Source organism: Lineus longissimus, chromosome 12 (assembly GCF_910592395.1).
Source record: "Lineus longissimus chromosome 12, tnLinLong1.2, whole genome shotgun sequence".
In the NCBI taxonomy this organism is placed as follows: Eukaryota; Metazoa; Nemertea; class Pilidiophora; order Heteronemertea; family Lineidae; genus Lineus; species Lineus longissimus.
In genome coordinates, this window is record NC_088319.1 from 5953015 (window position 1) to 6097193 (window position 144179).

The 144179-nt window shown below is 42.0% G+C and overlaps 11 protein-coding genes and 1 long non-coding RNA gene across 12 annotated transcripts; 8 read left to right on the top strand and 4 right to left on the bottom strand.

The window, feature by feature from the left end:
* Positions 1 to 1484: 1484 nt before the first annotated feature.
* Positions 1485 to 12575, top strand: LOC135497251 (uncharacterized). Its single transcript, XM_064787013.1, has 7 exons — positions 1485 to 1592; positions 3520 to 3655; positions 4055 to 4275; positions 9643 to 9810; positions 10448 to 10631; positions 10950 to 11204; positions 12316 to 12575. Exons 3-7 carry the CDS (start codon positions 4246 to 4248, stop codon positions 12573 to 12575), a joined length of 897 nt encoding a protein of 298 aa, XP_064643083.1. The 5' UTR covers positions 1485 to 1592; positions 3520 to 3655; positions 4055 to 4245.
* A 3464-nt stretch (positions 12576 to 16039) lies between these two features.
* LOC135497253 (uncharacterized) lies at positions 16040 to 38532 on the top strand. Its single transcript, XM_064787015.1, has 18 exons — positions 16040 to 16100; positions 16581 to 16755; positions 17747 to 18020; positions 18819 to 19011; positions 19504 to 19721; positions 20156 to 20385; positions 20999 to 21152; positions 25002 to 25177; positions 26773 to 26925; positions 27726 to 27894; positions 28266 to 28404; positions 28729 to 28850; positions 29995 to 30134; positions 33655 to 33823; positions 34475 to 34675; positions 35107 to 35310; positions 36779 to 37555; positions 38285 to 38532. Exons 1-18 carry the CDS (start codon positions 16060 to 16062, stop codon positions 38530 to 38532), a joined length of 3783 nt encoding a protein of 1260 aa, XP_064643085.1. The 5' UTR covers positions 16040 to 16059.
* A 325-nt stretch (positions 38533 to 38857) lies between these two features.
* Positions 38858 to 43426, top strand: LOC135497254 (uncharacterized). The gene is made up of 4 exons (XM_064787016.1): positions 38858 to 38935; positions 39604 to 39944; positions 40957 to 41170; positions 43131 to 43426. The coding sequence occupies exons 2-4, from the start codon at positions 39693 to 39695 to the stop codon at positions 43424 to 43426; spliced, it is 762 nt and encodes a 253-aa protein (XP_064643086.1). The 5' UTR covers positions 38858 to 38935; positions 39604 to 39692.
* A 17789-nt stretch (positions 43427 to 61215) lies between these two features.
* On the top strand, positions 61216 to 61953 carry LOC135497257 (myb/SANT-like DNA-binding domain-containing protein 3). Its single transcript, XM_064787017.1, has one exon. The coding sequence runs from the start codon at positions 61216 to 61218 to the stop codon at positions 61951 to 61953; it is 738 nt and encodes a 245-aa protein (XP_064643087.1).
* A 1332-nt stretch (positions 61954 to 63285) lies between these two features.
* LOC135497258 (putative nuclease HARBI1) lies at positions 63286 to 64233 on the bottom strand. The gene has a single exon (XM_064787018.1). It carries the CDS (start codon positions 64231 to 64233, stop codon positions 63286 to 63288), a length of 948 nt encoding a protein of 315 aa, XP_064643088.1.
* Positions 64234 to 65065: 832 nt separating this feature from the next.
* LOC135497108 (actin, cytoplasmic-like) lies at positions 65066 to 67399 on the top strand. The gene is made up of 2 exons (XM_064786825.1): positions 65066 to 65226; positions 66262 to 67399. Exons 1-2 carry the CDS (start codon positions 65098 to 65100, stop codon positions 67264 to 67266), a joined length of 1134 nt encoding a protein of 377 aa, XP_064642895.1. The 5' UTR covers positions 65066 to 65097; the 3' UTR covers positions 67267 to 67399.
* A 22255-nt stretch (positions 67400 to 89654) lies between these two features.
* Positions 89655 to 90941, bottom strand: LOC135497259 (putative nuclease HARBI1). Its single transcript, XM_064787020.1, has one exon. It carries the CDS (start codon positions 90690 to 90692, stop codon positions 89655 to 89657), a length of 1038 nt encoding a protein of 345 aa, XP_064643090.1. The 5' UTR covers positions 90693 to 90941.
* Positions 90942 to 102459: 11518 nt separating this feature from the next.
* LOC135497140 (putative nuclease HARBI1) lies at positions 102460 to 104507 on the top strand. Its single transcript, XM_064786876.1, has 2 exons — positions 102460 to 103386; positions 103748 to 104507. The coding sequence occupies exons 1-2, from the start codon at positions 102642 to 102644 to the stop codon at positions 104242 to 104244; spliced, it is 1242 nt and encodes a 413-aa protein (XP_064642946.1). The 5' UTR covers positions 102460 to 102641; the 3' UTR covers positions 104245 to 104507.
* A 26-nt stretch (positions 104508 to 104533) lies between these two features.
* On the bottom strand, positions 104534 to 107109 carry LOC135497141 (uncharacterized). Its single transcript, XM_064786878.1, has 5 exons — positions 106476 to 107109; positions 105599 to 105673; positions 105257 to 105364; positions 104951 to 105034; positions 104534 to 104783 (listed from the first exon to the last, which is right to left on the bottom strand). Exons 1-5 carry the CDS (start codon positions 106954 to 106956, stop codon positions 104542 to 104544), a joined length of 990 nt encoding a protein of 329 aa, XP_064642948.1. The 5' UTR covers positions 106957 to 107109; the 3' UTR covers positions 104534 to 104541.
* A 19849-nt stretch (positions 107110 to 126958) lies between these two features.
* Positions 126959 to 128095, top strand: LOC135497262 (uncharacterized). The gene has a single exon (XM_064787025.1). It carries the CDS (start codon positions 126959 to 126961, stop codon positions 128093 to 128095), a length of 1137 nt encoding a protein of 378 aa, XP_064643095.1.
* Positions 128096 to 130425: 2330 nt separating this feature from the next.
* Positions 130426 to 130914, top strand: LOC135497263 (nuclear apoptosis-inducing factor 1-like). Its single transcript, XM_064787026.1, has one exon. The coding sequence runs from the start codon at positions 130426 to 130428 to the stop codon at positions 130912 to 130914; it is 489 nt and encodes a 162-aa protein (XP_064643096.1).
* An 820-nt stretch (positions 130915 to 131734) lies between these two features.
* Positions 131735 to 134813, bottom strand: LOC135497327 (uncharacterized). The gene is made up of 2 exons (XR_010448806.1): positions 134551 to 134813; positions 131735 to 131931 (listed from the first exon to the last, which is right to left on the bottom strand). It is a non-coding gene; the product is annotated as an uncharacterized LOC135497327 (long non-coding RNA).
* Positions 134814 to 144179: the final 9366 nt, after the last annotated feature.

The window sequence follows — 144179 nt, forward strand, 5'->3', positions numbered from 1 at the left end:
CACAATGACATCGGTTACCAGACCAACGAGGACTCCCTCGAGGTCGCGTGGGATGGGTTTGAGAGACCTTACCATACAACTCAATATAGTGTAGGGGTAGGGACGACACCCGGAGGTACGGATGTTGTTGCACGGAAAATAGTGACAGGCTCCAGTTACAAATTCGAAGGTCTCCTCTTGGTGGCATTCAAAGTACGTAAATATCGATGAACATATTCATACATTGTATTTTACTTGGCATGGATCGAGCGAGCGGTCAGTCCAATCTACATTTTCGTATAAATAATCATTTCGTACAGACGTTCGCGCTGCTCGGCTCTTTTCGTTCAGCTTTCGTTAGTGATGTTCGTAGTGTTGCTACGTATGCAGTACTTATTATAACCGAATGTAATAAAAGTGTAGAGCATATGAAAAAATGAAGTCGCAAGAATGTGATGCCATCATAACCAGGCTGTCCGCTTCCCACTCACCTTCCACCAAGTTCCCGTCGTTGAATTGATAAAAAAGGGAAAGGTTCAAAAATCCGCTTTTCCGACTTCAATCCCGACTAGACCTCTCCTCCCGCGTACAGAGATCATCTTTGTGCCGGTCGATGCATTGACGACAACGTGCGCGGAGGCTAGATTCTTCACCCTGACGTCACCGTAAAGACCTGCTTCTATGACGACATTCGAAATAACGTTTCGTAATGGAGGGTGACATAAAAGGTCGACCCTGCCTGCATTCTAGCGACGGAAAGACGTTTCCCGCACCAAACCGTGTGCCTGCTAAAAAAGAAGAATACATTTTTTTTCACCCCAAATCTAGATAATCAGGATGACAAAATTTCGGGGAGTCTACGATTATTCTCGAGTTAAAACAAAACTCGAAAAAAATTTAATATTTAAAAAAAACTTGTCTATCAAATAGTATATGTAAACAGCAGGAGAAGAACACCATACTGAAGTATCAGGATCAGGATGACGAAATGGGCTGCCCCGGGAGTCTACTATTATCCTCGGGTTAAAACGAAAGTGGAAAAAAATTCAACATTTTCAGACAACTAGTTTATCAATTATATGTAAACAGCAGGAGAAGTACATCATGCTGAAGTAAAAAGCCGCTCACTCATTTTGATATTCCCATGATTGTCGAATTGAAATCACTAAGTATTGGTTATGTTGACATTATGGTTATCGAACCTGGAGAAAGCTACATGGTTAACAGATATGGTACAAACTCGAATTTCACAAACATAGCACTTTCTTAAAATACCTTCTTGCAATCACAGCTTTGTCATTTTTCCGGGCGGTTTTTGTGGATTGTGTGAACCTTCATTCGATCAACCCTAGTGCAGTGTGCATTTGTAAAGGTTAAAACATACTCCTTTTTTCCAACTTGACCTATTTTGTGCTGGAAAAATACTTCCTATTACAATACTTTGTGACAGAAAAGTCAGCTGTTGTTATCGTCTTATTTAGACCTACTACACCACAGTATGGGCGAAGAATCCTAATGGCGAGGTTAATGTCACATCTGACGGCGTCAGAATATTGGATGCGAAAGCGACACTTAACACCAAGGTATATGACGGCCCGAGACCAAGTCTGAATGTGAGTACATGTATTACGTTTAGTTTAGTTTATCATCAATATAGTGACAAGTGTACCTTTTAGAAACTCCCCACCCTCTTGAGCCTATTTGTCGCGATTACGAATTCAATTAATAATCGAATATCATTTGTAATAATGCTTACTTTTATGCGAGTGCCTAATCCATTGCGGTTATTTGAAGTTTACTTTAAATGCCGAAAGCGAATCAGATTCATCCCGGTTAAATCAGCTTGGACAAAGCTTAGGACCCTTGGGGGTTACGGGGATGGGCCTGGGTGTCATAATTCTCCAATGACCGCGTTACAAATGACCTCATCGTCATCAGTTCTAAAATACTCCAGTGCTGCAGAATCAAGACATTGCTGAGAATAGTCGAGCGGATGACTACTCAATGAATAACTTCGCGGGATTCGGAATTCATCTTTTCCAGGAGTAATCTCATCATCTGCGAAAATATTCATTTGATCAAGAAATATGTAATGATATAAAAGTTTTTACACATCACTTGACGTTCAAAATGGTTACACCATTCATCTTCAGAAGTCAGACTTCTGACCGCTAGATGTCGTAGTGGCCAGACTCTGATCCCACACGTGATTTAGTCTGTAGCCCCCTTCGCATCGATTCATATTGGTGGTTTTTCGAATCCGAATCGCCTCCTTCACCCATCTCGCAAATCGCGTTGGCTCTCTTTCTACCACTTTGCTTTGTTCACAATCTATGTTGTGATTTCCCTTGGCTACATGATCTGTGATGGCCGATTTGTTCAGCTCATTCAACGAAGATTTTCTATTGGCCCGTGTACATTTACGACCTTTACAGTTCTCATCATGGTGGATAGTAGTTATAGGGATACTGTGGGTTATTTTTTTTAATTCATTCCAATTCAAAATGCTTGTTACGGAGTTACTATTTGCATCCTACACTTGGACAGGAATCTCATTTTTTTAACTAAAAAATGTTGTCCTTTAGACTGTAGAAATGTAAAATTCATAAAATGTTAATCCATGTATCACTGATGTTGATGTAAACGTTGATGGCAAACATATAATATATAATATAAATTGTTATTTGTAAAGCGCCTGTATCACTTGAAACAAATGTTCACCGGCGCTGGTGAGTTCTATTGAAAAGAAGGGTATTGAGTTCTTTGCGAAAGGTTGAGACATCCGATGTAGCTCTCAGGGTGGGGGGGGGGGGGGGGGGGGGGGGGGAGAGTTCCACAGTTGAGGTGCTAATGTGGCGAATGCTCGACCTCCAAATGTTTTCAGTCTATATTTCCTGCAAGTAAGAAGGTCCTGAGATTCAGAGCGAAGGTAATGAGGTGGCACGTAATGTTGGATGAGATCGTTCAGGTAAATTGGTGCAAGCCGGTGGTATGCTTTGAAGGTCGGGAGGAGTAGTTTGAAAATTATACGCTCACGCACAGGCAGCCAGTGTAACTTGGCTAGCACCGGAGTAATGTGGGATCGCCGCGGGGTCCTGGCAGTTTTCTTCATGGCGGTGGAAGGGAATTCAGAGAGAGATGGCAAAAAATCATATTTTCCGGCATCAAGCAATTTTGAGACGATTCCTAATCGGTGATGAAAGTGATGGATACATTCTAAACGATGATTTTACGGCGCATCGTAATATGCGCACAATCCCAATAAGCGAAGTAATCTACTAGCATTTTTCGCTGCATGGATTATATTAGTTATAAGTGATGACATAACTTAACATAAAATTGTTCTACTGACTATGAACAGCTATTCCAAATAAGGAACATGTCGCCAAGATTTATATGCATGATTCAAGCAACATTACATTTTAATCTGACGAATGACAATTACATCAATACCATCTCAACCATTTATTTTGGAGGAAAATATTTTTGACGTTATACTTGTATCATTATATCTTTTTCCTACAAAATCTTCCCTTGCAGGAAAGTGGTGCAGCTGATATTGACTATCAAGCCTCCGCATCGTTCATCTCCGCCCATTGGTCCCTCCCCAAGAATGTGACAGATTACGTCAGCCACGTGCTCTGGAAAGTAGAGGAACAGGATGACGTCATTGACTGTAAGTTCTCATACTTTCGTATTAAAGGCCAATTTCATGTTTAACTAAGTAAAATGGTTGTGCTAATTTTGTTGCTATATAAATCCTGACTTTCAAGCAGTAATTACCAGCCGCGTATGGCAAAGTTTGGCTAATCTATGTTTCCCTAGCTTAAAAACTAAGTTCCCGTCCAGAAATGGTCAATAATATACTTGGCGCAAATGGGATTTCGCGCCCATATTTTTTGACACCGTATTATCGATCTTTATTTAGCAGCGACTATTTGAAGTGAAATGCTTATATCATTTTCTGACTTTTCCCTGAACCTTATTATCAGTGGTTTAATTTATCGCTGAACGTTGATTGCCTTGCAATGATGTCATTTTTCATGATAATGCAACGGAATTATCTCCCTTTCAGCCACGTCGTGGAAAATCTTCCAACCATTCCTTGAACTGAAACTGGCTGACCATGTTGATTCGCTAAACGCTGATTTGGTATGCGGGAAGCGTTACCGGTCCGTACTGAGGGCCTGTTATGACAGTGTCTGCTTCAATGACGACTTAAGCGATGGTTTTCTCGTTTCATGCAAAGTTCCAGCCGCTGGTGCAATGTCCATAAAGTTGCAGGAACCGAAAACAGTAAGTTAAACCTCGAGGTGTTCTGACGTAGCACTGAATCAAAGGGAAAAACACTACAGTGTGCCCCAGAAAACGTTTCCCTGGCACAATAGATGTCTATCGTATCCATTGCGTGAGGGGAATGTTTTCTGGGCCACCCTGTATTGATAAGATGCTAATGCGACATCTAGACTCATAAACATGCTGTAGTAACCTCAGTTTATCTACATTGATTTGGTCTGCAGACGACCTTTGTATTTAACGATCTGCGCATGTGCGGGAGCCGGAAGGAGGGTCAGATTATGAATGGACGTGTATCGAAGTTGAATGTTTAGTCTCATGAATAAAGTAAGAATTATCCAAGACGAAGTTGTTACAGTCATCGGTATCAAGGCAACGGATGCTTAAGATCCCACTACAAGTGGCGCCCAATTGCAACGTGTACAAACTTTTAGAGACTTCAGAACATTGAAAATCCGAACTTTGTTGTGCCCCCGCGTACAACCACGTCGCCATTGTATACAGCCCGTATACATTGCAGTGTACAACCTGTACATTGTGTTGAGCCTCGAGTGTTGAGCCAATCTAGGTGTTGATCCTAGGGGTTGTACCCCCGCGTACAACTACATCACCAGTATACAGCGACCCGTATACAGTGCAGTGTACAACCCGTACATTGTGTGTAGCCTGTCTTTGTGGACAATTGCTGATAAGAGGGAGAGGGTGGCGACCTTAGGTCGGTACACCAGTGAGTATATCAATGTGCTCTGCCAGATAAATCCTATTGATACAACGAAGTTCACGAAAAAGGATGAAAAAATGGACGTTTTGGCGGATTTGCCTAAAATAATGGAACCTGCTGCAGCTGCAATCGGTGGAGCGGTCGACACAGGGGAATTATTTCGGGACCTGTTAGTCCATTTTTCGAGGACTCGTCGTGAGGACAACTTGCAGATGATGGAAAGCATGCAGAAACTGGTGGATGCTGTAAAAACCGGAAAAAACGGCTGAACCGAGATTTGTGAAATTGAAAGAAATGAATAAACTGACGGAGAAGGACGATATTCATTACTTTTTCAAAACTTTCGAAAACTTGGCGAAACGTTATAAAATTAAGACTGGAGAACTATCACGGACACTGGAACCGTATCTTACGGGTCCGGCCCAGCAAGCCTATTTTTTCTCTAAGTGAGGATGAACAGAACGATTTTGCTGTTGTCAAGGAAACGGTTATGGTGAGATATCGGTTAACCCCGACGGCTTACCGGACGAAATTTCGGAAGGAATCTAAACTCGGGACCGAGTCCTTTCTGGATTTCGCCGCAAGATTGGAGGACTACATCAAATATTGGTTGGTTCCTACCGCTGAACTTTCGAAAAATGCTGATTACATCGCAAATTAGTTATCGATCAATTCCTACATACGAAGGGGCGAGTCCCTGAGATTAAAACTCATTGAAAGGGATGAACTGTCTGCGCGCGATTTGGCCAGATTTGCGGATGATTATGTAATGAGCGACGGTTGATTCGAGAGGAGCGGGGAGATGACAAAAAGCCAAAACATGACGAGAAAAAGGAGGAAGAACGTGGCAAGCAGAAATGGCCTAAAAAGGAGGAAGAACGTGGCAAGCAGAGCTGGAATAACTCATCCAGATACACCGATGCCTGTTTTCAGTGCGGAGAACTCGGACATAAAAAACGGGATTGTCCAAACAAGAAAATCGATAAAACTAAGAGCAAAAAAAATATGTTTGTGTCACATAGTCTAAGTCCGAATGCACCAGAATTTTTCCCTACGAGTGGGAAAGCCAAGCCGCTAGTTATATCCGAACCAAGGGTGCAACTACAGGTGGCAGACACCGAAACTTACGGTCTTGTGGATTCTGGCAGTGCTGTTACTATGGTAACTGAAGACTTCTGTCAACAACTGAACATTCCGATTCAACCTAAAGAAGGATTAACCCTTGCATGGTTCGATGGCTCCACGTTTGAACCATTAGGGGTAGTCCTGTTAGACATTGTATGCGGAGGGATCTCAACATGCGTCGAGTGTGTGGTGGTTCAGAAGATGTCAACACCAGTTTTGTTAGGACGAGACTTTATCTACAAAGTTGGTTTGGTCATTGACATTTCTGATCAGTCGTATTGGCTCTCATCTGTAAAACCCGTCATAAAATGGTCATTGCTAGGGACAAGTCCTGACGTACAGAAGGATACTTGTAAGGGGGAAATTTCACCGAAAATTTCCATCGACGAAACAAAACGGAAGGGTGTGGTGGAGATGCTGATGGCAGAATATCCAGACGTAATCACAGACACTCCGGGGAGAACTAATGTTCTTGAACACGAAATTGTTCTTAAGGAAGGAACAACACCGATCAAGCAAAAGCCATACAACCTGTCTCCGGTGAAACAGGAAGCCGTCGAGGAACAACTTCCTGAAATGCTGAAAGATGGAATCGTCGAGGAAAGCAAATCGGGATGGCGCAGTCCGGTGGTTATGGTACCCAAAACAAATGGGAAATACAGGATGTGCATTGACTTTCGTAAATTGAATGAAAAAACTAAAACAGATGCCTATCCGTTACAAAAAATGGACAAAATCCTATCACGACTTCACGGGGCAAAAATCTTCTCTACCCTTGACATGCGTTCGGGATACTGGCAGGTATGGCTTCGAAAGGAGGATCGTGAACTCACAGCGTTACAAAAAGCAAGTTCTATTACACCCAAGCTGTGTATCTGGGACATGGTATCTCTGAAGTGGGTATCTCAGCTAGTTCTACGAAGGTTGAGGCCATTGGAAATTACCCACCACCGCGGAATCGTCGTGAACTTGAGCGTTTCTTGGGCATGGTTAGATGGTTGGGAAAATTCATTCCCGATTACTCTACTATCGCCGAACCGTTGAATGGATTACGCCGAAAGGGAGTGACTTGGGAATGGTCAGACAATTCAGACTCTGAAGGACAAACTGTGTTCCGCGCCGTGTTTGGCCCATCCTAATCTCACCGGAGATTTTGAACTGCATACAGATGCGAGTGGGGTAGGACTTGGGGCATCGTTGAATCAAATTCAGAACGGAGAGTTGAAAGTCATAGGGTACAGTAGTCGTACCTTGAACTCTGCAGAAAGGAACTATAGTACTACAGAACGTGAAATTCTTGCTGTGGTATGGGCTTTAGAAAAGTGGCGACCGTTGATTGAAGGTAGACACGTAGTGGTGATCACGGATCACCAGGCGCTCTCGAGGATTTTTATCAACACGACCCAATCTTCGCCCAGATTATATCGTTGGGTTTTGCGTGAACAAGACTTTGATTCCGAGGTCAGGTATAGACCGGGAAAACTCAATGTAGTGCCTGATGCATTAAGCCGCGATAGTCGCTTTGAGCCTGTTCTATCTGTTGGGGTGATTGATGTTAGTACATTGGAGGACACGTGTGATGCCAAACGTTCTCATAAACCTACAGATGCATTGATAGACTGGGTGCAATGCGAGGTTTGTGAAAGATGGTTTCACGATAAGTGTGTCGGAATCGATCCTGAGGATGCTAGAATCATGGACTATCAGTGTGATGATTGTAAGACACTGGAGGTTCAGAATCAGAGTCAAAATGTGCCTATCGTTGACAATTCAGACAATCAACCGGACAGAACCATTGATTTGTCTCCATCTGGTCTACCGGGAATAGATCAGTTGCTGATGATGCAAGAGAATGATCCTCTCTTACAATCAGTAATGAACTATCTAAAGTCTGATGGGGATCAGAAACTAGCTGTTACGCCTAAAGTTCGTAGTTTAGCAAAAGACTGCGTGTTTGATCAGGTGTTATATAGGAAAACTACTGAGGGTCGTCAGATCCTGGTTCCGGATTCCCTGAAAGGAAAAATCATGACAGAACTGCATGATCGAGCTTCGGCGGGTCATCTTGGTCGGAAAAAAAACATTGGACAGAGTTCTCAGAAACTTCTATTGGCAAGGAGTGGGACGGGACGTGCGCAATTATGTAAGAGGATGTAAAATATGTCAACTAGTGAAGCCTGTATACCGTAAACCTCCTGGATTTATGGAAGTGATAAAAACAACCAAACCTTGGGAGTTTGTCGCGGCAGATTTAGTTGGACCATTACCAATTTCGCATTCTCGGCATAAGTTTGTGTTAGTGACTCGAGACCATTTTTCCAAGTGGGTAGAATTCTTTCCGCTAAAGAAAGCTACTGGAAAACATGTCGCTATTTGCCTAGTGAGAGAACTTTTCACTCGTTTTGGACCGCCCGAACGTTTACTAACAGACAATGGATCCCAGTTCACTTCTAAGTTCTTGAGTGCCGTTTGTGATAAATGGGGTGTAAAGTTGGTACATAGTACACCCTATCACCCACAATGCAATTGGGTGGAACGCGCAAATAGAGACCTGAAGTCCATGCTGGCGAGCTATGTGTCTGAGGAGGCTGGTGACCACCAGTCCTGGGACATACATCTAGCTGAATTTAGATATGCAGTAAATTCGGTTGAGAATTGAACTACTGGATGTAGCCCAGCTATGCTGACCTTATCTAGGGAAATGAAACCTCCACTGGAAAATGCCTTAACTTTGGCTGGGGAGGGGGAAAATGACCCAAGGTCATATGTTGCAACCAAAATTAGAGATGATAAGGACAGAGTAGCTCGGGTTATAGCCAAAATGTTGGAACAATCAACTAAACGAAAAGAGAACTATGATAAGAGAAGACGCATAGCGTCAAGTTATGAGGTTGGACAGTTCGTGTAACTAAAAGCGAATCCCATGTCTGATGTGGCTAAGTTCTTTGCTGCTAAGTTAAGTCCTAAGTGGGAAGGTCCCTACTGTATTGAACAAATTCCTAATGCTCTAAATGTGAAACTTAGAATCAAGAGACGTCTAGAAACTCGACATGTGGATCAGATTAAACCTTACTATCCAGGTTACTATCCTACTTGATCTTGTTTAGGAATAGACTATTGATGAATAGGACATTGAGGAAATTAAGACATTATGTTGTGTGCTAAGAAAAAACTGGATTATTCTTGAAAAGATGTTTAGGGTGAGGTGATGTAGTAACCTCAGTTTATCTACATTGATTTGGTCTGCAGACGACCTTTGTATTTATAGATCTGCGCATGTGCGGGAGCCGGAAGGAGGGTCAGATTATGAATGGACGTGTATCGAAGTTGAATGTTTAGTCTCATGAATAAAGTAAGAATTATCCAAGACGAAGTTGTTACAGTCATCGGTATCAAGGCAACGGATAGCTAAGATCCCACTACAATGCATATATATTTTCCCAGCAGCTCATGTTTTACTTCGACCGACTTTCGCTCTGTCATAAACAATCGTTAACTCACTGAATATTTTTGCGATGCAGATCGAAGTGGAGTTTGACAGGTTTCGTGACCAGGATATCCCAGATATATACATTGACCTGTCTCGCTCAGTGGTTGAGGATTACCTGTGGGCATTGAAAACCAATGCTGAACCCGGGCAGCACATCGAATCCTGGACGAAAGCCACTGTGAACTTAACCAATGAAAAGGTAACAGTTCCCGGTCCTAAAGAAGCAGCAGTGCGTCATGCAGTGCAGTGGTTACTCGATCGAAACTTCAAAACATCCCAAGCCTGGTACTAAATGTTCATCCACCGATTTTATTCCAAATGGAAAATTTCACCAACAGTGATTCGGCTTGAACTAAGCCGGGTCTATATTAGCAAACCTTTGTTTTTAAATATCAGCAACCTTTGTGTTTGGTCGTGTTTGCCACAAAAAGTTTGGTAATGTGAACGTGTTTCTAAACACCACCAAACAGCAGCAAACCTGTTTCGAAATGTTTGGACATGTTCATGCTTGAAAGCAAGATTAACAGTACCCCGTACATGTACAGCTGGTGACCATGTGATTCACCACCTAGATCTAATGGCAAATCGTGTGAATAATGTGAACTTCCAACAAAAATAGCAAAGTTCGTGTGCCATCACCGACTTCTCATGTTGCTGGGGACACTATATATTTTCATTTGTTTATCTATGATTTATATTTCTTTCAAAACTTTGTCAGAAAAGTCATCATAAAATATTTTAGTATTTGCCACATTAAGCACATACAGTATTATCTTTATTCCCTACTAAGGCTTGATGACACTATAATTGCTTCATCATTTTTTAATATTGTCCAGGGTGCATTTTCTGTGGTCTTGGACAAGCCGTTGGCTTTCAAGGAATGTTATCGATTTTTGCTTCGAGGCATCTCCAAGTCTGGTCTCAGTACCACCATTTCAAAGGAAATTAAGTCATGCGATGCCATTAAACCATTCGAACCAACTGTCATTGATGCCTTGGGCCTCCCAATGATAGATGAAGGTAGGTAATACAATTGTGTAAAATTTTGTCAATAAAAACGGACTTAGTTGTCAAGCTATCAAAGTTCAAGATATCGAAATGCTTGTGACAATCTTGGTATGTTATGCAGCACGGTCCACTCGGATATCGTTATTTCAAAAACTAAACAAGTTAGGTCTGTTATACATTGAATCCGATATGACACGTAAGGAGGAAAAGCCCAGTTTGGATTATAGAAAATACAAATGACAGAACAAACACTTTCAGGATTAGGCATGATCGACGACCCTCTTGCGTTTTGCCTGTAGTCATTTAGTCCTCTCTTTTTTCGCACAACAGCAACTAAGACACCTGTACCAGGAAAGGGTCTACCAATCTTCAAGAAGCAAAATGATGCTTGGTTAATACCCGACAGAGACTATACACCATATATCAACATTCTGTCTGCAACATGGCCCAGCCTCCGACACAGGAAGTACAAATATTCAGTTATTGAGGATGAAACTATGGATGCTATTGCGCACTTCAAGAAGGGAGAAATTATTTTCGAAGATCCTTGTTCCTTGCCAAAGAAAATCAAATGTGGATTCACTGGTACGTCTGCCGAATTGCTGTAACATCTGTGCTTTATTTATTTTCTCATAAAATAACCGTACATAATGTACTCTGATAGAAACTGCAGAGTCGGCTTATAAAGTAATGTCAGCGAGATCAGCCTTAATCATTTATAACTGAAAATATAAACTTGGTTGAAATAAAGACTTTCACCCCCTGTGGATGGAATCCAACCTTGGAATAAAAGTCGTCAATACACAGGCCAGCACCAAGGTTTCTTGACGCAAAGAATTGAGGCTCATGATCAGCTAATGTGTGTCTACGGTTTAACCGTCGATGCTCAACTCGGAGAATCAAAATCCTGAACTTCGGGCATTACGTGCTGAATATCTCGTATTCCTGAATTCCGAGCCCCTGAGTCGTGCCTCCAGGAAAACAGTGCTGACGCGATAAATTTCCAATTCATCTGATGCATTCTGATCTGGGAATCTTGAGGTACACGACCGTTCAAGTTTCGCATTAAAGGTTTTGTCGATTGGCTGCAATGAGTGAAAAGCTTTTTTTATTAATTATTGCTTTACGATCCTTTGCTTCGTCACGCCGCCTAAGCAGAGATATGCTGCTTGAAATCGGTCCATAGCAGGCCCAGTAGCTCTAAATCCGAATGTACGCGTGATGAGTTAAATACTACCATGTTTAAGTATGCCGTGGAAGAGCCATTTTTGCGAGGAAACCATTGAGGGACTCGGAATTCAGGAGTACCAGATGACTCGGAACCTGGACTTGGCACACTGGGCCCGGAGTTCAGGATTTGATGCTCCGGGGTGAACTTTATATCGCAGTTCCTTAACAAAACGATTATTATATTTCCTAGCCAGTCGATACCAGAACTAATACAAGGAAAGCCCAGTATTTCTGGTAATCATAATACAAAGTAAATCTCAGTATTTCTGCTAATCAGAGAGAAGGGAATTATTTCAACTGTACATGAAACACATGATTCATGAGTTTATGATAAATCACCAGAAAACTCTTTGTGCACTAGTATGCCTACCATGAGAGTCAGACAATGGCCAAACTAACAATTGAAGCCTCAACCTGCTTTTGTTAACTTAATGTTGTTACCAGGGGATATGCCCTTCTCTTGCAGAAAATGAGTATGTCAATATTGAATTTGAAACTGGGACATTGCTGCATGGTAAGCGGTATTACATCTGTATCCATGCTGACACCGTTGTCAAGAAACATGAGAAGTGGACTGAGACGCTGGCAGAGGTCAATAACTGTAGCGACGGGATCACTGTTGACCTTACTGCGCCCAAGCCGGGAGAAGTTTGGATTGGAACAAATAAGGAAGAAGCATTTTTGGTAAGACAAAACCTGGCCTTGTTTGATGTTGACTGGCATTGATAAGAACAAGACTGATGAAGATTACAATTTATAAGATGCACTAACCTTTTTGGCTCACCGTAGGGGAGTCTATACAACACCGCTCTGTCCGTCGTCCGTCGTCGTCGTCGTCGTCCGTCCTCGTCTGTATCCTGTTTCAAAAACGGTGGCACGTTTCTTAACCGCTAGAGCTATTAACTTGAAACTTTATCAGGTAACCTCTGACAATGAATTTCGGTCCGATCTGTGACATGTTTTTGATAATATTTTTATGGTAGGTGCTCCTAGCAAGGATACATCACATATCTTACGGGTTTTTGATTTGACCTAATTTTCAAGGTCACAGAGGTCAAATGGTGTAAGTTGACCGTTTGAGTGTAAATATGGCACGTTTCTGAACCGTTAAAGCTATGAACTTGAAATTTGGTACACATAAATCCATATGTCATGTAACCTCTGACACCGAATTTTGGTCTGATCTGATTCTTGACTTGGCCATTAGGGGGCCAGAAGTGGAAACCTAAAAAGTGTGATATCTCTCTTATGCCTGTGAGTGACTCGTTTTCGATAAAAAAATTATTGGTAGGTTCTCCTAGCAAGGATATATCACATATCATACGGATTTTGGATTTGACATAATTCTAAGGTCACATACATGTAGGTCAAATGGCGTAAATTAGCCGTTTGAGTGTAACTATGGCACGTTTCTTAACCAATAAAGCTATGAACTTGAAATTCGGTACACATGACTCCCTACGTCATGTCACTTCGGACATCGAATTTCAATCTGATCTGATTCGCGACTTGGCCACCTGGAGGCCAAAGCTAAAAAGCTAAAAAGTGCAATAGCTTGCTTATTAGTGACTTGCTCTCGATGATATTTTTATGGTAGGTACTCAAAGCAACGATACATCACATGTCATCATATCGACTTTGGTTTGACATATATACTATACATGAAGCAAGTTTCTTAACCAGGATGAATTCCTAACCACCAAATATCTATACGGTGAACACAATGGCCCTTGGCCGTTTCACTTTACTCGACCATAATGTTATCAGACCATATATCGGATGGCCCAATAAATTTTCAGCCAATGTGAACCTATGGTATGGTAATTCTAAAGGCGTCAATGCATTGATATTTTCTATTGGCAGTGGCCGTTAAATCCCTTCAGTTTTATATTCAAGTGTATGAGAACAACTTGATTACAATGCAGTATACACCCACTGTGCCACGTTTTGACGGCAGCGGTGAGGCAACGATAACCGCGTAGGTTGGTGAGAATATGGAAGCAGGAAAATCACATCCCTTCATTATTTAGCTTGAGGTGTTTTAAGAATTCACTCACTGACGGCATTTGTTGCATCACCAAAAACGTTGATTCGTCTTTGCGCAAAAGAACCTCACGTGCCGCCTCTGTTTTGGCTTCATTAGCTCCATCCTCGCGGTGTTTGGGACAACCAATACATCCAGTTTAATATCAATTCATTAAACTATATATGCAGTGTATAATTGCCTAGTCAAAAGGTGAGTTTACATTTTCAAAACAAAATTTTGATTAAAAACCGTTATACAGCTGCACTTGGGTCGAAAAAAACCCAAGAGCACATACTTAGACATTACGCTCTCGTGAGTTGGCCAGTTTCTTTATCCTTTAAAAGTGAGTACTGGGCATTATTTGTTCTAACCGTTTAAAGAGATCCAGTCGTGGCACAAGTCTTTATTCAGAGTAGCTAAATGTGGTAAAAATAACTATTTATTGGTGATTGCTTTTTATGCAGCTCATTGGCTACATCTGTACATAATAAACTACCTGTGAGGAGAACTCGAAACTGCTTACATTTATCACTGGAAGCTTATTCCCGCCGAGTCGTTCAAAGCTGCCCTTTTTATAAGCGTTCCGCTATAGATTTGTCTTTGAATGTGAGAAACCATTATTATCGCATCATATATTTTCCTCCAGACATCGCGAACAGAAATGTATATCAACTGGTCTGGATTTGTTGATGTCGAGGAGCTTGGGAAATCACCTGATGCATCAGGTATAAAGCATTATGAATACGGAGTGGGTAAGTTCATTGTACACGGCTCTATACATTCTTGCTCAAAATGTAGCTCAGGTGTAAAAGGAATGGACGTCCTAGGAATGCAGGACCCCATACAATAGCTGTGTATTGTCAACGAATATGGTTAATGGTTTGGTTAGGGTTAGCTACATAATCTTCAACAAAGGAACTCGGCGACTCTATCCACTTTAACAAAAGGACCGGACTTAGATTTTGGGGGAACTTGCATTTCATTTATACCGGGGTCATCAATTTGACAGGCTTTACCGAATATACTTTTTAATCATTAGTGTTGAAACAAAAAAAATATGTGATGTGATTGATAGCTCTGGGGAATGAATATGAAAGATACGTTAGCATAAGCTGTTACTGCATGGGTTGGCATATCTGAGCTGTAGGATTTAGACCAAGGTAACAGTCTTGAATCCCCCTCCCCCGAAAATGTGTCATTTCCTATTGTATGGTGACACAATACGGTATGATATTGTACAGGGTGGCCCAGAAAACGTTTCCCTCACACAATGGATACACAATACATGTATAATTTTATTGTCAAGGGAAATGTTTTCTTGGCCACTCTGTAGAGAGAGACCCATGGAAGCGCATACAATTATTTGTACTTCGTATACAATATCCCTGGATATTAAAAACTGTTGCACCTAGCTGCCATGAATCACCTACATGTCACGTGGCCTTGAGAAAATATTCGTAAGGTCAGCATCGATTGTTATGAATACATCCAATACATTCGTTGTACTGAATACATCAAATTATTGAACAGAATAATCAGAGTAATTTCGATCCTCATGACACAAAATATCATTTGTAATTGCAGGTTCCCTGCCAGGGAAAGATGATGTTGTTAAGTTCACGAATATCGGGATGACGAACCACCATCTATTGCATGGACTTAACCTCGAAGACGGTCACGCCTATTATGTAACAATTCGAGGTATGTTATTGTGTTTTGTTTGGTGAATAACTAACGGTTCCCTCAAGTGATCGGTAAAATACGAGCGCATGAGTGTATGTGAACTGTTACAGATATCTAAGGGTCGGTTTAAATCTGTTGCCACCGTAACCATTTGGCAAATGTTTATTCTGTGGGGCGTAGATAAAGCTTTTTGGTTGGGGGCGGGGAGGGGGGGGGGGCGCCAAAAGGCTCAGGGGAGGGGGTAAAAAAATTACACTGATACTGAATTTGTCTGCCAAAATTATGGTAAACAATGCATTTTTTCTGCAGGGGGAGGAGGGCGTCTGCTCCCCTGCCCTACCGCTAGCTACGCTGATGATACCGATGGTTTATTCTTGTCTGCTAAACATTCAATGATTATTCCTATATATTTCAGGAACTGACTACGTTAATCAGACAGCAACGGCGACCAGTGCTGCTGCTACAGTTGACACTACCCCTCCTCTCAAAACAAATATCAGTATGCAGCACCACCACTCAACAAATGGAGTCGTCTCGGCAAGGTAAAATAAATTGAAATCACACTCTTACAAAGAAGCTTCTGAACCATTCTGATTTTTGTCAGAATGGCAAAATGTGTTTTCTGGGCCTGTTTCTTCAAAATGAGTCACATAATTATGGAGGACGTGTCCTTATTTATAATTTTGAGCATATCTAATTCGCAGCCTCCTACAAGCAGGAAATCGGGACTTCCAATCCGGAATGACCGATCAGATGACTAATATCAGCGCTTTTTGCGTCGAAAGCAATTGCAAATGTCACCTCGTTTGCCGAACCGGAGCGGAAGTCCCTGTTTTAGGAAAGTGGCAAATGTCAATACATTAATTAGTACATTGTATGTATAAGTCAAGATTATAACAAAACAGTTTACTAACTTCAACAACTTGTTCCCTTGGCCTTAGGTTCTTAGGTCTCAAGGACCATTTTCGAAAATGCATGATCACAGTGCAACGAGTGTTTTAGAGTATGTTTCAATCTTTCAGTTGGGAGGATATCTTCTATGACAAAGAGACAGTGATATCCCATTATGAATGGTCAGTTGGATCACAACCAGGTTACGCTGACATCATGCCTCCGACAAGGACCACTCAGACACTTGGAACTTCCATTAGCAAGCTTGATATGCAGGAGGGCCACGTGTATTGGTTGTCTGTCAAGGTAAGAGATATTTATCTCCAGTCCAAGTAACAATGGACATTCTTTCTGATGCAACGTACGCGCGAGTTGCGCGAGTTGCCCATGCATGAACTGTGCTTCATGACCATCATTTTTTGGTACTTGAAAATCCATAGAGTGTGTTCGATAGTCATGACAAGTGTACATCTTTGCTTAGGATTTTTATGTAACTTTTTTAATATCTTCTATTACCTTTGATAAAGACCCCCAATCCTTCATGTATGAGCTGAGTTGGCCATAAAGACCCTGACTTACTGCATTGCTGACTATGAGGGGTGTTCTTAAAGGTCACCAGCTGTCTGAAAAAAAACAATCACCTGTAGCGAGCTAAAACTAATCTTCAACATGAAAAAAAAAGCAGGAATTTTCTAGCAATGAAAGCAAAAAAAACCTTTGTTGCATCATTGTTCACCCATACATTGTGAAAAAGAACAAAAATAAATAAAAAGTGACTTTTGGACATTTTCAAATTGCCTGTTACATAATGAAGAGACAAGATTAGCTGGGTCCAAATACATCTGATTCATGACCAACTACATATATCGTTCTCTTCTAAAAACCGCATTAAATTATCTTATTCTATCTCTGTGATATTAAAATAAACTGTGGACATTTACTTTCTGGAAGGACTGTACCTCCCTTGTTCGGCGAACTACATGTGGGCGGCACCTGAAATACATTTCTTTGTCAAGGATTCGATACATTATGACACATGATGTTGTTACTGTTCGCCACAAAATCATTTTAAAGAATCAAAGGCATCATTATTAAGGGCATTATTAGCAAGCTGTCTATCATCCTTCCACTCTGTAGTTTTAGTTTCCGTCATCAAATTGCGCATTAAATGGGAAAAAATCTAAATCGATCTGAATTATCACACTGTTCCTGACTTGACCGGCGGAAAACAAATTCACGGACTGAATAATAATTTTTTTATTATCATACATATACATAATTTCTCATCATCCTAAAGGCGCATAACAAAGCAGGCCTTTCTTCTCTTGCCACGGGTTGGCCATTTTTATGTGACAACTCCCCACCTGTCTGTGGATTCGTACACGACGGGATACGAGGCAGCGCCACAGCAGACCGCAAGGACCGAAACCATCAAGAAGATGATGGTCATATATGGGCTCACTGGGAATTCAATGACCCGCATTCTGGCATAGTCTCCTACAGTTGGTCGGTGGGCAGTTGTGCTGGCTGTGGAGACGTTTTCAAGGACCATCCCGTAGGAACGAACACAGGTAAGAGACAAGCAACAATGGAGTTTCTTTCAAGGGCAATCGAACGATCGTGTTTTTAAAAAATATTGCATAGCATTTCTATGACACATGTTGTGAACAGTTTATCAACCTCGTCAACCACTCCATTTGCCCCGCTGAGATAACAATCTAATAAAAACCAACGATGCGAGGAAAGATTCCATAAACGGCTTCACTTCTTCACACTGTTGTCAGAATAATTTGAACAGAAAATGACAGCTCTAGTCACGATGGCTAAGGTATCGGTTTGCCTAAGAAAAATACGTGCTTAACAGAAGAGGAAATGATGACACAAAAGAAACATACAAAAGGTTAGTTCATTTTGAGGGGGATAAGGCCACATTGTTATTTTTATCCGATTGTACTCCTCCAACACTGTAATGGGAGGGCCTTGTTTCTATTGTGTTGCAACCCTTTAACCAACCCTTTACCAACGGCGGTATGAAAAACGAGGCGTAGCCGAGGTTTTGGCCAATATCTTAACTCCACCCGAGCGGCTTAGGTGAGACAATCAATACTGACAGTGTGGTATTAATTTCTATTCTAAAACACCCCGAATTTAAATTCGAATAATGTGGTTTTAAATGCTCTTGAAATGCTTCCACATTTTGCACCAACCCAAGCGGTTTGGGTTGTCGCACCCAAACCTCTGTGGTGAAAACGAGGCTATATACATTATCCATTATGAAAATGAAATATTCACACTCGATTGTTTTAGAATGATTCACCCTTGAGGAGATTATGTGTTAGCAGGAAACCTAATGGCCGCTTCATTTTCAGATGCTGTAGCAGACAAATTTGGGGTAGCGTTGCGTCAAGGTCTGACCTACTACGTCACAGTCACTGCATGCAATGGCGTAGGGTTGTGCTCCAGTGCCTCGTCAGATGGTGTCCTGATAGATAGTTCGCCACCTATTAGCGGATTGGTACACGATGGTGTTGGCCTCTTTGATATTGATTACCAGAATTCAAGGTATTTTGTTCGTTGAAACTTTCAGCAGACCCTAGACTAGCGAGTTTTAACACAGTGACATGCGATTTGTATCATATTTGACGACGATCACTACAGTCTAACAGGTGTCTGCTGCAAGAAGAAGGCAACGACACAACATGCGAAAAATATCGAAATTGTTTGATTTTATTGCAGATCGTTGTGGCAGATGATTTCACCTGTCGACTAGCGATCTTTTTAGCGATAATCGCACAAATAATTACTGCGCACAATTCCGTTAAAAATTAAATAATATCAATTCATTAATTCCAAAGCCTTAACTCAAAGATATATTTAAGAATTTTTTTTAAATCGCTCACTTAAAAAACGTTTGCTTCTATCAAAAGGTTTCAGATGAGACTATACTCAACTCATCGTCATTGTCATTTATGATACCAATATCTTTTGGTGTGCCGGACCACGCCATCACACTATGTAAGGAGGTTACAAGAATAAGTCGTGTTTTTACTTCAGAGCTTCTGTCGGAGCTAAATGGTGGGGTTTCATTGATCCTCAGAGCGGTATCTCATACTACAGTTGGTGGGTTGGCACAACCCCTGGTGGCGATGATATCATGAAGGAAGAACGCCTTCACCACACAGAGATGGCGTTCAGGTTAAGATTACCTGGTGGCGTCATGCTGACCCCAGACAGAGTCATCTACACCACAGTAAAAGCCACTAATCCACTGGGTGAGTATACTACAGGGTGGCCCAGAATTATTTCCCCCTACACAATAGAATTCTATTGTGTATCCAATGTGTGAGGGAAAATATATCTGGGCCATCCTGTAGTAGGCCTATTATTTACACCAACACAATACGAGAATGCTTTTCTTACCATTTAAAACGGTAGCTACATTTTTTTGTGCATAATCTGGAAGTGATCTTATGAGGCTAATTTCAAGATCGTCATCTTTGGTCGGTTATAGCATACAGTATACGAAGGGCTGCACGTCAGAACGATCTGAGCCATGGTTTATACTGGAGAGGACGTTATATGTTGTTTGCCAGGACCCTTATATATTATTACATACGCGTAATCAAAGTGAATTCCACATGTTTGTTTATAGTATCTTTGTTGTAATTGGTGATACTTTTCACCCCGTATTTTACTTGATGTTTAGGTCTATCAAATACTGCAACATCTGATGGCTTTAAAGTGGTGACTCAAGTCCCAAAGGTGACACCGCCCACTCATATTGGAACCAAGGGATCGATCTACAGAAATACTCAAGTATTCAGCACAGTGATGGGATTCTCGTGGACGGTTGAAAGTACTGGTGCCCCGATAAAGTCACAGCATTTCCATTTGTGGGCGGATGTATATCACAGGAAGGACATGCCAACTGTTAAGGTACTGCGACCATCCAGTTGTCAGAAAAATGTACATGCATTGTAATGAGATCTTATAGAAGAAAGACAAAACATTGTTATATACTTTTTTTAGTCACACGAAATTCACCAGACTCAGAAATCCAAATCAAACCTGGGAGAATGACTCATGGACAGTGTGCAAAATATAGTATCAGAGGAGGGGGGGGGGGGGGGTATTTATATATACAATTCTTCGCAAGGATCTTCGTCAGTGCCAATCTTATCTTCAAAAATTCTGCTTAAAAAATATATGAAACCAGAATGTTAAACAAATATTGTGAACACTGCACATGCATGGGTACAAAAGTGGCTGAGATCTAATTAACCGAAATCTTGGAAGAATCTTACCGGGATTCTCGACGTGGGAAGGTGGGGGACACAAGATTACCTAAAAATTGATAGAGGGACACTAGTTTTGGTTCCAAATTAGGTCGTTCCATTCAATTTGACCTCCCTAATCAGGACACCTCTCTATTAAGGACATCACTTGTCAGTCCCGAGGGCGTCCTTAATAGAGAGGTTCGACTGCATTGCGAACTGGCCTTTAAAGTTTATGTGATTTTTGCAGAACATTTCAAAGTTTTGCCTTGCAGTTAGGGAGCACGGTCAGCTACTACTACGCTACTAACGTGAAACTGTACGATGGAACCTGGTACTCTGCTTCTGTTACTGCCTGTAATCTTGCGGAACTTTGTGCAACAAGCAAAAGCGAAAAGATTCTTGTTGACAACTCGCCGCCTTTGACTGGTAAGCCTGCTCTCTTCACATTAATGCCAACGAATGAATAAATGCTAGGAGTGCGGAAGCAATACCAGATCACAATATCTAGTACTAGGTACCAAATTCTGTTCAAAGCCTATCACTCCTATTGGCTGTTGCTTGGTTTTCGCCCACTAAAATCTCGTTTCTCACAATCATTAAAAATCTCTGAAAGGACCTGTCATCGCAGTTAACCGTGATATGATAAACAAAGGCCTTTTTCAAGCAATAACATCCAGCCAAATATTCATGCTGGTGAAAGAATGATCATTTTTGAGCACTCATTTTTTTCGCTTCATACAAAGAATAATTTTAAAATTTCACATTTAAAAGTATACATTTGTTATATAAATACGGTGCTTGAAAATATTTCTTAAAAAAATTAAGGTTTAAAGAGAAATTTCAAAATACTTGCCTTGGTCGTTCACATTATTTGGCTGTTGGTCCGCACAGAATATGCAGATGAGCCGATCACTTGGCGTGTGTACGTGTTACTAGATGCCTTATGTACTTAGTAGTCTCCTTTATCTTTGGGGGTTTAGAGCTTAAGGTAGGCTTTTTAGCGGCATTTCTTTTGCACTTGCAGTAGATTAACAAATAACTCAGTTCAAATGACTTATTTGGTATCATGGGGTGTACTTTGGAAATAAAACCAACAAATTTCGATAAGTTGGTCTTAATCCGTGTGCGTGTACGTTCTTTCCAGGTAACCGGAAAAACGCCGACCGACCGACCGACCGACTGACCTGCCAACCTACCGTCATATGCAGTATCCCTTTCGCTACTCTATAGCACATGTATCTGTGTAGTGCCCAGCGCAATGGACATGATGGAGTCCGACGTGTCGGACAGCAGCAGGTCATGTGAAATGAAATTGTAAACAAGCGCACGTGCGCTGTTCAAATGACAACAAATGCATATTGCGCGTTGCAGTTCATGCATTGCATCGGTCGAGACACTCGAGTAGAAAAACTACAGTGCATAGATTAGGCCCAAATCATGTTTTTATATCCACCGACCATGTAGACAAAGCATATCTTTAGAGTATCGTTATCAGTTCCTTACCGCGTGGGCTCGTTTTCCCGGTATAATTGACTGGAGATGCTGCTGTCAGACACGTCGGACTCCATCACGTCCATTGCGCTGGGCACTACACAGATACATGTGCTATAGAAAGCGAAAGGGATACTGCATATGACGGTTGGTTCGCAGATCAGTCGGTCAGTCGGTCGGTCGGTCGGTCGGCGTTTTTCCGGTTACCTTCTTTCCATTATGAACGTCGCTTTGATAGTATGTCGCGCACAGTGGTGAGCAGGAGTTGCTCACTGCTCCGCTTGGATGGAAGCTTTCTACCCAGCAAACCGTGCATGTGAGTTGTCCAAATAATTGAACCGAAACGAGGGATTATTATAAACCGCGAGATGCGGAATAATAAGTGAAGAACGTCTGGCTGCGCGAGACTACTGTGATAAAAATTACCATTGCGCAGAGACTCTGTGACGTAGGCATATACTTTTTACAAAAATGCTCTCAAAAGACGATAAGGAACGATTATTTATTAACATTTCCTGAACTATATACCTTCTAATTATCACTTTACATGAATAGGTTGTCGTTAGGTCGCGTGCTTTTCTTTCCTCGTGACAATATACAGCAAAATTGTTACAACCCCATAATCGCGCTATAAGTCCATAATGAGATCACGGTGACCCGTTATAAATGTTTCGCCAGCTTCGTTATTTTCCCCGCTACGCGGCTTGTTGGGTCCTTGCGTCGAGGCTGTAGAAGGGAGCTATCCTTGTTTTGATTGGCCCATTGAGATAGACTCTGCTGTGCGATGTGTGGAATTTACCTAATTTATAGCCTTGTTTCGATGGTCAGACTATCCCGTGCTATTTTTAGGGATGACCAGACGTTCACGAGGTGCATGAAACGTTTCAAAAGAAACAGGTCAAACGAAACGAGTCAAAAATAAAAATATGGCATAAGAATGAATATTACTGACTAATTATACTCATGATCTGTTATAATGATTACAATAATTCTGTTTGCGCACGATGATAGTCTGGATCGATTTTTAGGCGATGAATTTGGTAAATTGTTTGCAACACGGCGACCCGCCTTGGCATTCCACATTTTCAGCGCAATAAATAAATCGGCCTCGTCCCCGTGCCAATCTCCAAAAGCAGAGTTAATATTCAAAATATTATCTCTGCCCGAATTGGCTTCCATGTTGGCGAATCACTGTACATTATGCATTGCGATCGCGCATTGTAATTGAACTGAAAATGGCCGCGGCCACAGATTCTTACTTACTTTGGGGACGAAATAACAAAAGGTTATGGCGTTTAAAATTAAACAATTACAATTGAAATGTTTGAATGAACCACCCTTATCATGTCTTAAAGTTTCGCATCAATATATGCTTTGAACATCTTGTAATAATGAAATGAGTGGATCCAGCACATTCGACAATAATGGCGGCCAATTAGGGCAGGGAAATGCCAGATGAAATGCGGAATAGCATGAACAATGCTATGACCTCTGATCTGCTGATGCTCCCTGTCTGAGTGCTACGTTCGAAAGAGTTCAAGGCAAAATTGGACATGTTTAATTCAACGTGTTCCAATAAATCGTCGTTATTGTCGTTAAAGTATACGATAGCGCTAAATATTGGGGCAGGGTATGAGGTTACGTGAGGAAATACAGGTTTATCTAAATTGTGAAAGAGCTGAACGGACTGTGGTAAATCTATTTATAATTAGGCCGGGTCTATTTGGCAAGCCGCTCGCCTAACAGGCATCTTTTTTTGTCCTGTTTGGAGAGCCGCTTGCCAAACAGTACTAAAAAGCCACCCTGTTCGGCCAGCCGGGCTTACCAAACAGGTAAAAAATCTACCCTGTTTGGCGAGCTGGAGACTTGACTTTAATATTAATGAGTTCGGCTCTCCATTCAGGACAAGAAAAAGTCACTGTTTGGTATGCCGGTGTAAAAGTAAAAAGTGTCCCCCCTAGAAAAAGTGTTCGGGCCTATTGTATTCTGACAGATTATGGCATATGGTTCTATAGAGGCAATGACCGTCAATAGCTCAGCGCATAATAGAATCCTTTGTTCCCGGACATTTTATCCTAGGACATTTTAGACTTCTACACCGGGCTTGCCAAATAGTCACTTCCAAAAAATTAATCGCTTTCTGTTTGAATTTCTGTGGCTTTTATGCGGTAAAAATACAAAACAGATCCTTGAAAAACGACACATCCACATAGTGCATTTTCAATTTCACGTTTTGACCATTTATTTGACTCGTTTCGTTTGACCTGTTTCTTATGAATCGTTTCAGTGTTTACATACTACCCTGTGTTATCGGTCAATCATGTGTATGGTGACCTGTGCCGCCAGGCGTAGCGGGGTAATAAACCTTGATAGATACAGCATACTGAACCTCGCGGTATTATACTCACAGTATATCTTGATAATTTGCAAAAACCTTTGTGGTCAAGATGACCATGCAGTTGCATGTAGCCTTTGTATTGTCTTCGGCCCTACTATCATTGACTGGAGAAGTGGACAGCAGCATCAGAAATGGTGATTGTCATTGTCCAGGGAAGTAGAAAGTTTTGCGGGTGAAAATAATGATTACTAATGATTTCGCGTTTTCTCATCTCGCGGTTAATAAAAAGCCCGAAATGAGGCTGCTGGAATGGATCTATGATCAAGCCATTGCACCCAGAAGAGAAGAAAAAAACTATCATCATAAGAAAAGTGATAAATAGAATTATTGGATGTGGTTGTTTTAATCTAATAATTCACACTATGATTATTATTCAATGTTTCCAGGGATGCTTGCCATAGACACAGCGCATGCATCACAACTCAAGCGTGAAGAACAAGGTCATTGGAGCTGGACATCAAACTCATTAACCTTGGCCGTACTTGGATTTACCGATCTCCATTCTGGAATCAAATATTATGACGTCAGTGTTGGGACGACGTACGGAGGAAATGATTTAACGGTGAGTTTGTGAATGTAGGCCTGACTGTATGATGCTCTAAATAGGGTAATGGGTGAGACTGGTTGTATGTCATGCGTGCCCGACTTATTCACGCTCGTGAAATTCGAAAGGATTTCCAATGGTTCCATTTTTTCAGTTACTTTTCATGTTGAATTAATTAATGTTTTCAGTACGGTATTTCTATAGGAATCACGACGTGTTACTGCCTGATTATTAGGCCTATCTCAAAATTATTGAAAACGGCATATATCACAGGTAAAATTTTGCGAGTAAATAAACAAGAATTTCATATAAATTTTATGTAAACATTTAATTCATATATTTAATCAAATTAATAAACATAAATTTGATATAAAATCTCTGATATATGAACTATATAGACATTTTTATATAAAATTTATGTTTTATTAATTTTATATAAAATCTGCTATATGAACAATATTGAAGTTTTTATATAAAATGTATGTTTTATAAATTTTATATAAAATCTGAACAAACATTTTCATGTAAAATTGATAACAGTTCTGTTACGATGTAGCTTTTATAAAGCTAAATCTTGATCTTATATAATTTTTGGCCGGGTCTATTTGGCAAGCCGCTCGCCGAACAGGCATCTTTTTTTGTCCTGTTTGGAGAGCCGCTTGCCAAACAGCACTAAAAAGCCACCCTGTTCGGCCAGCTGGGCTTGCCAGACAGGTAAAAAATCTACCCTGTTTGGCGAGCTGGAGACTTTACTTTAATATTAATGAGTTCGGCTCTCCATTCAGGACAAGAAAAAATCGCTGTTTGGTAAGCCGGGCTTGCCAAGTAGTCACTTCCATAATTTTTATCAAGTATAGATTAATTTATACTTGTTTTTATATAGCATTTATGTAAAATTTATATAAAATCAATCTTGTATATATTTTATGTAAGAAAATTTTGCCAGTAAAGACCCAAGTCAAATCTAAAGTAACTTGTATCAGTTGAAGCTGACGAATGATGCTAAATAGCTGATTACACTTTTAATCTCTTGGAGATACATATGATCCTTAGGGAATCTGAAAATGCATGTTTTGTGAAAGTGATGAATTTTCATAGAAGGAGGTTTGCACTCCCAATGCTTTTCACTCAAAAGCTATCCCACGCACGGACCTTTAAATGACTTTAGATATGAAACAGGTAGTTTCCAAGGAAGACTTTCGAACCTGCAGAATATTCGTGAGATGTTTACTTAGAGAGTGTTAGCCGTTTTACCACAGGTGATGAAATTGAATTTGTTGAGAAAGCCAGATAATATGCGTTACTACCCCAAAATTACGACATATATAGCCCATGCTAGGCCTTTTTTCGAAATTTAAATGTCACAATCTTTGGTGAATTATGTTTTTTGGTTTACAGCTTGGTTGTCTTTTTCCTTCATTCTCAAAGTCGGTGTCTTCAACTAACACAATACGAATGGTCCGAACATCAAGGAAACGTTGTAATGACGCCCCTCGACGTCATGAGGTTAGCTGAGGACGCAACTAAGACGTTATAGTGGGTGGTAAAAGGTAGCCTATTATATAATCATCATTATTTTCGGTTCTTCTAATCTGCTGTTTCTCTTTATTCAGAAAGGAAAATATGTTCGTTTTAACCACGGTCCATCCCCATGGTTAAGGCAACACGAAGGATCTATTCAGAGAATGGTACTTAAAGATGACGTAGTTGCCAACAATCTGAAAGCCGAAATGGACGTCTATATATCTGTTGTTGGCATTAACGGGGTAAGATAATGATTACGGCCAACCTGTTGTTGGTGTTTGTGCGGAGTTCTTACCGCGCGGCTCTGCACGATATCTTAATCTTGTCATTATTAATCTTCTGGCGTTTGGTTCAGTTTCTTAATTCCATTAGAGCTAACAATCTAACGATCTACTACTTGTGCAAGCGTGCGTTCCAGGGACTTGTACATTAATATGCTCCGTTTACAAATGATACAAATGATAATGCAACCCTACACATTTACTATATACATAAGGATATATTTGTCTACTGCTGTTCAAGGGGGACTATAGGCAGAAGCAGCGGCGTTAAATTGGCATCTTTGGATGACTATTATATGCACTGATGGCACTGGGTGATGTTCGATTCACCACTAAATATATTCATTGTACAAGCGTGAATAGTCTTGCCGTATATGCCTGGCGCGAGTGGACAGAATTCTGAATTATTCCACGGCATAAATCGGAATTGTGGTGCATCATATATCAACCAATCAAAACCTCGGATCTCGTGAAATAAGAATTGTGGAGGACGGAAGTGCGATTTATGCCGCACCATATATAAAACGATTGCCAATTTCTGATTCGTATAATTATGCCACACCAAAATTCAGATATATGTTATGGCATAATTTTGAATTCTGTCCACTCGCGCCAGCCATAGCCGTACTGTGAAATGGGAGATAATCCGTTATTAGCGGCATTGTGTAACTTTATCTTGCCTACCTATAGCAGCTGCCTGTAGTGGCCCTTAAAAAGAGTGAATACTGACCAACTGGACGGAAATTTCTGTTACCTTTCAGGTGGGCCTGTCGAGTGCTGTTTTACAGAAAAAGTTAAGGCTGCTGAGTGGTGGAGGTGTGGCCTTAAGGAGACGATGTGAACGCGAATTGTGTGAAGGTCATTGCATATGTTCGCCACAAAATGCTCGATGTGGAAGGTCAATGAACAATTGCCCCAGTAAATCACCAGGTTAGTTTTGCAGACCTTTTCCATTATCCATTCGTAATTGGCGCTTGTAATAAACAACTTACCCCTAAAGATATTCGGTGATTATTTCAACTTTAAATGGTAGACAAAGGAAGTTCGTTGTTTTAAGTTCATCAAGTTTCAAAATGCCATGGTTAAGCTTGAGGGTTTAGTGAGCCAAAGTAATTTCTTCTTATCAATTCAAGCTGAATGACAAATATGATACTAGTACATGTATAATGTCAATAACAGATTTAAGTATGTCTATTACCAAGCCTCTTCACAATTCTGGCTGGACGAAAATAGGGCTATTAAGATATAATCACCAGATATACGGTTAAAATAGTTAACATTAGCTTAAATGATTGTTTTAGATGGACTCGAACTAGCCGTTTACGACATCATCGATATACGGGAAAATGTATCGCCATTGGACGCCGATTACAGTCCTTCGACCTGCATGCTGGCAGCAGAGTGGCGGGTCGACCCTACGTCCACGGTCAAACCCATCGGGTATGTTGTTTTAAATAAGCTCATACATACATTCAAGTATGGATTGAAAAAGAATGTTTCACTAGTTATTTGTTAGATTGATTTGCACTTAATACATGTAGTTCTAATTCTGAATGTAGGAGGTTTTTTTGTGATAATAAGCAAGCCATTTCTCAGCATGATATATGTTCGTCAAGGGTTTTCGCTCGCAGTGTTCAAACTAAAGATATTTAAAAGTCTGCTGGGCAATTGCCTGCGAGGCTCATCCTGCCGAATCTTAGCCCAGTATATCTAGCATTAAACGAATAGAAATATCAAAACTTAAAGGACACTTTACATTTTCAGTTATGACTATGCTGTTGGTTTCACATCAGAAGACGAGCCAACTGGTTTAACGTCGAAGGATAACATCATCTGGCGTTATGTGGGCCTCAGTCTCAGAGCCATAGACACTAGAGCATGGCACAGTAAGTGAAGCAGAATTCAATCGTATTTCAAATGGATTCAATCAACAAGAGGCCAAAGGGCCTGGCACTCAGCTGAAATACATGGGTACAATGTACAAAACATGGAAAGTACCCGGTAGGTCTCTTTCAACCTCAATTTTGTTACCATATTGATATGCCTGTATCATGTATATATACCAAAGAATGACAAAACGTGCCACGTATTAGTGAAATTTAAGAGCTTGAGCCCTATGACCTTGAATAGTAGGTTAAATTGAAAACATGGGTGATATGTAATGGAGACTTATTAGATACACCAACCATTTAGTCACTCATTGCACAGTAAGTGTAGTAGAATTCAATCGTAACAACGAAAAATGTGGTTTTAAATGCTTTTTGACAGCTTCCACACTTTGCACCAACCCAAGTGGTTATGGTTGCTTATTCTAAAACACCCGAGTGATAATATTTCATTTTCATAATGGATAATGTATATAGCCTCGTTTTCACCACAGAGGTTAGGGTGAGACAACCCAAACCGCTTGTTGAAACAATTCAAAAGGCATTTAAAACCACATTATTCGATATTTAATTTGAGATGTTTTAGAATAGAAATTGATACTTCACTGTCGGTATTGATTGCCTCACCCAAACCGCTCGGGTGGAGCAAAAATATTTACTTTGCTTTATACCTTGCTACATTTTAGCTCCACCCTCGCGGTTTGGGTGAGACAACCAATACCTCCAGTGAGGTATCAATTCCTAAAACCATAACCGCTGAATTCAAAACGAGGCTTCGTTTACGCGTAGTGCATTTATACTGTATAAAGTGCGGTTCTAAATCCAGGTATTTTAGAATGATGTACAATGTACATAGAAGGTCATGCCATGCCGGGGCCAAGTTCTATTTAAACAGTATTTTTTCTTTATCATTCCGATGGTAGCATCCTAGACGGACCTAAGTAATGCATTACCAAACATACGTAGGCCTTTTGGGATGAGGTTATCAAATCGAATGGGCAAGCCCATAGAAGAAGAAAGTACTTGACATGCGAAGTATTCCATGTTTGGTTAAAGGGTATTTTCTCCTTCAATTTCACTTTCTGGGAGGTTATACTACAGTGTAACTGGGCTATATAGAATAAATTGTTTTTCATTTATTCAGATAACTACCTGCTTGAAACTAGTAAGTACAGTGTCTTTGTCAGAGCATGGACCAACCGGACGGAGAATAAGATATTCAAGTCAAATGGAGTATGGCCAGTCTTTCGACCCCCAAGCCTGTCGAAGAAAATGGCGGCCACGGTAAGTTATTCTTTGATGATAGAATTCAACTTTATTTCTGTATTTACCGAGTTTTCTCCTAAGTACTGTGCATATCGCCTTAAATGTCCATTTTTATAATCTGCTCTCATTAACTTACTCAGCAAGCTAGAGACATAAGAACTGTAGATCATGCTAACTCAAACGCATGCTCAGAATGCAAGCGGGTTATCCGATAACGTTTTGGAAAAATACGTTCTTTTCAATTGTCGATCAAAAGTGAAATTTTGCCCTTAAAAATTCTGTCCTCCGAAATCAGATTCATTCCCTGTCGTTTGTGATAACTTATGAAAAAGGTGTTCCAAAAACAATTTTGTAAAAGGATGGCTTTGCAAAAAAGCTGACTCTTTCTTGATCCTTTTTTATTCTTTACACGTGCCAGCAAACATCCACATCAATCAGAAAGCAATAAAAAAACATTTTATGTAATATTTCGTTTTTTTAATTGACGGAATGAGTCAATTTTTACATCCTTCTGTCGGCCCGTTAGTAAGGTTAACCAATACACATATGTCTTCCAGAAAGATAGATATGAAAAGGTTATTTGCGTTCCCAGTCATTTTGAACAAAACGTGGAGTTTTATTTATACCTGGAGTTTAAATTGTAGTGGTGTCTCTTCGCCGAAAGGAACAACCTTTTTAGCTCACCTGTCAGGTGAGCTAATACGATACCGCGGCGTCTGGCGTCCGTCGTCGTCCGTCGTCGTCGTCGTCGTCGTCGTCGTCCGTCGTTAACTTTTGACAAAATCGTGGCACGTTTCTTAACTGCTTGACCCAGAAAGTTCATACTTGGTTTGTGGGTACCCCTAGGCAAGACCTTCCTTCAGAATGAAAATCAGCGCAATTTGACTGCTGGTCTGCCATATAGGGGGTGCTCTTTGAAAACCTATTTTTGTCATTTTGAAGCTTATGGTTAAAGCTAGAGCGATGAAAATTTTATGGTGGGGGTATCTAATAAAGGTACATCACATATCACACGGGTTTTTGATTTGACCTTTATTTCAAGGTCACAGAGGTCGAACTCTAAAATTTCTTTGATCATGGCACGTTTTTTTGCTATTGGTCATAGACTCGCTAAATTTGATATGTAGACACCTATTGGGCATCTCTACATGTTGACATAGATTTAGGTCAGTGTGACCTACTATTCAGGTATAAGTAGGTCAAGGTTAAAAAAAATGAAGTTTTAGAGGTCGGCCTGATAAAGAGGTTTCGATATTAAATAGATTAATTTCGTTTCATATCACTAGGTGGCGGTATTGTGCAAAAATGTCAGTTGGCACATTGCCAGCAGTTTTGAATTTCGCGGTTCGAGGCAATCCGTCGGGGTATCCCAGATGCGCAGTGTTGTACTGCGCCACTAGATCTGCATACTACAAGTATGGAAGACAGCCATTTTATGAATTTGAAGCGAGACGAAGAAGGAATTACCTTGAATCAATGCTAAAACTTAATCATCCGCTCTTCGGATGAGGTCGTATGTGTTGATTACATTCTTGTGATTGGTTTGAGATTATTAGTTTGTCCTTATTGCCGGTTGTTTTAGAAAATTTTGACTGTGATTGGAAGGTAAAATGAGAAACTTGTCACACTGTTCTTCGGCTTGGAATGGGGATAGTCAATGCAGAGCCAGTTGGTACAAGCTGCCTTGCGAATCGGGGTGGCGTAATAACACTGTGAAAGAACAATAAAATGATGAATTGTAGCAGTGTGTGTCAGAAATTATGTGATTTCCATTGCATTTGACGATCCCAAAGTTTCGAGAGTATGGCAAAATGGTGGCTGCCGTCATTGGAGATTAGCGTCAAGCCGGAACCTTTCGTTACAATGTGGGCTTTTTAAACGCAAGTTAATGGTTTATAATCACCCAGACGCTACTCATTAGGTAAACCTCTACTAAAAACACTTGCTTTAATTTTTGTAAACATGTCACGAGTGCTTAAAAAGAACCATTTTTGTGATCGTTTTTCGTCGCTGCAGAAATGTACACAGTCAAGAGTCAGTCAGTGTGTCAACACAACAACGGTGTTAGTATACACATGAATCCATGATACACAGAGACACGAATGTAACATTTGCCTGTTGGGTCGGAAGGAGTTCACCGTTACCGATCACTGCCCCAAGAAAGGTCATCTGAGCTGGTTGACTAAAGTAGATGATGATAATGATGAAAGTGTAGCACAGCTGTCATCAGTGCTTTTATAGTTAGGCCTATAGTCGGATTCATAAGTAAATGTCACTGACTGCCCTTTTGGGTCGCTGTGCAAAAACTATTGGGTCGATTTCTCAAAGTTTGGTTTTTCTTGAATCTAATTTCGGGACCCAACACAATTTCCAGGTTAGAGATTTGTAAATTATAAAGAAAAAAATGGTCAACTTTGGAGCCCTTTGGCCATTTTGGGGGAATCTGGAGGGCCCGATTTTTTTGATGGCTAGTTCTAAATGAAACTTAGCAGCTTTAAAGATACACACGAAAAAAAATTAACCTGAACATTTCAGCATAATGCATCCAGAAATAAGCAGTACAGAGGAGAAAATGTCAAAATCAATACACTATGTCAATGTACACCAATACATACAAAAAAAATTATTTCGTAACCATGGTTACTGAAATATAAAAATCCTCTTGGGTCCCGAAATTAGATTCAAGAAAAACCAAACTTTGAAGAAATCGGCCAAGTAGTTTTTGCGCAGCGGCCCAAAAGGGCAGTGACATTTACTTATGAATCCGACTATAGGGCTGTCTTGCAACTATGTTATTGTCTCAAAAATGAATACAAACTGCTACCTAGTTACTCAGTACATCATATTCTATACTGTGCATTCCTTGCTTCAATTGTTCTTGTATCATATTTTTCAACATTTCTCTCTAATCGCAAGCCGAGGATAAATACTCCTTTCAAGATAGCGTAATCACACGCAATTCCACAGGTACATCCCATTCATTTGAAATTTCGGCCAATGACAGCAGGTTTTACAAAATGTAAATGCGTTGTTCATTTTCACTAAGTTCATTTTCACATAGTCACTGAATAGCTAAGACACATGTAAACCCGTCTTAATTGGCCAGAAAACATCTCTCAGCTTCTCCCACAAATAACGATTCACTTATTCCAACGTCAGTAACATGTGCACGCGGAAAACAATACGACTAACTCCACTTCTTCAAGACAAACCACACCATCCCACAACTATTGCATGATTAACTCCTAACAATGACAAGTTCTTCCTCATACTCTCCCTTTCATATCGACAGGTGAGCACAATGGCCCTGGCCATTTCATTTTTACCTTGAGAAAAAGCTATATATAGAATATCAAGATTTAGTGTGGGACCGAAGTTCGCCCGCTGCTTTACACCAAGCTGTCAGACTTAGAATCTGAGAAAAATGGTGTGTATAAGGTAGTACGTTAATTTGTAAAAAATAAACTTTAGATCAATGACGATATATTCATGATTATATCAGAAGCCTTTTATAAGAAGCATTAATACTCAATTTCAGGTAAAGGATTGTCAGATCGGTGATCAAAAGAAAGGCACCGCCCAAGCCAAGGATGTTGATTTCTACAGCAGTAACGATAGATTCTGCGTCTCTTGGAAGAATGCCTTTCAGGACAGAAGCGATAACCTTTTTGACAAATATTACGTATCTCTTGGCACTTATCCTAGTGGTGAGTTGGCGAACTAATAGCAGCTCGCCCGGCAATAAAATTGGATGAACTATGTCCTAGGTTCTTTTGCATAGCTTATCGTCTCAGATGTACTTACGGGCTCAGTTCACAATTAAATCTGCTAAAGGGTATGTGTAAATTCTGAATACATACATGTTCTTGATTTAAAACAAATTCAATGCAGGGATTTTCATCAAACTCTGCAGAAGTGTATTCCTATATCACAACTGTTTGCTTTCACCGAAACTATAAAAGTGATGAGGCTCTCGGTCTTCCCGTTTAAAAGCGGTGTCTGTGTTGATAGAGATTGGTTGTGTGTCTCTTGGAAGAATGCCTTTCAGACGAAATCATCAGAAATTCTGCCTTTTTGACAAATATTACGCATCTCTAGCACATATCCAACTGCTGAATTAACATGCTCAGAATGTGATAACATGTCCTTGAGTGTTTTGCAATCCAGTGTCAGAAGTACTTGTGGTTTTTTCAGCAAATTACCTTTGGCAGAGATTAGATTTAAGGGGCCATATCAAGATTTGATAAGCAGTACAGAAAAAACTCTCTAGTTAGATGTGTCGCATTTTCCGTAAAAACATTATTGTTGGTTTTCTCCTGTATCTGAGTTACCAAGCCATGAATACTCTCCTTTTCAAGGTGAAGATGTTCTTGGGTTCCAGCAACAATCCGCCAGCTCGTCACATGCTGAATTTACCAGGTCGAATATCATCCCGGGGAAGAGATACTACAACAATGTTAGGGCTTGCAACAAGGCCGGTCTCTGCAGTGAGCGGTATTCTGACGGAGTTATCGCAGATGTGCATCCACCTGTGGGCGGCATAGTCTCTGATGGACTTGGTAAGGTGTATTGGATGCATTTACGATGATTTTGCGTGACTGGCTATATTTGCTGCACATAAATGCTGCAGACTACTTTTACGTGAGTTTCGATCGCAAATGCAAAGTTGTGCAAAATGCGACTCAGCTACATGTAATTTTTTTCATGAGAAGCTTTTTGAATGCGTCCCATCACAAATGAAATAAAATGTATGTTGGACATGTTAAAGTTTCTCACCACAGAATCTCTCACTGTGAAACACCCACAACGATTAATTTACTATGTTTTCCATCACAACAAGGGTCATATTGGGCCGACTGTCTATTTCTGTAGAGAAAGTAGAGTATATAGGAGACATCAAATTAGACATCAAACATGGACCATTGCGGAATATTTGTATGGCGGGAGATAAACCAGGTCTGTAATACGAATCAAAAAATATGCATTGCAGGGCTGCACGATGAGGAGTACCATAACCGAACTAACCTTGTAGCAGCCCACTGGAGGGATTTTGTAGATCTTGGCTCCGGCATTTCCCACTACTGGTGGTGCGCGGGTAAAACACCAGCGGCTAATAATTGCGATGTGATGGGCTGGATGAATGTTGGACTCAAGACCCGGGCAAGCCGGCTCGTTAAGTCCGCTTTAACACCAGGTATAATGCCATTGCTCATGTTGTTCGTTGTGATATTTTGGAATGCTATCTTCTTCAGAACTTCCGATGTAACCTCTGCCTCTGTATCTGTTAGTATCGGTTCCCGCTCCTGAGCACCGGGAAATATGTGACAGATACAGACTCTGAGACATCTCGTATTCCTGCTTTATCCTATTCCGAGTACCTCGATCGTGCGACAAGGAAAACAGCGCTGTGCTTTATGCCTTGCTTCAAAGAAGCGATAACATTCTTGATATTGAATGTATCCATTCGGATCCGGGGATCTTGGACAACACGATAGTTGATGTTTCAAATCAAGGTACCGTGTGATAGGCCGCTGCAATAAGAGAAAATAATTTATTTTCCATGCTTGCTTTACGATATTTTGTATAAGTCCCGCAGTCTTGCCAGAGACCTGGTGCTGTAAATCAGTCCATATAGCTCCAGCAAATGCTACCATATTAAGATACGCCTATCCTATTTTTTAACATTCTGATCACGATGTCGAACAGTGGGACAGGTGTTTGCGTTGACGTCTCGGAGATTTGCGAAAGCTCACTTACAATGAATACGAAATGGCTCGAAACTTGGATCTGGCACGTACGCTCAATGCCCTGAGTTTGTGATTTTGATCCTCCAGAGTGCTTTTAGTTTTAGGCTACACACTGAAACCGCCCAACGAAATTTCTCCTCTATCATTGCCGTCAATACACGAAAAGCACAAGATATTCCAGTATGTGCTACATTTGAAGTTACAATATCGTCCACTACGTCCTCCCTTACCTGCAGCTCCCTTCGATCACGATCGCAATCACACCTTTCCCCGTATACGTCACCAGGTAAATTGGCATACCTGACGATACTCCCTACTCTCTGACACCGATTACAGTCCAAACCACAATTGTCATCCTTAAAGTGATACTATGATGTGATTTACAACTTTGCGGAAATACGTCCGTTTTTAATTGTTGATCACAAATGTAAAGCTCAAATTTTCAATTTTTGATTAGATTTATTATAAAATCGCTGAATGTAAACCGCCGCGACCGCGAAAATGTTCATGTTGTGACGTCATCAACGAAAACGGCATCGAAGCGAGCCGTCCGGGCGGGATTGAACCATCAATTTCTAGAAAATGTGCATTTCGATTCGAAAACCTTACCGATTTATGTGAAAGTGACGTAGTCATTTGTCAAAAACAGCTAAAACATTATATGGTGAAATTTGACACGAGTTACCCTTTAAATTTGCGTCAGTGACGCGCTACCCAGCGCGTAGGTCGCGCATAAATTACGCCAAACAAATATAGATTAGTGCGTCACTACTGCGTCATTGACGCGCAACTCGCTCGTACGTTGCGCGTCATGACGCGAAGCAGGATAGATGTCATCTTTTGAGATTTGGACTGTATATTCAATAGCATTCCTCAGTCTGTTGATAGAACAGATAGAACTTTTTGTTCTTTCAGGTGGTAAGGTCTACAACAAGGTGTATGCAGTTGATGAAGTAGGACATCGGTCGGGTGTTGTTGTGTCTAATGGCGTCATGTTAGACACGACACCACCGACCATTCTTACCAAGCTCAGATTTGGCGACAACATTGTCACCAACCCCTCCTTCGAGGCTAGTCCCGGCATCAAAATGGCAGCTGCCACATCGTTGAACAAACCGATTAACTTTACGACACCCACTGGATGGATGAACAAGACCAGGGGGAAAAGCGCCATGATAACTGTTGATGACGCACCGCTTGCCAAGCATGGCCGTCATTTTCTTATTCTCTATGGATCTCTTTACCAAACGCTGCAAGAGTTGGTTATCGGAGAAAAGTACATTTTAGTGTTTTACACCAGTCATATTCAGCCATCACATTCGCCAGGTCCGACCAAAGGTCAGGTCAGCTTACCTGATGGAAATGTGTACGTCTTCAGCCAGACAAATAAGACCCACCGCCATGACGTTATTGGCAATACTCATCAGACATCATGGAATAAACAAGTCTTCTATTTCTACGCTAAGTCTCTATCCGGTGACATCACGATATCATCCAACGACAGGAATGGATTTGCGATTGATGACGTCAGTGTGCAACAAATCCAAGTTGGCGCTACACCATCGACAGACGAATACATTAAGAAGGATTTTAAGACTCCGATGCTATTTACTGTCGATGAGGATATTTTAACAGTTGCCTGGGATTTCGAAGACAAAGAAAGTCCGATTGTTGAGTATAAGCTGGCACTCGGTGAGTTGATAGATGCAATCTCTCCGCACAGTCTGGACATTGATGTTCGGCTTTGTCATATTTCTAAATGGAGATTTTGAAATTCGAAAAGCTTTTAAGCAATTAATAGCAACATATCTTGTCACTCGACACACTCGTCATGGTTTCTAGCTGTCCTTAACACCGCATGTTCACTTATGGAAATCCCGAATGCCGGTGTAATGTTTTTGAGTGTTTCTGTTTTTGAGTGTTTCCCCTCATTGTTTGGGAACGCTCAAAAATAGATTGACAAGTTTTTCTGTGTATCCCCCCTATTGAAAAGTCATGGTCTCTCTAGCTGCCTATTGTTTGGAAACACTGACACATGAGAAACAACCACAGATGTTACACCGGAATAGCTGTTTTAAATGATCAATCCCACCTAGAAAAAGTGTTCTTCTCTTTTGTACTTCGACGGATTAAGATATGGTTATATGGAGACCCCAGGGCTTCAAGTGCGTAACGGGGGAGACGTCCCCAAGATATTCTTTTAAGGAGGCCCTCATGATCAGGGCAGCTCTTTGTGTAATCCAGCGCTGGTAGGAGCCAGTTAACTAGGTACAAATGAAATGATACGTTGTGGTTATCATTAGCATCAGCATCAAGTGTTAGATCTCAACATTCATCTGCTCCTGCGGTCAATTCTGTGATCTTACCACCTCACGAGGTCTGACAGAAATCATATAATATCCGAGTTTTCCTTTCTTTTAGGTACACGAAAGGGCGATGCACGACTATATGGTTACGAGACTGTTGGCCAAAACAAGTTTGCCAAGATTTACGTGAAGCTGGTCCATGACACTAGTATCTTTGTCACGGTTATAGCCAGGAATGCTGCAGGTCTCCGGAGGATTCTCCTCTCGGATGCAATCAAGGCCGACAAGACCCCACATGTCTTCGAGTACCTATGGGATGGAGATGAAGGTGATCAAAAACTGTACAAGTTGACGATCATGTAACAGAGTGTTGTGCAGCATGCTCGGCGAACTTGTCACATTCCCTATGTTCTTTTCTATACTGATAGGTGCCAAATAAATTTGCGGTGAATTAAAACAATGTCTTAAAACGTGCACACTGGATATAGATTATTTTAATAGGAAATGTTGATTACAATTAACTCGAACACAGACATTCATGGTATCAATGCGCACGCATACGTGCATTTAAGATGCTTTAAGTACATATGTCATTGAAACAATGATGGTTGAAACTCCCATAATCCTAGTGAAGAAATTGAGAGTGAATTTCCTTATTTTATATCCTTAGATGGAGATGTGTCTTTCCAAGACTCCTCGATAGTCAAGGCCAAGTGGAGTGTGAGTGATCCGGAGTCCGGTATACAATACTGTCAGTATGCAATAGGTGAGGAAATGCAATAATAATTAAATAATTGCCCATCCAGGGTAGCTAGATAACTAAAGCCAACGACCGAGGTTGGCTTTTCATGTTATTTGAAAACCGTAAAGGGCTAGGGTCAAGGTCTTGGTCCAACTACTCAATGGAAATCTGCTGATATTACTTCATTTGGAAACTTAGCTAAGTTTCTGGAACGACATTATACCATGATTCGCCTGTGTAATATCTTTGAAGTTAAGACATCAAGGTTGAGGTGAAACAACCCAAAATGAAAATCTGCTCATAACCAATCTACATGTACATGTTAGGACCTACAAGCCGCCTGAGAAGAAAATCTATATGCAGGTTAAAGAGGACGCTCTTTCATATTATGTGACGATCTTTAAGGTCATGGTAAAATAGCTCTTATGGAACCTTCAGAAACTGTCGACATCGCTATATCTCAAGTAGCAAGAACATTTAGTCCAGCCATGCATGTTATGACACAGATTGTCTGCCCATCTTATGTCTTAATGACATAACTTTAAAACTGTATTGACCTTAGAATTTCGATTTCTACTTTTAAGTCGAATTTTGGTTTTAATTGTAACCATTTCGATATGTCGCACCAGCACCAACATTTATTTTGTTCTTTTATAAATATATTGATATGTACGTTCTTTATTGGAAACAAGGTTCAACCCCAGGTGCGCTTGATATCAAACCGTTTACTTCGGTTGAAAATGATGATCGGGAAATATCCCATGCTTTAAATCAGTCGTCAATGCCAGCACGAATCTACACTACAGTCCGATGTCACAACTTTGCTGGTGGTACTACAACAATGACAACAAATGGAGTTGGTTTTGTGCAGGCCAAGCCGAGCAGCAACAACGCCTGGGTTCGAATTTTGACCGGTTCTGAAACAATCTACCCCAACCATTGGAGCGCTGTTAAAAAATTCCAGAGCCAAACAGAAGAAATGTTTCTCCATTGGGATGGATTTAGTGACCCCAATGGAATAAGGTCTTATGAGGTGGGTCATGTTTTCGATATCAGCTATGGACATAAGATCACACAACACAACTTATTTCCTGATGTTAGAACTTAAACTGTGTACTTCCACAGCCAGAAAACATTCAACACAAATAAGTACATAGTGTACACCATGTATGACAACTCTTGTTTTAGCTTGTGATAGAAGGCACGATTTTAAACAGGTTGAGGAAGATTGTCCGCCTGTAAATGAAGTAAATCCCAGTATATGAGCTTAATGACATTTCCGGATGGTTACATCAGATAGAAGGTGCGATTTTCATCATCAAGTTTATAAAGTGACCAAGGCATAGAGATGATTAATCGTATTATCAAAATGAGAGGAGGTCAATCTGGTAATTATGAATCAAGTGCATCCTCTGGTCACTTGTTTTTAAAAGGAAATAAACGTAGGACGTCATATACTGCATATCGTCAGCTCAGTTGTATTGCAATTTTGTCAAAATTGATTTTATTATTTTAAATTAATGCACATTCAATGATATTTGATTACAAGTTTCCATCGTACTTGTAGCTATACATAAAAACTCTCCTCAAAACAAGTGCATTTTCATTGGGTTTTGAATCTTCGATTCTTGGAACATCCAAAATGTCAGATACCACTAGTTAACCCTTAGCTGACCATATGTAAAAACAGTTCAAGGAAATGCAATCTCCAGAGCTGTGTTCGCTCTTTACACAAAAATAATGTGTTCAAATTTAGTGTTTAAATAATTTTGATCAAAATGTAACATGCTACATGTAGTTACAATGCAAAATGTATGCAGTATATTATATTCAATGAGACGCAATAGTATGGCAGTTTGAGTGTCAAAGGGGAAAGGAGACGCAATAGTATGGCGTTTTTGAATGTGATCGTTGTACCGTTTCCCTCGGACAATGTGAGTGTCCGAGAGGAAAGGAGATGCCGATTCGTCAGGGTGGTGCTGAATAGTTTACAAAATTGCATCAAACGTCAGTCAAATCATGCAATCTTCTTATCATATTGGCAGGTGAATATCCGTAACGTTGGGAAGACTGGCCCAATTTGGGATCGGTGGATTGACGTCCCCAGTACTATGACCTACATGAGGGCATACAACCTCGGCCTGAAGAATGGTGGGACATATAAGGTTGCCGTACGCGCTGTGAATGTTGTTGATAAGAGGTCCGAGGAAGTTGCCACAAAGGTCATGGTCTCTCGTGACCCTCCAAAAGTTAACAACGGTAGGTAGGAGGTGGTCAACACGTGGGATGATTGCGACTTGTTTTACATGTGTATTTAAGGTAAAATGGGGTATTCGTAGCCCCGGTCAAATTGTAGCCCCTGGCAATGTTTTTGATTCATATTATTCCGGTAAGCAGGCAATTATTCAGCCAACCCAAGCATGGATATGAAAGAGGTGACTCTTGAGTATCACAACATAAATAGTTTTGGATTATGCAACATGTTATGTAAGAGCTTTGGCTATAAGAAGTAAACAAATCAGACACATGCACAAAAAAAATTGGGATCGAACTTTTTACAGGTCCGAATTTTCCACACTTGAAGACCATTGATATATTTGAAACTTGGTTCAGATAATCAGTATTGAGTGTAGAGAATGTTGTATGCGGCATTTGATGTCATTATTAAAAGCAAATTTTTCAGAGACACTTTTCTGACCAAGGTACCCTCGGGGTATTTGTAGTCCCTATAAAAAGCTCTATATATCCTGTCATGAAAAATGAAAATGCTATTTTTTTTATTCTTATACTCGAATTATATTCTTTGATCATAAATCTATCCGTGTTAGATACAATGTTAACCCTTTATGTACCAATAATGATAAATTTGTGGTTTCGTACTAGTTTATCTAAAATTATTTCGAAATAATGTTAATATTTTCAAAGTTACTGGTGTCTCTAGTTAAAGCCACACCATTGTCTAGAGAGCAGCATTTCTACCGGTACATTGCATTAGCATTAAGTGGTGCCAGCTATACACCTTTCCAGAAATAGGGTGCTGAGTGTCCGAAATAGTGATGTCAGAAGGGGAAACTAGGCCTTATGGTGGAGGGACAAAGGAGATAGTCATGGTTGACCAACACACTAATTGAATGCCTTTAATGACGGACAAGGGGGAAAGAGTTAGTTCCAATGCAAACCACCATTTTCGGGAAGCAGGTATAGTTGGGGTTGATACATGACCCATTAACTGAAACTACAGTTTTTAATGGCGCACAGCAAGACCGTCAGTCAATTCAGAATATCACAAGCAGTTGTCTGACACAAGCTGTAATGTACAACAAAGGTGATAGATAGAACTTTGTTTTTACACCAGTTTAAAATCAGTCTGATTTGCGACGATATTGTTTAAATTGTTGGTAAGTGATTGCATCAGACATCACTTAATGTGTTCAATAAATATCGTTTGATACCAGCAAAATCTCGTCGTCAACTTAGATTGGAATAATATTGAAAGCTTTATTACCAATAAAGACCATAAACCTGTGAAAAAAATGTTCTCATACATAAAAAAACATGCAATTTTAAATTTTAATCAGGGGCTACAAATACCCAAAGGCCACGTGGTAATTGTAGCCCCTGACCACGAGTCTTGTATTGACTCTCAGAGGCATTGTATAGATTAAGTGCCCCAAATTGCAGGCTGTAAAATTGGAAGAGGTGCCACCACAAGATGCAGGCCGGTTTTAGTGAATCTGCCTGAAAATCTTTTGCGCAACCAAAATTATAGGTGAAAAAGGGGCTACAATTACCCCATTTTACCTGACTTGCAAGACTCTCAGTTATGTTACATGCATATTGATATTTCGTCACTGTTGATCATTGGCAGGAAGAAATTTTGGCATGGGTGGGTTTTGTATATAAACGTATGGTAAAACACATAGTTAAGTTTTTATAAAAGACCGATTGAGTTTGATACACATTTTGGCCTTCTTCAGATCCATTTAACATGTTTAACTCAATAGATGGTGGGTATAATTTCGTTTTCATTATGTTTTTAAAACGTCATTACACCAAGAGGAAAATCTCTTGGTTATGCTAGTATGTCCTTGGTCACGCACATTTAATAGACCCACATTCTTTTAATTAACAACATAGGTGTTATGTTTCGCCGAGCATTGCTTTTATTTATTATAATAGAAAGCAGTGAAAATATTAACCAATATTGTCTGAATTTTAGGAAAGGTACCAGAGTTGATGTGGAGCGACCGAGGCCAGTCTTTCACTATGGACTGGCGGAGCGTGTTCCCACAGGAAGCTGTTTTTTCCTTCGTAGTCTGCTTTGGAACGGTCCGTGGAGGTGCAGACATCAAGAAGTGGCAAGAGACGACATTGACCAACATGACATTTAGGTTAGAACCAGACCTCCAGACGATAAGCACATTCCACACTGCCATCACAGCAGTTAACTTGGCAGGGCTGTACAGCACATTTGTATACACCATTCCAAAGAGCGAAATAAAACCGAAACCTTAATTCAATTTGATTTATAATTTCACCTAAAATACGAATTTACCATTTTTAGGAATTTATTTCGTAAGTTTGATTTAAAGCTGAACTGCATGCACAAAACCAGAGCGTCCCATGCGGCAATAGTAAGAAATTCAAACGATCGAAAGGTCCTTCTGAATACGGCCTGAAACATGATAGACTTCCAATGCTTCGATGCGCTTGATTTCACAAACCAGCAAGCCAGAGGACGATGCGGACAGTCTCGGAGAATTATGGAAGAGAAAAAAAATCAAAATCTTCTCCAGCGATTCGAACACGGGAACTCGTGCTCAGAATACGAACGCTCTAACCGTCTGAGCTAGGGGGGCTTTCTTGTGAACTGCTGCCAGCAAATATATCTTATATGAATGGCGATTCTGGTTTATTTTTGAGAGATGAACCAGAAATGTTCTCAAGTACATATCATGGAAGAAGACACAAGACAAAGGTGAACATTGCTAAGAGAAAACGTAGACTCCGCATACAGAATCACGCACAGCAAAGAAAAAAAATGACTTTCTTCCTGCAGTTGCCCACTGGAAGCCGCTCAAAGATGTTGAACAAAGATTACACACAAATGTTTGCTCATTCTATAAAGGCGTATAAAACGACAGGCATTTCAAGCAGCGCAGAGGGCTTGAGGATAAGAGTGTTGGCAAATAAAACCAGAGGTCCTGAGTTCGAGTCTCGATGAGAGGACCTTTTTATTTTTTTCCCTCCAGAATTCTTCAATGAAGACCTTCATTGGTTGCCAGTGGTCTTGCGCATCGAGTATAAAATTATCAATCTGACACATAAGATCTTGCATGGAAGGGCACCCGTTTACCTAGAACAGCTTGTGAAACATCAGGATATTACTCGTCACACACGTTCTATGGATGTAAGTTCAAGAAACCTGGCCGTAAAAAGAACAAGAACAATCTTTGGTGATCGAAGTTTTTCAGTGTCCTCTGCGCGATTATGGAATAAACTTCCCAATGACATAAAGGCGATTGAGGATCAAGACACTTTTCGAATGCATTTGAAGACTTGGCTGTTCAATGGACATTATCGGTAAAAATCAGCTGTAAGCGCTTTAACAGCTGAAACGTTCTGGGAAGCGCTATATAAATGACAGACTTATTATTATATTATTATTAATTCTCTGCGAAGGTCCGCATCGTCCCACGGCTTGCTGATTTGTGAAATCAAGCGCATCGAAGCATTGGAGGTCTATCATGTTTCAGGCCGCATTCAGAAGGGCCTTTCGGTCGTTTGAATTTCTTACTATTTCCGCATGGGGTGCTCTGTTTTTGTGCATGCAGTTCAGCTTTAAATAACATATTAAACAACATGCAGTTCTATGTCAGTTCTTGCCCTTGATTGCAAATTGTCTTGGCAATGATAAGGGCACGGCTATTGGAATGTTATCTAAGGAGATAAAACTCGATGCGTGTGCATTTGGCCAGCGGAGATGTAGTTGAATCGCCGAGTCTCTGCAGGGCCGGAGTCGTTCTTACTTGCACCAGAATACTTTATTTGCACGAACATCTGGTACAATATTCCCTTTGTATATAACTGGCGAATTATCTATGAAATCAAGGTAAAGTGTTTTTCATAGCGTTCTGGCCAAAGGTACTCCGACAGATGAACACAGGAATGTGACCAGATCACATTAGCCAAACCAATGCTCTTTCACCCTGCTAGCTATATAAAGCCGGTCAACTTGGACTCGGCCTTTCCATACCCATAAAAAGACCGAGCTAACACCCCGGCTATTGGAGTACCAGCTATGGTAGGATGTGGGCCAAATGCGCAGTCGCTATAATTTTGGTTCCCATGGCCGCGGGAGATCGGTCCATTAGGTGTCGTGTCGGTTTGGACATTTACACTTCCGCCGTGCTAAACGAATCCGAAGCTACCCCAGCGCCGCGTATCGACAACGATAAGATTCAGACTAGCTTTCCCTACAGTATTAATGCAAAATTGGGACGGGTACCAGTTGGCTTGCATAGCAACATGGCGCATGGTTTTATCGAAAATTCGAACTTGTGGGAAACAAAAAATGGACGGGTTAAATACGGTGAAAACAGCTGGAAGGGGGTTGTAACGGTTTGTACTTATTGTATTTTCCTCCACTTATGATTATATGTATAAATTACATTCCAAACACTGATATTCTTTAACAAATGTCCAACTCGATCGCGTCATCGAGTCATCGAGTCGAATACCACACGCCGCCCAGGTCTGTGTAAATACGCTATTTGTGATCACACTATGAGGGTATAACAATGACAAGATATCAGCCATTAAGTAAATTTGGCAGATCTATCGAAAAAAAACCCACCCATAATTGGCGTGTAAGGCACTTTTTTATTACATTGTATTTTAAATTATTACAAGATATATCAACTATAGTGTTAGTCATTCAATAAACAACGTAAGTGGTATTAGTATTCAAGTTACCTTCTCTGGTAAAGTTAGGCGCTTCTTGAAAACAAAAGGGAGAAAAAGTAGAAAAAAGCTTCTGATATCTATAGAGAAATGCTTGCATAATATCTAGAATTGATAAGAAAGACGGCATGTGGAAGCAATATAGAGTAATTCATCTTGTTTAAGGTTCCGAATTCTGACTATAGAGTTTTTTACGAGACATATCGACTTCAGTTGTTTATGTCTTCCATTATTATTTCATTATGTAATAATGTAGATTTAGGCTAAAAGCTAACTCGACATTTTAAAAAGTGCACTTGTGCACGCTCGGCAGACGGCAATATGGAGGCAATATAGAGAAGTACATGTAGTGCGTACATTTCGTTGCGCCTCAAGGTACTGTGGGTAAAGCTTTCGTGAGAGGTGTCAGAGTTTGTTCACGCACGCAGGGCCCCCTCACGGCGCCTTTCGGGTCGTGGGTGATCTGTCTGTGTCTAACCCCCAGAGGAAAATTGAGAGGATCAATAAGATATGAACGAGTGTATGTATTACACTCGGCATTACTCCATGTAGGCACTAAGAAAAAATCTGATATGGACTTTTCCTTAATCTCTCCTCAGAACCTTCCCTAAACCGTACTGAGTGATCTACGCGAGGGAAATGGTTACATTATGGGATGGTAGTACATATTTAGTGAGTACGCCCATTAGGCGCATACACTAGATCTCTATTGTGGTCAGCTGGAGTCTGTATATTATGTCAAATGATTAAAAAGTGATTTAATAATAACGTTGTACCCGAAATCTGTGTCTCTTAGTTATTTATCCTTTAGTTGCACTTTACAACCGTCTCACTCGGTCATTAAACTTTCCTTTTAAGGAAAATGCCGCACCCCATTGTGCCCGTGTTCACAAATTCGTTAAATAAGGAGTCAATCTGATCCTTAGACCCGGTGACTGATTGTGACAACCCTAATTTGTATTATCATCACTTACTGCCAAATCTCTCAGACACCCAAACGTGCGACCGTGACACAGGAAAGACCTGCAGGGATGATACAAAATATCCAAGAATAGAATAAAACGTCCTGCGTCCTTCTCGTTCTTTTGATGGTAATGACCTCCAAGAACCTCATAACATCCGGTGTCAGGATTTGGACAGTGTCACACGACAACAACAAATTTAACAACACAGGCAGACTCGGGGGCAGATGAGTGTGGATATTCCGCCAGTCATTTTATTTCGCCAGTCACCAGTCACCAGCAGTCACCAGTCATTTTTTTTAAAGTTATAAATTCGGCACAAAAGGCCAAAACCAATGATTATAGGTTAAAACAAATACTAACATAAACGTTTTCCTGTGAATACAAAAAATCCCCCCCCCTCTCACAAAAAAGAAAAAATGTATCGTCTTGACCGGGACTCGAACACACTCTCCCTGCTCGCTCCCTCCCGTCAATAATGCATGCGGTAAACAAAAATTTCACCACACAGCTGGTCATGATTTTATGCATATAAACGCGCAGTGCAGATTGCGGCCTTTGTTTTCTAAGAATAAAATGTTACACGGTATTTAATTGGTTTTGATCTTTTGTAAGCTTTCCTCTGGTTGGTTAGTATTGGATTTCAAACTTCGAATTTCAAATTTCTATTTTCGGATTTGAAGTTACCTGGAATGAAATTGAAACTTTTTATAACCCAACGCTTGTGATGAAGAATGGGAGAAAAGTAAAACAAGTTTATGCGCTCAGCGCGGGTATAGGTCGATACAATTGTGAACAATAATGCGTCAGCTATTGTTTACACGATATTCGTTGGACATCATGTAGGGAATACGATATTAATCACACGGCATTCGTCATTTGACATGGTAGTCCAAGCCACACTCACCCGTACATTCTCCGGTGCATGTTCTCTAAGTTCAGCTACGACTGCCCCATGTTCAACCAGTCGAGGGAAGTTCACTTCAGCTAGGCCTTTGTTCCCATCAGTTGCAATTAAAAGGGTGACTGTGCATCCTTCCTTCGGGTTTCCTCTCGATGTTTTTATTTCGACGTCGCGGTTACCTGTGTTATCCAACGAATAATTAGGGGGGAAATCATATCGCACAAATGTCTGGTTCATGTTAAATAGGCGTCGTTCAGAATAGTTCCTCTCCTCCACTCTTCGTTGAATAACATCCCGAAAGTCAGCTACCGGCTGAGCAGCGTTTTCAGGAATTTTCTTAGAATCCCTAGTGCATCTTCTATAGCTGATGCGATGTCTGAAATATGAAACGATCAGTTTCAAAGAAAAAAGGAAATGCGGATGTGGGAGTAGTTTTAAGTGCTCTAGAAGAAGCCGCATAATGGTATCCCAAAAACATGAATACCATTGGGTTATCGATTTGTCCATCACTAGTCATACTAATGGTTAACGTATGGCTACGCTGTAGACTATATGAATCAGTGAGGTTGTTGTTTTCAATTACACCCATAAGTAGAAGTAAAATGTAACATTGCACTGTTTATTCACATTTCAGTCAGTGGTGTACTTGATGTTCATTTTCTTGACATTTCCCCTTACCTTATCATAAAACGTTCAAGCCAGTGCGGAGAGGCTCTGAAATCCAAACACCGAGGTCGAGACATTTCCAACTGCGCCCTCTCATCGCCAGGGATGTTGTCCCCCATCGTCGGAAAACCCTACCGGCTTGGTCCTTTAAGTCTTGTACAGAGACTGGCAACTCCTTCCACGATACCATTCAACTGTGGAATCTTCGATTTCTGGCCAAATACCTGAAATGATAAAAGCTTCAGTACCACCATACATGAATGCTGTAGGACAACACATTTTATCAAACAGTTCACATTCACCTTACCCGACCCCCCCCCCCCCCAAAAAAAACAAAACCCCAACGAAATTCAGAGTTCAATCCATGCTGTATACTGTGTACGCATCCACATAGCCACCTGGCCTGCAAAATTAGGCCTAGGCCCAGGCGAGTACAATACATGGAAGGTACACAATAACCTGGGACCATTTCATTGAATTAACTATCGGCTGACTTTCGCAAGTGGTCTATTACGAGCGCATACGGTTCGAACCCAGAGCTTCGGCTCCAAAGTATGGTTCCACTGCAAACTGAGTTGATGCCGAACTCGGTAGGCCTACTTGCAGTGGACAGTGACATCCCTGTAATTCTAGAGCGTTAGATTCAATAAAAAAGGCGTCCGACGCTCACCGTTCCCCAATTGACGGTACCGACTCATCCGTCTTCGCCGTTGACATTCTTCATGCGCACCCCTGATGTCATCCTCGTTACGAATCCAGTGGCGGAATGTATTAACTCGAATGTTACGAAACCTGGCAAAGTCGGCGAGAGTACGCCCTTGGTCGTGTCCTTCAAGATGAGCCAGCCAGTACTCGTCCATATACCGGATATTTTGCTCCAACGAATAGGCCTGGAGTCGGCGCCTTGGAGGCGCAGGATCCACATCCATCGCCATGCACGTACATGTGCAGTGCCAGGCGACGAATAAAAAGGAAAAATAGAATCTCGCCTTGCATTTTGAATTTTAGTCTTCAAACTGTTGAACGCAACTTTCGGAAGCTCAGTCAATGCCATGAATGCGACAAAATTCTGTGTAAGGCCTCTCGATGCAATGTCGTAATGATCGTTAATGGGAAACGCTAAGAAAGAATACCCTGTGCTAGAGAAAGGCCCATTTAACCCTGCGTTCATGTAAGAGTATTGACAATGGCTATTCCATTGAAATCACTATGACCCTGGCAGCGGTCTATAAAACTTAGAAAATTTCGAACGGGTTGAGGCCGAAGTAAGTGGGATTTTCCCGTATATTCCTATTTTTCATAGTGCGAAATCCCATTCTGTCCTGGGGCTTGATAACGGGTAACCGGATGTCTCGGATCGGTTTTAAATTTGGATCCAATATGAAGACACCATTCCTATTAGCTTCTCAAGCACTACTGAATTAGGCAGCCATTTTAGTCACACATGTTCTGTGACAAAAACCAAGCAACACCCAGCGAATAGGATGTTCTGGCGATCAACGAATTGACAAGATGACGATAAGAACTATGCCAGAGGTTAATTACTTTATGAAGAGGACTGTATATCTATATGGTACAAGCTATCATAAGATACCTACAATTCACTACAGCTGTAAATGCTTCAGCCTAGAGCCAGCGGCTCCGTACTAGTTTTACACACGATTGCGGTGTCTCTTCTCCGGCATCTACAACAGGCTATCCTCCGTCTCGTGTTCGATTGCAGACTTCGGTATTCCAGCCCGTAACGTCAGTAGAAGGGCGTTGTAGATTATATATATATATCAAATTATCTTCCCGCCAAGGGGAATATATCAATACAAGTTTTTTCCGCTAAGGGATATATACTAAAATGCTTCTCACAACTCAAAGCGTGCTACAACACAAACAGTCTGTAACATTGACTCAGGCTGACTGAAGCAACCTGACCGCTAGCTAGGACTATATAAATGACTTCGACTCAACCGGTTCTGCCCAGATGGCAACAGACTAGTCCTAACTAGCCGGCAGGTCGTAACAATAAACTAGCCAGTAAATTAAGAATACTATACCGCCACGGGTATTCTATAAACGGGGAGGGACGTCAACAGCAAGGCCTCGTCCTTCTCGATCTCTGCAGGGCGGATTCGTCCAAATCGTCAACACGGCTTCTGGCGTAAGCGGAGAGACAGTGATGGAATCACACCCACTGGCTTCTAACTATATAACTATCAAACAGTCACCTGAATTCAACATACACAGATTAAAACGTGGGTTAACACAACATCTTTTTAGTCCCAAAATACAACTGGGTTTTATATAATGGTTTTCCAGAAATCCGTTCGCACGGTCTATAATTTTTAAAGTCTATATAACAGGTTCGAGTATGTCCAATAACACCAATGAACTAAAATACTAAACGATAACGATTCATTCTAACCGAGAATCAACAACATTACAGCCCATTCATCGAAAATAGGCCTAAAAGAGTGGAGTGGAAAGTTGCTCAGGTCGACCTGATCTACGCGAGCCTATTCGAAGCACCTGGTCCGCAAAGACCAGAATGCACCTTCAAACATTATTACACCCCCCTTTTAGACCCCTTCTCAAACTATAGAAAACCATGTCAATTAAATGCACAGATAGCTATACATTAGCGAGAGGAAGACACAAACTGGTGATACGTTTACAAACACAGCACGATACACACGGTCAGTGCATCGGCCGTATACAAATGTACGTAAAGCGTGAAAGGCTTCACACCGGTAAAATTATGGCATTTTCCATTCTATCGGTAAAGTACGGCGTGAATCAATCATAAAAACGTTACCACCATTTCAACGCTGCTTCAACCATTTCAACCATCTCGCTACGAACTTCTGGGCGTTGTCATCTATAGAATAGTACAGAACCGGCGGCGATCCTCACTCAATCGCGGACGGAGTCGAAGTGCTGTCTTGAACACACATGCCCATGGGTGTTACCTAAGTCTCGCCAACATCTCGCAAAATCTCGGTAAACAATTTTTTGGCGCGGAAATAATAATACAATAACGGGGTCAAACCGGGTCAAGGGAGAAGTCAGCTGATCGCAATAACAAACGATCACTGATCGTCACAACATAGGATCTATAGCCATTGCTGGGTTAAAATATCCTTATTTTCAGAATTCGGTACCTCGTGCTAGAAAATGCTTCCTCGTTAATTTCCTGCTCCTCCTGCGTGTGATTATACATGCGTATTCATGAGAAAAGGATAGGTAAAACTCTGCCAAATAGTTGAGGAGTCTGATCAGAAGCCTACCAACGTGTGCTTAAGGAGTTAGGCCGATTTCCAAAACCGTCATGATCAGATGAACTGTTGATTGGGCTTGAGAAGTTTGTATGCGACATATACGGCAAGTCGAAGCTCACAGATAATGCAGACGCTAGATATACTCTACTCAGACATAAATGCTCTCCAACCATTACATCTGAACCTATGGAGAAGTTGATTGGTGCTGACTACAGCCTGCTACCGCCTTCGAAAGCCGTTCTTCAGCAAAAGGTGATGAGGACTAACTACGTGTATTCGCTTTTGAAGAGTGCTCATCTTCTCAATCCTGCTGGAGACGTCCATCCTTTACAATGTCGATGGAAATCGAAAAGTGGAAAAATGAACATTGTGTGGTTTGAGGGACAACAAATGCCTAAAGACATAGAAAACAACATTGAGAATATTGACGAAGCAGCTGCTGATGAAGAATGCTTTGATGACAGCGATTCGGATGAATCAGATCAGGAAGATGGGGAATTTGACTGAGTGGTTTCGATCCTGAATGATTTGTGTCATAACACTTAACGAACTAACCACAGGTTCGAACTGAATTTTGTAGACCCTTTGATAGATTGAATACCTCAAACCAAACATTTGAATGGCGGATCATTGTCATGTGATGAATTTTCATGAAGATATTATATCGCTTTGTATTGCACGTAACTTTCGCCTAATTATTATCTTTACCGTTTGTTTAAAGAATCATTCCTTGTTCTTCATTATGTTGGACTTAAAAGTACCAAATACCTCTCTGCTTCCTAATCCAGGCATTTTCTGCCCCTGAAATGGAATAGTGGTTCAAAATCAGTGCTATTTAAGATGGGGCGCAAATTTCAAGTAGCACCCTATTTTTGGCACCTTTTGACCTCAGGTGACATAACAACGATGCTAATTTGCATATTTTTGGTTTTATGTGATAGAATAGTTCAATACAAACATTTTGAGTGAAAAATCATTGTTTTATGTTGGATAATCGCTGGCTATTGTTTCCCCTTTCCCAGAATTTCTCACAACAAAATTCACCACTACCAGTCAAAAACATGCAATTTTCATAATAACGCACAGGCTGGTTCTTGTAAGATTGCTTTTTCGGATTTAGCAAACAATTTCACTTCAGAAATGCCTGGACGGGATTGCACACCAAAATATAAATGAAACGGTGTTATCTCTTTGACTATTACTTTATTGCAGATTTACTACGAACTGTAGAACAGAAAAATATCGCGTGCAGGATAATTTCGCGAATTTTGCGTAGGTTCTACTTGCTAAATATTCAGCTGGGAAAATCTCTTGCTTCTCAGCAAGAATTCCATGTCATTATTGCCAAGTTTCCACAGACGCATTGCATCCAGAGGCGCTGTGTCGATCTCAGCTAGTAAACCATTATAGTCCATTCGCAAATGTTATGTCCGCATCGTTTGGGGCTCTGGAGGGCGAACTACTGGTCGGATTGCATTCAAAATAGATTTTTCTTGATCCTTGCCTCGATAAAAAACATAATTTTAAGGATTCAGCATTCTCGATGCAGAAATAAAAAAATTCTTCAACGAAGTCCAATGGTCATTTTGAGGGTCCCCTGGATAGGCCATATATATTTTGTTTTTGGATATTTCTCATCCATTCTTGGCACATAAGTAGATTGACGCAAAAAATAATAACCCGAAAGTTTCAGCCAGACTGGTCGAGAAATAAACCGTACAGAGCAGAAAATGTCCGAATTCAATGCACCACATCAATGAACTGAAAGCATACAAACAAATTATTTCGTTACCATGGTTAGTAAAATGAAAAAGTCCTGTTTGAAAAAGTCCTGTTTGGTTTTGAGCTGATCGAAGACTAATAAAAACTTAACTGTGCCTGGTCTCTGGCCAAGGATTGCTATCGAGAATCAGACAAACGCGGAATTCAAAAGTTATATATGTTCCAAGCGGATTCGTGCAGGGACAAGTCATCAGCTTTAGCATTTCTCATCAAAGCCAAAATTTGGTTCATTCCCACCGTCGTTGACCAGGCTGCATTTTTCTGCTTCGTCGACGAAAAGAATCGGCTGATACTTTGGCCGAAGAAGTACAAATTCAGGAAAAAGTCACACATTGAAAGCAAAAATGTTCATATAACACAAAGAGAAAGTTTTACATAATTGATATCAGTTACAATGACAGTGGCAGTTGCAATTAGTAGCCGTGACCATAACTGCAACATAAATCTATCAAATTCGAAAATCAATGTTATTTTGCAAAAAAAAGGAAAAGTTTCTTCACCTGGGAATTTTGTTTGGGTCTGACCGTTAGCGCGTTTATGGTGGTTCATCGTTTTTCAGTGTTTTCATAACAGAAAATTGGACAGTGAGCGCGGTGGCACCACAGTTAAGCGTCCGCCTTGCGTCAGGTAAGTTCTGGGTTAGATATCAAGACAGACACGGAGGAGTGTTTGGGACGACATTTTTATCAACTTAGGGGGGGGGGGGTAGAGGGTGATAAGTTTTTGTATTCACAGCAAAAAAATCTGTAGAAAAAGAGTGGCACGATAGTGTAGCCATGCAGGGGATATAGCCACAATTTGACGCAAGCGCTAGACTTAATTCCAATGAATAACTCATCATTTACTCCTAATTTCTCCATTGTTATAACGCCAAATTATTGAATGTTACACTTTATATGATTGGCTAAGAGTTTCCCAGCGATTAGGGATTTTGAATTTCGGATTTTGTATTTCAAAATTACGGATTTCGTATTTCGAATTTCAGATGAGCCTTCTGGGCTTTCGTAGTTAAGCGTCGGTTTTGCGTCGGGTAAGTCCCGGGTTAGATACCCGGCCAGGGCCACTTTGTAACGCTCAACTGGCCTGAAATGTCCGTGCATGCGCAGGATTGGGCGTTGCCCTTGGTTCTCCAGAATGGTTTCTGGACAGACTGGGTAATAATATTTGCGATTGTAAAAGCGCTTTGAGACAGTAGATGATACAGTAAAAAGTGCTTTATAGAGACATCTCCTATCATAATTATCATTACTACTTTCAATATGGGGAAACAGAGAAAAACGTGTCTCTGCGCACAAAAACAACCCATGCCTGGGTGTGCAAAACAACCGCGAAGCATAAGTTACCGAACTCAACTTGGCAGCAACTCATGGTAAGCGGTGGCAGTGAAATCGATGGTAGACCATCAAGCCTAACGGAGCAAACTTCGCGGAACGCTATGTTACCGGTCGTTCAGCGCCCGCCAAACCACTTTAATTTGTGGAGCTTTGAACAACTCGGCCTCGGTTTCCAGAACAAGCAGTGTTTTAAGGCGTGTAAGAAAGTGAGTAATCCTTTGATACCTGCTTACAACATTGCACAACAGATTTTTGATGGTGCTTCTCGGAGGTTTCAACTGCAGATCATAGTGATGTTTCTATGTCAATGTATCTATTGAAATTAGTACTATAATACCTTTAGAACATTGAGATGGGATTCATTACTGTACACTTACTCAGTGCTTTTGCTGTCATCAGTTGATAGAGTTGAGGAAATATTCTTCATCCGCTATGAACTGATCATGCTGGCATGGCTGCCATCTGCGGAACAGCAAGAACATTTCGCTCGACACTTTGAGAAATCTGGATAGGAGCGGAAAAGGAGCACTTGGTCAGTGGTCATTATCCAAGGCGTCAGCTTGACCAGACCAATACTTACGTGGATTTATACGTTGGCTACAAACACGTTTAGTTAATGAATCAAGATAAGCACATGCTGCACTCAAATTCGTCAACATATATAGGGCTTCATGTTCAGTGCGGGGAGTCATAAAACCAAACCACTACCCTGACATATCTGGGTTAAGGAAATCTGCATTTCACACCTCAATCTTGAGAGCACCATTCAGAGCGTAGACTGTACCATACTATTCGAGCATATTCTCTCTGCTAGAATTGGCGTCCATAGGACAGGTATTGCATGAATATTATGTGATCGTTATCATATATCACATCATTACCGGCGTCGTAGCCCTACTGGATTTTTGCCGGAGGTATGGAGTTCACTATAGGCTACTGCCGACATATGTTGGATATTTTACTTGCCCTGGCATAGACACTCAGGTACAAGGGACCACGGCTTATAAGACACATCCGACAGACTCTCGAATATGTCAAACCTTGGATGTGAAGAACCAGGAATTTTAGTGCCTTGAAAGCCACGCAAATTCATCCAGAAATACAATCTTGGATTCTCCCCGGAATCAAACCATGGCAGCCAGCGGTGTTAACCATGAGGCTCTTGGAAACATAAAAGGTCATGAAAAATCTTCTCTGCAAAAGGAGCCGAGAAAATGAGGATTCGGTTCCGCATTTGAAAACATCTGCAAAGAGGGCATTTTCAACTCCAGCGAAGGAACGGCGATAACATGTCAATAATCGTTCAACTTGAAGCACCTGCTTAATGGACGCTAATTCTGGCATTGAGAATAATTATAATCTTCTGAAAACCGCATTCAAATATCTTATTTTATCTCTGTAATATTTTTTTTGAACGGTGTCTGGTAAGACTGTACATGCAGGGCATGAGAAGGCTAGACGCCAACTCCTTTGTTAATGGGTATACAGGTTATCTTTGCCTATAACGTCTTCTATACCTTCTTGTACAACTGAAGATGTACCATACATTTAATTAGGCCCACAAAGGGGTGTCATCAGGAGTGGGTTTGAATACTCAAGAAATCTTTTTAGTAAACTCCGCCCTCTAGGCCTGGTCTTGCTCGGTCACGTATGATTATTCAAGAACCACTATCATGTACCCCATCGGGCCTCATTGCAATGTCATCCAAAGACGCTATAGGCAAGGATAACCTGTATTTCGGCGAATGTCTGCCTGCCTGGTATTAAGTGTTTACAGTAATTTGCAAAACAGTTACAATGATGCTAGGTGTGATAGCTTTCATATGGACGGAGGTCGATCTGCATCATGATCATTCCGAATCAGATAAGATCAAAGAGGGACCAATCACCTCACCTCACGTCACTCACTCACTCAGGCAGGAAGGCTTAGAGTTGAATGTTACTTATCCTTTCACTTGATTGTGTAAACTTCGCCCGGGGGGGGGGGACACAGCTTCACTCTGTAAGCCAATCATAATGCTTGAAATGTCCCACTTAAGTCTTAAGCCTCCACGGGGCTGTTGCCCGATCTCAAGACTGATACTCTGTATTGATTATTAGCGCTCCGACAATGTAGTTCTAAAATTCAAAAATGTGTAATTCATAAGCATTTGTTTCAAGTGAATAAATTAATCGCAGCAGCAACTCAAGTACTTCATTTTACATCAGTACGTTAAGGATGTTCATGCAAACACGAAAATGTATGGAAACGTGGTATAGATTGGATAAAGCTGATTTTATTGAGATTAATCGCGTGGCCCACCCTAATTAGCGCATTGTTATTGCCTCAACGACCCCCTTACTAATTCATGATACGACTAGCCGGGGGATGTACAATTAACTCGTCTTTTGGACATTCATAAAGTTATTCCTGTGCTAAATCTATTTCAATCATTAATTTGTCAATTTCTTTCTAGAGTGAACTTATTCGGCTGAATAAAGCCATCATGTTGCAAAGATACTTATGAAAATACAAAATCTAAAGTAGGAATATGTTGATTAAATCTAGATCATTAACTGTATGAAATACTATTAAATTATTTTGAGAATTCTAGGTTATACACCACTTTGAAGTTTAGCCGAAATCAGTTGAAAAATTACCTATTGCTCAGTGAATTTTTTTAGTCAGGGGTCAAATGGAATCCCGTGGGAATTTTCGTATGAAATTTGCCGAGCGGTCTAAATCGATAGAAAATTGTTTCGGGAACACGAAAAAGATTGTCGGCAATGCGGCAATTACTTTTGACAACAGTTATGGCCGTGACAATGGCAACGAGTTATAAAAAACTTCAATTTTTGTAAAAACGATTTTCTTCCAACTTAGTTATCGGAAATATACAATTTAAGTGTCCATTCATATGTTTCCTTGTATCGACTATCGTTTAAACATACTAAGAAATTTGTTCAAGGTCAAAGTCATTGGAAAAGGTCAAGGTCAAATGAAGATTCGAAATTTGTTGAAGAAAAATTCACAAAATTTGTATTTATCCCTTCGCTGGATGATGGGTTTGGCGCTGTTAAGGGCATTTTTTACTGATATTTCAAATTCCACATATCGTACATTCAGAATTAATAACAGAAACATTTTGGCACTGTGCCAATATTGATTTCGGTGGCCATCTTTCGAACAACGATTGCAACGTAAATTCATCATTTTTTGCCAACTTTCGTCATTTCTGTCAGTATTAAAAGAACACATGCATGTTTCTAGCACGTTATTAGTACATTGTGCATTCTTCATGCTTACAATATGAAACTATGGATTGCGAGTGAAGGTGTCAGTGACGTGATGTCACAGCCTTTTCGTGACGCCAACCTCACGTGATCCTGTATAACATAGTAAAGTATACATGCGTAAGTCAAATAAAAACATTTCGAATATTGCTGGCATTCTCAAACACCGAGCACCATCCGAATAGTGTTTGCCCTAAAATCATGCAAAAGTCATGAGGTTAACTTTAACTTGGTGTTAAGTCTAATGGACTTAATTTAAGGCGATAACGCCAGATTAAGTTAACGCCAGCCATGGCGATTTTTGTTTCGAACGAACGGGACCAGCATATATAGATTGATTGTAAAGGCCAGTATATTACAGCTTGGTTGAGATTTACAAAAACAACATTCCATCAGTGTTTGTCAAGGTTGGAAATGTCAACCTCGCCCCTGCATGAAGCTAACAAAGGTTTGTTTGTTTCAAAAAGCTCAACACCGGACGGATTCATCGTCTGCATGGATTAACAGCTTCTTCCTCATTCTTTTTCTAACTGTATTTTCAGTTGTAAGTTAACAATATGGGCACAACAGGCACAGCCACCAGGTTTAGATGCGCACAGAATTAAATGCACATTTTCCATACAACAAATAGGCCTATGTGTTTTTCCGACGAGTTAAATAATTATGATCATTAATACACGGAACGAGAATTTAGGTACCTGAATATTTTGGATTAAGTATATCAAGAAGAAGAGACATGATGTCGGTCTTTGCTTGATATAACCAAAATATTAATCACTATTATATAATCACGCCAGCACTATTTTCATCATCATCAACTGCTTCATTACAAGTGTCGTCTTCCCCGGTATTCTCAGGTGCATTTTCAACATATTTGTCAACAAATTTCAAATCCGAAATTTATAATCCAATATTAACCAATTAGGGGAAAGCTTACAAAAATGTAGGTGTTCATTTTATACCAGTATAACGGATATAGCTCTGCGTACACTGTATTGTACACCCCCCCCCCCCCCGCACCGGTGAGGGGCCGTGTTGACAATGTTGTATTTGAGCACTGTTCTAGCTGTTCTACCATGTCGGTAGGGGCTGGTAACTCAGCATATTCCATAAAGGTACATTTTTTCATACTATATATTGACACCTAATTTTGATCAGAAAAAGTCTCCCTTTTTGTTCCATCCTGTAAACAGTCGAACCATATTGGCTTCTTTTATACTTAACAATCGATACAGCATCACTTTTTACACTTTATTGTGGCAATATCTTTTACTATGCTTTCTGACGAATCAACATCAATTAGGAGGATACCAACTATCAACGGGCAATTCTGTTATCTCGCTGCATCGGGAAAAAATGAAATATGAAGAGTTACGAATAATGAAATACAAAGTTTGTTAATATATTCTATCGAGGATGGTTTTTCAAAGGATCTTTGATTGCTTGTGCTAGGTATGAACACCGATTCAATACGAGCCGTGTAAATGAATTCACACATATGACACCACAGGCCTCCATACTTAGTACTTCGTCGTTCGTATGGGTTGCGAAACCTGCCGATTGTAAAACGACGACAGGAAGATGTATTGACACCATCACTTTACTGTAATTCAGCTATTTTGTGAAATAGTTCAGGACAGGTCTTTCGCGCCAGGACTTCCGCGTGACTGTAATTCAGCTATTTTGTGAAATAGTTCAGGACAGGTCTTTCGCGCCAGGACTTCCGCGTACTGAAAATAACGAATAACGCATTATTTTTATTATCTAAAAGCTGAAAGAAAATTGGAAAAGCATCAAACACGTTCAAAAAAATAGTTTACTGATGAACCAACCGAAGAACCAAACATACTGCCATAATAATCCCAATGGTCTTTTTACCGTCTATAGTTTGGTAAGGATACATTCCATCGGTATGCACACAACATTGCAAGCTTTATGTGATATTTTGTTTAGTTGGATTCTACCATCAAATCTTAACATCACTGGGGATGGTGTGGAAGAAACATTGTCGTCATGCTGCAGTAAGATAGGTTCCGGTCTATTTGTTGAGCTACAAGTGGAAAGTTTTTGAATCCTCGTCAGATGGCGCTGAACTGTCCTCATAAAAGAAGAGAAATATGTCCAAAAATGTTTGAAGGGGCGGTTCACTATTATCAAAATTTTCACAAGAGTACAAGTTTTGAGACCCCCCCCCCCCCTTGAGAATGTACAAAATAAAATGTTGATTATTTTATTAAACAAACCTCGGCGTGAGGTATAATGCATATGGACGGATAATAAAATGGGGCCTGACATGGTATGGCATGGGGGAATGAGGTTTATGAGTGGTATTCAATTCACAGCCACGTGTTTCGGTAATAATCAATCAATTTTGCGCCAAAATTAAATCGACATTTTTGTGTTTCTCTAAGAAGCGTACGCAGGCATATTGACCCCCTTCCCCCAGCGTACGGTTTGTACGCTCGTGTAAATGTTGATAATTGTGAAGTTTAAAGGTTTCATTTTGGTATGAAAAATATTGATCGATAAAAAATGTTCACCTCTCTTCTTCTGAAGGTACCTTATGGTGACCTCACATTCAATATGTCATATATTTCCAATTAGCCTTCTATACAGTATATAAAATGACTATAGTGACATTTTTCATTTGATTTGCACTTGTCATTCAAAAATCATCTGAGGTCAGTTTAATTGCTTCCGAGATTAAACTGTCAACCTCGGTTCCAGTACTGTACATCTAATGGTTTAAATGAATGGAAATGGCACTCGAGAAACTCATAGAATCAAAGTTGAAGTGCGTACCACGGAGAAGACAGTGTTTCAGTCATTTCTGTCAATGGAAATTCGAGTTAAGAAATAATAGCACCCTAAGGCCCGTATGCACCAGAGAAGATCAGATCAAGGCTTGAGTACGACTCCATTAAGTCAGTCTCAAATTCTGAGCCATAACTGGTATGCACCAGAGAAGATCAGCTTTAGCTTTACTGATCCGGCTCAGTGGAGCTGAGCTGGAACTTGATCCTTCAGGGCAGTGACCTAGTTGTCAATTTCCTGGTTTGAATAGGATTGGTAATGATGAACTCGTTTGGGGAAGGCCTATGTCCCTGTGTTAAACTGCTAGTTGTTGGTTTGATGCCGCTGTGCGTACATCATGGCAGATCAGACTCCATCTACAATGAGTAAAAAACGAAGCAAACCGTATTCTAAAGTGGAAAAAGCTGTTTTATTGGAACTTATCGACGATTACAAAGACATTATTGAAAACAAAAAGCATGATTCCAAGGTTTCAAAGAAAAAGGAACTTGCGTGGGACAGTGTTACTAGAAAATACAACTCGGAACCAAATGTACACCATCGAGATAAAGCACAGCTCAAGACGTTTTGGAAAAATGTTAAAATGAGAGCAAAGAAGGACATTGCTGAAGAAAAGCGTGAAAGGATGGCAACAGGGGGTGGGAAAGATCCCTCAACTGTTGACAGCATGAGGGAACGAGTCTCGTCGATGATCCCTTCGCAGATACGGCCACTTCTGAACCCATTCGATGATGATGTTGAAATGGAAGATGATGATAATTTCGACATTCCTGAAAGAGTTGAAAACTCTTCTACCTCATCACACCCATCATCACATAGCCTCCAAACGCTTTCTCTGCAATCCGGAACTACTGGGGGAAAAGCTGCATCCAGAATTTCGTCCTCGGATTCTCCTGCAACACAACGTACATTACCGTCAGCTGCGTTCGGGAGTGCTAAATCGTTACTTCAATCGTCCGACGCATTATCTGCCACTAGTTCGAGGGTGTCAAACTCCACGGCCTGCAATTATAACAGAAGGAACAACCGTGAAGCAACTGTTACGGATGATGCCTGTACCTCTGAAATACGTTGAACTAGGAAAGAGGAACTGATTACATTTGCCAAAGCAGAGCACGAGCTAAAGATGAAATACTGGAGGATGAAAATCGATTTCGCCCAAAAAGAGCATGATGCCAAAATGAAAACGTACAAGAAACAGGCTGATATGTTTGACAGGGTTCAGGGAAATGAGTGTGTCGACCAAAGTACGGAACTCATTGATGGGAGACACGATAGGCATACCCGTTTGCATTTATCGCCAGTGGTATCTTGGTTGAATGTTGAATAAAATTTTGACAGATGATGTTGTCGGCTACTGATTATAGGCCGATAGTGAGGTGCACTTGTTAACTGTTAATCGGAGTATGGACATCCATCCATGATTTTCGCCGATGTTTTGTGCCAGTTGGCTAAAATCAAGACTTTATTTAAATACATGTTTTTCATTACTCGCTTATTTTTACGTGGAATTGCACTGATTAGTTTTTTATCCAAACCCTACAGCAAAAGAGAAAACTTGTTTACATTCTGGACAAGTGTGTCAAAATGTAGGTTGTATCTGAAAAAGACAACCCATCCTGGACTTGCTCTTCATTTGTCCTTACATAAATGTAAGGACACACTCCCTTTAAAATACAAGACAAATTTGTCATGTATTTTAAAGGGAGTGTCCCGCCGTTTGGTTGTTTACGTTTTGGGATATCCTATCCTAAAATAGAAATCCTGCTATTTTTCTTTTATGTATTCATATCAGTGATCATTGTTATTTGTCATCGAGTGATCGGAGACCATGCATAAATAACTGTGCTGGATGGTCAAAAATTTAAACAATCAAACTGCGGGAAAATTTGTAGGACTTATTTGATGCAAGATGGTAGAAAATACCAAAAATAGTAAAGTCTGTATTGAAATAACGTATTGAAAGAAGTATTGATTATTAAAATTTTCGATTCATTATCATGAATGTTTTACACATTGTTATTGCTGTCTACATGGATTTTATGAAAATAATGGTCTAGTGTCCCTGTGCATGCCAGATTCAGCATTGCAGAATGCATTGGTGAACCTGGTGTCCAAAGCCCATTAATTTGTATGACCAACTTTTTCGTCGATTTTTTTATTTCAGATATTTTTTTGGTTCAAGCTTTGATGAAGGCCCAACGTCAGCTGCCAACGTTGGGCGAACGTCCAAGCCGACGTTGTTCCAACATTGGCCCAACGTTGGCTTGCTATCTGGGCTGTTTTGAGTATCATCCCCTTCCTTTAGACATCTCCTCCAAAATGCCGTCGTACGAAGGCTGTTCAGAAAACTAGGCCTTGGCGCTCTGGCGGCGGTTCCTCTATTTCGTCATCGTCGTCTACATCATCACCATCGAATGGCACCTCCTGTTGTCTCCTTGCGTAGTTGTGAAGAACTGCTGTGGCTATTATTATCACCAAACTTCTTTAGCTTGACACGAAGACCCATTTTCAAGCAAGGAAATCGTCTTTTCCAAATACCAAACACCCGTTCGACTGCAGATCGTGTCGCTATATGGGCGTCATTGTATCGTATGCTGGCAGCATCAACTGGATTGTGGAATGGGGTCAACAAATACCGTCTGCATGGATATCCTCTGTCGCCAAGAAGCAAGCCATTCCCGATTTGTCCGTTCTCGTATTTCATGCATACTGCACTATTTTCAAAGATTCTACTATCGTGTGTGGACCCTGGCCATCTAGCAACAATATTAGTGAATTCCATGTCTGGACCTGAAATTCCTTGAACGTTTATTGAATATATACGCTTCCTGTTCCTGAAAATCTCGGCATCTTCTATACTCGGACAAGAAATCGGTACGTGTATACCATCAATTAATCCAATCACACCTGGAAACCCAGCGACTTCATAAAACCGGCGGCGGACATCTCGGGCAGCATCAGCATCAGGAAATGCAATGAACTCAGGACGCCTCCTGGCAATAGCTCTGGATACTCTGTTCACTATCCGGCTTACTGATGACTGGTGAACTCCTACCAGGTCTCCATCTTCTCTATGGAATTTACCAGTGGCAAAGAAGCGCAGTGGTACTAGCAACTGGAGATATGCAGGTATTGCACTATTCTTGTCTGTCGGGTGTTCAATATCGGCCGTTATTAAATCAAGGAAATGCAACACGCTATCCTTCCTGAAACGGTACCTTATGCGAAATTCCTCATCACGATATTCCTGGAACGGATTTTTACGATCTCGTATGAGTCTGGGAACAGGCATTATTGGATTATTTTCTTCTAAAACCTCCATGATATCAAGCATGTCTAGCCACTCCGCCATGGTGAACAACTCTGATCAAGCTTGATCCGAAAGTTAAACCTGCCAGTGACCAGGTTTGAGTTTTGGATCTTTTTGAGCAGAAAGTGAAGTTGATCCTCAGTGGTGCATACCAAAATTTATTTGATCTCAAACTTAATCCAGATCAACGTTGATCTGAGCTACAACTTGGGTTGATCCTCTCTGGTGCATACGGGCCTAAGTGTCACCCCTCTTCGCTCATTCTCATTGGGTATTGGGGAATGGGAAGGATCAAACATATTGACAGGCAATAACAGCGAGACTCACTGCACCTTTGCAGATATGGAAGCCTTCCACAAAAATACAGCTCTGTATATACAAAATGAATACACTATCTCGCCACATTGGCCAATCCATCGCAAATCGCGACTGATGTCCATAAACGTCAAGACTCTCTGCACATTTCCATCCTTAAGGCCGCGCAGTCATTTGCCTATAAAATTGGTCTTGGGATTCCTTCAGTGAATCACTAAAACATTGGGATGATGTTATTTACAAACTAGGCCTGTTGTCTGTCAGTCAACATGTGTTCCCTGTTTGTTTGGACGAAACAGCTCGAGACCTTACGTAATTTTATTGTCGTCTATTACAATTTCCCGGGACCTTCATTGAAAGAGGTTATTTCACATCGCCTCATGAAAATCACCAACCACCATATATGGTCACACAATTCCATATATGGAAATATAGACTCGCTACCAAAGGACGTGCATAATGCTTCAGAGGCTTTTCTAATTGCGGAAGGGCCTGTTTAAATATTATATCGGACAAGTCGCACCCAATACTCATTCTAACTTCAGCACTTGAGCAAGTCGCCTCGCGAATCCCAGAACTCAACCTCTCAATATGTCTGACGCTGATGATGTTGCCGGTTTGATCGTAGACAATGGATCAGGAATGATGAAAGCTGGCTTTGCCGGCGATGATGCCCCACGAGCCGTCTTCCCATCCATCGTCGGACGCCCAAGACATAAGGTTAGTAAAAAAGCTATTTTTCAAGCTGTTTTATGACACCCGGAAATGTCTAGGTGGTGGGTGGGGCTCTGTGCATTGCCATCCTGAATACCATCCTGACATAATCAGTGGTTTTAAATATACTCCGCCCCTCGATATTTCAAATTTGTATACGAGGTATAGGAGTATAGCAAAAACCTGATCTCAGGATGCCCGAATACGGATGCGCTGTCCGACCGGATCGGAGGTAGGAGTATCAAAAACCTGAATCTCTGGATGTGGCAAAACGGGCATATATATTTTTTGTAGTGGCAGTTTAGTGGATTGTGAAATGGCCCCACATCCCCTCGTTATAATTGGGGGAGTGTAAACCGTATATATAAATATCTAATTGGCCATTTGATTGGTGAATACCATTGTACAGGCGCACAGTTCGTGTCAGAAGTAACATCTTCCACTGTGTAAAGTAACGAACTTGACTCCGCACACCTGGTTAGTCTGCAGGCAGAGAGGGATGTTACTTTAGAGTAGTACTCGATACGTTTGAATGCCAAGAGACTCCAGGGGTGTGCCTGCCGTAGGTCTGACCACGCCCAGAGCTTTTGTTTCCCGGCTATTATTGAGAAGTTGAAATGAAATATCTTGCGTCACCGGTTTCTTTACTAGCTTGGTTAGCAAATAGTTCAGTGACATGAGTTGCGTAACACCAGCCTTAACTTGATTCTTGTAATTTGATAAGCAAACCTTGATATGCATAATATAGATCGGAGGTCAAACCAACGCGGTTTAGTTAGAAAATATATAAAGCCTTGATCCTAATGGGATCATAAGACGTGACCAACCACTAAATGAACTTAGTAGACGAGCAGCGTAACTTATCCTGTCCGTTAGAGTCGGCGTCGACCTCGGCCTATGGACACGCCCCCATAAAAACGCTCTCGAAGACGCACGACCCCTTCGCCGACAGGACCATTTCCTTTCTCGTGGTTTCAACTCCTCTTGACACCATCAATAGTTATAATATACTTATGAAGTTCTCAATTCGTGTCTTTCCAGGGCGTCATGGTTGGCATGGACCAGAAGGACAGCTACATCGGCGAGGAGGCCCAGAGCAAGAGAGGTATCCTTACCCTGAAGTACCCCATCGAGCACGGTATCGTCACAAACTGGGGCGATATGGAGAAGATCTGGCATCACACCTTCTACAACGAGCTTCGAGTTGCCCCAGAGGAGCACCCAGTCCTGCTGACCGAAGCTCCCCTCAACCCTAAGGCCAACAGGGAAAAGATGACACAGATCATGTTCGAAACCTTCAACAGCCCCGCCATGTATGTCGCTATCCAGGCTGTCTTGTCCCTGTACGCCTCTGGTCGTACCACTGGTATCGTCTTCGACTCCGGCGATGGCGTCAGCCACACCGTACCAATCTACGAGGGATACGCCCTTCCCCACACCATCCTCCGCCTTGACTTGGCTGGCCGTGATCTTACCGATTACCTTATGAAGATCCTGACCGAGCGTGGCTACAGTTTCACCACCACTGCTGAGAGAGAAATCGTTCGTGACATCAAGGAGAAGCTCTGCTACGTCGCCCTTGACTTCGAACAGGAGATGTCGACGGCTGCTTCATCAAGGTCCTTGGAGAAGAGCTACGAACTTCCCGACGGACAGGTCATCACCATCGGAAACGAACGATTTAGGTGTCCCGAAGCCCTCTTCCAGCCCACCTTGCTGGGTCTCGAGTGTAATGGTATCCACGAGACCACATACAACAGCGTCATGAAATGTGATGTCGATATCAGGAAAGACATGTACGCCAACACCGTGTTATCTGGTGGTTCCACCATGTACCCAGGCATCGTCGACCGTATGCAGAAGGAGATGACTGCCCTTGCTCCATCAACGATGAAGATCAAGATCATTGCCCCACCAGAGAGGAAATACTCCGTATGGATCGGTGGCTCCATCCTTGCGTCTCTCTCCACTTTCCAACAGATGTGGATCAGCAAGGCGGAATACGACGAGTCTGGCCCTTCCATCGTCCACAGGAAATGCTTCTAAACTCTGAAATAAAGTCTTGAAACTACTTGGGACTGTTGAGTTCTGGTGACATAATCTCAGATTCAAACAAAATGGTTGCCCAACCGCTTAACTGTAGTCTAACTTTGATAAGAAGGCTTGACTTCTATTATTATATATATATGTTTATTTCGTACTAGGTACAATCAGAGGTGCATGGTGTTGAAATATATACAGTGCTGTAACAAGTTTGACAAAATATCGATACAAAATGAGGACATATAATTTAGTTGTACATGAGGCACTCCAGCGGTAGAATCCCATCAACCGAGGAAGTCACCTAAGATGTACATAAATGGTCTAATATCTCATTGATCTCCTCGGTTGCTAAGAATCCATCACCCGAGTCCCTCATGTGAAGCAACTCTTGAATCTGAGTACACAGAAATGACGATTGGATTTTCCATGACTTATACTTCTATGACTCATATATTTTATACATCGTTTTCTTGTGTTTTTGTCTCGAGTCCCCTCTCTAGGGCGAATGATATTGCTATTGCGGGGAGGTGGTTTTTCGACATTTTTGCTCACCGATGGTGGTGTTGTGACCGATGGTAAAGCCCACTTTGTGAAAATCACCCCACCAGAAGTCGTCGCCAACGAAGGACGCCCCTCCTCCTCATCATCATTGACGTGCTAGAGCCCCCCCCCCCCCCCCCCCCAGATAGTGTACTACTGCAAGCTGGTTGTACTGATCTTAAAGGTTTTCCTTGAGTTTAACGGAAAAGCGGGTATACCTAGGAAGGAGGATTGTAGTAGGAATCGAGTTCCCTTGTCCCTTGTTCCCTTCCTTGTCCAACCCCATTATAAAGGTGCATGGTCACAGCGTGAAACACCTTTTCAGCGCACAGAATTACATTTGGCACCGATACGATGTTCTGTCTTCGTTGTCTAGCGAACGCGGATCCCGGGTGCGCATCCCGGGTAGTCTCCCGGAGGTGAGTTTTTTTTTACAAGTAGGTTCGTACCATTGTGTACATTGACCGCCAATCAGAGCTCAGTAACTTCGCCTGACGTCATCAAGTAAGAAACGCACGTGTTGTTAGTCAATAAACAAGATTAGCGATGCAAATTTAACAATTGGTGCGAGTTGGAATCTCGGAAGGACCCAATCAATTATGCACTTTTTGTTTTTATTGCTTTTTTTTCATTTACTTAATTATTTTAATAATAGATTAAATGTACACAATGGTACGAACCTACCTGTAAAAAAACTCGCTGCCGGTGTAGAAGTTTAAAATGTCCTAGGATATAATGTCCGGGAACAAAGGATTCTATTATGCGCTGAGCTTGCCTCTATAGAACCATATGCCATAATCTGTCAGAATACAATAGGCCCGGACACTTTTTCTAGGGGGGACACTTTTTACTTTTACACCCGGACTACTAGTTGTTGTCCTCTGTCCTCGCTAAGAGGTGGCAGCATAGACAATTGACCTGCAACGCACCTGCTACGTAAGTGGGGTTAACACCATGGATGTAATGCCGAGAGATTTGCACAGTATATAAGGGACTTGTTAGGTAGTGTATTAATAAGATAAACCACCGATTAAACCAGGTTCATGCTTGCTTTGACTTGATGAATGACGGATCTGAGGGAGCTGGTTCAGGGGTTCCAGCTGTAAATCGTCCCCTGCCCTAAAAACGGGCGATATTGATAATTTTTAGTAATTGCCTAGTTCCATTTTCTCAGCTCAGATGGTAGCACCAGAGAAGATGAGTGTCGTACGGATATATCAGCTTGGAGGACGTACCGGCGGCGAGTTTTTATTTTACAGGTAGGTTCGTACCATTGTGTACATTTAATTTATTATTAAAATAATTAAGTAAATGAAAAAAAAGCAGTAAAAACAAAAATTGCATAATTTTTGGGGTCCTTCCGAGATTCGAACTCGCACCATTTGTCAATGCGCATCGCTGATCTTGTTTATTGACTAACAACACGTGCGTTTCTTACTTGATGACGTCAGGTGAAGTTACTGAACTCTGATTGGCTGTCAATGTACACAATGGTACGAACCTACCTGTTAAAAAAAACTCGCCTCCCGGAGGCGAATTTTTTTTCCTGAACCTTTTGGGCACTATAGTGTACATTTGTACAGGGACTTTCAGCCAATCAGATTTCGACTAATACATGACGTCAGAATCTTAGAAACTTTAGAGCAGTTGGTAGAGCGCTCGTCAGAAATGGCAGAATACGATGTTCGAGCCAAAGGTCGCGAGTTCGAATCCGGTTGTGGAGAACATTTTTCTCTTGTTCCGGAGCAGCCCGTGCTTAACTCCTATACATGCTAGTCCATTTCGTCATCCCGTTCGTCCTTCCTCTAAGCTACGGAACGAGGCTTGTCCACTTAATCCGGCGTGTAGTCCGTGCCAGCTCTGGTCCTGTAGCAACCGATGACAGTCTTTGTCGTATGTGCCAGCTCTGGTCCGGTCACAAACGAGAACAGTCTGGGACGTATCTACAAGGATGGTTGATGTTCGTACCCTCGGAAGGTGAACACGCAGAGGGAGAAGACATTGCTTGCGGCCCCTAACAATATTTTGTTGACAACGGTCTAGCCCTTGAAGTGACATCTCCAGATTGCGAATCTACTACTTTGTCGCAACACCCTGGTGTTGTGGCAAGGACGTTGGATGTTGATACCTTGATGGGCCCTATTTTGTGAATGGCATTAGCTGTTGATGCAAGGTCTAGGTGCCTGACGGCACATTGTTCAGTGTTCAATGCCATTCAGTGGTGCCATTCAGTATAGCTAAGTAACACTAAACGTCTGACAAGTTGTCCTCAAAATAAGCGCAATCAGACAGTTGAAGCCCCCAAAAGTCTATAGTCACAGACAAGGACCTCTGGTCGATAGCCTCTTCGTGGAGTGTCGTGGCCATCCTTTATAAAAGCCTGGCAATCTCCACCCAAGGTCAAATGCAGATAAGGGCTCCAAAAGGTAGTGAGAAAGCACTCTCTCTGGTTGTCACTGTGGCAGGCTTCCCTACACTCTGGATGCAGCGGACCGGCCTCGTCCCACCCCATAGGTAGACTATGTTAAGGAGGACAACTCAGCCCTGCAATGGTAGAAGGCAGTAACTCCATATTTTGTTCAAATCCACCTTTTGGGCAATTCTGGAACTACTGCTAGTGCTTTATCTTCTGAAATGGTTGTTATCCCTGTAGAAGCAATATTTTCTGAGATTTCAGCATGGGGGTGAGAAGTAACTCCGACCTCCAGACACTAATACAATGGTAAAAGGCAGTAATTCCAATTGCAATGGTAAAGGCAGTAAAAGGCATGTCCAATGTGGAGTTACTGCCTTCTACCATTGTTTTTTTTAAACCCCTGTGGAGTTACTGCCTTCTACCAAAAAAGAAGTTCAAATCCATTGCCTGGAAAGCTGTGCACTTACCCCCACACCCCACCCAAGTACCCCGCCCCTGATAATTCATTGACTGGGTGCCCTTGATCCTTGACAGCCACTGTTCTCCCACTTCCCTGTTACAGTCAAAAACGCATTGGAGTTACTGCCTTTGATGATTGTACAACCAAAAATAGTGGCGGTGGTTTACAATGGAAGAAGGCAGTAACTCCACTTTGACATTGAACTTTGACCTTTTGACCTAAATCACAGTACTTTTGATATTTGGAAGATGAAAAGACAAATATCAAATTGTAAGTATTTTGATAAGATTCCTCATGTTTGAGGCATAAGGTTGATCACAAATTGTTGTTTTTCTCAAAACTATGAAAAGTGGAGTTACTGCCTTCTACCATTGCAGGGCTGAACTGGACTGCCTCGGGAGTCTAGGCTCCAGGAGAGAAGAGGATAATGTGATCCATCTGAAACCAAATATATTTAATTGGTTTTTATGTATCACATAATCAACACCGAAAGCTCCATATAATCTGAGGTATGTCCCATTTCAGAAGTTGTCTTATAAAGAAACTAGATAGAGACCAATGTTCAGTTCACATATTTACATGATGTTTTTTATTTACAAACAGTAAATAACATAATATACAAAATGATGACTAATTATATGCACAATCAACTCATACCAGTTTTAACCCCATATGATGATCATTTTTATTATCATCATATGGGGTTAAAACTGGTACATTTGAATACAGCAGACTGTGATCCCATAGGTTTTTAAACAAAATGAGCAGGCCTTTAGAACCAAACAAGATACATTCTTGTGCTTTTTATACAAGGCAGTAATTTATACTAAATATACAAAGTCTTATTTACCTTTCATTAAGTACATCAAATTAATCACATTTTATTATACAGCATGCTTTGGATCATTATTTTCTTTTCAAACACTTGCGAAGGCAAACACAGTGCAATGACGCAATATGTAGAGCATTCCTTTTACACCAGATGTCAGCACTACAAATCAAAATGTTTAAAGGGACAATTACACATGCAGACTAAATCACTGAGATAACAGAGATAGGCGTTATGAAAAAAAGTCGCCCCATTACTGAGCACATCTAGCATGATGTTGGAGGGAGTAATGCGATGCTGAACATCACCTTTAACATTAATCTTTTCACTCATTTTTACACTAAATCAACATATCATTGTATAGGATATTCAAACATCCGAATGAACAAAACGAAAACGTGAAAGAAACAAAAACTTGTATAAAACATACCGTAAAATCAGTAAGGGGCAATCGTAGCCTTCTGATGCTGTTACCAAGCTAGTTGGAACAACTCCTAGCTGAGTTTAGAGTATACTTTGATAGACTTGTGTATGTCAAACCATTAAAAAGAACCATCAGCCAAATTGTTATAATGCAACTAGCATCACAGATGTACGTTATTCAAAATTTATACAATAGCACATAGTGCTAGTCTCTGTACACAAGAGATAGCTGTAACTAGATGCAACATCTTCATGTTAAGAATTTAAATGCATTAAGAAATTCAGTGGCAGTGAAAATACACAGAATAAAGTTCAATTTAAAACGTCCTATTGAAGAAGGCAGGATCAACAACTGCAGTCATCATAGATACTGTAAACTTGACCAGGGGCCGCTGCAACTTTCGAGATGGCAAGAGCCGTCTTACAAGGGAAACATAAGAACAGAAATGGTGCTGCCATCTGATGAAGTATCCAAGAGACATCCAAGAGATACCATGAAATAAAACTTAACAGCAGTGTTAACATACATTTCCTTTAAGAAATTCTTTAAAGGAGGAGTCAGGGAAGTACTGATGGTCTGTGCAGAAATAATGAAACTGGCCATTATTATGGGCCATCTGTAGTTCTGGAACATCTCCTTCAATCAATAAAAGTCAAAACCAAAAAGACTGGGATGATGCTGCAGACGAAATTTAACACATTAACAAAATCTTCTATCAAGTCTATACCAAGAGGAATCAGAAACCTAGCTTTCCTCGGATTCTTTTGGTATCAAAATGTTTAAAGGAAGCATAGCACAATGTAACTGTAATCAATGGCGACAATCAGACATTTTGTACCAGTATATTTCTCCTTTAAGTGATCTGATGCACAAATTAAGCAGCATTATACACATCACATTTCTGCTACACCTGACTACAAAGTCGTGGATTATTTGGATTGTTTTTTTCGTCTCTTCCTGTTGATTCCAGTGATGACGATGATGTCATTGAGTAGTTTGCAGAGTCTCGCTTATTTCTGCCTGGACCACCAGGGGTGAAATAGTCTGTATTGTTCAAGAATACCAAAGGACCTCCTCTTGGACTATTAATGCCGTATGGCGTCGTCACTGTGCTAGAGTTTGATAATTCCACCCCGCTGTTGGGCTGGTTTGGGTCATAATTCCCCATTGAGCTATGAGGGCGATTTGGTAGAATAACACGGGGTTTCACACCCTCGATAGGAGTCCGCGGCCTAGCTACTTCAAGAGCACGTGATCTGCTATTATAATTCTTTCCGCTTGAAGAATAGTTCGGATTACCACAACTATTGCTACGGATGCCGCCTATAGGAAAGTCTTGCAAACTATAATAGCTTAATTGTGTATCCTTGGACCGGAAGAGCATTTTGAAGACTGCGATTTCCATATCGCTGCCAATTAGTACGTCGACGGTGCGCGCTTAGCACGGCGATAGGACCTACGACGAGAAGAAAACCTGCGGCGCCTAACAACACGGCGGCGCTTAAGCTGAGCGCACACGGGCAACAAAATGACAAAAAAACCTGAAAACATTTGTTTTCAAATATTTTTTCACAATTTGTTGCCCGTCTGCGGGCGACAAAAACAAATGTTTTTCGAAAACATTTGTTTTTGAAACAGTTTTCGAATATTAAACATGCACTAATTTTTTACCTAGGTCTCACCAGCCAGTGCAATGGCCGGGCCTACCTGGCTCCACAAATGGCGCGACGTCATTTCATGCATACCCCTGTTCAAGTGGCTGTCGACCTTGCAGTATATCACTCTTACACATAAACCTATACATTTCTGAATAGCTTGTCGCTTCTAGAATACATTTGGCCAGCTTTCATTGTTATCAAGTAATTCAGTCATGAGAACATGGGGGCAGCACAATACATGAGACACCCTGTACATCGATGAAAATTTTGAAAATTTCACCTTGCCGCCTTATAACTTGACGATTAACATGGATGGTGAAATAATATTTTTATAAACTTCTACTTATCACCTTGAGAAAGCAAAATAATAACAATTTTAAATTTTGATACCAAAATAGGGTGTCGTTGCGGCTTTTCTTTGAGCATTTTGACCGCGAAGTCGTAGAGCTATCGTCAGAGCTACCTCTTCACAAAATACCCAGGACACCGACATTTGAACATGCAACAATAGCGATATGATAGGCTTATCTGTATCCATGGTAATCGCCTGAGATTGAAGAACTTTTTTTTTAAGGGGGACCAATGTTGACCTGATCACCACTGGCTAGTGAGACCCTAGTCAAAATGTTTTTCGTCAAAACGTCGCCCGTTTGCGGGTGACTGCAACGAAACGTAAAACATTTTTTGCGTCATCATCGTCATTAGCCAATCACGATGACGTTCAACGTCATGTGATACCAACCAAGCCATGTCAAAATGGCAGCGCCAATTTTAAACGAAATGGAGATCTTCTTCTTCTTCTTCCAATACTGGGTTTCAGTCTAAGCAGACCATTAGTCCCAGGCGTATGTTGAACAGATAAAAGCTTGGTTGGTGAATGGTAAAAGTTGATAAAATGTAAGGTCGTGCAAGGTAAAATAGTTAAAATCAGCGCTGGTCTAAGTGGTGAGCATCTTCCTGAAGGCGTCGGTGTTCTCGGCCGTCACTGTGGCTTCAGGTAGGCTGTTCCAGTCGACGGTCGTACGCGGGAAGAAGGAATTTCTTTGGGCCTCGGTGGTGGTGTGGTCCTGCCTGAAGGATCTTGAGTTGCCATGTCTGGTCCTTCTGGTTGTCGCGATGAGGTGGTGTTCAACGACGACCTGCAGCTGGAGGATTTTGAAGAAGAGCAGGAGCCTGGCTTGGCGTCTTCGTTCCGCAAGGATGGGCCAACCTAGGGTGCCTATCATCTCGGTCACGCTGCTGGTGTTGTGGTGCCTGCCAGTTGCCCATCTGGCCGCTCTTCTCTGGACCATCTCTAATTTGTGGACTTCGTTCTGGTAATGTGGATCCCAGACTGGTGCTGCATATTCTAGCTTGGGTCTTACTAAGGTGGTGTAGGCTTGGGATTTAAGTTTTTGGTTAGAGGTTCTAATGTTTCTTCGTAAAAAGGCAAGAGTGGAATTTGCTGACTTGGCGGTGTTGTCAATGTGTTCTTTCCATTTTAGGTCTTTGGTGAAGGTTATGCCCAAGTATTTGGCAGAGTCGACCTTGTCGAGGCAGTGGCCGTGAAGGTGGTATTCAGGCGGTGGTCTTGCTCTTCCTCTCGATATAGGCAGAAGTACACATTTCTTAGGGTGGAATTCCATGAGCCATTCACTTTCCCACATCTCGAGCGCGTGGAGGTCGGCTTGAAGCTGTTTTTCATCGCATCTTGATTTTATGAGCCGGTACACGATTGTGTCATCCGCGAATAGGCGTACGTGGGACCTGACACACTCAGGAAGATCATTTATGTATATCAAGAATAACAGAGGGCCAATGACGGAGCCTTGGGGAACTCCTGATGTAACTGGTTCGTTCCTTGAGGCCTCCCCTTCTATGACAACCCGCTGCTTGCGTCCGGTTAGAAAGTTGTTGATCCAGCTTCGGGCTTGCTTTGAGATGCCATATCGCTCTAGTTTGAGGAGGATCCTTGCATGCGAGACCTTGTCGAAGGCCTTGCTAAAGTCCATGATGATAGTATCGGTTCTTTGGCCAGCGATGAGCTCTCGATGGACTTGGTCAACAAACTCGATTAGTTGGGTCTCGCATGACCGCTTTGCCCTGAATCCGTGTTGACGGTTGTGCAGGATGTTGTGGTTCTCAAGTTGCTGCATGGTGTTGCTTGCAATAACATGTTCGAGTAACTTGCTGCATACGCACGTTAGGGATATTGGTCGGTAGTTTGCCGGGTCGCTCTTGTTACCCTTTTTGTAGACGGGTACTACGTTGGCATGTCTCCAGTCTTGTGGTACCTCTCCTGTGTCGAGGGATCTCTGGAATATCAGCTGGAGGATGGGGGCAATGCTGGTTGCCAGTGTTTTAAGTACCTTCGGGCTGAGCTGGTCTGGGCCGGCAGCTTTGTGGGGCTTGAGGTCTTTTAGGAGTTTGAGGATCCCCTGTGTTGACACATGGATGTTTGGCATCGGGGGGGGGGTCTTTTTCTCAGAGTTGATTGTGGATGAAGAATTGCATGAAATAATATGGACGACTGAGCTCGAGGGCACGTTGGTCGAGCTGTGGCAGGAAAGGCCTGCCCTGTTCGTGGTGACCTCGCCGCTCTACAGCGATAAGACCGAAGAACGATCAGAAATGCTAAAATTGTGAGGCGGTCGTTATGCATGGCGGCCGCCATCTTGGAATACGTGGGTGTGACCGGGGGTGTGACGTATGGCGCAACCATGGTTACCCCTTGTTTTTGACGTGACCTGTGACGTGACCGTGTCATTTTGTCTCCCGTGTGCGGGTGATTGAAACAAACACGACAAAGACGCAAAACATTTCGAAAACAAATGTTTTCAGTTTCGCTGTCATTTTGTTGCCCGTGTGCGCTCAGCTTTAGAATAGATGATCCATAGGTTCCCGATCCTCCAAATCCGTATTTTCGTTTAGCGTATCATTGCACCAAAGACAGTGGGCAGATGGATAATGATAAAGTTTTCCGTTTAGCGTATCTCATTGCACCAAAGACAGTGGGCAGATGGATAATGATAAAGTGAACAACAACCGGCTGTATTCATAGTTTTGTTAACCAATAAAACGCACGTCGAAGGAACGTATTTACATAAACATTGCATTGTCAGGAAATTTATACAAAGGGATATAATCTGGCCTCGGGGTTGGCATTTGATCTAGCGGCCTACGCCTGCGGCGCTTCACGGCCTATGCATACCATGTATATATTCAATTAAAATTACTTCATGTACGGGGGCGACAAGGGTGGGGTTGAGGGGCGCAAAAAGGTGGTTGTAATTAACAATATTGACAATTTTCCAACGATCTGCTGACAATTTGGTCTTATCTGATTCGAAATTCACAAACACGATGATATGTGGCGCATCATACACTTTCATCTTACTTTCGTATTAAGTCGAGAATACAAGTCCATTTTTCAATGATTCAATGATGTCGTAATTGACAAAAGTTTCTAGAAGATTCATGCACTTGATTGGGAACAACGTTTACATGACGTAGTAACTAGTGTTGGCCGTCGTCACGTCACCATGCATTTTACATTAGGGACCTTTCGCTACGCCGTTCCGCCGAGAAATCGATCGAGAACGATCGCGTTTTGCGTATGACGTCATCGATTGATGAGTAGCTTTGCCCGTTCCCGTTCTGGATTCCGTGAATGAGGCCTGTTTTTCTCGGCGTCTGTTCACAGTGAACGTTCAAGAAGAAAAAATGACGAATTTGTGGGATTCTAATGCGATAAGGCACCTGAAGTAGTATATGTGAAGTGGAGAGACTGTGTTTTAGAAGGGGAAAACACGTTCATAGGCCGGTACTGCCACGAATCGCCCTATTAAGCATGTTAAGCTGGACATTTTGGATGCACAGAGCTGGCTGGCGCCTGTGTGTGCGTAGGCCTAATCATGATACGATATGATCGGCTCTGTACATTTTACACACACACTGCAAACCCCGACTGCATAGACCACCTACCTGGCTTGGTGTGGAGGAATCATTCCTTCACTGATAGCAGGTTGGTTAGTGTTTGTGGTTGTGCATCGTCTGTCTATAGGCCTAGGGGCCTAGACATCATGTCGTCGGTTGGGCCCCCTCCCAACCCACCCCGTTGGCGTTGTTCACATCATCATTTCACCATCTCTCCTGTGCCCACTGCATGCACTGGATCCTTAACTTGCCTGAGTCAAATCCAAAATCGAAGATTGGCCTATAAGCCATGTAGGCCCTAAGCCTGGGTGGTAGGCTACCTGTCAATGCCTGTGCAGTAGTGTGTGGCTTTAGTCTCTATCTAATCCATCACTAGCAGCATTGAACTGGCATGCTACTGCTAGTAGGCTATGGTAGGCCTAGGCCCTATAAGTATAGGCTAGTAACTAGTAGGGCTAGACCAACCAAAGTGGACGTTTTACTTCATCTATTCTTCCTCCTCCAGAGTCCAGGGCCTCTCATCTCCTTTCTTTCACTTTCAGCAAATGACAGTCCCGATGGGAATTGGTGTGGCCGTAGATGAGATCACTACCATTGAAGAAGGAGGTACACCAAGGCATAAAAAAGCACAAGTGGAGTGAGTTCAATATTCAGGGCCTAAAATTGTTTGTGAGGCTATATATGGTTTGCCTGTGGAAAGGGGATAAAAAAATGGCCCACATTTGTTTTCACGAACCATCTATTACTTCAACCCAATGTATCACGGACAGGGCTTTAAAAATCACATGTCCTTATGCCTGGAGGTAACCAGTTATATACCCTGGGCAATTTTCATTTTTCCAAAGCCCAACTTGGCGAAATTAAAAGTAAATCCCCAAAATCAATGAAAAAATCTCTCTACAATTTGATGTACCGGTAATTCTATTCAGTTCATGAAAAATGACAGGAGACTCAATAACGTGTTGTTGGGTCTGATGGCGTCCATTTTGCATGACTCCAGGACTCGGCAGTCTAGGTCATTGGTGCAAATTGCATCCATGCAAATTATTGTGTTGCAATTATTAACTCTCAAAACTCTCCATTTCAGCCAGAAAACTATTAGATACACCCCCGGTGAAGACATTGTGTTGCTGCGGGAGATTTTGGCGGTGAATCCGTTCGAAGATAACAACAAGTGGTCTGAGGTGGCCGCGAATTTCAACATATTCCTGGAAAAGAAACGACCCGGGACACTGCCTGTGAACTCACGGTCTGTCAAGGAGAGGGCAGATAAGTTGATAAAAGCATTCAAAAAGGAGGAGCTTTCATCCCTCAGGAAGTAAGTTGTGAGCTGGTTTGAAAAAAAAATCTACAGACACTCATTTTATTAATCGTCTTTAAGTACCCTTGGATATCGCAATTCCCCAAATGTCCCTGTGCATTAGCATACTGGTAGTAGAGGTCTATCTGCCTTGCTTTCATTCAATTTCAATGTAGTAATTTGTTTCACTCTGTTGTGTATCAATTTTGTGTCACATTTCCGATTTTCCAATTCTTTGCTTGCAGATCAGGTACTGCTGAAGAGTACACCGAGAGGGAGGTGCTGCTGACCGAAATAATGGAGTTGATTGAATCAGAGAAGACCAAAGCCAAAGGAGCCAAGAAGGACACAAAAGAAAAAGAAGAGGACCTGGCAAATGCTGGTTTGGTTATCCGGAAGAGGGCAATGCAGACCCTTGTTGCCAATGAAGGTAAGTCAAGTTTTCTTATTCCTTTCTCTTAAGGCCAACTAAGATGTATGAACCAAAAAGCACATGGTTTTAACCAGTAGAGCCGCCTGTGAAACACAACTTTGAACTAATACTGCTGATTTGCCCTGAACATGATGTACAGACAAAATGGTGGGGCTGTCTGTGACTAGTTCTACTACACAACTTTAATTTCAGTCCTGTTTTGTGGTAATGGAGTAACAATCATGATGAATGCCAAATTCTTATTGCAGATCAAATTGGGAAGCCTACAGCAGCTACACCAAAGAAGAGCAAGAAGGGGGTTGCACACGAGTATGCCCACATGAAGATGGTTGAGCTGGAGGTGCGGAGGGAGGAACTTGCATTCAAAAAACATGAAATGGAGATGATGAAGGAGAGACGTGAGAGAATGGAGCTGGAAAGGAAAGAAAAAGAGGGACTCGTAAATCTACTCCAGGGACTAGTATAAGTTATAAAGGAGAAGTAGTCATCACTCATTAGCTCACCTCTTAGCAGAGGTGAGCTTATCCCATACCGTGGCGTCCGTCGTCCGTCGTCGTCGTCGTCGTCGTCGTCGTCGTCCGTCGTCCGTTAGCAGGGCACGTTTCGTAACTGTTAGAGCTATTGAGTTGAAACTTGGTACACATGTACCCTTATGTAATGACACTTTGGAGACCAAGTTTCGGTCCGATTCGTTTCATAGTTTGGCCACCAGGGGGCCAAACGTTAAAAGTGAAAATATGCAATATCTCCCTTAATAGTAGTCGGGAAATTTTGAAAAAAATATGGTAGGTACTTCTAGCAAAGGTGCATCATATATCCTCCGGGTTTTTGATTTGACCTCCTTTTCAAGGTCACAAGAGGTCAAATGGTGTAAATTGGCCGTTAGGATGTAACGATGGCACGTTTCTAAACTGCAATGACTATTAATACCAAATTTGGTACACATTCACCCCTTAGTCAGGTGATCTCAGGGACCGAAGTTTGGTCCAATATGATACACCACTTGACCACCAGGGGGCAAAATCCAAAAACCTTAAAAATGTGATTATTCCTTAACTTCTTGCCCGATTGCCACCAATTCGATATCATGGGTACATCTAACCACCATACAGTATATGTCACACAGGTTTTTAATTTGACCTTCTTGTCAAGGTCACAGAGGTCAAATGGCGTAAATTCGCCGTCAGGCTGTAACTATGGCACGTTTCTTAACTGCAATGACTATTGATCACAAATTAAGTACACATGTACCCCTTGGTCAGATGATCTCAGGTACTGAAGTTTGGTGCGATCTGATTTGCCGTTTGGCCTCCAGGGAGGGGGCCAAATCCTAAATTCTTCAAAATGCCATTATTCCTAGTAATGACTTGCCCGATTGGCACCAATTTTATATCATAGGTACATCTAATTCTAACAACCATTCAATGTGTCACCCGGGTCTTCTTTGATTTGACCTACTTTTCAAGGTCACAGAGGTCGAATGTACTGTAAATTGGCCATTTTGGGGAAATTGTAATTGCTTGGACCTACATCAAACCTAACACTACATGACACAATACCATGCTCTTTATCCATCTTTCCTCCACGTGAGGTGAGCACAATGGCCCTGGCCATTTCATGTTTAACTGGGGATTTTGTCCAAATATGGCTTGGGCTTTGGGGGTGTCTCAGTTTTTGTACCTTTGCACAGTACTGTATCAGGTCTTTTATGTTTGGTACTCCTTCCAGTAAAACTGGCCCCAGACCCCCTGAAGATGGGTGTTGAAATTATGTTGTTAATGTTTTGGTAGTTTTATACATTTATTGTATATATGACGTGACGAGACGCGACGTTTTCGTAAACGTTGGTCCCAATCAAGTGCATGGATCTATAGTGACCGGGAATTTACCAAGTCAAAAATTACGGTTCTCTCACCATACTACAATCAAGATGTACAGACCGGGGGAGCTGGCGGTACGTACCCACAAGTCTTTGCGGTAGTCTCGCGCGTACCGGATATAACCCATCAAGCTTTTCTCCTTCAGAGAAATACTGCGTTGCGCTCAAGTGCCTTATAAAAGGCTGTGAACAAAATTAACGTTCGACCAATGAGAAAGCCACATTACCCTGCATACTAGGTTGGACGCGTGATCACTTAGTGACAAGTAAAAATAGAATCAGATCACATGTTTCTATATGTCAGAATGCTGCCGTTTGCGCTGTAGTACACGTGTGTTGTCCAAATTTTCGATTTCAAGGAAGTTTAAGGCCAACCTCGTGTCCACCAGACTAATGCATAATTGGCAGTTGAGCGCAACGCAGTATTTCTCTGAAGGAGAAAAGCTTGATAGGTTATATCCGGTACGCGCGAGACTACCGCAAAGACTTATGGGTACGTACCGCCAGCTCCCCCGGTCTGTACATCTTGATTGTAGTATTCCACGCGTGTTACATCAGCCGACTTCGCGTTCTCGAAACGAATTGCTCCGTGCTGCAACACCATATATTTTCCCAGGTAGGCCTAGCTTTTTCCTGTATTCCCTTCAGCGTACTCCCAAAACCAGTAGACGTGTCTTGCATGAACAGGTCCGACGCATATCTCAATGACACGTCTCTGCCAGATGACTCCACCGTATAGCTTCAGCTGCTACGCACGTTCAATACTGAATAGCACTGCATCGATCTTGGTTTTGTGGATTACGAAGAAAGTCCCGTAGCCTAATCTTCTGAACAAACATGCGATCTCCACATCATCGGAGCCCTCACGCTCGCGAGTCAGAATTTTCGAAATAATGTTTTCACTGAGGTCACACTCACCCTCATCAATGAATGGAGCGTCATCTTTAGAGATATAATTTCGATTATCCGCTGCAGAACCACGTCATGACGTGCAATCTCGAAATGGGCCCGTACGAACCCGTTGCTCTTAGTGATACTATAGATCCATGCACTTGATTGGGACCAACGTTTACGAAAACGTCGCGTCTCGTCACGTTACAGTAATGTAAAATGCATGGTGACGTGACGACGGCCAACACTACGTCATGTAAACGTTGTTCCCAATCCAGAAGTATTAGGGTAGCAGGAAGGGTTGGGCGTTTGTGGTTTCTGAGTCTGAGGGGGTTGGTGTCTGTTGACTGTGCTTTAAGAGAGACTAGGCATGGCGCCAGTCTCTCTTAAAGCACAGTCAACAGGCATTTGGTCTCAGTATTTGGGTTTTGATTGCCATGACTGTACCCCTGTAAAAGTCAGAGGAGGAGAAGTTTGGAATGATGAAAGCATTGAAGAAGAAGAAATGTTATTATATATTGAGGAAAGCAAAATTTATTATGAGACTAGAAGGCAGTGTCCTGACTTGATTATTTTGAAAATGGCAGTCTGAACACATTAAAAGGTGGAACATGGCATTTTATCGACTTTGAAGTGTTCCGCAGTTAAAGGGAGACTATAGGCAGCAGCTAGGTAGGCAAGATAAAGTCATACAAATTTGCCAATAGGGGTCAGTCATATCTCTAGGCATGGCGCCAGTCTCTCTTAAAGCACAGTCAACAGGCATTTGGTCTTAGTATTTGGGTACAGAATCAAGGCAGCTCAGAGAGCAATGATTGAACGATGCTGTGGACAAGTCCAAGGAGACTGCATCAGTCACGACCAACTTCTCATCAGAAAGCGTCACCACCAGCATATTCAATGTTCAGTTCCAACCTGTACCAGTCCAATGCACGCCTGTCATGGTCAGCAGTGGTCAGCTTAGCGCGATATGGAACATTCTTCCGAAACTCAAGCGAGGGAAGTCTGCTCATTAGCCTATCTCGCGCACTGCTCCTTCTTGTCAAACATCGTAGTGAAATCGTGGTACAGTGTGGCGTCCTCGAGGATTGCAGCTGGTCGGACAGACGTGAGGTGGAATGTGGGCGGCTGCACTTCTTCGTTGATGTGCGATGGCAGATAGCACAGTTGTTGCGTTGCATGACAGCTGAAAGTGAATGTGATATCATAGAACTGAGGCGTTTGCAATGAGACTATAGGTGAAGTAGAAGCAAGGAGTGAAATGGGTCATCTTCCAGTGACTGATATACAGAGTAAGGGCACTGGGTGTTGTTAGATTCAGCATTGAATGTATTCCTCGTACAAGCGTGAATAGTGTGGACATACAGTGAGAGGTTAGAGACCCCTATTGACTACTTCTTGTAACTTTATCTTGGATATTATATTAGTATTGAACTTCTAGCCATGGATTATGAAGAAATTGAAGTTGTAGGCATGGAATATGAAAAATTATTCAACGTTGAAAGACATTATTCCATGAGGCTTTGCCGTGATCGCAAAGGACGCGACGCGATTGGTTCACATGCTAATGAGGTATGATAATGATAATTACCTCTATAATGCTACTTGGATAGCGACTGTGTCGTTGATTGCAACAGTGGTCTATGTCAATGTGTGCCTGTAATGTCAATGAAGTATGATGAGGTGATGACGATAGTGCAATTGACTAGGTGGCGCATTTTAGAATCAGCAGTGAGCACTGTGTGTAACATGGTGGAGGCAGCGGAGATGATAACTGTGTCGAAAGTATTGTTATAGGGCCTTCCCTAGGCCCATGGGGTTAAATTTACAATCCACGATTGAAAAGATGTAGTTTGATCGCATTCAACTATAAATCCATTGAACAGTTGTGTTCCTTGGCTTTAGTCAACCGATGACCTTTTGTTGGGCCATGATCGGGGATTGTAAACTGTAAATGTACTATGGACTGGGAGACGGGGGAAACACAAGTGAAATAGACCAAAACAAGTGATTTTGGGGCTTTGGTTTAGACGCATGCCCCACATGCGCCATGCGGGATTATGCGGGATTATACGGTTCATGTGAACTTGTTGACATCTACATGATCTAGTGCCGTTATTGGTCATGGTACATGGTAGGCCTAATCATCATGGCAATATGTTTCAGGAAAAGCTCGGAGTAAAATGAACTGCCGATGAATAATGATGTTGTTCATGTTTACCATGTTTACTATACATAGCCATAAAGTATGCACTGGCCAATACACTTTTTGCACGTCGTCATGGTCATGTTACATGTACGTGATACCTTGCATATTTTGTTTTTTGAATGTGCATGTTTTTTGGGCAAAATCACTTGTACCAACACTAATGAATAATGTCTTCTTATCCCTATGACTCCATACACAGTGAGGGCATTGTCCCATTCTCATCAAATGGTAACTTATTGTACCGTATTAGGGTGGAAGTTGGGGAGCAGATACCTACCGCTGCACGCCTGTCATAATCAGCAGTGATGAGCTTAGCGCGATATGGAACATTCTTCAGAAACTCAAGCGAGGGAAGTCTGCTCATTAGCATATCTCGCGCACTGCTCCTTATTGTCAAACATCGTAGTGAAATCGTAATGGAAAACGTCTGGCTTTGCGCCAGACGTTGAGACTAATAAGTGAAGAACTAGTAGGTAAAGAACTTCTACTTGCGCGAGACTGCTCTGATAAAATTATCATTGCAGAGACTACGGTGACGTACACATATATTTTTTACAATCAAAAATGCCCTCAAAAGACGACATGGAATGATTATTTTATTGATATTTCCTACTATATACCTTCCAATTATCACTTTATACAAATAGATCGGCGTTAGGTCGCATGCTTTTCTTTCCTGGTGACACTATAAAGCAAAATAGTTGCAACCCCGTAAATGCGCTATAAGTCCAATAATAAGTGACGGTGACCCGTTATAAATGTTTCGCCAGCTTCGCTTTTTTGCCGCTACGCGGCGCGTTGGGCCCTTGCGTCAAGTGCATGAATCTATATAGTTATTATAGTAGTCTTTCTCAATCCCGTGATACGTTCTTTCTTGGTGAGTTCAAGATATCCCTGTAGGTGGGGTGTTCCCTGCTTTCCAATCTCCTTCGATACATACATAAAGCGGTAGTTGATAAAGTATGGAATTAGTGAAACCTTGGAAACACTGATAAACCTTGGAATATTCAATGTAAACCATGGAATCACTGTGCAAATAGCGCGGGAAATCGGGTGCGTTCCTTCCACGATTTATACCCTCCCAACTGACAGTCTCGTCCCAGCTGACTTTATTGATAGCAATTTGCCAGTTAGTTCAGAAGCCAACATTTTTAATGTGGAGGATGACGTCATCAATTGGCAATGCGCTGTGGTCGTTAAAATATTTTATTTCTCTTCAATGGAAGCAAAAATTAGTTTTTATGATTGTTTTGTATTCCATAGACGATAAAGTATTATGCTCGGTACTAGATGCAGGAGATCATAGGACAAACACACACGTGAATAAAAAAAACCGCTTAGAACTGGTGACGTCACAAAGATCTCTGCATCCCTCGATGCGTACTGGAAGATGTAAGAAATCGCTCACGGCGAAGGAAATTTTCATCCGCAAACTTCGGTAATAAACATACATGACTAGGCTTCTTTTATTCATCGTTTGTTATAAAATATCAGTCAATCATAGACAATTAGGCCTAGACATAGGCCCGTATTCTTGAACCCACCTTTAAATAGGGCTAAAGTAGGCCTTTATTAAGGCCACCTTTACTAAGGAGTTCCTTTGTTAAAGGCACCTATAAGAAATGGTATTCAAGAACCACACTTTAACCTCCCTTATGTTAAGGTCCACCTTTACCTCAAAGTTGCTAAAGGGTCCCTTTGAATAAGGGACACTTTCAATAAGGCTCCCTTTATCCTTATAATGATCTGAGGTAACAGGACGATGTCAGTTTTGAAGTCCCGTGTAATAACTATAGTGATTACACTACCATTGTTATATTATGCCGTGGTCTTGATCTGAAGTGAAGTACTCTAGTCTCGATCTTGTAAGGACAGACAATACTAGGATACAGACAATACAGTAAACCCACCTACTCGACGCGGTGCTGAATAGGCTTTACTATTCCTTTATGTACAAGGGCCAATGACTCGCTGGACTAAGGTGTAGGCGTCACAACTGCACTGCATGTGCCCGCCTTGCGTTTCTCTTCGGCAAAGCCCATCGGTGATGTCATGCGTGTACAATGCTTTGTGAGGCCTGGGGACTGGACACAATAAACCTTGAATTGGATTCTGTAGAGCACGCATGTACTGTTTGTTGCTGAGGTTAACCGGTTTAATTGAGTAGAACGGCTAAAACCAGCCACATGTCAACATACAGGGTGACCCAGCAAATACGATTTGACATTTTCAATGAAGTCCGGCTATCTGGGGTCCTTTACACCTAGGCCTAATCCAGTTCATGTTCAGGGTCAAGGAATGCCATTACATCCTCCTGATCATCATTGCCATCGGCAGGTAATTGGAGCGGTCCGTCGTCAATGTTGTCTGGACGAAAAGCCGTCTCAAAGCCATTGACGACGACCTGGACCTCCACTGCTTCCCATGCCCGACTGACAATGTTGATCACATTAACTAAGGAAATCTGGTCACAGGCACCCTGTTCATTAGTGTTTCTACTTTTCCAGTCCTTCCATTCTTTCCTGGCATGTTTCTTAAACGATGCCATAACAGACACATCTAAAGGCTGTGCAATTGAGGTACACCCCGCAGGTACCAAATCTATGATTCCCCCCCAGTTCCATCACTGCGTTCCCAAAGACCTCTGTTAGATGAACTCTGTATCGGTCCACGATAATAAAGAACTGATCGCAGTTTTCTCCCTGCACATGCGGCTCAAGAACAGTATCTGTCCAGTGTTCAATGGTGTCTTGCCTCATCCAGCCAGTATCAGAAGTGGTAACTTTCACATTATGTGGCAGTTCTTGCTGAGCAACTTGCTCCATCTGCCTCACAAATCCACGACGAGGAAATGTTATGTGAGCTGGAAGTTTTACTGCTGTAGCAGCAATGCACAATGTAACGGTGCAACCTAACTTGGCATTTGCACGAGATGTCCGGATATCGACCGATTGCGCCCCTGTGGTTTCACATGTATACACAGGACGACAATCCAATAGCAAGAAAGTTTCATCCATGTTGAAAAAGAATCCCATTGGTATCTGAAACTGTTCAACTACCCCAGCGACATCATTTCTGAATTGCGCGACTCTAGCTGCGGCGTCTGCAGGGATCGTAGTAGTGTTTTTATTAGTCTTCCGAAAAGAAATCTTCTTTCTCTTCATGAAATCGGTCACCCAACCTGCTGAGGCGTGGAATTCATGCCGAATCGGTCTAGAACGGACAATTTCATTCCGTCTGTCTTCTGCCAAGTTGTCCCACCACGTTTGGAAACGAGTGCTTTTACTTGGAGGTCCGAGACAGACACAACCAGACACTTTTGCCTTTCACCTACGAACCACTCATGGAGATTAGTTTCTACTTCAGGCCATGTTCCGACATGATTTTCTCGTATTTTACGAATTTTACCATTTTTCTCGAACAGTACGGCATCTTGCTCCTCTCGGTCCCATTTCCGAAAGGTGGAGGGCGGAATTCTGTGATGATTTGCAAATTCATCACTACTGGCGACTGTCCCGTTCGCCAAGGCCTCTACACAATCGGATAGATACCGAATTTTTTCACTGATACCATAGCTACGTCGACGCTTTCTTAGCGGTGGTACATCCATGACAGCACATGTAGGCCTACAGCAAGCCAGAGTGTACAGGCCAAAAATGACATGACAGTACCGGCTTATGAAGATGACCCAGTAAACGTCAGCTAGGCCTATAAACCTCATCAATTTCATAATGCAATAGTATTGTGAAGAATTCGGAAGACTAGCCCATGACAATTGGCCTACAATTCCAGGTTACCACTCTGATCTGCATGACAGGGTTGATCGGACACATTGATTTTGGTCCTAGGAGTCGCGTGGCCCCTCTACACAAAAGAAAAGTAACGCCTATTCAGTACCGCGTGGAGTGGGTGGGTTTACTGGGGTTGTATTGTCTGTCCTTACAAGATCGAGTCTAGAGTATATGCAGCTAGGCCTAAATACATGAGAGTTCATTGGGTAGTGCGGCTGTGGAAGCGACAAGTAATTGTACTCAAATTTTGCGGACAACCAACATGCTGAAAACAGGAAAAACCAACGGTTCTCCGGATGACGGCAAAACACAAAAATCGCGTAGACGGTTCAGTGAAATAGAAAAACAGTTACTAATGCAACTGGTCACTAAGGAAAAGCATATACTAGACCAGCGGGAAAATACTACTAAGGTTCTGACTGCCAAAAATGGAGCCTGGGACAGAATCACGAAAAAGTTCAATGCGCAGCCAGGTATCAAACCTTGCGATACTACACAGCTTAAGAAAGTTATCGATAATTTGAAAGTGAAGGCAAAGAAAGACGTTGCACAGGAAAAGAAATGTCGCCAACTGACAGGAGGTGGATCTATGGATAAAGATTCCGTCGCTGATGATGTATCCCACATGGTAGCATCCTATTGTAGCGAAGTACTCCACCCACTGGATAACGACTTTGACGATGATACAGGGTATCATAAACCAGAAGGTAAAGTATTGACTCAATACTATACAGCATTGTTTTAATCGAAATAAATAATCTGCCACATTGTGGTGGCTCATAACTGATAACACTCATCACAAAAAGGTAGCACTAATTCGTTCAAATTAATTTTCAACTCTTTTCACTCTTCGTATTAAACTGACAGTCCAATATATGGCTCCGTTCTCCAAGTACCACGTATCCATCACACACATGATAACTGCATTGAATTTAAGAGCATTAATTAGGGTCCTTTTCCAGCTTTATGGAATTGAAGCCACAGAAACAAAACTGTTCAGCATTTATCTAGACCAAACGGAAAACTAAAAATGTTTTACTTCTGGCTTAAGCAAGAGGTTTAAAAAGGTCTCTATTGAATCAAAATGGCAAATTGAATTCTTCAAAACCTCGGTTTTTCAGCCAAGAAAACAAAGCCATCCGCTGGCGCCGGAAAGCCTGACGACTACGAGGACTCATCTGAATCTGATGAACCCCAAGTCATTGAAGAATTAGACGAACCAAACACACCCAAGACTGAAGCCCGCTGTACTCGAAACGTGAAGGAGAGGCCCCGTAGTAAATCTCCATCAGCCGTAGGCAACCGCGCGAACGCAGTTGATTCAGCTTTGGCAATGCAGAGGGAAGAGCACGAGTTCCAGATGAAGTATCTGGAGAACAAAATTAAATTTGAAAAAGACGAGCACGAACAACGGATGGAGGTGTTCAGGTTGCAGCAGTCGTTTTGGACGAAGCTGAATAGTCGAGGATTCCAAGCAGTCACAATGCCAGGCGCCACAGCCAACAATGCTGTTGATGACTACCAACTATCTTCACCAGTTTATACACAGTTGTAATAGGTAAACTTGTTACTTTTGATGCACAATTAAATCCCTTTGGTACATTGTACATGAACAGCAGATCAAAATAATTGTCAATAAATTGTGCTTATTGAAAATGTTGTTGAACAATTGTTTGTCTGATAGAAGCACCCATGACATTATCATCCCTATCGACTACAGGGACATCGTCATCCTCAGCCTCAGCCTCTTCACCAACATCTGGCTCCTTCAGATCAATGGCAATATTGTGCAATACTGCAGTCGCAGTGATGACGGACATTGCTGTGTCAAGCTTCACTCTTATACCCTGTTTCAAACACGGAAATTTGCGTTTCCATATACCAAACATTATTTCAACTGCAGATCTTGTACTCTTGTGTGATCTGTTGTATCGCCTTTGTGCACGGCCAGCTGGGTTCCGAAATGGCGTCATTAAAAATGGTAGGCAAGCGTAGCCTTTATCTCCAAGCAGAAGGCCTTCGAATTGGCGTTGTTCAAGCTGGAAACAAATCCGGCTGTTATCGAAAATCCGTGAATCATGAGTTGACCCCGGCCATCGATTAACAATGTTGATGAATTTCAGATCTGTATCTGCGATGCCTTGAACATTCAGCGACATGAAACCCTTGCGACATCTATAAATTTCACGTTCGTCCAAGCTTGGGGCTTCGATGGGCACATGAACTCCGTCAACGCAACCTAGCACATCAGGAAAACCATACTGTTCATAGAATTTCCTTTTATTTTCAACAGCTTCCTGTCCAATTGGAAAACGAATTACTTCGGCTCGTTTTCTTGTTAACAGTCCTGAAACCCTTTTAACAAGTCTTGAAGCCGATGGCTGGGACACTCCTTGCAAATCTCCGTGAACGATCTGAAACGAACCTGTCGCATAGTAACGGAGTGCAACTAGCACTTGGGTCCTTGGTGACATGGGGTGTCCACGATTGTTCTCAGGTTCCGGGATGTCGTCGCCAATGAAGTGCATCAGCTGGTTAAATCCATCCTTGGTGAACCGAAATCGATCAAAAAAGGCGTCGTCACTGAAATCATCCTCTCGAAACTGAGGAAGCAGTGTCCGGATGCGTGGCATACGCACATTGACGTCATAAAGACGCACTAGTCGGTTGACATAATCGCCCATCGCTGAGTTATCAGAAGAGATCCTTCCACATCGGCTACTAAAGGGAGACTAAAGGATACTCCAGACCAACCTTATGTTTAAAGGCCTCCTTACAGCAATTTAAAGCATTTCCTGTAATGAAGGAAGGTTCTAGAAATGGCCCAACCTTTGCTTAAGGAAGATACATAAAGGAGTCCTTTAGCCAGAAATAAAGGTTGGTTCTTGAAATGAAATTTAGCTAAAGGTTGACTTAAAGTCTCCCTTAGTGTTAAAGGAGGGTTCAAGAATACGGGCCATAGTCGTCAACCTTATCCATGCATAATGCATGACAGGCCCCCAATTTTCTCTGTATCACCCTGTATGAACAGACCGATCCGTAGTTCAAATAGGCCCCGCGTGGTGGTGGCGTATTTATAAGAGGAGCGCTATTGGTCCATATTATGGGTGTGTGGTGGGCGTGTCTTCCCATATTTGGGAGATCAGTACTGTACACTGGAGGCGAGGTACAACTGGGTTGTTCTAAAATATAGACTATTGAATCGGATATGCGACAGATTTCTAAATTACCATAAAATTCCGATCTGATCATGTAAGAATAAGCTCCAAATGTTGATTCGTAACCACGTTAGGTTCGAATGGCATTATTTCATGTTTTTATGCATTTTTAGGACTGATTCCAAGGTTTATCACTGGTTCCAAGGTTTCACTGATTCCAAGCTTTATCAACTACCACATAAAGCAGTGTAATCGGCTCGAAATGGGCATAGTTTATATTTAACTTTCCGGGTGTTAATAGGGCCTACTAAAGGGTTCGCCCTCTTTTCGTGTACTCTCATTATTATATAATATGTTAGTATATTATGAGGCGGCGACTGTTTGTAGAGAGTGCCATGCTGACCGGTCTGAGGAACGGATATATATATAAGATGTCGATCGGAATAAAATGTTTATACCATAAGCTGTAGTGTACGTCCCGTGAATTTGAAAACTCGCACCAGGAACTCGGAGTGGCCATCGGTGAAAAGGGGCTACATCTTTTGGGGGCTCAGCCGTTTGTGAGAACTATTTTGTGATATTGTTGATTCGGGACAGGGCAATGTGTTGGTTGATCGTGCAAGTGATTTGCGAGTCGGACTGATTCGTTTTTATATATATCTTTCAAAGTCGTGGTAATGGATCCTGTGTGCAGTATACGTGTGTCGCTGAAGTTGTGGTGTTGGTAATCTTCTGTTCGTTGTCCGAACGTTGTTTGGTTCATGGATATGGCAAGCCGCCATATTTAGTTTGGAGGATTCGCCGTCATTGCTGTTTTCTTGACGAGTAGTTTTGCCGGTATGTGCTCGTGGGCCCACATTACTGTGTATTGATTTTACGCGCGCCTCGCGAACTTTGGGCGGTGAATGTGATGTTGTTTTCGCAACGTGATATATAATTGACGCTTGACGATTGACGGCGCAGTGGACGTTGGACGTTTTGACTGTTGTGACCTTAGACAGGCACTTGACTTGACATTTTAGTTTGAATATAATTTTGAACTTTTGCCTTTAATTTGACATAAACTTTTATGCATTTGCTTTTCGCTTGTTTTGCATGCTATGATGTGATATGATATTGAGGGACCGTCATATCATTTCATAACATTTTGATTTATATGCATTTAACTGTTTGTTGAGATGAACTATATTTTGCCTTACTTATTGCATATATTTGGTTTTCATGCTGCATGTTGTTGAATAATTGCTTTGGGTTCGTTCTGGTTCAACTTGAATGGTGATTATTTGGTATATCATATAGTACTTTTCAATTTTTGATAAGTTGTTACATGTTATTGCATGACGGTTTATATGTCATGCACGGTTTAAGTTGACCACTATGACTGGTTTAAGGCAGTATTTATTTGACTTGTACTGTTGCGTGAATGTGAGTGTGAGTCGTTGATTTGTTTGGATGTCAATTATTTCTAGGAGGGACAGGAGATATTGTTGACTGCATAGTTCAGGTCAAGGTTTGGATAGTGGTTATTAAATTGTTCATTGGTGGATGAAAATTGTTTTGAAGGTGGCTTGGTCAGTTGGTGATAGACTCAATCCAAATTTATTTGATATAGTCAGAGTGAAAGTGCCGCATTGAGTTCAAATTTAAGTATAATCTGATCATTATTTTCAATAGTTCAAATTATAGTATAGTGACAGATCAGTTACGAATTTTCAATTGCAGCATTTCTTTCAAGATCAACATTTTCAATTCCAGTACTTCTTTGAGTTTCAATTTCAGCATCCCTGTTGAGGTCAATCACTACCATAGTACCTCCTGCGGCCCGCAATATGTACATATATAATTTGATATTCAACAGCTCTTGCTCACGTACCTAGTAATGCATATAATCAGTCCAGTTTTGCAAAACATTATAGATTTTCAGATGATGATGAGATTATATACCTGTTGACTGAATAGTTATCAACTCGGCAGCCGTGTTATATTTCATAGAATTCATTTTTACTCCGTAGTTTTATAATTGTCGATTATGGCTGAGGGAGGCAAGGATAGAGTGGCTACATTCCACGATATAACTGCCATGTTGAAGCAGTTACACCATAGTGATCGCCAACAGATCATTGATGCGTTGAGTAGAAGTGTGAGCACTGATGATCAGGGTGAGGCAGAACAGGAATATGTGGATATGGAAAGAGTGGGTCATTTGGACCAAATGCCTCCGTTGGGGGAGGAAATAGAAGTTCAAGATATCGTGCATCCATTTTCGTATGGGAATACGGTACGGCCATCTATAAGGGGTACCGGCCGTGGGATTTTGTCACATACCAATAGGCCTAGATCAAATCCTCTTGGGGCAAGGGTTGGCCTAGATGTAAAACCGGCCGGGGTCAGTGTACATAATCAGGGTAAACCACCAAGTCATGTATATACAAAGGGAAGAGGACTTCCCATCCATAGTACCCCTAAACAGGTGCCTTTACCCCCCATCGGATCTGAGCGAAGACGCTCACGTTTATACTCCGGCAATCAGTTTTCTATTTCAGCTGGGAACGAGTCGAGGTATTTTGTGAATACGCCTCGTTTACCAAATTTTACGGGCGACAAAAAGTCCGAGGTATCCTATAGACAGTGGAGGGCTGAGACTAAAGGTCTCTTGCAAGATGTTGGCCTTCCACTGCAGACGATTTTAACGGCAATTAGGAGGTCATTAAAGGGTATGGCTGCTGAGTGTTTATTACAGTATGGAGACGACATCAACCCATATGATGTAATAACAGATTTTGATAGATTGTTCGGAGAAGTCCTGACTTCTGAACAGGTCCTCGCCAAGTTTTATGCGGCATCCCAGGAGCCTGACGAAGGTGTCACTGCCTGGGGATGTAGGCTTCGGGAGATTTTGTCCCGTTGTCCCGATGAAGAGTATAGGACGGGCAAATACGCCGCATCTATTTTGCGCCAAAAATTCTTTTCAGGACTCCGGCATGACAGGATAAAGACGGCTGTCCGTCACTATTTTGACCAGGGGGAGGATTTTAACAAATTATTGGTGTCTGCTAGAGCGGTGGAGCAGGAGTCTGGGGTAATCAAGCCCAAGCCCATCAGTCAACTGTCAGCTAGTTCTACTGCTCCGGAGGTCGAGACGATGGACCTTATTCTGAAGAAGATTGTTGCCTTGGAAGGTCAAGTAGCGGACTTGAAAAAAACTCAAGCCCGCGAAAAGGCCAAAGTCAAGGACACACTTTATTCTTCTATTCCTGTTACAGAGACGGCAGATGGCAATCAAGCCAAGACGTATTTCCCTGGAAAATGCAATTATTGTCACAAAAAGGGACACAAGGTGGCAACTTGTTATCGCCGTATAAATAAAGAGGCCGGTAATTTAAACGGGCAGGAACCCGCGGACGGAGGCATCCGCGGGGGAAAACCGTAAAGCCTCGTACCATTTACAATATATCTAATGCACTAGTGGGGAAACCTGCTGAGACGACTGTTGTTTTGAATGATCAGAAGGTGGATTGTTTGGTTGACACCGGGTCGGTTGTTTCAACTATCTCTTCTTCGTTTCTCGATCGACATTTTCCGCAAGTGGATGTTCAACCATTGTCTCAGATTTTGGACATCCAGAGTGCCACTGGAGACAAGCTCTCCTATAAAGGTTTTGTAGAGTTACCTCTTACAATAAACTTGTTGACATTAGATATTCTATTACTCGTAGTTGCTGATACAGCATATAACTCATTAGTTCCTCTCCTTCTTGGCACCAATGTCCTGTGTGAATTGTCCAAGGACAGAAGTTTGATTGAGGATACCATTTTACGTGACACTCTCAAATGTTATGACATAACACATGATCCGATCGGTACTGTTCGCACTAGTAAACCAATCACTGTAGATAGTAATGCACAAACTTCTATTAAAGGGTTTACACGATGTAATACCGGTCGTCCGATGAATGTGGTTACCGATTCTTGTCCGTCCTTACCAAGAGGATTAATTCTAGTATCTTCATTACAGAAGATTCCCTCTGCAGGTAAGACAAAGAAAGTGTCTGTTGTGATTCAAAATATCACCTCTCAACCTATATCTATTGAAGGCAGATCTGTGATATGTAAATTGACTGAGGCCAACTTGGATGTTAAACCACCAGTCATCGATGCGGTCGATGAATGTCTTGTTTCAGAGGTCACTGATGTTCAAAAAGCCAGTGGGATTGTTCCTGAAACTGAGCAGGATTTAGACCTTTCTTCTTTTCCGGATGCATCTGAGGCTGAGAAGAACAGTGGTTCTCTCTCGGATACCGATTTTTTAAAACTTTTTAAATTTCAGGAGGACATTGACCCTGATAATTTGTCCGATCTACAGTCTCGTTTAGTGAAATGGAAAACAGCATTTTCACAAAATGACTCTGATTTAGGTCGTACCAACCTGTTATACGTGACTCAATGAGTTCGTATGCTTCTCCTGTCGTGATTGTGCGTAAGAAAGATAATTCTCTTCGTTTTTGTTTGGATCTCAGGGAACTCAATAAACGGACAATCCGAGATGCTTATAGTTTGCCTCGGGTTGAAGAAACTCTCAATGCCATAGCCGGTTCTACTTGGTTCTCTTGTTTAGATTTGAAGGCGGGCTATTGGCAGGTTGAGATAGAGGAATTTGATAAGTTCAAAACTGCTTTTTCAGTAGGACCGTTAGGTTTCTATGAGTGTAATGTAATGCCGTTCGGAGCAACAAATGCTCCAAGTACTTTTCAACGTTTGATGGAACTGGCATTGCGTGACATAAATTTGGATGTCTGTCTTGTTTACTTGGAACATATTATTGTGTTTTCCAAGTCTGTTGAGGATAATCTGAATAGATTAGAGCTCGTTTTTGAGAGGATGGTTAAAGCCAATCTGAAGCTAAAGCCATCCAAGTGTCAATTTTTGAGGAGACGTGTTAAATATCTCGGTTATGTAATATCAGAACAAGGCATAGAGATGGATCCGGATAAGGTCGAGGCCGTCCGGACTTGGCCGCAGCCCTCGTCTGTTGATGACCTCAGACGTTATCAGGGATTCTCGTCTTATAATCGTCGTTTTGTCAAAGACTATGCCAGAGTTGCTAAACCCCTCAATGATTTGCTTCATGGTTCATCAGGGAAGAGGACCAAGGACAAACCTCCTTTGGTATGGGGGGAAAAGGAGCAAACAGCATTTGACAAGTTGAACTCACTACTTTGCAATTCGCCAGTCCTCGGTTTTGCTGATTATTCATTACCTTATGAGTTGGAAATAGATGCTAGTGGGGAAGGTCTTGGTGCTATTTTGTACCAAGTACAGGATGGATGTCGTAAACCATTGTATTATGCTAGTCGTGGCTTATCACCGTCGGAGAAAAATTACGCACCGCACAAATTAGAATTTCTAGGTTTAAAATGGGCGGTGACGGATAAGTTCCATGATTATTTGTTTGGATCAAAATTTGTAGTAAAGACCGATAACAATCCTCTCACCTACGTTCTCACTAGTGCGAAGCTAGATGCCACAGGGCATCGTTGGTTAGCTGAGTTGTCTGGCTATGATTGTACCATTGAATATTTTGCTGGCAAGTCTAACATAGCTGCAGATGCTCTTTCGAGGTTGCCTAGACAAACAACTAGTTTGCTTTCGGAGGAGGTTGTGTCGGCTATTTCACATGGTCTTTCATGTAACAACTTATCAGTGGTTGAGACTCTGGGAGCCACTGGTGATACAAGGGACTCTGTAGATTTTGACAAACTTTCATCTGCTATTCGTAAAATTGATATCAAGGGGTCTCAAGAACTTGATCCATGTATTTCGATTATTCGTAAATGCCTAGTAAATGGTAATCGACCAGGTTGTACTCCTCAGCTGAAACCTTGGCTGAGGCATTGGAGTTCATACCATCTTAAAGATGAGATTCTATTCAAAAAAAGTGTACTAGATGGCAAGGAGGTAGACCGTGTTGTTTTGCCAGTGGCGCTGCATGATTCTGTTTTCAAACAACTTCATGATGATATGGGACATTTGGGACAGGATAGATTGATCGATCTTGTTCGTACTCGATTTTTCTGGCCTGGATATCTTGACTGCATTGAACAATATATAAAGTCTTGTGGTAGATGTATCCGGAGGAAAACCCCTGTTTCTGGTAAAACCTCGTTGGTAAATATTTCTACTTCACAGCCACTGGAACTAGTCTGTATGGACTCTCTCACTGTTGAACCATCCAGGGGTTGTGAGAATATTCTAGTCATTACCGATCATTTTACAAAATACCCGTTGGCTATTGCCACTCGGAATCAAACTGCGCGTACTACTGCGAAAGCATTGTACGAAAATTTTATTGTACATTTTGGTTTTCCTGGTCGACTTCACAGTGACCAGGGACGCAATTTTGAGTCATCTGTTATCAAGGAACTGTGTGTCTTGGGAGGGATGGAGAAGTCTCGTACTACTCCCTACCATCCACAAGGAAATGGTCTTTGTGAAAGGTTCAATAGGACTTTACTATCTATGTTAGGCACGCTCTCCTTTGATAAAAAAGGTCGATGGGCACAATATTTGTCGTCGTTGACTCATGCGTACAATTGTACAAAACATGATTCGACGGGGTTCAGTCCACATTTTTTGATGTTTGGTCGTGAGCCACGACTACCAGTAGATGTTGCATTCGGTTTGGGTGAGACCAATACTGAAGAAACATATGGCTCATTTGTTAAATCGCTTAAAGAACGCTTAGACTATGCGTTCGAGGCTGCCTTGAAAAATCAAGGTTCAGCCTCGAACAAAAACAAGCGTCAATATGACTTGAAGGCAAAGGCGGCTTTGCTGGAAGTTGGAGATGCTGTTCTGGTCCGCAATGTGCATTTGCGTGGCCGTCAGAAGTTGGCTGACAAGTGGTCCTCGGATATATATACGGTTCTAGGTCAACCAAATCTAGATGTCCCCGTATTTACCGTGCAGCCAACTGGAGGTGGTGCTGTACGTGTGCTCCACCGGAACCTGTTGTTGCCGGTGGGTGAGATCAGAGATGGGCCAACACCTACATGTAAGCCAAAACCAATTCCAAAGCCCCGCCTTCCAAGGAGGCGAAACGTGCCTGTAGTTGATGTACCAGAGATTGATGAAGAGGACGCGGACCTGGTTGTGTTAGAGGTAATACCTCCGGTGGAAGAAAATTCCTCTGCGCCAGTTGTTTATTCAGACAGAGTAAGTTCCCCTGGTCAGCCTTTGGCTGAGCCTGGAGGAGATAGTGTGTTGGGGTCTGAAGTTGAAGCAACGGCAGCAAGTACGATGTCAGTTCCTGCACCAGCTGTAGAACTTGGCAATGGGAATAGTGAACACAACTCTTCTGCTCATCCTTCATCCTTGTCTTCTTTTTCTACTGCAGAACCTAGCTTACCATCCTCATCTACGTCGGTCGCAACTGCATCCAGTGGTACTAGTCTGGAGCCGTCTGTGGTACCGGTAGCCGAGGTGCCTTCAGAAGAAAGTGCCTTTGTTTCGTCTTCTGATGACACTGTGCCTCCGGATGACTCCATTCCTGTAAGGCCGGTGAGGGATTGGCGGCAACCAGCCTATTTGAGAGATTATGTGTTGTACTCCCAACAACCCGGAGCAGTACCTCCAACCCCGGTAGAACCATGGCGATCAAAAATTGATTATTTTATGACTTTGATTGATAAACCGCAAGTTGCGAGCAATCCCATTGTAATGGACAAGTTACTGTCATTGATGAAAGAATAAATGGTTGTATTGCTCAGCATAATGTGTTATCTCATTCTATATGTCATAGACTCATTTTATATATATATCTACTGGATATTAGTTCGGTCTGACGATGAGCCGATGGATATGTATCTAGTTGTTATTATCTCATTATTTGTTGCAGCAGTTGTGTAGGTATATGGTGGCGTCGTGATGGTGTCAACAAGTTCTGAGAAAGAGTTTGGGTTACAATCTGCTTGCATTCTAGTATTTTATTCCGTTATATAGCTCGTCTACCTCCATGTTTCGAGGAAGTCGGCTATAACGAGTCTAGCTATATTCATGATTGTAGTTGTTTAGGGAATATTTAGGCCTGGAAAGTTGAAAGTGTGTATCGACAAGGTATGTTCTTTTCAGGATAAGTCTTTTGTTACAGCTTCCGGGAGGAAGGATGAGAGGAAGTACGGCCAGCTGTGATTCTCCTTTACTCTATATTTTATGTCATGTATATACGTAATCTATATCGTATCAATAATATTACGCTGGACTTTGGTTGAAATTCCGATAGTAATGGAATATAAATTGGTCCTTGCACAAGGTGCCAATATAGTCCGTATAATTTATATGTTCGTGTAAATAGACGTTTGACGTTTGTTGTTTGTTCAAGAAGGGATTGACAATTTCCGCAGGATGCGTAGTTCTGTGACGTTATATGTGTTTCGTTTCCTCAGCAGCTCTGTATTGAAGTATCAACCGTTTATAGGTTTGGGTTGTTTGGTTGCAATCAGCAGTCTGATATCTTTTGTAGATCCTCCTCTGTTGGGTCTTGTGTCAGCGATTGGACCTTGTTCTCGTATGGCTTGTAGTTGTGCGTGATTGAGAGTTTGCTGTGTGAATGTATAATCTTCTCTTTTTAAAATCTTGGTATATCGGGTAAATGTCAGGAGCCATTTTCTCTTGAGGAGGGAATGTGTAATCGGCTCGAAATGGACATAGTTTATATTTAGCTTTCCGGGTGTTAATAGGGCCTACTAAAGGGTTCGCCCTCTTTTCGTGTACTCTCATTATTATATAATATGTTAGTATATTATGAGGCGGTGACTGTTTGTAGAGAGTGCCATGCTGACCGGTCTGAGGAACGGATATACAGTAAATGCTCAGTTACCTCGGGATAGCCTACTTCAGATCAACTTAGTTTTTGGTATAAAATGGGGCCCAGAGAGGGTATTCATGTAAAATGTGACACTGATTTTTTAGTGAATAGAAGTGTACAGGCCTATGGTTGATTGGTTTTCTGAAAGAGGACTTGAATGAGACGTGTCCTTTGCCAAGGCCTGGGTCTATTTCATACTATTGTAGGAGAAAAAGAATTAACCCTTTCTTGTTTTTTCGTGAAATTGGTTTCAGTCATTCAATACGCAGACCTCTGACCAGTGACAATGATTACAACTTTTATCCACCTTTTCGTGTTGTTTGTACGTTTGGTTGTCTGCATGGATATGCCTAATGATGGTGAGGGTGATATGGAAGGTCATCGTCCTGGTACGCCTAGGCGACTCCATGGCTACCCTGTGGAGGCACGTCTACGGCATGCATTAGACTGTCAGCATGCTATTGAACATGGTCAGGTTTTGAATGTCGCAGAGTATGCAAGGAGGCATAGATTGGCCAATTCAACTTTGCGCGGATGGATTCAGGACATTGACCACCTCATGGACCAGGCAGAACACAATGCTCACAGTCGAAGGGTGCGCATTGATCATGATGGATTATGGCCTGAGGTTGAAGATGCCGTGCACCAGTCATTTCTTGAGAGGAGGCAGAGAGCTCTGCCTGTATCCAGGTCTGATCTTCGCCAGGATGCTGTTGTAGCCTTTGAAAATTGGTCGGGTGAGCTTCCTGTCGAAAGACAGGATGAAATGAGGCACCAGCGCCCTGAAAGAGTGAACTTTGTTGCTAGTGATGGGTGGTTGTCAAGGTTCATGGCCAGAAAGTGCATCACGTTTCGTCGAAAGACCAAGGATACTGCCACATTACCACGTGATGCTGAGGAGAGGGTGGCTAGATTTCAAGAGGAGGTACGGACTACTGTTCAGGAAAAAAACGTCCACACTATTTTTAACTTTAATGAAACTTTTACCCAACTTGATTTTCCGCCAATGTATACTGCTGCAACAAAGGGGTCAAAGAACATTGATGTGCGGACATCGAGGGGGAACCCAAAACTGGGTTGTACGGTTGGACTTACAATTGGGTCAAATGGAGAGAAAGCTCCAGCTCATGTCGTTTTCAGGGAACCCGGTTTTGTTAGGGAAATCAGAGCCCTGCATGACATACCAGAAAATGTAAGGGTAACGTCTTCAAGGTCTGGGTGGGAGAATGCAGGAACACTGCAGCACTGGCAGGAAGAAATCTTTTTTCCCTTTGTTGGAGACTTTAATCCAAATGAAATTTTGCTTTTGGTAGACAGATTTCGCCCACATCAGGCCGAACAATTCTGCCAGCCTCTGGTTGAAGCTGGTATTTTACTTGATGACATCCCTGCCAGATGTACATCTCTCGCCCAGCCTCTAGACCTAACCGTCATGAGGGGGTTTAAAACCTTGGTCCGTAAGTACTGGAAGGAATGGAAAACCCAGCATACTAATGCAGATGGACAGTGTGACAAAATCCCTCTCCTATCAGTTCTAGGAATTCTAAGTCATGCATGGGCTGATGTAAGTCCCAATGCAGCAATTCGGGGATTCCAAGTAGGCCTAGCTGGACTCATTCCACGTGAAAATGGACAATACGCCGATGCTCAGGCGGAAGGAGGTCTTCTCCTTGATGAAGATGAACTGTCTGATGTGGCAGAGGATATTGTGTTTCATGATTACAATGAAGACAGTGACTGACTTGTAACAGAAGTCTGAATTTGTCATAAAGTGTTGACTTTTCGGCTCATGAGACTCATTCCACCAATCAATGTTGAAATTTGGTCTTTTTTAGTGTTGTAATGAGTTGTCTAATGCTGACTGATTTTGACTTTTCATTTAGTGTTAGGATACACTCCAATGCAGACAAGAGCGACCTATTCACTTTTATTCTATTACTCAATGAACTCCCAAGGGGTCTGACTTGAATAAACGAAATGAGCATGATGTTCTGACTTCATGTTAATTTAAACACCTATTGAAACAGCTGTCACCATAAATAAGTGGTCAACTTTCTCTCCCCCATAAAGGCCTCATATTATGTGTTTGCAAAAATTGGCTGATCCCGAGGTAACTGAGCATTTACTGTATATATAAGATGTCGATCGGAATAAAATGTTTATACCATAAGCTGTAGTGTACGTCCCGTGAATTTGAAAACTCGCACCAGGAACTCGGAGTGGCCATCGGTGAAAAGGGGCTACAGCAGCACTTTGCGTCCAGACGGAATGCTTTGACATCTGCAACTTCATTTTCGGTGTAGTTGTTGAGAGTAAAATAGTAGAGCTTGCATGCATTCGACATAAAGTGTGACTGTAGCGCTGGCAAACATGACGTCATGACGTTACGTCACGTCATTGGGGAACTTGAAACACTAGACCAGGGGCCGGTTGCACAAAAGAAAAAAATAGTTAAAAATCACTGTTAGTTTATCTTGGCGTTAACTTAACTCCAAAAAGTTAATTTGGGTTGCAAGAAAGAAAATTATTTAAAAGTAGCGTTAAGTTAACGCTAACTTTAACTGACCTCCTAACCCCAAGATAAATCCCTATTTTGGAGTTAGTTGAAACAAAATGGTGGACAATCAGGCCCTGTTTGTGGCTTTCCAGCCATTTTTTCAAGCTCCACGGCATTTTAGAGAAAGAATCAACCACTTGGAGTTCTTCAATGACAAAAAACTTTTTAAAAGATACCGTTTTTGCAGAGAAACTATTGTTTTGATAGTTGATATGCTCAGGGAGGACATTGAAAGTGCGACCAACAGAAGCCATGCAATTTCGCCTGAGGTGCAAGTCTTGATTGCTCTCCGTTATTTTGCATCTGGAGCTTTCTTTGAAGTTATTGGGGACACTTTCGGTGTAGACAAAGCGAGTGTAAGTCGTGTGGTGCACAGGGTGGCTGGCCTGTTAGATGCTGCACGGGACGATTTTATTGTGTGGCCCCAGTCGGTGGAGGAGAGGCGTCGAATTCAAGCTGGATTCTATGCGATCGCACATTTTCCCAAAGTATTGGGATGCATCGACGGCACGCACATCAGAATAATATGCCCCAGTGAGCCACGTCCTGATGCTGATCACATCCCAGAACCAGCCAATGCTGCTGAGAATGACCAGGAGATGCGAGATGACCAGATAGGCCTACATGCTCCTGATCCTGCACATGCACCTGCACTGCCCATGCCTGCAGATCGCGAAGGCGAAGCCATGGAAGAAGCAGAACAACCCGCGCAAGTTCCTCCAGCTCCAGCCTACGAAGCATCTTTTGTAAACAGGAAGGGATATCACTCCATCAACGTGCAAGCAGTGGTTGACGATAAGGGTAATTACTTTTATAATTATACCTGAAAACATGCTAAATACTAGGGCCAATATCCATGATAGCGCCACATCCTCGACATCATGACATGCACCATGACTGACATGCCTTTTTTGGTAAACGAACGTTGACCAATTCCATGATTGCCTGACCAACAAAACATATGGAATGCCATTTATGCAAAAATTATCTCTTGTACACTGTTGCTCATAAAGATAGAATACGCATAGTTTTTGTATTTTTTCATCGTTAATTGCATAGAAACTTGTTGATGCTGAAATATGTTGAATATAATAAAATACGGAGTGGTCGTGTAATAATGATCAATAGCCCTCCTAACTAAAATGATACATTTCCTTTTCAGGAAAATTCACCAATGTAGTTGCACGTTGGCCAGGGGCAACCCATGATGCCTTTATTTGGAGGAACAGTGACCTTAAAGAGCACCTGGAACTGACAAACCCCAGAGGTGAAGATGGACTGTTGCTAGGAGATAGTGGATACCCTTGTATGCCGTATCTCATCGTCCCGTACGGAGCACCCACAACAGAAGCCCAGCAGAGATTGAACACTTCCTTATGTGCCACAAGAGTGAGGATAGAACATGCCTTTGGAGTGTTAAAGAGGAGGTTCCATGTTCTCCATGGGGAGATTCGTATGCAGCCAGACCGTGTAGTTAAGATCATCTCTGCCTGTTTTGTCCTGCATAATATTGCAAAGATGAGAGGAGAACGTGACCCCCGGCCAGAAGACGACGACAGTGATGACGAAGAAGATGATGAAGATGATGATGAGGAGTATGCTGGCCCAAACTCTGGCAGTGTTTACAGGGACTACCTCGCCAATCGCTACTTTGCTTAATTGACTGTGATCCACTGCAACCTGAGTGAGGGGATATATCAAAACAGTGGAAGCTACAGCCAGTGAATTTTCCAATTTCAAACTTAAAAACTATAACTATATGTATTGCATAATCAACACTCGCGTAAGAAATATACCATAACATTTTCATCATGTCACTGACACTGTAGCTTCTAATTTTGATACATTCCCTTTGTGTTTTAAATAACTTGATATTTACTATATATTTACTATTTAATATATTTAATATTTAAAAAATTCAAATCCTATAAACACAGATACTATTTACACATAAATTTACAGTTCAATGCCCGACAGACCCAAGAACTCCTTTTCCTTCAGCAGAGCAATCTCCAGCTGTAGCTTTTCTATTCGAAGGCCAGCCTCTTTCTGAAGAACTTCCTGAGTACGTGTTGTGGCCTTCTGCGTAACAAGAGTTGCCTCAAGGACCTCAAGCTGCATGTTAAATACATCCTGCTGAGTCTTCTGTCGGCACATGGCGTCTGTCAGCAGACCCTTCGCATGTGCTTTCCTGGCACCTAGGAGAGAATGAAACAAATTATGACGGGTTAAATGGATCACACAGCACTTCAATTTTGTCACTTTGTGAACGGCCAGAGCTCATTTTAGCACATTTGATTGATTCATGTAGGGACTGCTTAAAATCAAGAAAGGCTTTCGCCATTCTAGAGTCCCAACTACTCACCAGTGACTTTGCACAGTTTGGCCTTCTTTTTGGCTGGAGATTTTGGGGCAGTCATTGCAGTGGCTGTCATCGTCTGTTGAGAATCTAGAATAAAAAATGACAGTTCGGCCTATATGATGATAAATATCAAATCACGAAAGGTCACAAAATGTTTTGCAACCAAAACTCTGGCAAATATAGATTCAAATATCCAAAATGCAAATGCCTTGATATATGAGGTGTGGGCCAGGCTATCAGCATCGATGCAGTATTAGACCCCGGGCCTAATAGCCTACTGAAAGACCGAACCTGTATCTAATAGCATACCAAGAATTATTGTGGCTCCCTCTATGTGTGTTTCGTGTGGTTGACGATCAAAGGTTGCCACAACCACTGCATCTGAGCAGTCGACATCAACATCTGCAGCTTGATTTACTGAAAAATTAAATGAAATTATCATAAAAAATAATTTTACTATTTCTAAATTAAAGACGCATGATGTCTAACCGGGTCACTACAGTCGCTTTCTGTTTCTCAGTAGGCCTACTTGTATTTCTTCCATTGTATACCGGTACCAATGTAATGTATCATAGTCTAAGAAATACTCGGCTCTTAATTGACATGGGCATATTTATCATCGAGCTTCCAGCACCTTTAAATTAAACTTACCAGGAGTCCAACCAGCCAGATCAGGTAATGTAACAGGGAGGGAGACTGCTGCTGTAGCCTTTATAGGTGTGGTTACTGAAAATATTAACAAATGAAAGTTTTAAAGTTTAAAGGGAATGAATCACATAAATTGGCGGGAAAAATCAATAAATTCTAATTAAATCCATTGAAAATCCAAATTTCTATGGATATTCCATTAAAACAGGGTGATGTCAGCTTAACAAAAGGCCTAATGTGTACAATTGCGTTCATTTTGTTAATTCTTTGAGGTAATTCACATGACTTATTGAATAAATTAAAAGTATTAACAAAATATTTATATTGGAACTTATTTCTGTTTCACCCTGTATAGTACTATTTGCAAACTTTGCGTTCCATACACTTACTGGGCATGCTCAGTGCGTTTAGAAATATGGAGTCGGGAAATTTGCAAGCGCGTATTTGGAGCAGCGAATAACCACATTTTCTGTACTTTTGTGCAGTTGAACTACCTTATCTGCTGATGAATTTGATTTATAGAGCTATGAAGTCAACTACTATGGTACTATTTCTAAGTGACGGTCATGAAAAGCTGTACTTTCGGCCGCTTGAAAAATGCATGCATGCACTGTCATGTCAGCATGTACACATGGTCGCTATACACACAGAAATGGCTGGCAGAGTGCCAATATCGATGCAGGCACCAGACGACATACTTTGAACTTAGCCAGGGTAGGGCCGAGTTGAGCTTAATTCCACCAATGTTTTTGAAGATTGACATCAGGCTATGAAATCTAGACCTATGTAAGGCTTAGGCCTATGTTCAGAAATATATGCTGGTAGAAGTAGATAGCGTTTTATGGCCTAATTAGGCTAAATCGGAGCCTGGTGTACCTACCTGCAGACTCAAATCCACCAGTGATGCCTCTGAATGCTGCGTCTTTTTCGAATGTTTCTATTATTCTCTGCAGTGTAGGGTCGGCCTGTGGCATCTTTCCCCCTCCGCCAGTCCCTCTCTGGTGTTTTTGCTGCAGGGAATGGATCTCTTTCGCCTTTGAAAGCTGCTGGTTCCATTTTTCCCTGCAGTTATCCCCGGTCCTTGTGGCCACTCCCAAGGAACTAACCATTAGGGCAATTTCATCCCATTTGTTTTTTTTCATTTTGTTTGTCACATCTGACGAAAACTTGGATCGCAAGATCCCAAGTTCATTTATGACAACATCGGCTAAAACTTCGGCTTCTGAGTGTGAAAAATTTGGTTTTCTCTCCCTTTTTGTCTTTTGAGATGAATGATTCTCTATGGAGGCAGCCATCTTGCATGTCTTGCTTTCAATATGAGGACCAAATGCATTATGGGAAATGTCCCTAGCAACTAACATTGATTTACTTAAAAGTAGCGTTAGTTAACATTGGGCCTAACATTGATTTGTGAAACTCAATTTTAGCGTTATGTTAGCTAACGCTAAGTTAGGGACTTTAACATAAAAAGATAAACTAACATACTTTTATCACCATAACTTTTGTGCAACCGGCCCCAGGTCAATTGGCGTCACGTCTGACGTTACGTCAGTGTAACGTTGCGTCAAATAAGGATTCGGTTCCGCATTTGAAAACATCTGCAAAGAGGGCATTTTCAACTGTGGCGAAATAACGGCGATAACATGTCAATAATCGTTCAATGTGAAGCACCTGTACAATGGACGCCAATTCTGGGAGAGAGAATATGCTCTGCTGAAAACCGCATTCAAATATCTTATTTTATCTCTGTGATATTTTTGTTTCAACAGTGGACAATTACTTTCTGGTAGGACTGTATCATGTAGGAGCCAGTTTTCGCGGGTCTTATCACTAAGTGCAGATTTACTAGCTTCCAGCGATTCCATACACGCAAAAGCTTATTTATTACGAAATTTGAGATCAATAACGAAATATCTGGGGTGCTGCGTGGATGTTTTAAGCGTGAATTAATCTTGAAATCGCTCACTGAAAGATCGATGCAGACCAAAACAAATCCGAAGCGGCTCCCAATTTTCGCGGGTATTGCGCATGCGCGACTGATTGTTGTGTTTCTGTGTAGTGCATGATAATCCTAGACGCAAGGGCCCAACGCGCCGCGTAGCGGCAAAAAAGCGAAGCTGGCGAAACATTTATAACGGGTCACCGTCACTTATTATTGGACTTATAGCGCATTTACGGGGTTGCAACTATTTTGCTTTATAGTGTCACCAGGAAAGAAAAGCATGCGACCTAACGCCGATCTATTTGTATAAAGTGATAATTGGAAGGTATATAGTAGGAAATATCAATAAAATGATCATTCCATGTCGTCTTTTGATGGCATTTTTGATTGTAAAAAATATATGTGTACGTCACCGTAGTCTCTGCAATGATAATTTTATCAGAGCAGTCTCGCGCAAGTAGAAGTTCTTTACCTATTAGTTCTTCACTTATTAGTCTCAACGTCTGGCGCAAAGCCAGACGTTTTCCATTACGATTTCACTACGATGTTTGACAAGAAGGAGCATTGCGCGAGATATGCTAATGAGCAGACTTCCCTCGCTTGAGTTTCTGAAGAATGTTCCATATCGCGCTAAGCTCATCACTACTGATTATGACAGGCGTGCAACGGTAGGTATCTGCTCCCCAACTTCCACCCTAATACGGTACAATAAGTTACCATTTGATGGGAATGGGACAATGCCCTCACTGTGTATGGAGTCATAGGGATAAGAAGACATTATTCATTAGTGTTGGTACAAGTGATTTTGCCCAAAAAGCATGCGCATTCAAAAAACAAAATATGCAAGGTTACGGTATCACGTACATGACCATGACGACGTGCAGAAAGTGCACTGGCCAGTGCATACCCTATGGCTATGTACTAGTAAACATGGTAAACATGAACAACATCATTATTCATCGGCAGTTCATTTTACTCCGAGCTTTTCCTGAAACATATAGCCATGATGATTAGGCCTACCATGTACCATGACCAATAACAGCACTAGATCATGTAGATGTCAACAAGTTCACATGAACCGTATAATCCCGCATGGCGCATGTGGGGCATGCGTCTAAACCAAAGCCCCAAAATCACTTGTTTTGGTCTATTTCACTTGTGTTTCCCCCGTCTCCCGGTCCATAATACATTTACAGTTTACAATCCCCGATCATGGCCCAACAAAAGGTCATCGGTTGACTAAAGGAACACAACTGTTCAATGGATTTATAGTTGAATGCGATCAAACTACGTCTTTTCAATCGTGGATTGTAAATTTAACCCCATGGGCCTAGGGAAGGCCCTATAACAATACTTTCGACACAGTTATTATCTCCGCTGCCTCCACCATGTTACACACAGTGCTCACTGCTGATTCTAAAATGCGCCACCTAGTCAAAACAGGACATATGTTCTTCTAGGAATAGATCTCTTTCCAATATTTCGTCATTCCACTATCGTCATCACCTCATCATACTTTCATTGACATTACAGGCACACATCCACAGAGCACTCTTCAAATCATCTACACAGTGGTTATCCAACTAGGATTATAAAGGTAATTTCTTAGCCCCGCACAGTGGGTTTCAGTCTTGATAAAGGGGCACTATTGCTAGCAGCTAGGTAGGCAAGATAAAGTTAGACGAAGTAGCCGATAGGGGTCTCTCACCCCTCAAAGTCCGTCACAATTATTCAAGCTTGTACAAGGAATACATGCAGCGCTGACTCTAACAAGACCCAATGGGAATGTCGCACAGTCATCTGTCAAAAACAAGACCTATGTTGCAGTATGATCTCTTGCCAATATTTAATAATTGCACTATCGTCATCACCTCATCATACTTCATTGACATTACAGGTACACATTGACATAGACCACTGTTGCAGTCAACGACACAGTCGCTATCCAAGTAGCATTATAGAGGTAATTATCATTATCATACCTCATTAGCATGTGAACCAATCACGTCGCGTCCTTTGCGATCACGGCAAAGCCTCATGGAATAATGTCTTTCACCGTTGAATAATTTTTCATATTCCATGCCTACAACTTCAATTTCTTCATATTCCATGGCTAGAAGTTCAATACTAATATAATATCCAAGATAAAGTTACAAGAAGTAGTCAATAGGGGTCTCTCACCTCTCACTGTATGTCCACACTATTCACGCTTGTACGAGGAATACATTCAATGCTGAATCTAACAACACCCAGGGCCCTTACTCTGTATATTAGTCACTGGAAGATGGCCCATTTCATTCCTTGCTTCTACTTCACCTATAGTCTCATTGCAAACGCCTCAGTTCTATGATATCACATTCACTTTCAGCTGTCATGCAACGCAACAACTGTGCTATCTGCCATCGCACATCAACGAAGAAGTGCAGCCGCCCACATTCCACCTCACGTCTGTCCGACCAGCTGCAATCCTCGAGGACGCCCCACTGTACCACGATTTCACTACGATGTTTGACAAGAAGGAGCAGTGCGCGAGATAGGCAAATGAGCAGACTTCCCTCGCTTGAGTTTCGGAAGAATGTTCCATATCGCGCTAAGCTGACCACTGCTGACCATGACAGGCGTGCATTGGACTGGTACAGGTTGGAACTGAACATTGAATATGCTGGTGGTGACGCTTTCTGATGAGAAGTTGGTCGTGACTGATGCAGTATCCTTGGACTTGTCCACAGCATCGTTCAATCATTGCTCTCTGTGCTGCCTTGATTCTGTACTTACCCAAATACTAAGACCAAATGCCTGTTGACTGTGCTTTAAGAGAGACTGGCGCCATGCCTAGAGATATGACTGACCCCTATTGGCAAATTTGTATGACTTTATCTTGCCTACCTAGCTGCTGCCTATAGTCTCCCTTTAACTGCGGAGCACTTCAAAGTCGATAAAATGCCATGTTCCACCTTTTAATGTGTTCAGACCGCCATTTTCAAAATAATCAAGTCAGGACACTGCCTTCTAGTCTCATAATAAATTTTGCTTTCCTCAATAATAACATTTCTTCTTCTTCAATGCTTTCATCATTCCAAACTTCTCCTCCTCTGACTTTTACAGGGGTACAGTCATGGCAATCAAAACCCAAATACTGAGACCAAATGCCTGTTGACTGTGCTTTAAGAGAGACTGGCGCCATGCCTAGTCTCTCTTAAAGCACAGTCAACAGACACCAACCCCCTCAGACTCAGAAACCACAAACGCCCAACCCTTCCTGCTACCTTAATACTTCTGGGTATTGACCCAGTGTTTTGAACGTAATTAGAGAATTGCTTGCCTGTTTAGGACGCATTTTGGGCGCTTTCTTTGCGGAACGAAATGAAAATCAAAAATCAGAAAATTTCTTCTCTGGAAACGAAGTGACGCGCGAGAAAACGGGAAAAACGGGTTTTCGCGAAATTGGGGATGACTCGAAATTGGGGAGCAGCACCATACATGCAGGGCATGAGAAGGCTGACACCAAATACTTTGTTAATGGGTATATTTCGGCAAATGTCTGCCTGCCTGTTATTAAGTGTTTACAGTAATTTGCAAAACAGTTACAATGGTGCTAGGTGTGATCTGTCATATGGACGGAGGTCGATCAGCATGATCATTCCGAATCAGATAAGATCCAAGAGGGACCCATCACCTCACCTCACATCACTCACTCACTCAGGCAGGAAGGCTTAGAGTTGAATGTTACCGTTCCTGTCACTTGATTGTGTTAGCTTCGCCCAGGGGGGACACAGCTTTACTTTGTAAGTAGGGTGTTCAGGTCACGTGACTTTTCACGTCCCGTCGGCGAATTTTAGCGTCATGCACGAAAAATGACTCAAAAAAATTCACCTAACTGTAGAAGATCGATTAATTTCGGCGTTTTATTGTTGATGTATGAAGAAACCAAGAAGACCCAAGGTAACCAGGTATCTCATCTTTCATTCTTTCAAATTTCAACGAAATTCATTCACTATTTGCTGAGAAATTACAAATTACGCACAACTTTCGCCGCGGCTTCGATCTTTGCGACCGCCATAATGATATGCAAATAAGCGCGGCATGGGGGCGTGGCTACCTGTCACTTGCTACTCAAAACTTTGGCGCCTTTTCCGCTAATGGGTATGTGACCTTTATGAATTATTTCAACGGAAATGACCTCTGCTTGTCAAACTTTTGAGGTTGGCAGAAAACTGTACCGATTTTGCTCAATATTTCCCGATTTTAGACGTTTCTAAGTTTTGGTAGCTCGTATAATCATATGTTCGTCCTGCATGAAACTTCATAGAAGTGATAATAAGAAGAATTAAGTATAGTCATTATTGATATCGTGAACAGTTTTTTTTTGAAAAGTTTGACAGTTCCCGCGGAAAAAACAATTTTAAAATCCAAATTAGTTCCAACCCTGCCGCGTGGAGCGCACGGCCATTTTTCTCAACATCCGGGTACTTCGTCAATTAAATTAAGCTTTTCTGGTCAGCTGTTTCCAATGTTTTGATATCGTTTGGGAAGGTTTCTGTAAGGTTTTGAAGGTTTTTCAATCTTTTTTTAGCTAGTGACAGTTACCCAAGTCCCTTCTGCACACTTCTTACGTTTGACTGTTGTGAATATTTAGCTTTTGTAGCGAAAATTCAGTGAAAAAATTGTATTTTTTCTTCACTTTTCCTCTCTTGTCCTATTGAAATATCTGTTATCTGTTGCTTTTCTCATCTGTTATCTCCTCTCTTCAGCTACTCTTCTCTCTGATATTGGTCATGGCTGCCTATGGTGAAGCATATAAGATTTGGGAGCGTTGGAACTCCTCTGGTGACAGGCAAAGACCAAATGGTTATATAACACTTGTGTCGCTCTTTACTGAGGCGTATCCTCAATTTAAATCGTACTGCACGGATGACTCCAAATCAAGAACTCTTTCTAGTAAAATACAGAAAGTAGAATTTGAATTTCGCATGAAAATAGTCAAAAACAAGAAGGACAAGGATGAGTTTTTTGTGAGATTGTTTGCCGTCCCTGTCGCCAAAGGCATTGAACCTACGGCTTCTGTAAGTAGGCCTGCAGGTACCGATGCAAACAGTGACTGCATTCGTAATCGTAACCGACAGAATGCTATTCAGGTTAGGGGTTTGAAAAGAAAATTGAAAGAAATGGAACAAGATCAATCAATGAAAGAATTAGAAGTCATCCAACTTGAAGCTGCTCGTGATCAGGCGCTAGCAGTTAAGCTTAAGTCCCAAGCGGATAGGGAGAAATTGTCTTCGAAGTTCAATGCATTGTCAGTCCATCACACTGAAGTGAGAGCGCAAAATTTTGAAATTCTGACTGAAAATCAAACCCTCCTTTCCTTGAATGACCAGAGTGCCAAAAACAAAGAATCAAAGGATAAGTATTTGTCAGAAAAAAATCTTACCTTAAAAAAGCTGTCCCGCCGCATTGTTTCTCTTGATAATTGTAAAAGCCAATTAGAACAACAGAAGCAAATTATTGACACACTGCGCCGTCAAGTTGCAGAGAAGGAAAGTTTTCTGATGGAGAAGGAATTGGTCCTTGGGAAATCCAAGTCCCAGATTGTTGAGCATGAATCCGAAATTTCCAAGCTGCGCTCAAGAATATTCAAGCTTACCAGAGAATTGAAGGTCGCCTGTCCTTCTGAAGTTCAGGTAAGAGACAATGAAGTTATTTTAAAACTCATTGATGAAAAGAAAGACTTGGAGCCAATATAGAGCTACATCGCGCTGTGGCTCTACTAGAAGACCAAGAACAACTGGTTGAAGTCTTTGAAAATGGCAAATTCAAAGATGCCCTCCGTGAATGTATTGTCATCTTGGTAACAGATTGCAAGGTGAGTCTTCGCAATGTCTCCAAGTCGATCAATAGCGCTTTAAAACTTGCCGGTAAAAAGCTTGGCCGCGAACCATCAATTGGTGTCATGCAGCAAATCCTTGGTGAAGCAAAAGTTGTCATTAACCAGCAACTTGAGGACGAGTTAGCTGAGTCTTCTTGCATTGACCCATTGCAAAATATTGGTCACACTTTGCATGGTGATGGTACAACTAAATTCTCAAAGAAGTATCAAAACTTCCAGGCTACCACTTTGGAAGGTAAGACATTATCTCTCGGCCTGCGTGAACAAGCAACTGGTTCTCCCCAAGACACACTGGATAACTTCATATCTATAGTGTCCGACATTTGCTTACAAGTGAAAAGATCTGAGCCAGAGTGTTTGAAGAGAGTAGCAGAGATCATGACTTCTTTTAAGAACACCATGTCCGATCAAGGTGCCGCCAATCCGTTGTTTAATGCGAAATTTGCTACTATCCGTGAAGAGTTGTTACCAAGTGTCATTGACAACTGGGATTCACTACCGAGGGAAAGCAAAGATGAAGTCATCAAGTTGGGCAACTTCTACTGCAAAATGCACATGCTGGTGAACTTTGCAGGTGAGTGTGATAAGACCCTGCATGTTTTTGAAGAGCTGGCCTATGACAAAATGCCCGACTTGGGAGCTGCAATTCAAACTGCTGAATCTGGTCCATTGCGCTCTATTAGAACCTCGGTGAAATTGCTCCACCCTCGCGGCTCCGATGAAGCTGGGATAGCTAGCTATTTTCAACCGTTCTTGACTGTAAATGGCAGAAAGAGCCACATCTCTGCGTTTGAAGGCAACCGGTTTAACATCGTGTACGAGGATGCCGCCGCTCTGTATCATCATCGCAATGATATATCCGAGTTCTTCGTTGTTTATGGTAAAGGAAACAGACTTGTTAATTCTGTCCAAGAAGACCTGGAAAAAATGCCCAATATTGCTGGTATGCGTGCGCTGGGCATACTGTTCAAGCTTGTGACCCAACCATTCGAAGGCATGTTAAAGAAGGGTGGCAACATTCTTTCCACTAATCCGTACCTGGAGCAGCTCCAGAAGTGCCTGGAAAGATTCTGTGAAGATGCATCTCCTCTTTTGCAACAGTTCGTGATTTTCGATGATATTCCACCGATAAAAGATGAGGTGTACTGGAGCCTTTTCGAAAACTCGAGTGTTGAAATGGACTTGTTGACACAGCAAGCGTTAGAGTTAATGTGCTCATCTCTCTTACTTATATTGGAGGGACAAGCAAAAGATCATCTGCCAGGTGGTAAGTACAGTGATGGCTCTCTCACAGTTGCTCTCCGCAAGCAAGCTGCATCAGTACCAAAGACAAATATCGTGTCAGAGAGGGACTTCGCTGTCCTTGATTTAAGGAATTGAACCCGAGGCGGAGGACCTTGGTTGAGTTACCAAGACACTCGAGGGTGGAGCTAAAATACAGTCCAAACCCGAGCCGACAGGCGAGGGTTTGGACGAAATTTTAGCTCCACCCGAGAGTGTCTTGGTAACTCAACCAAGGTCCGAAGCCGAGGGTTCAATTTCTATTCTAAAATACCTCAAACTTAAAAAGATAGGCCACGAAAATAACTTGAATGTGTGCGAATTTGGCAAATTCCATCCATCGCCGGCCCGGAGCGCCGGTAGCGCCGTTGTTTACATTATGTTAATACGGCAACGTTACAGAAAATGAGACATGTACATTTTGTACAGCGCCCATAGGAAGTACGCATCGGCTCGCTCAAGTGATGCTAAAATCCGCGCAAATGGGCTATTTGGGGCGTTTTTCTCGGCAAATATGTGTAGTGCTCATTAAAAAACTTAGGGTTGTTGATGCTTCCTTGGCTGATTTGTGTTTGAAGCAGTGTTTTGAGAGCCTCAAACTTCTGAAGTGAGCTGAAATTCCATACGGAGTACGCGGTGACGTGTGCATGGTTTCCACATTTTAGTGCAACCCGAGGGAACTTGGTTGCGTGTCCAAAACACTCCACTCTCAGAACGAGGCTTATGCATTTTCCATTTAAAAGTTGACTTTACGGTACCAAGGTATTTTAGAATATCTAATCCGCCTAAAACCCGCCGCAAATACTGGGATGAGGCAAGAAAGCAGCTTCCTGATATTCGGCGGAAATATAGGGAGAGGAAAGAGCAGATTCGGAGGGAAAAGATTAAAATCTTGATGAGTAGGAAAGAGAAGAAGGATGCTGGTGAGATGAAGGCACAGGATGATAGCATCAAACTAACTAATGACCTCGCAAATTATGGAATGGTTTGGACGACGAAAGAGCAGGTAGACCAAATGGTAGATGAATTCACAGAAACATCTGAAAAAATGCAAAAGATGCGCTGATTGCTCAATTGAAGTACCGTAAAAAGGTTATAAAATGTAAGGGTGAGGCAAAGTTGTTTTACCAGACTCGGAATTCCAAACCCTTGACTGTAAACAAGTTAAAAAAGAACAAATTTTGAGTATGTGGAGCCCGATACTCCTTATACCATAACGAGCCCCGCCGCACGGGAAGAAACAATGGTCGTACAGAAGTCGAAGCTTCATGCCAGATTAGCCGAACAACGCCACAAAAGAATAACCGAACTCAATAAAGAAAAGCTGCCGTTGTATCTGCAAGATCCTACCAAGCTTGAGGGCAAGACGACCAGCCATAAATCTCGCGATTCACCTGGAGAACCATTCGAGTGGTTCTCTGCCACTGTAGTTCAAGTTGAGGAGGAAAGTGACACCAATGTGATAAAAACTGAGTATCTGGTCAAGTACGACTTGGATCCTGATGACACATATGCTTTCCCTCTTCTTCAAGAATTAAAGAATGGATCTCTAATTATCTATGAATGACACTGTCTCTCGCGCTGCGCCGTCTGGTCATTTGTTCTGTCATATCAGTTCCTGTGTATACTGCATCTATCCTTCCACTTCCAGCAATCCGAATTTGCCACTTGTTTATAGCGAAGTTTCATCCTGTATCTATCAGTTCATTACTCCTTCGAATCCACTAGTGTTTTCATTGTCTCAGTGTCAGTATTTCAATCGTCGTGGTTTCAATCTATCCATGTGTTAGGCCTGATGTTGATCCAAAAGAGGAAATTAACCTCAAGGCGTCTTGCCTCACAGGGGATATTTGATCACTTTCTGTTTCTCTGGATTTATTCTGTGTTGGCCTGATGTTGATCCTGATTTTTCAGGCGTCTTGCCTCATGGATTAGATTCTCCGTCCATTTCGTGTCCGCTTTTTGCCACTCTGGATTTATTCTGTGTTACTGTTGACCTGATGTTGATCCTGATTTTTCAGGCGTCTTGCCTCATGGATTGGATTCTCCGTCCGTTTTTTGGTTGTCTTTTTCCACTCTGCCTGATTTTACAGTTTAGGCCAGATGATGATCCCACTGAAAGTATATAACCTGTATTGTAATTTAAATTATGAAAATATCGAAATTTACTTTTAAGTTTCATTTTTGCAGGAGAAAGAATCATCAGCAGTTAAGAAGCCATGGATTGTAAGTACAAGGTAGAGGTATCGGGCATTTGTTCAGCCAATTTGTACGGCAACTGTAACCGTGACTGTTGCAGATTCACCCACATGAAATCTGGGCGAATCTTCGACAGTCACTGTCACCTTGACATAATGAAAGAGAAAGGTTTGAATATGGAGAGGCTGCCACTCCTCCCAAGGTTTGGTGGCTGTATAGCAAATTTTTGCCATCCGTGGCGTTGGGATCAAATTGCTGGGCTCCTGGAGCCAAAAAAATGCTGGGGGTCTGTTGGAATACATCCGAAATCGTTATAACTATGTCACATTCATTGCCCTCAAATCCGTCCAACTTCTTCATCTTTTATGATTTTGATAATATTCATTTATTTTCAGTCACATTTTTTTCCCTGACAATTTCTGTACTTTTAGGCCTACTGTGAAGTAAAAGAGTTGTTCAGTCTTTCTAGCCGCTATATAATTTACCATCTGATTGATAAAACTGAGCAACTATTTGATAAAATGTAGGAATTAAAGTTTGGGCACATTCTTGATTTGGCATGTAGAGCAAATGACCTATCCAACCAGTTTTTTTACTGTTGTTACTGTTACATTGATGCTTTTTCTTTCTTTTTTCATGAGTCATCATCATTTATTACCCCTTTGGTTTTGTTGACTGTAATTTGTTCTGCTTCCTGGGCGAAATATCTATGAAATCTTGGATGTTTTCTGGTTCATCTATATATAACAAGTAGCACTCACAGTCATGGTAGGCCTATAGTAAATTAGAGTTCTGTCATCCTAGCAGGCTGGGTCACTTGCTCTGTCATGTCTGTAGTTTTCTTTTTCCAGCATTTATTGGAAAAAGTGATGGCTAGCTGCACTGACGAGCACCTGAAATGGGCGAAACATGGCATAGTCAAATCAAGATGTGCTTATAAATTTTAAACATAGTTAAACCATGTGCTCTTTTCTCTTTCAGATCTGACAGGTGGCATTCGGGCTCGTATGACAGAAACAATTCACATTACGGAAACAAAAGCATTTACAGATTTTTATCGATATTATCTGTACCTTGAAAAAGAACATTTCAGAAACACAAGTTATATATTTTAGTTCTTCTGTTGTTAGTTATAGGCTTGATTCATATCTTTAGCTGCCTAGATGGACTGGATTCCCTGCTCCTCCCCGAAAATTTTGATATGTCACAAGCCTGGTTGGAATTTTTAAGTTGCTCAGCCCATTTGAATTTGTAAAAAAGACAGTGGCCATCTTGGAAAAATTGTCAGCCATCTTGGATTTTGGTGGCCATTTTAGATTTTGAGATTTAGGGTATTATACCATATCTCCATCTTGCATGTCGTGGACAATTCGCTACAAATTTCCATGAATAGGGGATTTTTATCAAAATCGGCTTAACTTGGCTGCATATTTTGGCGGCCATCTTGGATTTTGGCAGCCATCTTGGATTTTAGGATGATGGTCCATCATCACACTACTCAATCCTGGAAATTTCATCAAAAAATTCCTAAAAATAAGGTAGTTATGTGAGAATGTCCTTGTTCTGGCTGTTGATGGCAGCCATGTTGGATGCCGTTTGACCTTTGACCCCCCAATGCATTTTCCTTTTATGCTGCTTGGTCAAAAAGATGCAAAGTACCGACCTTTAAATGGCTATAACTTTTGATTGCATAGGAATTTTTTCATTCTGTAAAAGCCATTGACCTTAGAATTACTGCTGCTTTCAATTTTGCCTCTTACCTTTACCATATCTTTTAAGCTTAATTTTGACCTGAACACCCTATTGTAAGCCAATCAGAATGCGTAAAAGGTCCGACCCACTTGAGTCCTTATGGTAGCCTCCATGGGGCTGTTGCCCGATCTCAAGACTGAGTGATACGCTGTATTGATTATTAGCGCTCCGACAACTAGTTTTAAAATTCAAAAATGTGTAATTCATTAGCATTTGTTTCAAGTGAATCGAAGCAGCAACTCAAGTACTTCATTTTACACCAGTACGTTTAGGATGTTCATGCGAACACGAAAATGTATAGAAACATGGTATATATTGGATACAGCTGATTTTATTGAGATTAATCGCGAGGCCCATGCACCCTAATTAGCGCATTGTTATTGCCTCAACGACCCCCTTACTAATTCATGATACGACTAGTCGGGGATGTACAAATAACTCATCTTCTGCACATTTATAAAGTTATTCCTGTGCTAAATCTATTTCAATCATTAATTTGTAAAAATTTTTCTAGAGTGAACTCATTCGGCTGAATAAAGCCATCATGTTGCAAAGATACTTATGAAAATACAAAATCTAAAGTAGGAATATGTTGATTAAATCTAGATCATTAACTGCATGAAATACTGTTAAATTATTTTAAGAATTCTAGGTTATACACCATTTTGAAATTTCGCCGAAATCGGTTGAAAAATTACCTATCGCTCAGTGATTTTTTTTTAGTCAGGGGCCAAATGGAATCCCGTGGGAATTTTGGTATGAAAATTGCCGACCGGTCTAGATCGATAGAAAATTGGAACACGAAAAAGATTATCGGCAATGCGCCAACTACCTTTAACAACAGTTGTGGCCGTTACCATGGCAACGAGTTATAAAAACTTCAATTTTTGTAAAAGCGATTTTCTTCCAACTTAGTTATCGGAAATATACAATTTAAGTGTCCATTCATATGTTTCCTTGTATCGACTATCGTTTAAACATACTAAGAAATTTGTTCAAGGTCAAGGTCATTGGGAAAGGTCAAGGTCAATTGAAGATTCGACATTTTTTTAAGAAAAAAATACACAAAATTTGTATTTATCCCTTTGCTGGATGATGGGTTCAGATCAGGGCACTTTTTATTGATTTTTTATTTCAAATATCGTACATTCAGAATTATTAACAGAAACATTTTGGCACTTTGCCAATATTGATTTCGGTGGCCATTTTTTGAACAACAACTGCAACGTAAATTCATAATTTTTGGCCAACTTTCGTCATTTCTGTCAATATAAAAAGACACATGCATGTTTCTAGCACGATATTCATAGTACATTGTACATTTGTTCATGCTTAAAATATGAAACTATGGATTACAAGTGAAGGTGTCAGTGATGTGACGTCACAGCCTTTTCGTGATGTCTACCTCACGCCGTCGTCACCCTGTACAACATAGAAAAGTACACAATCATGTGTAATTCTAGTTAAAACATTTCGAATATTGCTGGCATTCTCAAACACCAAGCACCATCCGAGAAGTGTTTGGCCTAAAATCATGCAAAAGTCATGACGTTAACTTTAACTTGGTGTTAAGTCTAATGAACTTAACTTAAGGCGATAACGCCAGGTTAAGTAAGGTTAAGTTTTGTTTCGAACAACCGGGCCCAGCATGTATAGATGGTGTCGAAGTCACAACCATCGTCTTCGCGGCACTTCGCGGCCCACTCGGAAATGGTCCGCATGGTTATATTTGTAACAATAACAAAAAAGCTGTTCGTAAGGCCAGAGTCCTCTATTAAATCATGTGTACATTACGTGTACATTGTTGTGCATAGGTTTTGGTAAAAAAAGTACTCATTGGACCAATCAATCTGCACAAAATTTTATATGTGTCAAGAAGAACCCTTTGCCAATAGCATAATAAAGTTTTAAAAAATTCCAATACCGATTGCCTGAGAAAAAAAGATTTCCGTACACCATATCCATCAAAACGTCACTGGCGCATCGATATGGCCCTGTCAAAGTACAAGTTCTAAACTGACCAGTGAGACCACATTTTCTTAAATATATTATCAAAAAGCATATTTCTGTGATGGCCTGACTCTGTAGATTAAGAATCAACCACAGATTGAGAATTAATTCCACTTTGGTCCATCCCAGCCATGTATTTACCACAACTTGACATTTTGATAAGCTCTATGTGACTGTGCCACACTTCCGGTCGTGGATGAATACAGGTCTCTGCCCGTAAAAATCATCTTGAAACAAAGAAGAAATCGAAATTATGTCGTTGTTCTAAGTCCATTTTATGTCGAAGATCGTTGAAATCAGAACAAATAACATCACAGATGGGTTGTGTAAGCCAGTAGGCCTATATTACAGTTTGGTTGAGATTTACAAAAACAACATTCAATCAGTGTCAAGGTTGGAAATATCAACCTCGCCCCAGCATGAAGCTAACAAACGTTTATTTGTTTCAATATTTGTTACAATATTGGCACAGCAGGCACAACCGCCAGGTTTAGATGTGCCCAGCATTAGATGTACATTTTACATGCAACAAATATGTGTTTTTCCGACGAGTTAAATAATTAGTCTCCGCCACGGCCCGTTGGGGCCTGGCGGAGAATTTTGCGTTAGCAGACAATTCTTCCCCTCCAGTTACAACCGGTGCCTAGGTGACACAATGCCTATAACATGTACACTGTGTATGCATTACGGCCCGGTCTGGAGTCGCGGTTTTGGCCCATGATCTAGGCGAAGTTTCAGCGAATGTATGCATTGAATAAAAGAAATAATACCACAGACTTTATTTGCATGCAGATGTGCAGTACGGGTGATTGTATTTTTTGACTTGTGATTTTGAGTGATTTTTACTCCAAGCAAGCCCTTTATACGACGTTGACCGTAATCTGCTCGCCGCCATTTTCATCGCTTGCTCTACGTTATCGAATCGCAATGTTTACCAGCTTCCTCGTATGTAAGTGTACTTTTTTTCACTATTTGTGTACAGGAAAGAAAAATTTGTTGATGGATGACTAAATAGAGGTAGGCTGTGGTAAATGTGAGCGATGGCTATTGAGGCGAGTTGATTTTAGTGGAATGTACACGTACGACGTTGGCCCGCGGCTATCATCATGGCTATGGCGCTGACCGGCTTGCATTCACGAAAAATTGCCAACACCGATTTGGTTTTGATACTACTGCTACTGCTACTGCTACTGCTACTGCTACTGCTACTGCTACTGCTACTGCTACTGCTACTGCTACTGCTACTGCTACTGCTACTGCTACTGCTACTGCTACTGCTACTGCTACTGCTACTGCTACTGCTACTGCTACTGCTACTGCTACTGCTACTGCTACTGCTACTGCTACTGCTACTGCTACTGCTACTGCTACTGCTACTGCTACTACTACTGCTACTGCTACTGCTACTGCTACTGCTACTGCTACTGCTACTGCTACTGCTACTGCTACTGCTACTGCTACTGCTACTGCTACTGCTACTGCTACTGCTACTGCTACTGCTACTGCTACTGCTACTGCTACTGCTACTGCTACTGCTACTACTCAGGGTGTAAGGCCACTCCAACCCTCTCTGTCCAATTCAACGCCAGGTATGTTGGTGCCTCCACAATCCCCCTCCTCAAACTGTAAGTACCGCTCCTATGCAGAGGAAAAGGAGAAAGGACTATGCGCAGCAGAATCAGGCCAAACGGGCCAAATATGCAACGAGTGAGGTATACGCTGCCCACAAAAAGCAATAAGCCATTGTTAACAGTGGTTCCGTCCCAAAAGATGTAATTCCTATTCAGGGTGCAAGGACACTACAACCCTCTTCATCCAGTTCTTCGCAAGGTATGTTGGTGCTGCCGCCTAATCCAAACACAAGGACACCACCACACTCCCCCTCTTCTCAACCTGCAACTACTGCTCCTATCCAGAGGAAAAGGAAAAAGGACTATACGCAGCAGCATCGGGCCAAACGAGCCAAGTATGCAACAAATAGTGAATACGCCGCCCACAAAAAACAGCAGGCTAAAGTGAACTATGCTTAAAAAACGCTCACAAACTTGTGCATCTGTTACTGCTGCAACTTCCACTGCGTACACCTGTGCCACACCGCCAACAGATATTCTGGACAGTATTGCCACTTTCAGGGCCAAATGCAATAGTGGGCCAGTCCTCACATGTATCTCATGTAACAGATTACTTTTCAGAAAGCAAGTAGTGCTGTTCCACTTACAAAATTACAACACTACCCCTGCATCAATAACTGCCGATACCAACGAGCAACAGTCCACTTGGATCTGCCACTGTTGCCACGCCTACCTTAAAAAAGGCAGAACTCCGACACAGGCTACTTCCAATCTCCTACAACTACCCATCATACCCCCTCAACTGCAGTCGCTCAACACCATCGAGCGCTACTTAATCGCCAAAATCATTCCATTCATGAAAATCCTCAGCCTCCCGTCAGGTGGGCAGAGAGGTGTGCATGGTCCAGTCGTTTGTGTTCCTTCTGATGTCGACACCACCACACAAATTCTTCCTCGCTTGCCGACAGATGACCACCTTGTCAAACAGAAACTTAAGCGTAAACTCCAATACAAAGGCCACCATATCTACCAATATGCATCACCACAGGCCATGGACCTCGCTATACATTACTTGAAAACACATAAACCATTCTATAAGCATGTGACTCCAGCTCCTCTTCCAACCCAACACGATGACAATACCACTGATCCCAACACTCCAACTCCAGACCCACTGCCTGGCAACTACTGTCACGACAGCTCTACCAAACCCACCACTCCAGCTGAAATCCCCGCACAGGACAACAACGTCATTGGTGATGACAGGTCCCATGGGCAAGAACTCACTCCTCCATCTTCGGCCTCGCCCCTGGGGAGGGCTCCACGCCAGTTGGTCTTTTCAGTTGGCCTCACTGCGAAGAGCAAGCCTTCCCTGTCCAATTTCCAACAGGCCAGTTCGGCTATTCAATTCAACGCGACAGCAAGTTATCCTTGGCGCGATATTTCAATGCCAGGCTCTTCAATGCCGACAATCGCTTTGCCCAAGACCAAAATTACATTTTCTATGCACAACACGCATCAGAAATCCACTTCATTCAGTCAAATATCTCCATTGCTCTCCGAAAAGGAACACAAAGAACAACAGACGGTCGACAAATCACGTGCGCTGATCTAACAGACCGGCAATCACTAAAGCAACTGCTGCAAAAGGAAGGAGGCTGTCGTTTCCTCCAACCAGTTCGCGGCACACCAGCATACTGGGAACGAACGCTTAAAGATGTACTTGCCATGATCCAGCAATTAGGTATTCCAACCTGTTTCTGCAGTTTCTCAGCAGCTGATAGACGATGGCCCGAGATCACCAGCGTCATTCTTCAACAAGAAGGCAAAGCCATCCCAGAAACAATTAGTTGGAAACGCCGTCAAGAAATCATTGCAAGTAACCCAGTGACTGCAGCTAGAATGTTCGAATATAGGGTTCAAACATTCATCACTGAAGTAATCCTAGCGCCAGAAACCAATAGGCAAAGTCAACAATTAGTAATTCCGAACCGAGTTCCAACAAAGAGGCTGGCAGCACATTCACTGTCTATTTTGGATTCAAGATGCTCCCTTGCTAGACAAGGCTACAGACAATGACATCAGCCACTTCATCGACAAATACATATCGTGCGCCAAACCTAGTGAACTCAATGACAAGGAGCTTTATGACATTGTAACTAAAGTTCAAATGCACAGCCCAGCACATTCACGGACTTGTCGCAAAGGCAACAAAATTTGCCGTTTCAATTTCCCTCGTCCACCTTCAACCTTCACTTTCATACTCCGCCCAAAATCATTCGATGACATCACTGGACCAGACAAGCAAAAAGCTAGGAAGAACATTGCTGAGGTCAGACAAGCCATACAAGACGCCACGTTCCAAACTGCAGAAGACGTATTCCAAGGCACAGGGATTGCTGAAATAACCATCCAGGACAGCCTTCGCACAGTCAACAGAAGAAATGCTGCTATTCTGAAACGAGAACCACATGACTGCTGGGTTAATCCTTACAACCCCCACTTACTACGTGCCTGGTATGCCAATATGGACATACAATACATCCTAGATGCTTACAGTTGTGTGATGTACATTGTTTCTTACATCAGCAAAGCCGAAAAAGGACAAGGAGCACTACTCAAAGAAGCCCCAAGAAAATGCAAAGAAAACGACCTGGACGTTGCACAAGAGATGCGATGTTTAGGTAATGTATACCTGAACCACAGAGAAATCAGCATCCTAGAAGCAGTGTACTGCGTCACCGGCATACCCCTCAAAGCTTGCGCCACTGATGTCGTCTTCATCCCCACAGACATAGACAGCATTCGAATCACACTACCACTACAAACAATCCAAAATAACAACAACAACACCAACGGCAAGGTATGAACAAATAATACCCTCGACAGGTACATTGCACGACCAAACGACGCCACATTCACCAACATGAACCTAGCCGACTTTGCTGCCAAATACCGCTTGGCAACCAAACCAAATAACAACTCGAAGATGACGATGAGCCACCACAGCAACTACAAAAACCAGTCACCGCCCCTGATGCAACCCTGACAAAACACCAGTTACAAAACAACCTCGGACACATCACACTTCGACAAAAGAAATTTGTCATCCGCTTCCAAAAGTTCAACATTGACAAACAACCCAAGAAATACTATGAAAACCTCCTACGCCTATACCTACCACACAGGACCGATGCTGACTTGCAGCCACCACCATACGACAGCCATGAAACCCACTACAAAACAGGCACACTTGCTGATATCCCCATCCACAAGATCATTGCCAAACACCAGGCAATATATGAACCCAACAAACACACCATAGACAACGCTCTCCAAATGCTACAAGACAACCCCTACCAAGAGGATGCATGGGCAGAACTTGCACCGGACACAGAACAACAGAGACAAGAAGATGCAAACGACAAACAGCTACCAGAAGACAACAGTGATGACGAAGAAGACGCACCACTACTCAACAGCATACCAGCTTCCAACAACCACATCCCCACCAGCAATGAATCCAGCGTGACAGTGCACAACTTGCCTTCCGCTCCAACACCACAACCAGCGCCAGATGCACAAACACTGAACAAAACCCTCAATTTAGAACAAAGACGTCTTTTCAATTTCGTCAGCTGGTGGTCCTCAAACCGCAGTCAAGACCCAGACACCAAACCTTTCCACATCTTCCTCTCTGGAGGAGCAGGTACAGGCAAGTCGCATCTCATACACTGCATCACCCACGAGGCCAACAGACAGTTAAAAAGAACAGTCCAATCCCCACCAGACATTAAAGTACTTGTTTTGGCAAGTACAGGTACAGCTGCCAAAAACATCAACGGTCAAACTGCACTCACAGCACTTGGTATACCAAAGAACTTGCACCGGACACAGAACAACAGAGACAAGAAGATGCAAACGACAAACAGCTACCAGAAGACAACAGTGATGACGAAGAAGACACACTACTACTCAACAGCATACCAGCTTCCAACAACCACATCCCCACCAGCAATGAATCCAGCGTGACAGTGCACAACTTGCCTTCCGCTCCAACACCACAACCCGCGCCAGATGCACAAACAATGAACAAAACCCTCAATTTAGAACAAAGACGTCTTTTCAATTTCGTCAGCTGGTGGTCCTCAAACCGCAGTCAAGACCCAGACATCAAACCTTTCCACATCTTCCTCTCTGGAGGAGCAGGTACAGGCAAGTCGCATCTCATACACTGCATCACCCACGAGGCCAACCGACAGTTAAAACGAACAGTCCAATCCCCACCAGACATTAAAGTACTTGTTTTGGCAAGTACAGGTACAGCTGCCAAAAACATCAACGGTCAAACTGCACTCACAGCACTTGGTATACCAAAGGCATTAACTTTACCATACAAACCTTTAGGCGAAGCCCGCATATCTCAACTTCGGGCCAAGTTGGAGAACACTGACCTAGTCATCATCAATGAAATCTCCATGATCAACCAACCACTGCTCACATACATACATGGCCGCCTCCAACACATAAAGAAATACACATCAAGCTAAATCTACTTCGGCAATACTTCCATTCTAACTGTCGGAGACTTCTACCAACTTGCTCCAGTAAGACCACCTCCGCTGTACAAAGATCCGACAGATATCACTAACATATGGTCCATCTTCTCCCTCTGGCAACTAGTAGACATCATGCGACAAAAAGGCGACAAAACCTTCACTAAAATGTTGAACCGCATCAGAGTCAGGCCAAAACAACAACCTCTTGCACCACAAAACCATGCCATGCTCCTATCAAGACTGGACAAAACCATACCTGATGACACCCTCCACATATTCCCGACCCGCAAAGAAGTTGACAACTTCAACCACATGCAACTCAACTCCACCTCCCCAAACATTCAACATATTCCACCCTTAGACGTCTACAAACAAAACAAACGTCCCCGCAAAGCCACTCCACCCACAACCACTACACAGCTTCCAGGTAGTAAGCCTGACACACTTGCCAAACATGCACAAGTCATGCTCACTCAAAATATTGATGTTGCCGATGGGTTGGTCAATGGCGCCTGTGGCACTATTACACATATTCCACCGCCAGGCCCGAATACAAAAGTCCCACCATACATCTGCGTTCATTACCTTAACCACCACACTGGGCTTGCAACAAAACGTTGCCAAACAACCAAAGATGCCATCCCACAGGGCTCAATCATCATCAAACACCAACCAGTACATGATCAACCAACATCCAACAATTTCGTCCGCCATCAGTTCCCCATCTCCCTTGCATGGACCTGCACTGCACATAAAGTACAAGGTGTTACAACACATCATGCCGCTGTCGCTCTGAAACACATCTTCACCCCTGGCCAGGCATACGTAGCGCTCAGTCGCGTCACTTCCTTACAAGGCCTATACCTCTTGGATGATACATTCTCCAAAATCTACTGCAATGCACACGTCACAGAAACAATACAAACAATGCCCACTGCAAACATATCACCCGCCGAACCTATTTCCAACATCCACACAACTGACCACTTCATTATCACACACCACAACATCGAAGGTCTCCAACATCACATGCCAGCCACTCAGAACACTCAAATCCAACACGCTCAATCATATGCCTCACAGAGACATGGGTCACTACAGCCCATCCAGACAACAACACCTTCGCTCTCCCAGGCCAGACATTCATCAACATACCCAGATCACACTGCTATCCCCAAACCAACAACAACACTGGTGAACCCACCAATAAACTATACGCCACCATGCTCAAAGGTGGGGTTGGTGTCTACATCAAAGAACACATCCCACACACAACAACACATCATGAAGACCACCACCTAGAACATCTCATCATCAACACTACAACTCCACCCCTCACCATCATCAACATATACCGCCCACCAAAGTACAGCCTGCCACAATTCCTACCCCACCTCACAAAACTTCTCCAAAGAACAGCCACAGCCCATCCAAACACACCCACCATCGCTGTAGGTGACTACAACATTGACTTCCTCAAACAACCCCAAAACCAAACTTCTGACCAATTCGCCGACATCGGCTGCGCTCAAATGATAAAAGTCCCCACAACCACAGGCAACACCCTCCTTGACCACATCTACCAATACACAGCACCACCCACTACAATATTTGGCAAATGTCACACATACTACAGTTACCACGATATCACATTCGCAGCATTCCCCCTTTAAGAACTTCTCATTAACTAGCTGTATGTTCATGATGTACATCGCCTTTCATTAGAGTCAACATGTACATGTACTGTATCTACTTCCTACATTATGAGTACTGGTGCATGCCTTACCCTGGTGCATGCCTTTGTTACATCTCACCTGGACTACTGCAATGCTCTCCTCTACGGCATCACGGAACAGCAGTATGGCAGGTTGCAGCGTGTTCTAAATGCTGCAGCCAGGGTTACATGCTTGATTCCCAAGTTTGACCGCATCAGTCCGGTTCTGATGCGGCTCCATTGGCTGCCTGTCAAGGCAAGGGTTGAGTTTAAGATACTCTTGCTCACCTACAAGGCAGTCCATGGAGCGTCACCGGCTTACCTGACTGATATAGTACAACGCCGACGTGGGTCAGCCTATTCCTTCAGGGCTGACGCCGCTTTCCTTCTACAGGAGCTACGCACCAAGTGCATACGTTTTGGTGACAGATCCTTCTACAAGGCGGCGCCACTCTTATGGAATGGGCTGCCCACACACATTAGACTTGCGGAGTCAAAGGCAGCTTTTGGAACAATGCTAAAAGCACACCTTTTTCGAGTGTATTTCAAAGGCGCCTGAGAGTTGGTAAAATTTTTCACCAAATTTGGGCGCTTTAGAAATGTCATATTTGATTTGATTGATTGATACTGCGTATGTATGTCTCTCTATGTCATGTATGTCAAACACTCAATGTGAAACAAGCCACATATTTTAGAATGTGTAAAATAAAGAATGCAACAAATATCTCGCCTCCTGGCATTTACGGCTGCAAGTGATCTACCAAGCACTCATTTGGTCACAACTCCTCCACCCCCCACCCCCCACCCCTCAACGTTCCCACACCCCTTCCGTGGCGGAGACTCCCGAGTCTGCTAGCAGACTCAGCGCCATTTCTAGTTATGATCATTAATACACGGAACGAGAATTTAAGTGCCTGAATATTTTGGATCAAGTATGTCTAGAAGGAGAGACATGAGGTCGGTCTTTGCTTGATATAACCAAAATATTAATCACGCCTATAATGTTTGTTGATTCAAATGCCAGCACTGTTTTCATCATCATCAACTGCTTCATTACACGTGTCGTCTTCCCCGGTATTCTCTATTGTGACTGTCTCAACTCGCTCATCGTGTGTGAAAAAACGCTGTAGCAGCCAGTCTCTGATTCGGTCTTTGTTGTGGCTGTTCCGTCTCTCTAACCGTGAGTGACAAGATGGTGGCGCTGCCAATTCCAAGTCGGTCCTGTTTTTTCTCTTTCAGCTTTTTCACCGTGCGCGACTAGGCGGTGGAGTAGCCAGGTCCGATTTGGTCTCGCTGTGACTGTCTGAAAACTCTCTCACCGTAAGTGACAAGAGGATGGCGACGCCTGGTCAAAGTCGGACTGGTTGCGTCTGTCTCAAGTAACAAGTCGATGGAGTAGCTGGGTCCGATTCGGTCTGGTTGTGATTGTTTCAACTCTCTCACAGTGTCTGGAACGCGGTGGAGCAGCCAGGTTCGATCTGGGCTGGTTGTGAATATCTAATCTCTCTCACCGTATTGATAAGACGATGAAGCACCTAGGTCTGAATCAGTCTAGATGTAACCGAATCATCTATTTCACTGTATTGGCAAGATGGCTCAGCAGCCTGGGTGCGTATTCATGAAGCCTTCGTAGAATTGTCAGTAACGAACGATCTACGAGGCCCGAAGTAAGACTTTTGTAACTGTGTAGTAAGTCATCACGTGGTATTCACAAAGCATTATTATGGTTCTCCTAATGCCTTACTTACTTCACCTCTCGTAACGCTCACGTTGTTTTGCGCGGTTGAGCACTTTGGCCGGGGTGAGTCATTGATGTGTTATGAAATACAATTGAGCGTGTCGTCACTGTAATAGACCTATGTACAGGGACACCACAAGCTCTATACACCATTATTTCCCGGAATTTGCAAGAAGCGTGATGGGACCGAAGAGGAGGAAAACTCTCGTCCCGCGAGATGACGAGGATGACACCATTTCTAACAGCCGTCAGCCGAAGTTTTCCTCCACCGAAGTTCTAAAGTTAGTTAGTCTTGTGGAAAAGAATTGGGGGGTTATTAATGACAAGTTTTCAGACGTGATTACATTGAAGCGAAAGCAGGATGTGTGGAGTGACATAACGCGAAGAGTGAACAGCGTTGACACCGTACTTAGAACAAACAAAAGCATTCGGCACAAGTGGGACGATATGAAATCAAAAGTCAAACAGGAGGCCGTCTATGTAAAAAAAGATGGCAACGTGCCATTGGAAGATGCCATTCCTCAGCTAACGGAATTGGAGGAAAGGATTGCAGGACTCATCGGGACTAAAATTATTGAGGGAATCCCTGGCGGCATAGATACAGAAGAGCCTGTCTCCGGCGACCATGACAACCACGAGGACCGCGACTTCGATTTCAAAACGCTATAAACTGCTATGCTTTAGCTTCTTAAGCAGAGGAAACTCTGGTCACAATTCTTGATATGGTAGGTTGACTCAAGCCACTAGCCATGTCCCAATTAGCAAGTTGAAAACTGCCGGTAGCCAAAATCTGAGTGCAACACAGACCTGGAGAGTTGCTGGTACTGCACGTGATCGCATGGTGATTGGTGGCTGGGGCAATCTCACCTGCTAACAGGTCGATGATTTCAAGGAGGACTGGTCGAGTCATCCGGTACCGCTGATATAAATCTACGTCATCGTAGACGTCGAGTGGTTGTAATCTGTCTCTAAACACACGTTGCCGCCGTAAAGCCCGTCTGGCCTCAACCTCTTCCAATAAAACCAACGCAGCTGCCATGCTTGTAGCGTACAAGTGTTTCAAACTATTTACGAAAACTCAACGAAGCCTAAAACACCTCACGTAATTCTAGTAACGTGTTACGAGGTCGATTGAAGTAACGAGTGCTTTGTGAATATGACGCAAATCGATAAAAGCACACTACGAGCGGTGTACGAGTTCGTAAACGCTTACTAAGCCCTAAGAAAGCCCCAGGTCCGATTCGATGAGTTTTTACTGTCTCGTGCTTCTTTCCCAGTATGGCACAAGAACTGTTTGCATAACATTTTGAAAACGACAGCCAAAATTTCCCTCGACTCTGATTGTCAGATATCATCACCATGCCCAATCGAATGAATTAACCATTAATGGGCCACAATAGACTTGCCCGATTATTTATTCTCGAAGTCAGTTTAGAGTAGTGAAGTGCACTCCTTACATCCCGCTCCTACGTAATCTCGGAAAGAAAACTACGGATAAAAGAGTTCTTTATTAGATCAAGGCTTGCAACGACATATAAAAGGGAAAATGTAAGGACTTTGCAGCTAAACATTCTCTGTTCAGACTCTTTCCAAGCACCCTGTGCGGCCGACCTTGTTGATGGTTGGTACAAATTCCAATTACTGGTCCATTAGGCGATAGGCTTCTTCTTCTCGGCTCGTTTTACACTGAAAATACAAAACGATCTCAGTGCAGAGGGCAACCATTTCTTGGAAAGTGTGTATGCCAATTTTTATAAGAATCAGGCGGATTTCTATAAGAGGGGAATATATGCCAATCTCAGATTTGCCTTAAATGTTTTTTTGAATGACATTTAAAGTTAAAATATCTCAATGCTCCAATGACTGACCAGCTTTAATTTGGTAGATGTCGATCTGTGATGGAAGGAGCTGCAGAAATTTTTTTTAAAAATCGTAAGTAGGGGGTCACTGCAAAACAGTGTTTTTTTCTGTAATGACACATTTATTTCTGGCAATCCTGGATTTCACTCTCAACATCCCAAGCTAAGTTATGCATGATAGGATTCCATGAGCTTGCCAAATACTATGCCACTTGAAAATATTGTAGGATAATGAAGGTGCGAGGGTATAGGTGGCGCCGAAGTCGGTGAAAATGTTTAAACCAGTGCTTTTGGGGTCCAATATCTCTGTGCGCCCTCATCACATTTGAATGAAATCTTTTTTTTACCAGATAGCCCTGTATGTCTTCTAACATTCCTATACAAATTTCAGTGGGGTTCAACCCTATTGACCCATTTATAGCTATCATCCAATCATGAATTGAGCAAAATTAAGCAAAACGTGAGGGGGCATTGAGAGGGACCACTTCGCCCTATTCACCTGGAACTTGCAAGGCGGTGGAACGTTGTCAGATAAAAATAACCCTAAATATTTCAGCCCCAAAAAGCACTGATTTCAACGTTTTCACCCACTTCGACACCACCTATACCCTCGCGCCTTCATTATCCCACCATACTTTTAAGCGGCATAGTATTGGATAAGCTAATAGAATCCTATCATGCATAAACTAGCTCGGGATGTTGAGGGCGCAGTCCAGGATTGCCTGAAATACATGTGTCATTTCAGAAAAAAAGCACTGTTTTGCAGTGCCCCTACAGGCCGCGCCCTAAACTACCCACGGGAACTTCCATTTGCCGCAGCTCCTTCCATCATAGATCGACATCTATCAAAATAAAGCTGGGCAGTTATCGGCGCATTGAGATATTTCAACGTCAAAAGCAATTTTTTTAAGAAGTCCAACTTTGACCCTCACAACTGTGACCGTTCGAGAAGCCCTAGAAAAAAAACTTTCAGGCAAATCAATCATACTGATGTGGTTTAAAGTTCCATTTAACCCGGCGCGGTAAAAAAGCTGATTCGCGGGTTAAAAGCCGTCAAAAATCTCTCTCCCCCTAACTTCAGACCCCACCAAACCCTGAAGTTATCATGCATAACGTATACACGAAAACTTCATCGTTTGACAGGCTAGAATAGGTCTCTTTGGCTCTGAAAGCCTTCCTCCGAGGTACGTCTAGTAAAAATTGATGAGCATCTAGATAGTACCATTTGAAGTAGAAAACGGAATTAAAGGCGTTATGAGCAAACGCAATCTCTAAGGATCCATCCGTTACTGCTCCTTCAAGTTGGACGAGTTGTTTCCGGCCACCCGATATATAACCTCCCAAACAAGATTATCCTTAAGGTTATCCTCGCAACCACAATTAAGAAGAGGTCATCTAATCTGAGGAACAATGAGCTGGTTTCCACAAGGTAGGTCCACCATTGAGCAGATATTCAACCGTAGATATTGTGGAAGAGGTATAGGCAGCAGGGCAAACTTCGGTGACCGCAAGAAATGCTTCGATCGGGTCTGGCAAGATGTTTTGTAGACAGTTTTGAGGACGTACATTAGCCCAGGCATCATCATAGAGGTAATGCAGGAGCATCGTTCAGGTAAGAGAGAACTTCAGTGAGAGCTTCCCCACCTTGGTAGGAATAAGGCAAGGTAGCCTCCTATCACCAAACCTGTGTAACATCTTCCTCGAGAATATTATGGCAGGGTCGATCGCTGAATTGGAGTCACCCGTGACAATCTCGGGTCGAACGATCAGTGCTCTGAGGTTTGCCGGAGACATCGATGATCCGATCCCCTTCGTGGCTCAACAAGTGACCAAATCCGCCACTCAGAGACAGTAGAAAGAGCTAGTGGCAAACATGACATGGCAATTAGCCTTGAGAGGACGAACACCATAGTTTCAAGCAAAGGGGAACAGAGTGATGCGTGCCTCAAACTACCATCTAGAACAAGTGGCAGAGTTCCTCTACCTGAGAGCCACATAGACACAATATGGTATTTCCCTCTAGGAGATGAAAACGCGAATAGCCAAAGCTGCAGCTGCCCGAGCCACACTAATTTGGTGTGACTTAAAAATATCATTGTGACTTCAGAACTCCACCTTCGAGATTGTTCCTGTACGCGGCAGAATCCTGGACCATGACAACGAGATTGAGAAGCGGATCAACGCATTTTGAGGTAAAGAGCTACAGGAAACTACTACATGTAGTATTTGGCATACTTTACACAGCCCACACCACCAGCCTACGAATTTTTTTTTCATAATCCGCCAAAGAAAGAAAAAGCGTTATTTTATTTTTTCAGAGAATTTTGCGAATTGTGAAATTAAAGGTGCTAATATTTTGTAGTTTGGGGTAATGATTGGGGCACGGCAATCATTTCTGGCCCGAGGTTAGTTGAGACTGATGGTAATGAGACATGATTGTACTTACAATTGTCTTTTTTTCCCGATACGGACAAAACAACCTGGTGAAATATTGCATTCCCTTCTAAGTCTTTCCACCGTTGAGAGACCCGCCTCGGTCATGACTGACTCCGACGCAAACAGCCCAACGACCAGTATCAGCAGCAAGATCTTCATTTTGACGACAACGGTAAACGCTTCTCCTTCCCTCAGAGAGCAGATGGTTTAATGCCAGCTCCCCTATCGTGGTTGATTTTATTATGGGACTACAGTACCATGGTTACTGATATGACGTCACCGACTTCAGTTCATACAGCGATTCGTGTGGTGCTTGGAAACAGATTCGGTAATCCCTGTAAGGATTTGGTTTTGGACTCCACACTAACGATCATTGACAAATCAAATTTTCACAAGTTCTATTTTGGTAGAAATTCCAAATTTCTTTCGGTTTTTTTCCTTTGAAAAAAATTCCACATAGATAAAACACCCGACAACCTTTGTGCATGTAGGATCATGATAAGAAGGCACTCCTGTAACATGACTTGTTCAAATTTGAGTTGTGGACAGTTGGAGACCGGATATTACCGCAATCTGGACTTTCACATCAAATTGTGTGACAATAATACATATCCAGTTCGTGCCATTCAAATAATGGCCAGTTTGGACAGCTCAGTATCTGGACTGGTTCTCACATGTACATTTTTTTAAAGTCGTGACAAAAAAAACTTGGTTCGTGACATACGATGCCACTCGTAACAGGATATTTCTATAGCCATTGCTGCTACCAAAAATATTATTATACACTTAATCGTGAATATACGTATATTCCAAAATATGTATCTATTTTTGCCAAATTTATGCCACATTTTTTTCAGACTGACCTCTCATCACAAAATTATAATCACTACTATAATGGACGTAGAGCTGAAATAGTTTGTCACACATCTCCTCCGTCAGTTCAGATCGGATGACCTCGAAACTGAAAGTCGTGGTTGATATGGAGATGCACCTCGCCGGGTTAAATTGGTAAAATTTGCAGCGATCTCGGAGAAATAGCATTTTTTGTTCTTTCTATATATGGGCATTCTCATGAACATAAGGGGCCTTTTCAGCAGGTCTGATTTGCATATGGGGCAATCTGTTAAATCAAAAGTATTGGGGCCACTATATGTTTAAAGCATTCATCCATTTCGCAATTTTCCCCCTTTATTTTGGTCGTACTCTTTCACACTACGTTGTTAATCGCTCTTAATTTTTCTAAGTACCGTATGGGAATTCATCACGTGATACACGTCTCATCAAAACAAAACCGCCTCACCCGACCCAAGCACTGGGCGCAAAGTAGCGCACAGCTCCCTGTATGAATACCCGGGGCAAATATAAAATATAATATAAAATCCCGATTAACATTTCTTTACTGCGATAAAAACAGGCTAACCACTGCAGATTAACAAGTAAGTGAGTGTTCCGGAACGAGTGGAGTCCGTGCGGAGGGTGTCGAAAAAACCCTAGGCGAACTACTTCCTCCGTATGGTGCTGCCACCCACTATGCTCGCGGTATTTGTTGTACTAAGTTCGTAACATGCCAACTCTTCACCATTCGCGAAATAGTTCGTCAAAATAAGTCGAGACCACTTTGAAGAGTGGTGGAGTTTGATTTTTCCGGTCGTTTTGGCCAAAAACGCGTTTAGTGTAAGTAATTTGGAGGAAAATCATCCCCCCAAATCATCATGTTCGATTTGTAAACACTTGGGTCGGCGCGGAGTGCTCCACATCACACATCGACCTATTTGACGCATATCAAAATCAAGACAACATCACAACCCCCAGACATATAATTTCATTTCACCCAAATTGCCCCGACCCCACATTAAGCCATCACCCTAAAACAACCCGCGCCACGGGAATTATGCCAGTTAATCATAATATACGTAGTAATGTTACACAGCCCTGGGAAGCCGGAGTTGACTGGCTTGATAGTTGACGCCGTGAAAAAGCATTTGTTAGTCCTACCCTAAGCGTGATCTAGTGTCATGCAACACCACTATCTTTTTAGTAACAAAATTAGGTCCATGGCGATTTAGCGGATCCTGCGGATTCTGCGGATTCTGCGGAATCTGGCCTGCAGTGGATTGGTATCCGGTCGTTTCGCTCCCTGACGTTTTCGCCCCCAGCATTTTCGCCCCCAAACTTAGCCTAATACCATTAGGCCCCACGTGGTGGCACTGAAGGTGGCCGCTGCCGTGATGTAATGTAATCAAGCTAAATCAAGAGAGTGTCTGAGAGTCACTCTACCCAAAAATTAGTCGTTTCGCCTCCTGGGACTTGGGGTGGTTTAAGGATCGTTGCCAGGATCTCGGGCTTGTCACCTGTCATCGCATGATCTTGCTGGCTGTTTGGTCTTCAAGAGTGGGATGATTGACTCGGGTGGACGTTTTAGAAAAATCTTTTATTTATTATCATGAGAGTGGGAAATTATCTGTTTAAACTGATTTGTCATCTGGGAGTCCTGGACATCATCAGTCATCATGTGACTTGAATATCTGAATGATGGATCATCAAGGCAATCGTATGTTGCTCGTGCACAATTTTGCGATGTTGTAAAATAAAGAGAGACGTGTCAACCAGGCCAGTGTAGAAGTTTAAAATGTCCCCTGGAAAAAGTGTCCGTCCCTATTGTATTCTGCACGATATTAACAAATTAACGAATGAACGAAAATGACGTGTGTTTTTCGGGTGCGTAACGACTTACACGATTACGGGCCAACTCGGCCAATTACCAACTCGGCCTGGGTTATAGATCACGGTCAATGGTCTCATTAAGGAGGGTTTTTTTATTCATGCGCCCCCCCCCCCCCCCGCCTCACCGTAGTTCCTAAAATCATTGATTTCTCGGTCCTTACAGTATGTCAGTGTTGATTCAGATTCAGCAGTTGTTTTGGCAAAGACATGTTTTTTTGGAGTTTCTGAAACCTAGATCGCTACTCAATAGGCGGCTAACAAGAAACTACGCATTTATACTGTTGTTGCCGACGTATGTGTACACTGAACTTGGGATGTGCGTCGGCCCCGTCTTGAAATGCCGTCCAGTGCCAGTTGGTGCGTTTTTCGCTGATTTGTGCAAAATTCAACATATCTCAAAAGTTCAATGGTTGACCCTCGATTTTTTTTTGATTTTTGTGTAGCGTAAGCAACTGTTTTTCATGGGAAAATGGTCACTGTAAGAATTATTCAGGAAGAACTGTATAATATTTGGGGTTTTTCGTGATTGTCCGGCCCAATTGGCAATATTGCAATTTGGGATGGTGAACAGAGCTAGGAGCAAATGTGACGCTTATGATTTATTTAAAGAAAAAAAATGCCCGATTTAACATCCTGCAGAATCAGGGGAATCGGGCGTTTCCAGTGATATACGACACAAATGGGTTGTCCTCATGCATTCACTTTGGAAACGCATTTTAAAATAGATGTTACGTCCTGTTAATGGGGCACGTCATCATCGCGTACATTTGGGAAAAACTCCCTAACGAGACCAATGTGGAAATCGTCCGATAATAGAATGCAGACATTTTTTTCATGCATGTTGGGGGTTTTCCGAAATGCTTGATAATCTTAGCGGTTTAGACAATTTAACAGTTTTGGAATATTACAAATATTTATTATAAGGATAATTTATCATAATGTCGATATTCTCGAGCTGTTTTTATGCTGATTCCGCCCAGATTCCGCAGGTTCCGCAGAATCCGCAGGATCCGCTAAATCGCCATGGCCCAAAATTAGGCTAATGCTATCAGTTTGTATACACAGTATGTTCAGTGTTCAGAAGCTGGGCCATTGTTTTAGGCAAACTCACAACAGGTGCGATGTTAATAAAGTTAGAAAAGTGAGCTGAAGATAGATGGGATGGACCTATTTTGGAATACGGGTGCAGCAGTAGCACAATTTTAGGGAAATGTTTTAGGCCCTGTTTGGCCATATGCTTAGATATTTTAGCAGGATTTGGTGTTATAACTTAGTTGTATGAGTTTTGTACGGTGGCCCATTAGGGACATCATGTTTTTTTTTAGATTCAAATACGATTTTTTTTTCTCGAATTTTCTCCACGGAATTAAGTATTTTCTCCACGGAATTAAGTATTTTCTCCACGGAAATAAATACTTTTCTCCACGGAAATAACATTTATCTCCACGGAAATAACATTTATCTCCACGGAAATAAATACTTTTCTCCACGGAAATAAATACTTTTCTCCACGGAAATAACATTTATCTCCACGGAAATAACATTTATCTCCACGGAAATAAATACTTTTCTCCACGGAAATAAATATTTTTCTCCACGGAAATAACATTTATCTCCACGGAAATAAATACTTTTCTCCACGGAAATAAATACTTTTCTCCACGGAAATAACATTTATCTCCACGGAAATAACATTTATCTCCACGGAAATAAATACTTTTCTCCACGGAAATAAATATTTTTCTCCACGGAAATAACATTTATCTCCACGGAAATAAATACTTTTCTCCACGGAAATAAATACTTTTCTCCACGGAAATAACATTTATCTCCACGGAAATAAATACTTTTCTCCACGGAAATAAATACTTTTCTCCACGGAATTAAGTATTTTCTCCGCGGAAATAAATAATTGATTCCGCTGATATGATTGGTCCTGCATTTTAGAGGACGAGGTCAAGGTGAAACTATTAACCCTTAAACCCCAACCTTGCGGTAGGCTCGGGAACCAAGCTGTACAGGCGCTGCCCGCTGGAACACGAGGCCGCTTGTCAATCCCGTTTGACATTGTCAGATCTGACTATACGTGTATAGTGTTGGCATGAAGACTGTGGAAGATGTAAGTAACACGATGATTGTCAGATTTGATACGTTTTGAATCATAAAAATGCAGTTGGTAGCATCTTTGTAGAGTGGCCTAGTATCAGTGAAGAAAACGGTACGTGGAGACCCACTGCCGATGTTATGTATAGCTAGCTATCGCGCGCAGTAGCTAGCTATACATAACATCGGCAGTGGGTCTCCACGTACCGTTTTCTTCACTGATACTAGGCCACTCTACAAAGATGCTACCAACTGCATTTTTATGATTCAAAACGTATCAAATCTGACAATCATCGTGTTACTTACATCTTCCACAGTCTTCATGCCAACACTATACACGTATAGTCAGATCTGACAATGTCAAACGGGATTGACAAGCGGCCTCGTGTTCCAGCGGGCAGCGCCTGTACAGCTTGGTTCCCGAGCCTACCGCAAGGTTGGGGTTTAAGGGTTAATAGTTTCACCTTGACCTCGTCCTCTAAAATGCAGGACCAATCATATCAGCGGAATCAATTATTTATTTCCGCGGAGAAAATACTTAATTCCGTGGAGAAAAGTATTTATTTCCGTGGAGAAAAGTATTTATTTCCGTGGAGATAAATGTTATTTCCGCGGAGAAAATACTTAATTCCGTGGAGAAAAGTATTTATTTCCGTGGAGAAAAGTATTTATTTCCGTGGAGATAAATGTTATTTCCGCGGAGAAAATACTTAATTCCGTGGAGAAAAGTATTTATTTCCGTGGAGAAAAGTATTTATTTCCGTGGAGATAAATGTTATTTCCGCGGAGAAAATACTTAATTCCGTGGAGAAAAGTATTTATTTCCGTGGAGAAAAGTATTTATTTCCGTGGAGATAAATGTTATTTCCGTGGAGAAAAGTATTTATTTCCGTGGAGAAAAGTATTTATTTCCGTGGAGATAAATGTTATTTCCGTGGAGAAAAATATTTATTTCCGTGGAGAAAAGTATTTATTTCCGTGGAGATAAATGTTATTTCCGTGGAGATAAATGTTATTTCCGTGGAGATAAATGTTATTTCCGTGGAGAAAAGTATTTATTTCCGTGGAGAAAATACTTAATTCCGTGGAGAAAATACTTAATTCCGTGGAGAAAATTCGAGAAAAAAAAATCGTATTTGAATCTAAAAAAAAACATGATGTCCCTAATGGGCCACCGTAGTTTTGGAACATATAAGTTCCAACTTTGTCAAGTCTTTTTTTACTTTTGTTTTAGAATATGTAAACACTACCTCTGACCCCTCTTTTGTAATGTTGCACTTGCTAACCTCGTTTAACTAACCTTGATGTCAGGATATTTGTATAAAATCTGTGGAACTGGCTGGAGCAATCAATCTATTAGAAAATGTGTTAAAGAGCGTATGGTGAGGTCACCTCATGATGGCTTGTGTACTGACTCTATTGACAATACGGGTAACTGTTGATATGTTGGCATTATTAACCAAGCTTCCAGTTAATGCTCACCAATGGACACCATGATGTCAGACAATTAGGGGAAATGGTTTACCTGTTTCATGATGTTGACGACCATGGTCACATGAACTCCTGCAACTGTACGGTTTACACCAATGGTCTGTTATCTTAACGAGTTAACACTCACAGCTTTCATATATGACGTTGACTTTGAGGTTTCGATTTTATGTTGCATAGTATCAATTGTATAAGACTTGAGTTTATCTCTTGTCAATATTTAGCGGTGTAAAAGAACGAAGTCACAAAAGAAAAGTGCGGCCATTATGGACATCCTCGTTTACAGTGTACTAATTCTGATTGATTGGCAGACACAAATAGTTGGAAATAAAGCTCACAACAAAAACGTAAATCAAATCCTGGTCGGTCATTGAGTGCTGCATGACTTTATGTTTCACTAGACGGACGCCGAGCAACTCCTGTAACCCTCTGGTAGGAGTCACTCCTCCCTCTGCCCAACTAGAGCTCTTCCACTTGATCTTAGTCCCGGTGTAATGTTTTTGAGTGTTTCTATTTTTGAGTGTTTCCCCTCATTGTTTGGGAACGCTAAAAGATAGATTGACAAGTTTTTCTGTGTTTCCCCCTATTGAAAAGTCATGGTCTCTCTAGCTGCCTATTGTTTGGAAACACTGACACATGGGAAACAACCACGGATGTTACACCGGAATCAGGAGCACAAACCCCCTTGCAACCGCTTCAGGACAAAGGTAGCCAGATATCACTACAGGAACTGGTTAACATTAACCTAGTCCTTAACTGCCTGTCAGACACAACACGGATTGCTTGATAACAGGAATTCAGGTATCGTCTAGTGTTGGAGATCTTGGAACAGGCACTTCATCTATCGCTGCGCTATAGTATTATCATACACATGTAATAGAACTTATTAGAATTGCTTTGATATATCGGGCCTCGGTGCCCCGTCATCCCGGGAGGTTCACTCCCAATGACATCTGTAGAGCAACCTTGTACCAAAAAAGCGTGATAGGGGGTGTTTTTCGGAGGACAGAGCGTGACCCGCGCGTGGTGAATAGACCCCCTTATCTCGCTCAAACCCACGCAATAACCCCCGGGAATACCGCAAATGCAACACGCCACACACTAAGGCCTTCATGTAGCCCAATCCTCAAATTTCTAGTCTGAGGGACAATGCTAGCAAAGCTCAGTATGAGAGGTAGCCATATTCTCTTGGGAAGGATTCTTTTGCAGAATGCTAGAACAACTGATGAAAGTAGTCTAATTTCCTGACAATACATAAGTGGCTGATGGAGGCTGTTTTAACGGTGTACCCCCATTTCGCCTACACCCATTTTGCCTACACCCATTTCGCCTATTCTCCATTTCACCTATACCCATTTCGCCTATTACCCATTTTGCCTATTCATCACTTCGCCTATTCACCATTTCACCTGTTCATCATTTCGCTACATCCATTTCGTCTATTCACCATTGTTGTAACTTTAGGCCACGCGAGCGAGCCTGCTGGGCCTTCTGTTTTGCACTTTGTTTGAGAAGGGATAAATAATGTGATGATTATGAGGTGATTATGAGGGAGATATCAGTGTGTGTAATTGTTTTGCTTGGAATTATGATACTGTTGAAATGTGTAAGTACTGTAAATAGTTATGAGCTCAGTTTATCATTACAAATTTATTAATTAGATATGAAGTCTTAGCCCTTTGTTTCTAGATTCATGCAATTGATTGGGAACAACGTTTACATAGTGTTTGTCGTCGTCACATCACGATGCATTGCAACTCTGACGGTTTTACATTACTGTAACTTGAGTTACAAAATATAAGCCAGAACGGCCAGCAATATGTGCAGTGATGCCGGTTTGCAACACTGCGCACCTCTTCAGTTCCTGTGTTTGGTACGTCTCAGCCAGCACGAGCAACGACGCTGCAGGGCGTATAGAGAATATTTCGGCAGTTTTACGGCCTATAACACCAAATTTAGTTCTTGAAAAGCTAGATATAAGGTAGAATGGGGTTATTGTAGCCCCTTTTTCAATAATAACTTTGGTTACGTACGAGATTTCCAGGCAGATTCACTATCGGGATGGAGCCTGAGTAATTTCATTGAAGGAAACTCGACAAAAGTCATGAAAAACCAGACTTTGGAGTTGAATATTAAATGTGTCTTGATATATTTATGGTACAGTGCAATGGCTTGTGGCGTGGAAGCAATGTTTGGTGTGACACCGATATGGCAGGGAGGTAGGGTAGCTGTTTTTGGTTATAAAAGAAGATTACGAAGATCGAAGACCGCAGACCTGTACAAAACGCAGACCCATCTACGAAAACGAAGATCACCGAGCTACAAAACGCAGGCCCATCTACAAAACGAAGACCCCCGAGCTACAAAACGCAGACCCAACTACAAAACGAAGACTCCCCGAGCTACAAAACGCAGACCCTCCTGAATTGCCCTGGTTGATTGTAACCAATATAATAATCACACAATTTTAGACTAAAATCAGTCCTGCAGACCAAGTGTACCTAAATTGGAGCCGCTCCCATGATAGCCCGAGGCAAATACTTGGCAACTAGCAACTATTTGTATATTTTGTGCTGTGATTTCCTGTAGTCTGAACTTAACTGTGACTTATGTCAATACCTTTTGCTATATCTGTGACTTCTTCGGCAATAAATCCACTCTATGTTAATCCTCAAGGGTATCATGTACAATTTTCTTTAATTTTTCAACAGACGTCTGTCTACTTTCTTGATGTAATTTCAAAGAGATAATTGGTTTAATTTACTTAGGCCATGTAATTACAGCTTCTTGTAAACAAAGCGACTAAATGTGTTATGAAACAAGAGTGATTCTTTCTGGGGTGGCACCGATGTTCCTGGTTCACTGAGTTAGTTTATATGGTATCAATTATAAATCCAGATGTTGAAGTGGGTCACCTTTGATCCCACTGCCGCAGAAAACATCAATTGAGTGAAAGGTTTGGATTGTACTTCCATCCCTGTGGGGATCGGTCAAAGGGCATTTAAGCCATTTCAACAATTGTGAACCAAGATATGCAATTTTGAGGTGATATATAAAGTCTTAAAGTGGCCTTGATTCTCAGTATGTTACAGTATTTGCAGTGGGATAGAGCTAGCTATAGAGCATCCCCGGTCCTCCCTTTCCGATCATATATTGATTACAATCAAACAGGGCAATTCAGGAGGGTCTGCGTTTTGTAGCTCGGGGATCATCGTTTTGTAGATGGGTCTGCGTTTTGTAGCTCGGGTGGTCTTCGTTTTGCAGATGGGTCTGCGTTTTGTAGCTCGGGGGTCTTCGTTTTGTAGGTGGGTCTGCGTTTTGTAG

What these genes read in the sequence shown, in the direction of transcription:
- LOC135497259 (XM_064787020.1), bottom strand. Translation starts at nt 90,692, where the DNA reads ATGGGCGATTATGTCAACCGACTAGTGCGTCTTTATGACGTCAATGTG.
- LOC135497140 (XM_064786876.1), top strand. Translation starts at nt 102,642, where the DNA reads ATGGTGGACAATCAGGCCCTGTTTGTGGCTTTCCAGCCATTTTTTCAA. An exon ending in AGCAGTGGTTGACGATAAGG is followed by an intron (nt 103,387 to 103,747) that starts GTAATTACTTTT and finishes TTTCCTTTTCAG; the next exon opens with GAAAATTCACCAATGTAGTT.
- LOC135497257 (XM_064787017.1), top strand. Translation starts at nt 61,216, where the DNA reads ATGGCAGATCAGACTCCATCTACAATGAGTAAAAAACGAAGCAAACCG.
- LOC135497254 (XM_064787016.1), top strand. Translation starts at nt 39,693, where the DNA reads ATGCCAGCACGAATCTACACTACAGTCCGATGTCACAACTTTGCTGGT. An exon ending in ATGGAATAAGGTCTTATGAG is followed by an intron (nt 39,945 to 40,956) that starts GTGGGTCATGTT and finishes TCATATTGGCAG; the next exon opens with GTGAATATCCGTAACGTTGG. An exon ending in CCCTCCAAAAGTTAACAACG is followed by an intron (nt 41,171 to 43,130) that starts GTAGGTAGGAGG and finishes TCTGAATTTTAG; the next exon opens with GAAAGGTACCAGAGTTGATG.
- LOC135497263 (XM_064787026.1), top strand. Translation starts at nt 130,426, where the DNA reads ATGGGACCGAAGAGGAGGAAAACTCTCGTCCCGCGAGATGACGAGGAT.
- LOC135497258 (XM_064787018.1), bottom strand. Translation starts at nt 64,233, where the DNA reads ATGGCGGAGTGGCTAGACATGCTTGATATCATGGAGGTTTTAGAAGAA.
- LOC135497262 (XM_064787025.1), top strand. Translation starts at nt 126,959, where the DNA reads ATGTTGAACCGCATCAGAGTCAGGCCAAAACAACAACCTCTTGCACCA.
- LOC135497108 (XM_064786825.1), top strand. Translation starts at nt 65,098, where the DNA reads ATGTCTGACGCTGATGATGTTGCCGGTTTGATCGTAGACAATGGATCA. An exon ending in TCGGACGCCCAAGACATAAG is followed by an intron (nt 65,227 to 66,261) that starts GTTAGTAAAAAA and finishes GTGTCTTTCCAG; the next exon opens with GGCGTCATGGTTGGCATGGA.
- LOC135497251 (XM_064787013.1), top strand. Translation starts at nt 4,246, where the DNA reads ATGTCCATAAAGTTGCAGGAACCGAAAACA. An exon ending in AGTTGCAGGAACCGAAAACA is followed by an intron (nt 4,276 to 9,642) that starts GTAAGTTAAACC and finishes TTTGCGATGCAG; the next exon opens with ATCGAAGTGGAGTTTGACAG. An exon ending in AATCAAATGTGGATTCACTG is followed by an intron (nt 11,205 to 12,315) that starts GTACGTCTGCCG and finishes CTTCTCTTGCAG; the next exon opens with AAAATGAGTATGTCAATATT.
- LOC135497253 (XM_064787015.1), top strand. Translation starts at nt 16,060, where the DNA reads ATGCAGCACCACCACTCAACAAATGGAGTCGTCTCGGCAAG. An exon ending in CAACTCGCCGCCTTTGACTG is followed by an intron (nt 21,153 to 25,001) that starts GTAAGCCTGCTC and finishes CAATGTTTCCAG; the next exon opens with GGATGCTTGCCATAGACACA. An exon ending in TCCACGGTCAAACCCATCGG is followed by an intron (nt 28,405 to 28,728) that starts GTATGTTGTTTT and finishes TTACATTTTCAG; the next exon opens with TTATGACTATGCTGTTGGTT.
- LOC135497141 (XM_064786878.1), bottom strand. Translation starts at nt 106,956, where the DNA reads ATGTTAGTTGCTAGGGACATTTCCCATAATGCATTTGGTCCTCATATT. An exon ending in TCTGGCTGGTTGGACTCCTG is followed by an intron (nt 105,365 to 105,598) that starts GTAAGTTTAATT and finishes TTAATTTTTCAG; the next exon opens with TAAATCAAGCTGCAGATGTT. An exon ending in CAAACTGTGCAAAGTCACTG is followed by an intron (nt 104,784 to 104,950) that starts GTGAGTAGTTGG and finishes ATTCTCTCCTAG; the next exon opens with GTGCCAGGAAAGCACATGCG.